Below are 139523 nucleotides of genomic sequence, written 5' to 3'. Positions count from 1 at the left end.
CTCTCCTGTGAAAAAATGCTTCCTGATGTCCAACCTAAACCCCCTCTGGAACAGCTTGAGGCTTTGTCCTCCTCTCCAGTCCCTGCTTGCCTGGGAGAAGAAACCAACCCCCATCTGGCTATAGCCTCCTGTCTGGGAGTTGTAGAGAGTGATAAGGTGCCCCCTGAGCCTCCATCTCTCCAAACAGCCCCAGCTCCCTCAGCCAGTTCTCACAGGACTTGTGTGTGCTCCAGACCCCTCACCTGCTCCACTGCCCCTCTCTGGACTCACTCCCGCACTGCAATGTCCTTTTTAAGCTCCTCAGGGACTTGCTGTCCCTCCTGCCCCACCAGTCCCACATGGAGCAGGGCACACCTTATGCAGGCAGCGCCCTTGAGATGCCTGCACTGCCCTGCATTCCCACAGCATGGTCCCGCTGCTCCAGCACCTTCCAGACACCTTCTCCTCACAATCCCCAGCCTGGATCCCGCCCTGCCTTGAACCTCCTTCAGGAGAGAAGGGCGATGGAGCTGGGGAAGGGAGTGGGGCACAAGTCTGATGAGGAGCAGCCGAGGGAGCTGGGGGTGTTTAGCCTGGAGGCTCACAGGGGAGCCTGGCCACTCTCTGTGGCAGGCGGGTGTAGCCAGCTGGGGGTCAGTTTCTCTTCCCTGGAAACAAGTGACAGGACAAGAGGACAAAGCCTCAACCTGTGCCAGGAGAGTTTTTCGATGGACATTAGGAAGAATTTCGTCACAGAAGGAGTGACTGGGCTTCGGGATGGGCTGCCCAGGGAGGCGGTGGAGTGACCATCCCTTCTAAGGCAGACAGGACCTGACACTCAGTGCCATGGTGGTTAATTGGGCGGTGTCCGGCCACAGGTTGGACTTGAGCTCAGGAATCTTTTCCAACATCATTCCCTCAGGGATCCTGCACCACCACAGCCCTGCTGCGCCGGGGTCCTGGGGCGCTGCCAGGCCATGGGGGAAGGGGCACGGTCCCTGCGCAGCCCCAGCCTCCGAGAGCGTGCTGGGTGCCCCGGCGCTGTCAGAACCACCCACGGCCGGCCCGGGCCGGGGTCACAGCCCCCGCTGCCGAGCCCCCGGGCCGCGGGCGGCGGGGGAAGGGGCGCGCACACGCACGGCTTCAGGCGCGGCTCCTCGGTGACGTAACGCCTTTCCAGAAGATTCCCCCCGGGGATCCCGCCGCCGAGAGCGAGAGCCCGGCCAATCAGAGAGCGCCGAGAGGGCGGTGCTGGCTTGAACTAGCCAATGGAAGGCGGCGACTGGGAGGCGAGGGGGGGAGAGGCGGGCCGGTAAGCGGCGGGGGCCCGCCTTATCCCCGCCTTCCTTTGAGAGACGACCAATCAGCGCGGCGCGGTGCGGCGATGGACAGCCCCCCGGGTCAACGGGGGCGTGGCGCGCGCGGGCGGGACTCCCCTGACGTGGCGACCGGGGGGCGGGGGCGGCCCAGCGAGCGCGCGGCGCCCCGGGACAGCGGGAGCGGTGAGTGCCGGGGGGGCCCCCCCCGACCGCCCCCGCGCCCCCACACGGACCCCGCAGCCGGCCCCGGCCGTGCCACCGCGGGGCGACACCGCGGCCGTGGGGGCCGCTCCCCCTGCCCTGTGCGGCGGCGGGGTGTCACGGTGGGACTGCCGTGGGGTGACAAGTTGTTGCCGTGGGGCTGGGAGGAGCTTGTCCCCGTGCCCCGTAGGGCGAAGCGGCTCGCTGTGGGGTGGGGGGGGGTCATGTCAGCCCGCCCTGGGTGTCACTGTGGGGTGGGGCGTCACCCTGCGCCGTGCGGTGACAAGGTGTTGCCGTGGGGCTGGGCGGGGGTCAGTCCCCCCCCCAGCCCGGGGGTGACAGGGGTGACAAAATGTCGCTCTGGGGTGGGGGGCAGTGCCCCTGTCTCGGGGTTGGCAGGGGGTCGCAGTGGGGTCAGTGCTCCTGCCCGAGGGGTGGCAGGGGGTCGCTGTGGGACTCAGTTCCCTGCGCCGTGCGTTGACAAGTTGTTGTCGTGAAATTGGGGGGGATCGTCAGTCCCCCTGCCCTGTGGGGTGGTAGGATGTCCCTGAGGGCCTGGGGCCAGTCCCCTGTCCTGTGGGGTGGTAGGATGTCCCTGAGGGGCTGGGGCCAGTCCCCCTGCCCTGTGGGGTGGTAGGATGTCCCTGTGGGGCCGGGGAGGGTCAGTCCCCACTCCTGTCCTGTGGGGTGGTAGGATGTCCCTGTGGGGCTGGGGCCACCCCCCCTGCCATGTGGGGTGGTAGGATGTCCCTGAGGGGCTGGGGAGGGTCAGTCCCCCCCCCTGCCCTGTGGGGTGGTAGGATATGCCTGTGGGGCTGGGGAGGGTCAGTCCCCTGCCCTGTGGGGGGGTAGGAGATGCCTGTGGGGCTGGGGAGGGTCAGTCCCCTGCCCTGTGGGGGGGTAGGAGATGCCTGTGGGGCTGGGGAGGGTCAGTCCCCTGCCCTGTGGGGGGGTAGGAGATGCCTGTGGGGCTGGGGAGGGTCAGTCCCCTGCCCTGTGGGGGGGTAGGAGATGCCTGTGGGGCTGGGGAGGGTCAGTCCCCTGCCCTGTGGGGGGGTAGGAGATGCCTGTGGGGCTGGGGAGGGTCAGTCCCCCTGCCCCGAGCAGTGACAGGGTGTCACTGCAGGCCTAAGGTGGACAGTCCCTCACACGAAGGGCTGACAGGGTGTCACAGTGGGGCTGAAGGTCATTGGCCCCTCTGCCCATGGGGTGACAGCATGTCCTTGTAGGGCTGGGGGACCCTAGGGAAGGGGTGCTTACCCAACTCCACCCATGGGGTGACAGTCTGTCCTGATCTGGGGGCTACACCTCTGCTTTATGAAGTGGCAGGGTGTCCCTGGGGGGTGGCAGGATCAGTGTCTCTGCCCCAAGGGGTGACAGGGTTTTGCAGTGGGTCTGGGATCTTAGCCCCTGTGCCCCTTCGTGGGTGGGGAGCAGAGCATAGCCACCCTGTTCTGTCACCATGGGGTGACATGGAGTGTCTGTGGGGCTGAAGGTGGGGGAGGAAGGAGTTGGCATCTCCTGTGGGATGTCAGGGTTTCTTGGTGGGGCTGTGCGTCAGGATTAATCGGGCTGCCCTACCTAGTGACCGCATGTCCCTGTGGGTCTGAAGAGGTTAATCAGACCCACAGGGTCAGTGTGTCAGGAAGGGGTTAATCCCCCTTGCCCCATAACAGAAATCATGCATCCAAGTGGGTCAGGGAGAGAGTAACACCCCCTGCCATGGGGTACAGCCCTGTGGAGCTGGAGAGGGTGGTGAGGTTAGGGTTAATCCCTCTCTCCTGTTTCACTGTGGAGGAGATAATGTGCTCAGTTTGAGCTGTGTGGTGTGGTCTGGAAGAGGTCAGCACCTCTGCACCACCGTCTTGGGGGTACCTGTGTATCCCAGTGGGGCTGAACTGGCTGGTGAGAAAGTTGGTAACCCCCCACCCAGTAACACAGTTAGAGGGACCAGCACGGAAGGGGTTAACCCCTGTCCCCAGACGAGGTGACTGTGTCTCCTGGGAGGGCTGACCAAGAGGAAAGGGTTAACCTGCTTTCCTCTTGAGGCAGACAGTGGGTCCCAGTGGGGCTTGATCATGGCAAGGGGTCACCCCTGGCCCCCTGTGGGTCTGTGCACTGGGGCACAAGGCATGAGGGAACCCCTGTGTGCATGACAGCCCCTAAAAAGGATCGTGCCTCTGGGCTTGGGAGGGGGATGAACCCCATCCCCATGAAGTTCTTAGCCCCACAGTGGGGCTGGAGAGGGGGCTTGGAGTGGTGATCTGTGCACTGGGGGGTTTCAACGCCATCCCCATGCCATTGTGAGCATCCTGGTGAGTCTGGAATTGGGGTACCCTACACGGGGAGGCAGCTTGGGGGGCTTGACCCTATCTCCACTCAACTGTGAGCAGCCAAGTGTGGCTGGAAAGAGGGGAACCTACCTGGGGAGACACTGTGAGGTGCTTGACCCCATCTCCACCCAAGGGCCAGCACCAGATAGGTCTGGAAAATGGGGGACCCTGTCGGGGTGATGCTAAGTGGTGCTTGACACCATCCCCACGCAGGAGACAGCACTTCGTGGCTGTGGAGGTATGGGACCCTCTCTGGGGAAATTGTGAGCGGGGGTCCTGATCCGTGCCCACGCAGGAGGCGGCCGCCGGCGGGGCTGGCAGCGGGGGCTGTGCTGGCAGAGGCAGCGAGGGGAGGGTTAACCCCGTCCCCACGCAGGTGCCGGCACCCCAGTGGGGCTGTCGGTGGGGAGGGGGAGGCGGGCGGTGCGTGTGGGGGCTCGGGGAGGGGATGATTCATTGCGGGTAGTCATGACATTGCTGCCTGGTTGCCTGCGACTGCCATCCAGCACGGGCACGGGTGGCTCTGCCTGCCCCGGCGCGACAAGATCCCCAGCAGCTCCCTGACTGAGCCCGGGATACGCTACCATGCCGGCAATCCTGCTCTTCTGGAGCCGCGCCGAGAGGTATGCGCTGCCTCGGCAGCCGCGCCTCGCCGGAGCCGCCCGGCTCGGAGCCCGGCGGGACTCCGGCCCCTGGGGACACAGCGGGATGGGGCTGTCGCCCGCCCGGCTGTTTCGCTTGCCGCGGGTGGGATGCAGGAGCTACCTGGTGATATCCCCAGTACGGCTGCCTAGTTTCGGTGTAGAGCTTCTGGAGAGGATGCTCTCCGTGGCCTGCGAGTGACGGTGACAGACGAGGGGGACGCGGTGGCATTAGCTTTCCTTGGCGTGCCTGAAGGTGACTTTTCAGAAGTAGGTTTTGCGCCGTGGGCTCGGGGGACGCACCGTCCCCGTCCCGCTGCCCTGCCGCCACGGGGAGCCCCGGACGCCGGGCGGGAATGCGGCACTCGGATCCCTTCTGCCGGGGGACCGGTGCCGGGGACCGGTGAGGGGGACACAGGGACCCCCATGCATCCGAACGGGAAAAGCTGGGGAGGTGCACATTGGTTAACGTGACTTTTTTCCATATCAACGCCGCCCTACTTTTCTCCCTACCCGATTCGCCCGGCGGGTGCTCAGCCCTGGGCGTCAGCAGAGTCGTTTCTGGGGACACCGGGGGGCTCCTGGCTGCGCTCCCTGCGCTCCTTGGAGGGGGCTGCGTGGGGGACGTGACGGTACCAGGCGGCTGGGTACCTTGTGGCAGCGGAGAAGAGGAATGCTGGAACTGACGGATTAAGCAGAAGTGTCTTAATCTGTCGGTTTAACGAGAAAGCGTCAAGAAACCAATTAAAAGGAAAATTACGGCACGGCGAGTGACTCCATTGAAGGGTCTCTCCGTGCGCGGCTGGCAAGCACACAAAGGACGGCAGCTCCCCGGCAGCACCCCGTCGACCGGAGGAGCCCTTTCGGAGCCATCCTGGGAGCGAGGTCAGAGCCAACCACGGCTGCCGGGCTGGCGAAGAGCTGCCCTTTGGGTGTGCCGGAGGAGGTGGAGGGGGGGACTCGCCAGCAGAGCATCCCTTGGCGGCGGCGGCATCCCCGGCACGAGCCAGCACCTTTTGCCCCGCCACCCTCCTCCCGCCCTCCGGTGCCTCCCGGCCGGGCACACAACACCTGCCGCCGCCTGCGGACAGCCGCGATGTTTAAAATAAAACTAGAGCCTTTAAAAATGACAGCTTGGACTATGAATGTGTTCGTAAAGTTTCGGTAAGTGGGTTTCCGCCTCTCGACCTTGTGTCCTCGTTAAACCATCAGTGCCTGTCCCTGGCATCCCGCGGTGACCTTGCACCCCGGGATGGAACAGAAAAAAATCTTGTGCCGTTGCCAGGGTGGGTTTGTTCCCTTAGATGACTGCTGAGCAGAGGGATTATGTCAAACGATCGCTATTCAGCTGGCGCGCTAGCCCAGCGGTTGCTCGGGCTGATGTCATGTGCGGGGCCGGAACAAAGATTTATTCTTTATTTAATTATTTTTTTTTCTCTTTTGGTGTGGTTGCAAGAGGAGGATGGAGGCTGGGCTGGCTCGGCAGGGCAGGGGAATGCCTGTGGTTTTCACCAAGGCCGGGTGGCCGTGGCTTATCTGGGGCCATCTGATTTGCAAGGGCGATACAGGGATGCCTTTGCCAGCCTGAAACCCCCCACCGCTCCCGAGGGGGTTAAATGGGAAGTCAGGAGAGGATGACTGAGCAGAAGGGGGAGAGGATCGGTGGCAAGGCGCAGCTGATCCCAGAGAGGTGGGAGGGAAGGAGGGAGGCTCTGCGGGGACAGAGTCGTGTTTTACCGCCATTGTGCATGTGAGCTGAGCCTCGGGAGCGTGCCTTAACCCACCGGGTCACCCACCGGCACCTGGTCCTCTGTGGCACGGTAAACCGCGGCACCGGGATGCATTTCGGATCAGAAATTCTCTTCCCCATGGCCAGCTAGACGAAGGGGTCCTTGGTCAGGTCAGAGATCCTCACCAGGCATCCCCACCCTGGCCAAAGACCTCTCGGTGGGCAAGACCAGAGATCTTGCACGTGGCGACAGCATTTCGCATTTTTGGGATGTGTTTTCATGGGAAGCACTGTGGGGTTTTGACCAGATGAGGGTGTCCCAGTGGTGCTGTCAGGTTGGGCTGCGTGGGGTCAGAGCCAGACACTGTGGTCCCTGGGCCGTGACAGTTGAAGGTTTGTCAGCTCTGTGTTGCTGGAGCTGGGGTGTGATGGAATTATCTTTAGCACTGCTTGGTTTGCTCTCACTGTGGGAGGGTTGGCAACATCCGGACAGGGCCGAATTGTCGTCCCAGTACTAGTCTCAGAGAGCCCCTGCCCTCCACTAGAGGTTGCTGTGGGGAAGTGGGGTGTTGAAGTGACCCTTGATGTGGAGGGTGGACAGGACAGCTCTTGGTTCTCCTGCTGGTTGCTCACCCCAGGGTCTCCTGCAGCTTCCCCGCCACTTAGGGAGGGTAAATGGGGAGGTGGTTGTGGGCTGGGGGCAGAGCATCCCCCAGCACCTGCGTGGGCTGGGTGCTGCTGGCATCTCTGCATGCAGGAGCTGGTGTAGAAATGTGCTGGCATCCGGGAGCTGCCACAGGAGACGCTGTCAGATGCTCTTTATGCCCCCAGGGACCTCCTCCCACCTCTTCTGTGTTGCCTGAGCTGTTGAACAGTGTTTGCAGATGCCCCCATCTCCCCTCACTGTGTCTTCAGGAGTGCCTTAGCCCCCCTCCCCATCTGCAGCAAAGCTTCTCCTACATGGCTGGAGCAAAAGAGAGCGGAAGTTGGTGGTTTGGATGGAGGTGGCCAAATGTAGGACCAATTTCCAAGCTCCTGTAGGTGGTCATTGCCCAAGGCATGGCCCAAGGCAAGTGTTGGATGCTTGGTGTGGCTGCCAGACTCTCAGAGTAGCATCCAAACATGGATCCTGGGGGAGCATAGCCACCCTTGACTGAGCTGTGTGACCTCCAGTGGGAGGTCATGGATAGAGTAAGGATGGAGAGAACATCTGGTAGCTTGGATGATGGTGAAGAAAAGGGCCAAGGCTCACACCCCATGCCAAAATCCATCTGCTGGAGGGGCATAGTGGGTTGAGGTGGCTTAGCTGTGTTTGGAGCAAGTACAGGGTGAAACCTGGACTGTAGCAGGGAGCAGGATGTGAGCAGTGGGAGTGCAGGTCTGCAAGGGCAGCACTGAGTGTGAGAGGTGCCCTGTGGTTCGACGTGTCAAGTGTTTGCTGTCAGATAACCAAAAGTCAAGGAGCAGTGGGAAAGATCTGTGGAGAGACATGAGACTTGTTAGCTTGTGCCTGGAGGAGCAGCCCTGCCATCTGCCCTGGCTGCTCCCTGGGTGGCTGTGACTCCAGCGGTGACTGGGGGATGAATTACGGCCACTGGGTTTTCCATGCCTTAGTATAGGCATGGGCACGGCCTCAGCCCCCGCGCGATGCAGCGAGTGAGCCCTGAGCTCCTGGCTTACTGCAAGATCCAGTTGGAGGCTCTCGGGGAGTGCAAGTCAGGCTAGAAAGTGTTGGGTTTTTTTTTTAAACAGAAAAAGAAAAAAGCCCTCCCACCATCACAAGATGTTTCTGTCTAACGGCTCCGTTCCCTCTCCGCTAAATACAAATTATGGCTCTGACAGCCGGAGGCGCTTATCTCCAGCTGAATGCCAATTGCTTTCAGGAACAAAATGTTTGAAGTTCCTTTAAGGTGAAGGCACAACGTGGTCCCTGCCACTGCTTTCAGCCTCCAAAACCTGCTGTCATCACCCTGGCTTGGGTCTCAGGTCCCCAGCTGGGAGAGAACCAGGCAAGGGGGTGGACACAGGCCGGCAGCTACATTTGGACATAGCTCAGCCCTCCTGACTCAGCCGGGGGGGGAAGGACAGGGACGTGGTCCTGGCCTGACGTTAGCAGTGGCGTGGCCCCTATAATAGCGCCGTGCCCCGACTTGAGCTCTCTCTCCCTGTCAGCCTCAGAGATGAGTCTGTCCATCCCAGCCGTGCGGCTCAGCGGGATAAAACCAGAGCTGGGATACATTCTGGCACCGGGGCTCTGACCTCTGTTGGGAAGCGTGGACTTGAGCCGGCTCTGGTGCTGCTGGCCCGTGGGACACAGGGAGCATCGCCTCCGCGATAAGTGTGTGCCAGTCCCGTCCCCAGCTGCCCCTGTGTGAAATTCACCTTACGAAGAGCTGTCTTTCTCCTTTCAGGAATAAGTACTCGGCTCCCGGCAGTGTCACCGTCATGGGGAAGGACTATTACAAGATTTTGGGCATCCAGAGCGGTGCCAACGAAGATGAAATCAAGAAAGCCTATCGGAAAATGGCCCTGAAATATCACCCCGATAAGAATAAAGACCCCAATGCTGAGGAGAAGTTCAAGGAGATTGCGGAGGCTTATGACGTCCTGAGTGACCCCAAGAAACGAGCTGTGTACGACCAGTATGGGGAGGAAGGTAAGGGGATAAGCACTGCCCCCTGGGAGGCAGGGATGTGGGGTCCAAATCAGTTTTAGAGGTGAGGGAGGGTTTTCACAGAGAGGTGTTTCAGTGTTTCATGCCTACTCCTGAAATGGGACTGGTTGCCAAAGAATCAGAGGGAGTGAAGGCTCCACAGGTGTCAGAAGTCACCTCTCATCCTACTCCTCCCCAGGCTGCTTCACTTTTCCAGCAATTTGTCACTTTGCTTCCTGGGGTGGCTGGGCTCCCCCTGCCCTCTGCCCCAGAACTGTGGGTGCCAGGTGAGAAATGGAAGGAGCTCACCTCCTCGGTCATATCTGGGGTAATTTGTTAGCAGCTCTTGAAATGACCTAAATAACAGAGCAGAGACGTACTGCTTCTGCCCACATTCCCCCTGCATTGGGCACTGGTCCCACTGTCCTCCCTGGTGCAGGCTGACCTACAGGATTCAAAGCTTTTCCCAATTTAAGTAATAGGCCCTTGTTTTGAAACCAAGTGGCTGCTGTTGTCTGGTGGTTGGCATGGAGGAGGAGGAGGAGGAGGAGAGCCGCTCCAACGCAGGCGGCCTTATTAGTCAATGATGGAAGAGTGCAACCCCATTCGAGGAGAGTGCCGAATAGCATCTGCATTAATCAGCCCAGGGCTTGGGTGCTTAAAAGAGCAGGAGGTCTGGCAGGAGCAGGCTGCTGGGTGGAAGGGGCAGCTCTTCTCTCAGGCAGGTGCATCCCCTCACAAGCCACCGGCAGGATTAAGCAGCAGTGGGTTAATTGTTGACCCGTTAGTTATGTCAGGGCTGTGATGGATGCACGGGCACAGTGATTTGCTGCCCTGTAAAATGAGAAGAGACTCTCCCAAGTGGGAAACCAGCTTTTCCCGGGAGGCCTCAATGAAATCAGACCCTGCTCAGGCTGGCGTCATGGGATTAAAGGTGAAACCTCCTGGCTGTACAATCTATTAGGAGTGGGGCTCACTGGGGATTTGGCAAAATCCCTGTCGCCTGCAGGCATCTAAAATAAGAGTGAATTAAGGAAGAGGGTAAGAGCTCCCTTACTGCCCCATCAAGTTAAAGACCATCTTCCCCCATGCCCCATCATTGTTGAACCTCTCATGTTCCATGACCTTCCCCACACATTTTGTTTCCCTTTTTTTTGGGGCACTGAAGATCAGCATTTTGAGGAGCTTCAGGGTCCCACATGCTGTGTAGGCAAGGTGAAGTGGGAAAGCCCCTCAACCCACCCAGAATACTGAGTTCAGCACTCAGAAGAGACTCCCGAACTTGCCCTGCTGTGGAAAGGGCGTGGGGGGTTGGGACAAAGGACAGCCTGTCAGAAATAGTCCTTCACTGTCACTGGTGTGCCCTGAAAATAGTCCCTGAGCTAGGCTTGGCTTAACCCTTCCCAACCCTGCTGATCAAAAATAGCCTTGCAGAGCATGTGTGACCTCTTTGGGGGGTATTTGTCATGTGCCTTGACTCCTTGGGCCTGGGATGAGTTGCAGTGACGTCAGGCTCAGCCTGGGACCTGGCAGGGGAGTTTCCCATGGGAAAGGTTGCCAAATGATTCAAACCTGGAGATTACCTGGCATTTTATACAGTCAGTGTGCAGGGAGCTGCATGCCAACCTGGAGGTCTGCTCACCTCCACCTGCCCATAGAATCACTGGGCGTGGGAGAAGATCTCTAAGATCATTTAATGAAGCATTGCCATGTTCATCACTAAGCCATGTCCCTAAAGTGGCACATCCACACACCTTTTGAACACTTCCAAGAATGGTGACTCTATCACTTCATTAGTCAGCCTGTTCCTGACCAACTTTTCTGTGAAGAAATTTTTCCTAATATCCTGTCTCAGAGATGAGGCTATTGGGGCAAGAAGGATCTGCTCATGGGGAAGAATGGAGATGGGCTGATCAGGGTATGTTTTAAATTAAAATTAGGTGAATAGGGTGGAACGAATCACAGAAGTCCTTCAGTGGGGATAGAGGGAATGAAACCTGAATGGATTCTGAGCCTGCAGGGTATAGGAGTAGGACTGTGTGTCATGGGTGGAGATGGTGCCTTCATGGTGGTTGGGCTGGAGGTGATGTGCACGCTCAGGAGAGGGTGGAAGGAGGTGGCAGAGGCCATTCTCCCACCTGGGCAGTGCAGTCCTTGCAGAGCATTTTTGCCACAGGGAGCATTCATGTCTTCTCTTCCCCCTTCTCTTCCAGGTCTCAAAACTGGAGGTGGCTCTTCAGGTGGCTCAGGGAACACCTTCCACTACACCTTCCATGGAGACCCCCATGCCACCTTCGCATCCTTCTTCGGAGGCTCCAACCCTTTTGACATCTTCTTCGCCAGCAGCCGCTCCCGGATGTTCAATGGCTTTGACCAGGAAGACATGGATATGGATGATGACGACGACCCTTTCAGTGCCTTTGGCCGGTTTGGCTTCAACGGCATTAATGGGGTTCACCGACGGCACCAGGAGTCCCTGCACACGCGGAGGAAGGTCCAAGACCCACCTGTCATCCACGAGCTCAAGGTGTCCCTGGAAGAGATCTACCACGGATCCACGAAGAGGATGAAGATCACTCGCAGAAGGCTCAACGCTGATGGCCGGACCATGCGGACTGAGGACAAGATCCTAAACATTGTCATCAAACGGGGCTGGAAGGAGGGAACCAAAATCACATTCCCCAAAGAAGGGGATGCCACTCCAGACAACATCCCTGCAGACATCGTCTTCATCCTCAAGGACAAGCCTCACTCGCACTTCAAGAGGGACGGGACAAACGTGATCTACACGGCAAACATCAGTCTTAAAGAGGTGGGTACGGGTGGTAAATCCCATGGGATGTGAGGTGGCAGTGGTTCATGGCCTTTGGGGCCAAGATGGGAGGCAGTCCTCCTGCTCTGGACGGAAAGACCAGGTAGGTCATAAGAAAGGAGCTACAGAGGCCAACTTGGTCTGGCTTTGGAGGTGCTTGACTTCCGTGCTGGGTGTGGGACACTGACGCTGCAGTTCCTGCTGAACACACCTCACTTCTTGAGCCAATTCAGGTGGCTCATTTTATCCATTTTTTCCCTTCTCCATGTGTCTTGTTTTTCTATTTTAGAAATAGGGTATATGTGGAACAAAGGGCACGTCCTCTGTAGGAACAAGGGAAACCCAGGTTGGGTGGCATCAGTCTGATTCCTGCTTTTCCTGCAGCTGAGCCTGCTGTGGCTTGGTTACTGCCTAGGGTTGTACCAGGTGCCTCTTCCCATGGGCAAAGAGCAGGATCATGTGGAGGACAGTGATCACCTACCCTCCCTGAGCAGTGCTTTAGCCGTTTCCCTTGATTCTGGCTTTCCTGGATAAGCAACCAAACAAATTAAATACCCAGGCAATGAGTAAAACTCAACACTTCCAGGCTGCCAGTCCTGGAGGTCATGGCAGGGCTGGTTGGATGCATCAGATCATCCAGCAATCTGCACGAAGGTGGGAGAGGAAAGGGAAGATTACCTCAGTACGAGATGTGCTGTTCGCCACTGCTGCTGTAAAACTACCTTTTAATAAATCCCAGCTAGCAGCTGCATTTAACGTTGACATTTTTGGCAGCTGCCATTTGCTGTTCCTTTCAGACGGTAGACGCTGTCTGTCTTCTTAATGAGCTGATTTTTTTTTTTCCTTCCTGAAGGCAGATTTATGTTCTCAAATGCATTGAATAGAAATAAGCTCAATGGGCCAGACCTGAGGCAGGAAAATGTGATCTTATGAAGTGTGCCAGGAAGTCAGGAGAGCTCTGTGATGGCTCTGCATCCCAGCTGAGGCTGTGACCGGGTGTACTGGGGGCAAAAAGCACGTGGGCCAGGCAGAGCTGGGCACTCCTGAAGCAAACTCAGCTCCACATAACTTGCAGACTCAGGAATTTCCCTCAGAGTGCAAAGTACAGAGGTTTATTCCTGCAGTAGCTGGTTCTCCTGGCCAATCCAGAAATACTCAGGAGAGACTGCCTTATTTATGGAGCAGTGCATGCCATATCTCAGATATTTCCTTCTGTTCATTCCTTTTATCTGTAAAGTTAACCCTGACCTGGCTGTGCTGATGCCCAGACCATGTTAGCCCAAGTTTGTGCACTAGTCAGGCTGGAGGGACTCCTGCCTGGTGGTGACTTTTAGCAGTAACTGGAGAAATGGGCTCGAGAAGTGCACCAGAAGTGCTGGACACCTTTGAGCTCCATGAGCAAGCCTGCATGCTGGCAGTGGGTTTGCACAATGCAGACACAAAGCAGAAAATTGATGGTCCAGGCAAATTCCTTATCTCTTTCAGCTGGAATTTCTGGTCTCTGACCTCCCCCAGCACAAACCCAACAGGCTGGGCATCCTCATGGAGCTGATGGTCTGGCTGTCATCCCCAGCCTGCTGCTTGCCAGGGCAGTGTGATATTCTGCTGCATTTGTCTTCCAGGAAAAGAAGTTTCTTAAATGCTCTGGAGCATGAGCAGATGCTGGGAGCTCTCCAATTCTGTATGCTACCACCTCAGTATGTGACAGAGCACAACTTCTCCATCTCCTCAGCCTTTGGCTGTAGCCTTAGGTCTCTCCTTGCACCTTCTGCCTTCCAAGGCTGCCTCTTCTAGCCTAAGTTTTGGTCTCTGCCACTGCCATGAGAGAACATGGTGCCATCAGGAAAGCTGGCAGGTGGTGGGTCCCGGAGGGCCCTCCTGAGTGCCTGGCCAGGGCAGTGCAGGCATTCTGCCACCTGTCTGCTGCGGAATCACAGATGTAGGAGTGCTTTTCCAGGGATTCATTGTCTTCCTTCCTAAAATCAGAGGCGCGTGCCACAGCAGGGAGCTGCGGGAGGGAGGAGACACAGCTCCACCAGCAGCTGCCTCTGCCGGGAGGCAGAGCCGCCGGCAGGGCGTCCTGCCCTCCTGGCTGCTGCCTAATGCCTGCCCTCGGCAGCATCCCGCTTTGCATCCTTTACCTGGCGTCACCTTCCTCGAAGCATCCGTGCCTCGGCTCATCCCGGCTGGGACGCGGCCGGTGGCAACGCCGTCCCCGGAGCGGAGGAGGACCCGTGGTGACCTAGATAAAGCTCTGCTCGCACAGAACAGTGCTCAAACCCAGGGTGATTTCATCCCCAGGGATAAACCAAGCCTCTTTCTAGGATGCGGGGTAGCTCCCGCGTTAGTGGTGTTACTTCAGCAACCGTTTTCCCAAATGCCAGCAAAGTTGAGCAAGAATGAAAAACAGGGACATACGGCGGAGGAGCGATCGCCTCGGATTCTTGCGTCTTGGCTCTGGGAAGGAAACATTAAGATCCTGTCTGCCTTCGCTGTTACCGCCCGCTCCTGCTCACATCTCTGCCTGCTTTCCCCATCCACGTGTTCCCGCAGGGACTTCTTGTTCTCCTTTCTGTTTTGTGGCTGGAGGTGTCCTGTCTTGGCACACATCTTGCAGCCATGGCACACTGCACTGGGCACCAGTGAGCAGGAGGGCTTTGGCATCCTTGCCTGAATGCACAGCACAAACTCCTTGATGTGAGGAGATTGTCCTTTGTCTTCCCCTCAACCTGCTGGAGATCAGCCAAGCACCTGCTGCTCACACAGAACTGGTGATGGCATCCTCCTGCAGGCTGAAGACTTCATCCCTAGAGGACACCCTCTCCAGGAGGAGGCCTCTGCACATGTGCCATGCAAAGGAGATAGGACCTTCTCCCCTGTTCTCTACTCAGCAGAGACCCTGAACCAGCTCTGGCACAGATCCCACTGCAAACCCTCTGGTTCAAAGCCTTGGTTCTGCTGCAGAAGCCCCATCCATCATCTCAGAGCCAGTGACCACCATGAGATTTTTCTCCTGGTGCCTGTTGCTGCTCTGCCTTTGGAGGCTTTTCCTGGGTGGGGGGAGAACACAGAACATTCCCCCACCTACCCCAGAAACAGCAATTGCATCTTTCTCTGCTCCCCTGGCAGGGTGTTTTGGGAGGGCTGGGACCCTCAGGACCCAGTTCAGAGGGACAAACCTGTGCCAGCCCCCACATGGAAGCTCGAGGCTGTAGCTCAGCAGCCCCCCAGCCCCCACCCCCTTCCAGAAGCATCGTTCTGCAGTCCTCTCGCTCAGCTCTTGCTGAAAGCCTGGAGACGATCCTGCCCACATGTACGACAGAGCTGTCTGAGTTATTTAAGGACACAAGGATTTTTTTGCTGCATTCCTCCATCACGTGGCTTGCCAATGCAGGCCGGTGTGCGGCTGCTGCTGGGGGCTGGGGTGCAGTGGGGTGGCACCCCCACACCAGCTCCTGGCTGTGCAGTGGGAAAGGAGATGGGAACCAGCACCCCAGCTGCCAGGGAAGCTCAGTGCCACAGCCACACCATTGTGCCGTGCTGGCGTAGCCTTGTGGGGACTGTTGGTGACAGGGATGGGACATGGGACATGGGACATGGGCTGTGCTATAGATAACCCCAAGCACCGGGCAAAGCTGCCGTGCTCTGGAGGGTGACAGCTGATGGGCTGTGGCAGCATCCCATGATCTCAGCTGGATTTTCGGCTGCCTGAGGCTGGGCAACAGGGCTGGAAAGGAGCTAAATTTAGCCTTAGTTGTTGCTGTGGGTGGCTGGGCACTTGCTGGTGGTGCCTTCTGGGCAGCCCAGCAGTTGGGGAGGGGAGTCCTTCCCCCCATGAGAGCTGGGGCACCCCTTTCCTGGGGCAGCCCTCTCCTACACAGCCCCTGCAGCCCAGTTCCTGGTGGTTGGACCAGCCTGGTGCCAGCAGAGAGCTGTGCTTGCACTGGTGAGCATCACCCAATGCTCTTGGGCAGCATCCAGAGGGAGCTGGGCAGTTCAGCTGGGAGAGCAGCCAGTGGGGGGGACAGGGTGTGGCTGTCAGGATGCTTTGGGGTATCAGCCCTGTCTGATGGCCTGTTCCTTCTTCCTCCCTCAGGCCTTGTGCGGCTGCACTGTGAACATTCCCACCATCGATGGACGGGTGATCCCGCTTCCCTGCAATGACATCATCAAGCCAGGGACAGTGAAGAGACTACGTGGGGAGGGGCTGCCCTTCCCCAAGGCCCCCAGCCAGCGAGGAGACTTGATCGTGGAGTTCAAAATCCGCTTCCCGGACAGAATAGCTCCCCAGACAAGACAGATCCTCAAGCAGCACCTCCCGTGCTCCTAGAGCCCAGGGACTCTCCTCCAAAGCAGCAATACTCCAAACGCATGTGCCACAGCACCTGGCCTGCCACAGAGCCAAGGTGTCACAGCACTTTTAAATGCAAAAAAAAAGAAAAAAACAACCCCTCACACTACTTTTCTCCCCCAAAAAACCCATCCGACCCACCCCCTATCCATCCTTCTTGGCCGGTTTTTTACTCCAACAATGGGGAGACTCCTGTCTGCCACAGCTCTCCCAACTGCCAAACCTTTTCTTTCTCCCCAGAGGTCCATTTTTTTTTTGCCTCGCAAGAGCGAGAGCCACGGGCCCTTTGCCCGGGGAGGTGCGTCGTGTTGTGGGTTTTTTATGTCACCTGCTTTTCAGGCCACTCTTCCCACAAGAAGCTGGACTTGTCGGGGTCCGGCGCTGTGTAAATAAGACTCCACAGGATCTGGCATCCCCGCTGCTGGTTTTTCTCTTCCCCTCTTTGATACTTGCTGCTGTTTGGGGTCCCGGCTGTACCGCGGTGCCGATCACTCCTGCCTGTGGTGGCCCCCCCAGTAGCTGGACAATTTCTCACCTTGAGGCCACGGTTCCGAGTCCAGCCGTGGTCCACTCTCCTGTGCCAAGCCTACACCGAGCCTCGGCCGTGCCAAACCACGGAGCACGTGGGGATGGTCCATCCAGCCTCCTGCCCCTGCCCGGGGATGTCCCCAGTGCCCGTGGGCAGCACTTGCCTGCCCCTGCTGCCCACAGGGCCCAGCCAGCAGGAGGAGGGGGGAAAGCCCAGGGTGGAGCTTTCTTTTTTCAGATGTGTTGAGTTTGCATTGCTGCTTTTATTTTTTAAATACATATATATAGAGCTCATTAGATAAACTTGGTAAGGGTTTTTCTCTGCCTGTATTGGGGATACTGGCCTGACGCACCCAGGCTTTTTTTGAAAGGGGGATGATTCAGCCACACGAACAGCAAACCCCCGGAGTGGGGTTGTGTGTGCGTGTAGCACTAATCTGGGTGCAAAAGCAGAGCCAAGCATGAGCAGAGCTGTGGGTTTCACTAGTGTTTCAGGTCAAATTAGGGATTCTAATAAGAAGAGAGAGGCGTGTGTATATATTTTTCTACAGGGACAATTCATTCAGGAGGTGTTTCTGGACATCAGGGCAGATCTGGGAGGTGCATGAGGCAGTCTGTTTAGTGGCTCCATTTTCAAATACTGTATTTTTTTAAAACCTTTGGATTTCCATCAGGAGAATTTTTATATTTCTAACCTTTCTCAGCCCACTCTGCCTCATGCCATTTTTTTTCCCAGGAAAGGGCTGGTGTGGAGCTGGAGGCGCATTCAACCTGGCTTTGTACAGCTCCTCTTTCACCACAGCACTGCCAAGAAAACCCCTGCCAAAGTATTCCCCACCCCCCACCCTGGGAATCCTTTTTTTTTTAATTCCTAAAAAAAAAAAAAATGTACTGACTTGAAGTGGGGGTCCCTTGGGGTGGGGGGCTGTGCATGGGGTGTCCGTGGGGCTGGGGCTGTACAGCGTTACCTGTGGGGCGAGGAGACCTGTGAGGCACTGCTGAATCAATCACCCGCTTTGGCCAGCGAGGGGCGGCCACTGGTTCCCTCCACTGGTCCCTGTGGAGTTCATTGTGGAGAAATGTGGTGGACAACGTGAGCGAGAAGACAGGCCAGCACGCAGACGCAAGCTGATTTGTTTTTCTCGGTTTCAACGAGACCTGAATGTTTTATAGTGGGGTTTTTTTTTTTTTTTTTTTTTGTAATGTCAGTATTGAGAGAAATAAAGAAGTATTTTGAAAAATACACTTTCTCAGTGTGTGTTGTGATGGGAGGTGCCAGGCTGGGCTCCAGCAGACAGCGGGGAAGAGGGCTCTGTGCCAGGGTCATTGCCACCACCACCCTGGCCAGCTGCCCTTCAGGCTGGCAGGGAGAGCAAGAAGAAATCTGTTTGGTTTTGGTGCTTGTTGCACAGGACCTTCAGGGCCTGCTAACGAGGGGAAGGGAATGAATGCATGACTTGGTGGGTCACAGAATGGCTGCTCCCCACCTGCACGGCCTTAGTTGTGCTGAGCACATTGCCAAGGATTGGGAGCAGTGCTGGTGAGGGGCTCTGTCCCCTCAGGGCTCTGGGATGTGGCTAACATGGGCAGGGGGATAGTCAGTGAAGGGCTGCAGCGGGAGGCTGGAGAGAGCAGTGCCATCTCTTCTCAGAAGGGCCTTGGGGCAGGGTGAGAGCCAGAGGCATTACTGGCACCCATGGAAAGTGCTGCTGCTGCCAGGGAATGTTTGCACATCGGGAGCTGTGCACAGGGACAGGAGAGGAGAGCAAAACCCATGGGCCTTGTGGCCACCTCTCAAGTCCAGTGTGTGGCTCAAGTGGGTTTGATTTTGGGTGAGAATTGTCAATAAATTAAACTGGATGTTAATTGCCACATAGCACTGCATACACTTTCCATGGCCACTAATATGCCCATCACCATCACTGGGCACCTTGCCTCTCTGAATTTGGGGATCTGGACCCAGCTCTCCTTTAATTGCCATGTTAATGAAGGATGAGCTTTGGTGAAACCAGCCAAGCCCAGCAGTGATAGAATCAGAACTGGTTTCTACATGTGACACTACCACACACCATCCTTCCTGTCCTGGAAGACTCTTAGGACAGGTGAAGCCCAAGGTCTTGAACTAAACAACTTGAACAACTTTCATAGGGCTGGTCCATAGACAGAGGGAATGATGTCATTGCAGAACAAAGGATGATTTGGGATGGAAGGGACCTTAAAGCTCACCTCATTCCGACCCCATGGCGTGGGCAGGGACACCTTCCCCTTGACCAGGTTCCTCAAAGCCCCATCAAACCTGGCCATGAACACTTCTGGTGACAGATTTTCTGCGCAACCTGTGCCAGTGCTTCACACCCTGTGACAATAAAGATTTTCTTCCTGATGTCCAATCTAAAACGCCCCTTTTTCACTTTGAAGGCATTATTCCTTGTGCTGTCACTACATGCTCTTGCCAAAAACCTCTCCCCATCCTTCCTACAGGCTCTCCTTGGGCAGTGGAAGGGTTCAAAAGACTGATATCAAAAGACAGGAGGGGTGATGGGGTATTGGGGAGCAGGGCATCTGGGATAGAGTTAATTTTCTCCCCAGTCGCTGGTTTGGTGCTGTGGTTTGGATTCAGTAGAGAATAATGCTGATAACACACTGATGTTCCAGATGTTGCTCAGCAGTGTTTACCCTAACTCAAGCCCTGCTCAGTTTCCCAGGCTCTGCCAGGGAGCAGGTGCACAAGAAAGCAGGAGGGGGCATGGCCAGGAGAGCTGACCCACACTGCCCAAAGGGATATTCCATGCCACAGAATACCATGGCCAGTGCATGAACTGCAGGGAGAAAGAGTGAGTGGCTGCATGGGGATGGCACTTAGTGAAACCTCAGCAGCCCTTTTCAGTGCCCAGCATGGGCCCAGAGGATGAAGTAACAATAGTGCTGAGCAGAGCTTGTTAGACCAGGTTTGTTATAAGCATTAGTTTAACAGTTTCTGGTCACAAAGTTGTTCTGCCTGCACTCAAGTTGCTGTGCATGTGCTTGAAGGAGCACCTTGCTTGGTGTGTGTCCTCTCTGGTGGCATTGATCCTCCGTGGGGCCTGGGTGAGCTGCTCTTTGCAGTAGTGGTTTATAGGTGTCTCCAAGTGCCACACCTACACCATTCCTGAAAGTTTCCAAGAAGATGTACAGATCTGGTGCTTAGGAATGTGGTTTAGTGGTGAACTTGGGAGTGCTGGTTAAATTGTTGGACTTAGACCTTAGAGGTCTTCTCCAAATGAAACATTCTGTGACATCTTTTAAACACCCCCAGAGCCATGGCAGCCTGCTTCAATGCTTGACATCACTTTCCATGAAGAAATTTATCCTAATATCCAACTTAAACCTCCACTGGCACAACTTGAGGCCATTTCTCTTGTCCTGTCACTTGCTATTTGGGAGAAGAGATTGACTACACCTTCCTTTCAGGTCACTGTGGAGAGTGATCAGGTCCCCTCTGAGCCTGTTTTTCTCCAGGATAAACACCCCCAGCTCCCTCAGCTGCTCCTGGCAGGACTTGTGCTCCAGACTTTCCCCAGCTCCTCGTCCTTCTCTGCACTCACTCCAGGACCTCACTCAGTGTCTTTCTTTTACTGAGGGCCCCAGAACTGGACACAGCCCTTGGAGTGTGTCCTCACCAGTGCCCAGCACAGGGGGGCAGTCCCTGCCCTGGTCCTGCTGGCCACACCACTGCTGATACACTCAGGATGTCCTTGGCCTTCTTGGCCACCTGGGCACACCCTGGCTCATGCTCAGCCACTGCTGAGCAGCACCTCCAGCTCCTTTCCCACTGGGCAGTTTTCCAGCCACGCTGTCCCAGCCTGGAGCTGCAGGGGCTGTTGTGACCCAAGGACCCAGCACTTGGCCTGGCTGAACCTCACACAGCTGGCCCATGGATCTATTGGTACAACAGAATCTCCGTTTGTGAGACCAATCTGATACAAGCACTCAGGACTGCCATTCCCACTGTATTTTGGGAGCCATCTGTCGGGAAGTGTTCATAACTGCACCTTTGGCCTCTTTCCTTGGAGAGTTAAACTATGGCAGAAACATTTTCCTACATCTGCCTTCTTTCACAGAATCAGTCATAGAAAGGTTTGGGTTGGAAGGGATCTTAAAGCTCATCTCATTCCAAGCCCCTTGCCATGGACTGGGACACTTTCCACTAGACCAGGCTGCTCAAAGTCCCATTCAGCCAGGCCTTGAACATTCCTAGGGATGAGGCATCCATACCTGCAATTCCTTCCTGCCTTCCCTCTTTGGAAGCCCTCCTTTCCCCTGGACTGGTGACAGTAGGCATCCTTTAGGGAAGAGGGAGGAGATAGGGGTGCCTGGTGGTTTTACCTGAGAGAATATGGAGAGGACAAGAACGTGGGAAGGAAAACCTACCTTGACTATAGAGAGACAGGTATGGGAACTGCAAAGGAAAACAATCACAAATGAGGGTTCTTCCAGAGTGTTTGCTGCCCAGTCTCCAGCAGGTAGCTTCCCAGGCAGAGTCAAAGGGTGGAGTGTTCCTGATCCCATGGCAAGCATGAAGCTGTGTCGGGAAATTTAGTTGAAAATGTTTTCACCCAGAGGGGTTGATGGGCTCTGGAACAGCTCCCCAGGGGAGTGGCTACAGCACTGAGCCTGACAGAATTCAAGAAGTGTTTGGACAATGCTCCCAGGCCCATGGTGTGTCCCTGGGGGTGTCCTGTGCAGGGCCAGGAGTTGGACTTGATGGTCGTGATGGGTCCATTCCAACTCAGGGAGTTGTGTGATTCCATTTCTACAAGAAGTGAGCAGCAAGTCCAATGGGCAGGACTAGAAGGGCCCTGCCTCTATCCTCCATCCCACACTGTGCACCCTAAAGTCATGGAGATGCACAGGGCAGAAAGCATCCATATTTCTGGAGGGACAAAGGAACTTTTTGGTGTCCTGTGCTCTGGTAGGGAGCCGGTGCACAAGAAGCTGGGTGGGAGCATGGCCATGAGAACTGACCCAAACTGGCCAAAGTGACATTCCATGCCCGGAACACCGTGGCCAGTGTGTCAGCCAGGGGGGCCGTGGCAGGTGGGGTGTGAAGGAGCAGCTGAGTGGGACGGATTCAGCAGCTGGGCTCAAACCTCCACAGGTGGGGAAGCCCTTGGAGTAGGAACATCCATAGGGAAGTGATACATGTGGGGCAGGAAATGTCAGTGGGGAGGGCACATCCATAGTGCAGGGGATGCCCTTGAAAGGAGGGATGCCCTCAGGACAAGGATAGCCATAGAGAGAGGGCCCACATGGCTTGAGGGGCTGAAGGGGAAGCCATGTCCTGGGGGTCAGTGCTGCCAATGGAGCAGGGATGCCCACAGCACATCCATGCCTGCCTGGAGCAGGATGGGGAGCTGCTGAGAGAAGTCGCTTGTGGCCCCCTGCTGACTGGAACATCTGCTGGGCCCAGAGGGTTTTTGGGTGCTGCAGGAGGGTCCCAGTCTCTTGGATCAGCGTCTAACCCCAACACCATGGCCTGAGAGAGGTCTCCCATCCTGCATCAAGTGTGGCTGGACTGTGGCTCCCATCAAGTCCAGTGGTCCTGATGGGGCCTGGCTGCAGGGGCTGCAGGGGCTCTGGGGCCACAGGTGGAACCCAGGGTGGCACAGGGAGGTGCTGATCATGTCAGCAAAGGAAGGGGATGTCCTCAGCTTCCCCCTCATTAATCCCACGCTGTGCAGGGCACACCTGAGCCAACACCATCTTCCCCTCTCCAGCACCTTTGGGAGCTGCTCAGTCCCCCCAGCAAGGATCTGGGCAGGGGAGGAGGGTGCTGCAGAAAGGCTCTTGCCCTGGCTGTGACCGACCTGCTGGAGGAGTCCTGAGAGGGGCAGGGCTGAGCCCAAACCCTTGGCACCAACTGCTCGCCTGGGGCTGCTGAGGTTCACAGCGAGGGGGCTGTGAGTGCTGATCTGGGGACACCCTCCTACCAGGTCCACACAGCCTCGGAGCAGGGAAATACGGTCTTGGAAATCCTGTGCGTGCTGTCCCCTCACCGGGAGCTATGTAGCTCAGACGGCAGGGAAGAAAGGAGGTTTTCCAGTCCCTCTGCTGGATTAAATTAGCATTGGCAAACTTGGAGAGGCAATGGGGAAGATTTGGGCTGCCAGGAGCTGGGGCACACACCCCACCATCCCATGCCCTCCTTGCCCCAGCCTCCATAGCAGACAAAGATTCCAGGATGGATCTGCCCTTCGACTTGTTGGGTGGCGTTGTCCCACTGGCAGAGAGGAAGAAGCTGTGGAAGGCTTTGGGGGGTCCTGGAGAGCTCCTTTCCCAGGTGGCAGAAAGCACCTGGGTCTGGTTCCCTGTGGCCAAAGCAAAGCTGGTATCTGCCCCTGCAGAGCTCAGGGAGGAGAATCAACCCTCGAGCAGAAAGGGGATGCTTAACCCAAAACCGGGATGGAGCGAGGCAGGGGAAGCACCAGTCCTCCCAGCTTCAACACTGCTGCCACAAGTGCCCCCCACCGGAGCCAGCAGGAGCGATTTCCCCGGCAGAGGTGGTGTGAGGACAGGGACAGTGGTGCCGGCAGACAGCTCCCAAACAGGAGAGCAGGAGAGCCGGCAGCCCGGCCCGGGGCTGCCCCGCCTCCTGCCCCATGGCGGGTTGTGCTGTTCAAACGCAGCGTTCCCGGTTTCATCACCGTGCCCCCCACGGCTCGCACAAGCCCCTTCTCACCACACCCAGTCCTGTCCCTCCGCCATTAAATCCTCTCCCCTTAAATGCAGATGGCTTGACGGATCCCTTCACGATGTGCCAGGCTTTGGGACAGAAACCCCACAGCCCAGCCCCTGCCCCTTCCCTCGTGGCTCAGCCCCAAAGGCCCAGGGAAACATTCTGCCACACAAACTGCATTTCACCCTCCTTGCAGAAACCCTCAGTTCTTGCATTCCCTAGGAGCAGCTCTGTGCATTCTACTGCCACTGCTCCCCTCAAACCGAGGGCTCAGCCATATCCTTGTCCTGCTCCTGCTTCCTGGGAGCCAGGGCTTCCCTGACATAAAACAACCAAGTATAGCAGTAGCACATTTTCAGTTCACAGAAGGGGAAAATAAAGGAAGCAGCAAGGCAGGAAGGCAGAACAGGTGAAAAGGAAGAAAAACCATGATCACCACCCAACTACTGAGTCTGAGTCACAACACAAGGCCAGCTTTCCAATAGAGATCCAAGACAAGCATAGAAACTGGGATACAAGGGAATGTGTTGAAGGTCCTCTCTCCCCAACCACACTGCTGTCACACTGTGCCACAACCCCAGAGACATCCCAAGTGCCCCTCTTGCCTGGATGAGATGGGAATTCTTGGAGAGATCCTTTACTGCAGAGCCACAGCAGCAAGAGACCTGACAGCTCATGGCCAGTCTTGGAAGACCAACAGCAGGTACCTGCTGCCAGGCTCTTCCTGCCAAGCCAGGGCCAGGGAGAGACACTGCCAAATCCATTTCTTCCATTAACAGAGCTAAGAGGTGTTAAGCATGAAGAGCAGCCCTGTCCACAGCAGGGGAACACACACACAGATGGGCTCCACTGGAGCACGGAGTACTCACACAGCACCAGACATGGATTTAGATAACGCCAGCACCACACAAAGGAACTGCCAGGACCCTGCTAGAGTTTTGTGGGATTTTTATTAATTTTTTTTTAATTATTTTTTGTGGGGTTTTATTTTTTTTTAATACAGGCTAGCGTTGTACCCTTGCTAAAAGCTGCTGATTCTGCCACATAAACTAGAACAGAAATTTCTCAGAAATTAAGTCAGTTCCCCTCCTTGTTAATTCACTGTCTGCCTCCCAACTGAACACCGCTCTGGATTTGTGTCTGCAGAAAACATTCCCTGTACAAAGTCTGACGTGCAGCTACACTGTTCTGACTGAGGAATGAAGAAGCCAAGAGTCCACTGAACATTGGATTTTTCCCTGTACAACGTGGCCTGATGTGGAGTTTGGTCCACTGGGGACAGCGAGTTAACCGTAGAGATCGTCGTCATTGTCTTCGCTGTACACGTTGCCCCCGCTGCCACCTCCTGTGCCTTGGCTCGGACCGGCGCCGCCCTGGTTGCCTGATGGGAACCTGCACGCAGCAGCGCAGGACAGGAGAGAAGAGAAGCTGTTCAAAAGCTAAGCACCATCCCCTCCCTCTGTGCCAACCCCCAGTGACAACTAAGATGGGCAAGAAGGAACGGGATGAAGCCTTAGGGAAGGTCAAAGGGCTCATGGCTGCTGGCTGTCATTTGAGGTAAAGGAAAAAAGGGACTTCAGGTGTACCAGCAGAGCAGCTACAACCAACCTGCAGCACAGTCTACACTCGCCATGCAGTGTCATGGAGTTCTGTGCTCAAGGTTGAATGGGAATGTGCAGTGCAAAAGAGGTTTGCTGCCCAGAACCCACCAGAAAGCTGCCCCAGTGCGGTGCTCGGGGGCTGGCTGAGCCACACTGCCCTGCCCTCAAACCCCAAAGGTACCTGAAGCTGCCAAAGCCACGGCTCTGCTGTAGGGTCTGTGCAAACATCTCATATTTCCTGATGTCGTTGTCACTGACAGAGCGGCGAGCAAAACGCATGGCCTCCTCAAAGTGATCCCTGCGGATCTCGGGAACCGGATCATCCTCCTCCACCTCCTGCAGCAGGACAGAAGGACCAGGTGAGCTGTGTGCTCAAGCTCCACGGGCCTAACAGCTGCTCACAGCTTCCCCCCAGGTTAGGAGGCTCCCAACACCCTCCAAAGTGGGGGCTGGAGAGGTGTGCGTGAGTCAGAGCTGCAGAAGGCACTTCCTGAGCAATGCTGACCATGAGGCATTCCAGGAGGGTCCTCAAACTCCCACAAGAAGAGAACAAAGTGCTCCAGCTCCACGCTCTGCACAAGAGCCCACTCAAGGATGACAGAGGAACACATCACACCTCGCGCATGTGGGTAGGGAGAGCTTGGTGTACCACTCACCATGGCAGAAGGGTTGGTTTGCCTCTCACGCTCTCGCCTGATCTCACTCTCGATGGATTCGCGGATGGCCAGTTTGCAGGCACGCTGGCAAATTTCTGTCAGGTCAGCCCCTGAGAAGCCGTTGGTCATCTTTGCCAGGAAATCCAGGTCAACATCCTACAGAAGAATAAAAAAGGAAGAGAGGCTGTTCCTTTACACCTTATATCCTCAAGTGACAGAGAGGTGTCTTTAGATCGCAGGGTATCAAGGTGCTGTCTTAACTATGGCCAATTTTGGAAAGATCAGCTGTTGAGATTCTTGTTTTCAGGAAAAGTTAACCACATATGAAAGCAGGCTACACTCCTCACACCCACCAAGAATCCACAAACTGGCTGTAAATGCCTCTGCACTTACAGATTTAGGGTATGACTTGCTCAGGTCTCAGCACGAGGAGTCAAGCAAAACACCATCAGACTGGAAATAGAGATGGGGCACAAGCAGACCAAGCCAGCCGACCTCCTCCTCTCCTCCCCCTCGGCTGAGAGGGCAGACGACTTACTGCTACCTCCTTTGAAACTAAGTAGGTAAGCTTGGCATAAAAAAGCTTGGGCTCCCACTTCATGTCTGTTTTTCTTTGATTAACTCTCAGCTGCACTATTGCCACTTCCCAGGCAAGGGACACAGCTCTTGCCTATGACAGGGCTCAGCAACAACTCACTGCAACTACTCCTCTTCAATTTGTATTTCACACCCGTGTGTTCTACACTTTTTTTTTCCCCCAGAGTGCAAGAATCTTTTCCACCTCACCAAAATAGACTTTTCTGATCCTGCACCACAAGCAGAACCCCATTATGTGACAAAGAGCTGCTGTGCCTGCAGACCAATTTCTGGCTTTGCTGATACCTAACCTCAGAGCTCCAGCTTCCTCTCCCATTCTACTACAGGGATAAGCCTCCAGACCTCTGTGCTGTCCACAGCTTGTGAGGAACATAAGCAGCACACAGGTAACCCAAGCCGCTAGTAGTCAGGGTGCAGATTCTACCTTTGCAACTGGTGATTTCCTCAGATTGGCTTTAAGGATTGCAACCCTGGACTTCTCGTCGGGCAGGGGGATGTAGATGAGCTGATCCAGGCGGCCGGGGCGCAGGATGGCTGGGTCAATGATGTCTGGCCTGTTGGTGGCACCGATGATGAAGACGTTTTTCTTGGTGGACATGCCGTCCATCTCGGTCAGGATCTGGTTGATGACACGATCTGCAGCACCGCCGCCATCACCGATATTCCCACCTCGCGCCTTGGCGATGGAGTCCAGCTCATCAAAGAAGAGCACACATGGGGCTGCTTGGCGAGCCTGCAAAAAGCAGTGAGCACCATTATTACCTGCTAATACTGCCCAACAAGGAGCATGCCGACTTCACACTAAGCCTTCCTCACCATTAACACAGCTCAGGAGTACCAGAAGCTCTTCACAAGGAGAACTTGGAAGAGCTACTTCAGAGCAGTCTCTTACCACACAAACCCTCCATTAAATTCTCCTGAACAACAAGTTTAATTTCTCTGAAGTGGGAACACTGTGAACCCGGCAGAAAAGCAGTAATTCCAATGCCTAGAGTGAAAAACTGAGCCATTTTGCTGGGTGAGAATCCTCCCTGCAACACCTGAAGATGTCAACTAGTTATTCAGGCACTGAAGCAGGTGAGATATATCCAATGGAAAGGAGAAATCCAATTGTTGTCTTCAGCTACCTAATGAATAGTTATAGGGAGGTGGATTTTTATTCACAGTGTGCAGTGGAAGGAGGAAAGACCCCAGGCACAAGGAGGTGCCTGCTGCAGCCCTCACTCATGCACACCTCTCCAGCCTCTAGCCTGGAGTGTTGGGAGCCTCCTGACCTGGAGACACAGCTGTGAGCAGCTGAGAAAATCCCAGTAAGAAATAAAGAAAAAAAATTGTTCACAATGAGAGCACTCCAACACCAGCACACAGGCCCAGAGAGGTCAGGGAGGTCCACCTTTCCACACATGCCCAGAACTCAATGCACTGAGCTGATGAAATTTCAAAGTTACCTCCCTGCTCTGGACAAACACCTAAACTGAACAGTCTCTGAGGTTCCCTCACACCTAAATTTTTCTCCACTCTCCTGCCAACTTTTTTCTAGTAGCACCATCCCTCACCCAAGAGAAGGATTCACAGGATAATCCATGTAGACACCTTCTGGGACAGGAGATGAGTGGGACACACTTATGGGACAACTGAGCAGGAGTGAGCTCCTTTCTGAACTGTGTATATTGCAGGACAAGAACCCATAGGATATTCTGAAAATCTGTAGATGATGACAGTTAATGAGGTGTTAATGGAAGTTTCCAGTGGTGAGGAGCATATATGTGCCCTCCTAACCATAGCCTCTGCCAAAGGCACTGGGGAATTTATCACCCTCTACTGACAAGATGCCAACTGCAGCCAGGGAAAAGAGTTTCAACAGCTATGTTGCTGAAGAGGATTAATTCCAACACCAGGAAAGAGCACCTTCTCCCAGTGCAAGTGGAGAAAACACAGAAGACACAAAGAAGAACCAGGAAGACAGATGCAGTGGAGACAAAGTTCTGGGGACACCTCAGCACGAAGACAGCACAGAGAGGAGGAGAAACACTTACCTTGTCAAAGATCTCGCGCACGTTGGCTTCAGACTCACCAAACCACATGGTGAGCAATTCCGGCCCCTTGATGGAAATGAAGTTTGCCTGGCATTCGTTGGCAATGGCTTTGGCCAGCAGTGTCTTACCACAGCCAGGTGGCCCATAGAACAGAACTCCTTTTGATGGGGTCATGCCAAATTTGAGGAACTTGTCCGGGTGCTCCACAGGATACTGAAAGAGAACAAAACAAAAACCTCCCATGATGAGTCACAACAGGCTGCCTTGAAGTACAGGATGCTTGTATGCATGTCAAGGGGCCTTTAAAAGATCATTCAATCCAAGTCCTCTGCCATGGCAAGGGACACATTTCTCTGAGTCAGCTTTGGTTCTACCAGAAGCATACCTGAGATTAAACACAACATCCTGCCAGGTGCCACTGCAGTTTTTAAGTGGACACTGGCTTGGAAAGGTGCCTATAACAACCTATTTATCTCTAGGAACTAAGTACAGTTCAGTACCTTCCCAAGCACCAGTTTAGTACTTTCCAGCACACTTAACCTCAGCTTCACTCTGCCCTGCAGAAGCAAAAGGGAACAGCTCATTACCTAACCTATTTGCTCTGCTCTCCAGAGACAGCAAGATGGGAGCCTTTATCCTCAGCAACGAGGTCATATACAAGACAGGTGATGATTTTAACATCAGAAAATTTAGATTCTTTAGACTGAAAATTTAGATTCTTTAATTCACAGTCAGGATGTTTCCACAGTGCCAGCTGAAAGCAGGAATCTATCCAGTCCAAACTATGACAGTGCAGACACCTGCACTTTCCACACATCATTTGCAACATTTTGGCCTGTTCTTTCCTTTTGTAGAGGGCTTCACAATTACTTCTCACCTGTCCCCATGCTAAGGCTGATGGGGAGCCCTTCAGAAGCTCTCTGTATGAGCACCTTCATCCACTGCCTGACAGATAAAGCTACCATGTAGGATGATTCTCAGCAGTGATCCCACTGCTGGTCTCCACTTAAGAGGCAGAACTGTGGCTGTTTCTGCATGTTGCACAACACCCACATAAAATGCCACTGCAGACTCAGCTCAGGAAAACATAATGCTGCTTCCCAGTGCCTTCCTCCCCAAGTTCATTAAGATGGAACAGCATGGTATTTACAGTCCATTACAAATAGATGCCATAAAGCCTCTACATTTATTCTGTTTGCAGCCCAAACAGAAAACTAAAGATACTCTAGATTTTATTATTATATTTTTAGGCTGGCTAAACAAAAAGTCTGTTGTAAAGCCTTACCTGTACAAGCTCCTGGAGTTCCCTCTTTACATCTTCTAGGCCACCAATATCTTCCCAGGTAACTTGTGGCACTTCCACCACAGTCTCCCGAAGAGCAGAAGGGTTGCTCTGGCTCAGAGCCCACTGTTGTTAGAAGAAATTGTATTAATTCTAACATGTTACATTCTTTTGCCTCAGAGAAGCAATTAATTACACACAGAAGAATATGGAGCACTGCTGCATTACCCTGAAGTCATCCATGGTCACTGCCAGAGAGTTCATCACTTCAGCATCAATGGTTTCATCTTCTAGGTCTATGAGATCCATCTTCTTTCTGATTGCCTGAAGAGCAGCTTCTGAGCAAAGAGCAGCCAAGTCAGCACCAACATGGCCATGGGTCTCGTTTGCCACCTGGAAGCAGAGCACTGACCATGACTCACAGGGATACAAGCAAGGGCAACATGTGCTCTGGTCCCTCACTGGGAAGGGAGGAGAGCAACACAAGGCCTTTGCTGCACGCTCAAGACAAGTGCTAACACTCAGGCAAAGACACTGTGCCTTCTACTGCCTAGCATAGACGCAATCTGCATCTGGAATTTAGAAAGGTAACCTTGAGGACTGCAGTTCTTCATTGAGGACAGAGATGACAGGACCATCCAGCTTACAGGTGGTACAGTGACACCACAATGCTCACAGCATCACTGCTGTGTGCGAGCTTTTTCAGGGCTGCTGTATTTTTAAAGGCAATGACACAGCAAACAAACCCAGGAGGACAGTGGCAAGGCACTTCCAGATTGCAATGATACATTTGTTTCACTTAGCCATGCCATTTGTAACTAGTGAGTGAGGACTTTTGGTCACTGCTGAGAAGGAATCCCAGGAATCACCCATTCATGCAGTTCCAGGCTGTCCTAATTGAGCCACTGCACTTATAAAATCAAGCCTTAACAATTCTTCCACTATGAAACAGAGCACTGGAAAGCTTTCCTAATGGCACACTACTCACCTGCTCCAGATCCACATCATCAGCCAGTTTCATGTTTTTTGTGTGGATCTGCAGGATCTCCAGGCGCCCCGTGGCATCGGGGATACCAATATCTACCTCTCTGTCAAAACGACCTGGGGAGTACAAGCACACATTGAGCTGCTGATTCTGCACACCACAGGAGCTGCAGCTGCTGCCTTCCTCTGACTGAACAAAGTGATGTATTCCACAAAATATCAGAAAATGACAGAGTTTTGGGTTTGCCTGCAACATCTATCAGCACAGTAGAAGAGACAGATCAGAGAAGGAGGAAAGGTATCAGGGATTTAGGGAAAGTGAGACTAACAGTAAGACCTTGGGATTATACAGCACAGAGGATTGAACATTTAGTTACTTTTTCTGAGCTGCATTTTTGGGAAGTAGGCTCCACTGAACCAACACACCATGAGACATTTTTGTTTATTTCTACCTTTGTGTCCTTCTTACAAGAGTCCAAAAATACTGAGAAATTTAATTTTTTAGAACTTTCACAGCATTACCCAAGTGGTGAAACATATGAGGAAAACAGGGCATCACTGCAATATTCATTAAGACATGTGCATCTCTATTTTTCCTCTAGCCACAACTGTGCTTTCAAATGGCTCACTACACATTTAAGAGGCCAGTTTCCCCAGCACAGTTGACAGGTTTGCTATTACAGACTCTACCAACTGGTCACACACCAGACATTCATGTTTTGGAGACCTGAGTCTCAGAAACTACTGCACTGTTCATTAATAAAAGAAACCCAAATCAGCTAATTCACAGGCTTCTGCAATCTAATGCATGAACATCCCCTTAGGCATTTCCTCCTTAAGTGTGTCCTGAAATAGCTTGACCTAATACAGGCTAGCACACTTTTCCCACTTTGAAGTATTATTTCTACACATTCTCACCTAACATGGCACAGAAAACTACATCAAAGGCTGCAAGCCTGGAAAATAATTTCCAGCAAGGAGCTGGAAACAACTCAATAGTTTATGTAACACATGTTCAGCACGACTTTCTGCTCAATCCTTATGGGGCCCCTGAAGCATGGCCTGTCACAAAGTGTGTGACACGCAGGCAAGAGAGGGCAGGGGCGGTTACCGAATCGCCGGAGCGCTGGGTCGATGCTGTTGGGTCTGTTGGTGGCTGCCATCACGATCACATGTGCCCTCTGCTTCAGCCCGTCCATGAGGGTCAGCAGCTGAGACACGATGCGACGTTCCACCTCCCCGTGTGTCTGTGGGGACAGAAACCAGCGCTGACACCAGCGGCTCTACAAGGAGCACAGCAGCCGGCACTGCCAGAAGATGGTAACAAATATCCTGACTCTATCTAACCCTCCTGGTGCCCAGCTGAATTCACAAGTGAATTGTTAAACAAATGCTGCTTTACTCTGCAGTGAAATGCAGAGACTCATGCCAGCTGCTACCAAAAAAAGGACATGCTAATTTACCTCCTACAGGTTCTCTTTACCTTCTCTCTCTTAGGAGCAATGGCATCCAACTCATCAATGAAGATGATGGCAGGAGCATTCTTCTCTGCTTCTTCAAAGGCTTTCCTCAGGTTGCTCTCAGACTCACCAGCCAGCTTGCTCATGATCTCAGGACCTAAAAAACAGCAATGCTTTGACACTCAGAAGAGAGGCAGCTAGCCCCAAAAACACACAGCTGAATATTTTTAGTACAACATCCACATGGGACAAGCTATATTTCAAGCCAAAGCAAATACTATCAATCAAATTCACTAAATCTGCAGCTGAAAGGCAAGACCAGCATGCAGAATTAGTTTCTATCATTATTTTGGTGTTTCCAGTTTACTCTAAGAGAATGCAGCACTAGACAATGAGCTACCTTTAGCTGCCTCTTTCCTTACCCTATTTCACACTTGGTGAGCTTCTCTGTAATGTGCCACCCCACACAGTTAATGCCAGTCCTAGCTTGCAAGAGAAGCAATCAAATTATAAGGTGATGAATTACCAGGACAGGGAAGGAAAAAGCTCTATGAAGCCATCTTTAGCTTACTTTACACACGTATACATTTACCTCTGTATGACCCTATAAACTAGTTTAAAAAAGTCAGAACAACCAACCCCCATCTCCTCTCAAAGGTTAAATATAAAACTGACGTGTGTAAGCACACTGATCCCAAATGGATGGACAGCATTCCCCTGACATCTACAGCTGCTGAACGCTAGGGTAGATTTAGAGATTTATTCTGTTTTTACAGATTTTGCTATCATGCTGATGGCAGTGGCAATGAAGAAAAAATATCCTTCTGAAGGATCCAGGAAAAATAAACCTGCCCCTCAGGCATAGACAGCTGCCAGCTGCAGAGACACAGGTGTGGGCAGGTGCTCTGAGTATTTCATTACAGGTAACTCACCAGTTCTTATCAGCTCTGTCTGCAGCACTGCCTGCAGCTCCAGATTGGGGCCAGCAGGCAGCGAATGCATGGCTAACTCTGACAGCGTTATTTTTATTATGCAATGGATGTACAAGCATCTAAAGAAACGGCTGGTGCATTAGCATTCAGTGACAGCTTCCACACACTTGAGGAAGTATATGACAGGGTGACATGTGGCTAAAATTAGCCCATTTACATCCACTCTCCTGAGATAAAATCAAGTCCCTAATCCTACTGCCGGTCACTGCTGTGTTGTGTTATACTGTCCTTTGCCTTCACTGTCACATGATTGAAACTGCAGAAGAAAAGCTGCATTCCTTCAGTAAAAATGTTCTCTTATTCCAGCACCAATTAAAATGGAACAGAAAAGCAGTGTGGAAAATTCAGAATCTAGTCCTTACTAGGTATCAACTAGTAGCCACCTCAACTGCTACAGGTGAGACTTAACAATAGGAGCTCTGTCACTCATAGCTAAGTCCAAAGGATCTCATTATAGTTTTCAGGGAAGTTCCTTCCAAATAATATACTGTGAAACAGAAGAGGTCTTTGTGCTTTACTTGAGGGGAAAGAAGAACCCACAGCAGCAGCTTCTTTTCTGAATGGAACATGGTGGGAGCAAAGCCAGAAGCCCTGCCAGCTCTGCCTTCACCAACAGAAATGGACAGACAGACACCAATCCCTGTGTCTCAGCACAGTCTTCCAAGCACTCTGCTACAACACAATTGAACTTCAGGGAAGTGCCACTACAGATACTTCCACACAAAGGGCTTCCAAGTGTCCCCAGAGGTATGCTTGAAAGAGGTAAGGAAGGATGTCAGGAAGACAATGTGGCTCTACAAGCCCTGTTAACACCATTCCTTACTATAAGATGGACAAGTGAGCACACAGCAGACCTGGGGCCAAAGCAGCCACAAAACTTACCATTGATCAGGAAGAAGAAAGCCCCCGTTTCATTGGCCACCGCTCGGGCAATCAGTGTTTTACCAGTGCCAGGAGGACCATACAGCAGGATCCCACGTGGAGGCTGAGGACAAAGGCAAGGGACTCAGGTTGGGAGTATCTGACTGCTTTAGCAGATTCACAGTGAATTTGTAAGCATTTGATAATGCCAGTCTGAAATTGTGATGCAAACTCATGCGACAGCTGCCATGTCAGCACTGCTATCAACACCCTTTACTACTTCACACAACACACAACAAAAACCTTGCCAGTAACTGGCAGCGCTGATTCAAAGCATCACTCTGCTTTACAAGCTGCCAGTGTTTCACTCTGTCTCCAGAACACGTAAGCCAATACCTTCCAAAAACTAGCATTAACAAAAACCCAAAAACCCACATCACAAATTATTTATTCCCCTCTCCAATACCTCCTAAATCTCTGTTGTGGACAGACATCTCCCACGGCAAGCCCACTTATCCACCTGCATGTGGGGACATTACCTTCACCCCTATGGCCTTGAAGAGAGCAGGGTGTCGGAGGGGAAGCTCCACCATCTCCTTGATTTGAGCCAGCTGCTTCCGGCAGCCACCAATGTCATCATAGCCCACCTCATTCAGAGACTCCTCTTCATCCTACCCGGGAGGAAATACACCAAACATCTGAGTGAAAACAATAGCTCAACAACCCCTCCCAGTCTACAGAAGCCAGGAATATGGCTTTTTAGACATTTCTTGCCTGTCTTGAGATTCTCCCTTTCAAGTCTTCCTGATGTCTTCTATAATTGTTTCTTAGCTCTGTCTTCCCAGACATATAAAGAGAATTGCCTGCACGTACTCAGACTTCACTGAAGCCCACCCTTTGGAATGACAGCCTCTGCTGCCAGGTTCCCTACAGACTCTAACACAAAACAAGCTCTGTGACTCTTTGATGGGGCTAATGGAAGTAACAAGAGAAAATGTCAGTATAAAATATACTTACTCCTCAGAGTAAATGCTATCTAACTATTTGGTATATTCTAACGGCCAGTTAGTTACTCAGATGCAGTGTTACCTTTTGAGAATGACTTCAATTAGCAGAGAATGTTAAGGTCCAGACATATGGATAAGATCAGTTGCAACCAACTCTTCCCTTAAGAGTATCCATCCATTCACCTGTCCAAACTTCAACTGGCCTAAGTTATTTAGGCCACATTAAAATAACATAGCCTAGAATCTCGGAGAGGCTCAGTTCAAGTCCCACCTGCTTCAAGCAGGTCACTCAGGGGCTGGACTTAACAAGCACTGAAGGTCTCAATTTTGGAGATTTCTGCCTTCTCTGGGCTCTGCTCCAGGATCGGGGGAAACATTTTTCCAAGTATCTACTGGGAATTTCCCTTGATCCAGCTTATATTAGTGCAGCCAATCATGTTCCTGGGCACAGCTCTCAGAAGAAGCCTGGTCATCTATCCCTTCCCATCAGGCAGTTGCCAGTAGGCCTCTGCCTTCCCTTCTCTAGGCTGTGTTATCCTGTGATCCCAGTCCTTCCTCTTTCATTCTTGACCACCAGCTCCTCATAATTTTTGTGGCCTAGGCTGAACTTACTCCTGTCTATCTCTGCTGTAGCCTGAAGAGGCCAAGTGGGATGCACAGAGTGCCCAGGTGCAGTCTCGCAAGGGTCACAGAGGTGCTTTTTAGAAGGCAGCTTACAACAAACCAGCACTCACACTATTTGCAGGCAGAAAAAGATACTTATTCTATGAAGTATGCACCCACCTCAGCTCATCTCCCTCATATTTCCTACTCTGTACAGTAAGGTCACCAAAATCTGTCAGACAAGCCCCTCAGGCAGCCATAAGGTTGCAACACTCAAGGCTAGACACCTTGATGAACTGGGGAATTTTTATTTTTTTCAATGTAAACCATTTGAGGATTTCAAATTTCTCTCGGGAAAAGTGCCCATTACTTTCTTTTCACATGGCATGAAGTTTAGCACCATTGTAAGCTCTCTCTGCTATGGATCAAGGGAACACTGGAATCAAAGGATGCATCCAAGCACAGTGTGAAATATCTGGAAGCAGATGCAGAACAGCTGCTGCCAAAGCACAACATCTCATCAGCAAACCTACCCCCTGGTGCTTTCAGCATATGAGGAAGACACTGGAAGTACCTTTCTCTGACTACCTTCAGCAGCAGCACATCTCCTGAAACCAGAGTTTCTGACCATTACATTCAGTAGATAAAATGTCAAAACAGGAACTGCAAACACTGCTGCCCTCAAGCACTGTCCCAGAAACAGGCTTTGGACAGAGGAGATCCAGCAGGAGAACCACATGGCAGGGCTCTGCTCACCTCCCGTTTGATGGGCTCTCCCTCACAATGGATCACTGTGTCCGGAGCCACTATGCAGTACGGGCTTGGATCTGTCTCCACCACTTTGAACTCCACCGCGCGCATCCCTCCACGCACCAAGAAGATGTCACCTGAAAAACCCCACACGTCAGTGGCCTGTTGCAACCCACGTCTGCAAAATGTCAACCCCTGTACAACCAGCAGCCCCAGTAAGGAAGTTGGTCACACAAGCAGACACCGTGGCAGTTATAACACTGCTGTGCATATTAAACTCAAGAGCTGCATATACTGCAACAGCCTGAGCATTGTTTCAGCTCTCAAATTTAATCCAGTAAAAACCAGCAAACAATAGAAAAGAATACCCTGCCCAAATACAAAACTCAAAGGCAAGACATCACTTTTTTTTTTTCCATTCAGTTTCAATTTAACATTTTTAGTACAGGCAAAAAGCCCTAACTCAATAAAAATTCATTCTGAATTTATTGTAACTAGTTGATACTAGTTATAACTGTTTGTCTCCAGAAGCAGAATAATACATAACACTGCACTGGGACTCCTGGCTACACTGGGCTACAGACCCTGGATAACTTCAACTTGTGTCTATAGCATACTTTCATCTATGGTACATCAGAAGTGTTATGAACACAACCCCAAAAGTGTGCTTCGTTTCCTACTCACCCTCCCAATTATTCCTTAAATTACTCCAAATAAGTGAATTTAGTCAGTGTGCCAACCAGTATACATGTCTGGGCTTCATCTGGGATAGAGTTAATTTTCTCCCCAGTCGCTGGTTTGGTGCTGTGGTTTGGATTCAGTAGAGAATAATGCTGATAACACACTGATGTTCCAGATGTTGCTCAGCAGTGTTTACCCTAACTCAAGCCCTGCTCAGTTTCCCAGGCTCTGGCAGGCAGCAGGTGCACAAGAAAGCAGGAGGGGGCATGGCCAGGAGAGCTGACCCACACTGCCCAAAGGGATATTCCATGCCACAGAATACCATGGCCGGTGCATGAACTATGGGGATTTCACTGGGAGACATCACACACTGATGAGGGACAGGCTGGGCATCATTTACCAGGTGGTGAACAACTGTCTCAAGTGTTGTGCAACACCTGGGGTTTGTTTTGGGTTTCATCCCGTCTTCTCCATTACTATTACTACTATTATATTTTACTTTGTTTCAATCACAAAAATGTTCTTAACTCACAAGTTTCTCCTTTTTCCTGATCTGCTCCCCATCCAATGGCCAGGTGGGGAATGAGTAGCTGTCTGATATTTAGTCACATGCTGGGATCAAAGGACAACAGTCCTTGGCAGCCAACACAGGGAAAAAGGGTTGGCGTAACAGCAGATCTGAGCAGAACATGTTAAGCCAAATTTGTTATAAGCATTCAGTATATAACAGCAGCTGGTGACAGTGTTTATTTGTGCTTGTTCTCAGGGTGTGTTTTTAACACCTCGCTCGGTGTAGGTGTCCCCTGTGGTGAGGTTTATTGTCCTTGCTGCCTGGGCTAACGTGATCTTTGTGCTGTTCTTTGCAGTAGTGGCTCATGACGAGATGGAACCGCTGGTCCTGAGACGAATCTGAGGAGTGAACTGAGCACTGCCATCGGCGGTGCTTCGGGAGCCATCCACTGGGAACCACAGGTAACTGCACCTCTCCTACATCTCCCTCCCGATGTCTTCCTTCCCGATGTCCTTCCCGATGCCAGGCTCATCACAGTAGCATTTGAGCATTTTAAAGATTTTTAATATACTCTCAATACACCTGAAGCCAGGCTGGTTCTTTTCACAGAATTTCCCGAGTTGGAAGGGACCCATAGGGATCACTGAATCCAGATCCTGGTCCTGCACAGGACAGGCCCAAGGATCACACCATGTGCCTGAGGGTATTGTCCAAATGCTTCTGGAATTCTGCCAAGCTTGGTGCTGTGAAACAGCACATCGCTGAATGTGATTCAGGTCATTTACAGTTAATGTATTTAAGAACATGAGCCACAGGGGAAAGTGTTCAGGCCAGTGATTACCTAAAACATTTTGGCATTTCACTCCTCAACAAGTGTGGAATCCTGAAAAACTAGTAAATATGTGGAAAAAGGTGTGCTGTCATGCTGGCAGTTCCAGAGAGACACAAATCACTGCAATGTGCTGGGATCTGGCCCAGTACACTGGAAGCCTGTTTCATATTATTCCATACTCTAAGAGGAAAAAAGGTATTTGGACCTGATAACAAAACATCGGGCACTGAGGCTACTCCATTCCCAGAGACAGTCAAAGCATGGTTTTCAGAACGTGTATTGCATCCCCTATCATGCAACATGGAAAACCAAATGATGCAACGGACTGCTCATGACTACATGGACAGCAAAGGCTGGTGGAACCAGCAAACTTTGGGACACACATTTAGCAAAAGCCATGTGGTGACTGCCCCTCCCCAACCAACACTTCTACATGCTGCAGAAGGAGACAAAGCTCCTGTAGTGCACATAAAAATATGCTGGGATAAACAGTCTGGGTCACTGCTGACTTAGGCAAAGGCAAACCCACACATGGTTCTGCTTTTCCACACATTGTTCTGCTTTTCCTCAAGGACCCATGTGCACTTTGTGGATGATGTGGGAGGATAGAAAAGCCCAGTGTATGGGCCAAGGTGATTTGATTTTAGGTGAGAGTAGGAAATTAACGATGCTAATTGCTCCATAACGCTCTCTACAGCAGTTATATGCACATCACCACATTCAGCACCTCACACCACTCCAGATGTGGTGATCTGAACCTGAGTCCCTTTCAATTACCACATTAATGAAGGATGAACTATGATGAAACTGGATAAGCACAATAATTGATTAATATGCAGGCAAGTCACCAATTACATCACCTAGTAGCAACTTAATGAGATTTTCTCCCAAGTTCCACCTGAGCCTCTCTGGTGTTCTCCCATCTCATACAGCTAAAAAAATGCAGGAGAACTACCAAATTACTCTGCCACCCAGCAGCAGCAATCACTCCTTCTGAAGATTATGGCAAATTTAAATCACCACTAGCAAAATCCCTCTCTACTGATGCTGGTCTAATGCCTCATGGAGATCTGTGCAAGCTTCTAGAAATTCTCTGTATTTAGTCTCAAGAGCAGCTCACACTTGCAGCCATGAGGACTTCAATGACAGGCATTATTACCTTTCCTGATAGGTCTGTAAGCTTCCAAGAAGTAGGGCTTGAGATAGACCTCAAACAGATTCCCCGTGATCCCTTCTACCGTGTCATCAATTGGCAGCACGTGGATACGTTTGCCGTATTTCACATCTGGGCAAGGCTGGATGCTGCAGAAGAAAACTCCAGTTAGTGCTGGACTTACATCCCAGTGTTACACCTGGACAAGCAAAGACATGCCCCTTGCCAGGAAAGAACATCCAAACACCATCAAAAGCCTTGGTGAGACTTCCTACCCACACAGAAATATTTCAGTGCTGACAAGACGAAATCATACCCACCAAGAGCTAGTCTTCACAGCACACACTTACCTTCGCTCCTTTCACCCCTGTCCAAGACAACTGGAGAGTTTAATAGCTTCCTCCTACCCTTCTGCTCTTCTGCACACCCCTTCACCACACTCACACATCTCTAATATAGCCTAAAGACCTGTGAGAGTCATGAGGTAACTTTTATTTACTGCTTTTATTATTACAAGCTACTGGAGAAGCAGCTGCAAGAAAAAGTGAGTTGGGGAAAACACTTTCTTCCCTCATCTCTCTCACTACAGTGCCCTAAGTCCCTGTTGCTGACAAAACTAATTCCAATCAAAGGCTCTCACAGTACCAACCAGGGGGAAACACCTTTGCAGCCATGTGTAGGTCAGTCCCAGTTTGTGAGGGCTGATGAGTAGGTTATAGGCTGAAAGCCCTTTCCCCTTTTAAATATGTGCTACAGTTATTATTTTGCAATGTAGCACAACAGCCTACTGTAGCAACAGCTCAAAGTATCCAGCTGTGGCAGAAACTGCCTTCACCAGCTAAGAAACGCCAAGGAACTGCAGCTGAGCACACAGCTTTTCATATGTGATATGCGACTTTTATTAGAGACTCCTAATGAATGATTTTACTACATGCATTACAGAGAGGACATAGCAAAAGGGTAAAAGACAAGAGAGACTGTCCCAGAAGGAAAATATTTGACACACCACAACAGGAAGTGTTTGCATATTAATCTGGATTTTGGCAGAAACCTGGACACAGTAACACTATAAGCAGTTAAAGACTGGCAAGAAAAGCTCTGAGGGCAAGTGAGTGAAAATTCCCTGACCTCACAATGAATCAAGACAATTGCTAACACATTTGGGAAGCTGAGAATCACTACAGACACAGAGCTAACAGAGGAGAGCATGGGCTGGCTGTCACACTATAAGAGACTCCAACAGGAATCTCACATCAGGTTAAAGTAAGAATTCATCTCTACTTTAAATCCAAAGACACAAAGCACCATTCTGAACCAAGTACAGTGGTGTTTAAAACTTGCATTTTTAGAGGTGGATGGATGGGTGGAACAGCCTCATTTCTCTCATCTACTAAGTTTGTATGAAACACATTTTGCATTTAAAAATTAATACAGGTATCACTTCAGAAAGTCTAGTGTCAGAACCAGGCTCTAATTTTCTAGAGACAATGCTCAGGAGGAGGAGAAGCTGTTAGCCCTCCCTAATTTAAACCTGCAAACTACCATTTTTATGTTCAGAAATGCTCATGTGCTACCATTCTACCCACTCCCACTGCAGAATGGAACCTGTCTTCTCTAAGATACATATTACCAAGATACATATTACAGAGATACATATTACCAAGTTTTACTACTACTTTTAAGGTTCTTCCAATTAAAATAATTTTATGATTCTACTTCCCACAAGTGCTGCACAACAAAATCCCTGTAACATTTTTAAGCATTCCTACTTTAATAATGATTTTTACAACAAAAATTTGGAGTATAAACATCCTTGGGGCATTTTTAATCTTGTTACTTGTCTGTTCCTCTTTTCTCTGGCATTCATTTCTAACAGGTTTTAACTTGTTTTTGCAATAAGGCAGCTCAGATACTATGAGATAATATGTGACGCTGCTAATGTCTTCCACAGGTAACACTGTGTCCTGACCTGATCACGTCACCCAGGCGCACTCTCAGGTTGTTGCGAACAACTCTATTCATGCGAATCTTCTCATCTGAGCAGGTGTCATCTGACAGAACAATGCAGACTGCTTCTCTCCTCTTCTTTCCTTTGAGCAGGACAGTGTCTCCTCTGAACAGCTGCAGTTCATCCATCTTTGCCTGTAAACAGCAAAGTGTTAGAACTAGCTTTTGAAAAAACAGGAATTCAAGTATTTGAAGGAGAGTTATTTGACCTTGGAAATTACATCTCAGAAGTGATATACTAAATCCACAGGACAGAGACTCTTACTACAGTAGTATAGAGCTAATCCTGAAACCAGAGGAAGGGCACAAGCTCAACTGAATCCAACAAAATGACACTCAAAAAGCATTTTATCAAGGAGAAGTGTCAGGAAGCAAGACAACCCTCCCTCAGCGGTAACAGCTGTAGCTTCTGACGCAAACACTTGTACTCATGTTGCAAAGTTACATTTCAAGTTAATAGACAGCAACAGCTTGCAAATTACCAGACTAAATGCTCTGCCTCTACAGATGACGCACCTGGGACAGTGACACAACACTGTTGTCTTCATTGATGGCTTCGTCAACAATTAACCGATTGGGCCTGTTCTTCTGCTTCAGAATAGCAGTCGACAAGTCATCGGCTTTAGAGCTGGGAGAGAAAACACATCTCATGAGCCTGAATGATACTCGCCCTGCCCAGCCACCCCTGGTTTTCATCACCATTTCCTAAAAGTTTTTTGTTGTCTTGTCTTTAATAAACTCTACTTGTTGGTAGCACAAAGGAGAACCTTACTTCCCAGGGACCAGTTGCAGGAGTTCAAGGGAAGACGCTTCCCGTCAGTAAATGTAACTACGACCTTCCAGTGAATACAGCTATGAAGCTATCTATGAAAAGAAGTGGTCAGTGAGATCTTGCTGACTGTAAGATGTTTTGCCTCAATGAATTAGTCAGACTCATCTGAAATCACATGTAACTGCTGCCAACAAAACAAAAGTTCAAGTCTATTTGGTGTCAAATCCCAGACAAATAGCGGCATTAAAGGACAATGCTGTGGCAACTGTGACAGGAAGAGTTGTAAGAGTTTAGCCTGTCGATGGCTGTTTGTTAAACCTAGCAAGCTGTAGAAATATTCAAGTGTTCATAGAAAATTATTTTGTGCTGGGGGTTTTTAGCTGTTTTCTGTAACTTCACAAAAGTCACTGCAGCTCTGGCCTATAATGCCACAAGAAATGGAAGAGATAATTTGCTTCCCTTGACAAACTGGAGCAAGTAAAAGACCAAGGAAATGGAGGAAGGGCAGATTAACTGTTCTCCTTCAGGACCTAATAGAGCAAGTAAGTCACTCTATGACAGAATATGAATTGGGACCAACTTATTCTGGAGGAGCTCTTGGAAGCTCCTGTACATTAGCCCCAGACTACAGGGGTAGAGTGCTGTAGCCTCCCCCAGTGGGCTGACTACTTTCTCCAAGTGTGTGGCTCTGCCCATGTCCAAGGTCAGAAGAGAAAACACAGAAGAGACGAGAAAACACGCATAGTCTGACATGATTGTGAAAGGAAATAAAGCAAAACAAAGTCTTCCTCTGACCTAAGCAAGCAGCAGGCACTGTCAAAACGTAGGGAGCTTTGTGGACAATGGCAGTAGCCGCAACTTTGGCTCTATCTCACCCTTTTACAGACAGAACGATGAGAAGAAACCAATCCTTGAGTGGAAATGGCAGCACTTGGCATGTTCACTGCATTTTTAAGAGTCCATCAGAGAGGGGTGACATACCTATGGTGTGATGTTACCCAGGTCCCTCTCCACCTCAAGACAGAGGCTCTTCCAAGACAGGCTATGCAGTGTTGGCTCCCTTCTCTGCCACGTAAAAGGGGAAACAATACCAAGCAAGCCCATGAGAGCAGCCGGCTTGCTTTCAAAAGGTTTTCAAGCTTCCTTTTAAACACTGGTATCACAGGAAACATGTTGCAAACCACAGGCAATACTATTTTAAGTGAACAAAAGTTGTAAAAGATTTTCTTTCCTGGACTGCCAGCACTATTGAAAGTTACCATTTTCCTCTCTTTATTAATGAGTGCAAGAGGTAAGACAATGCAGATCTACTCTATGAGCAAAATAGGACACAATAAAAGCTGCTGGATAAATCCTGGAAAGGGCTCATGAATTCCACAATCAATGTAAAAATGTGGTCTTGTTGTGAGTCCTAAAAAGCCTGCAATTTCCAGGAAAACGGAGAGAGCAATAAGTAAACTGAACAAATACATTATCAGGGCAGCTTATGGTTAAACAGTGCATAAAAACCAACAGCCTACTTGTAAGGACTTTGCCTCCTCTTTAGCTCCTGGCCACTGGAAACTAACCCAGCAAACAGATTTCAGCTAAGGGACACTAGGAGACACAATACTCATTATTTGGGTTATCCAGAGTGTAACTCCTCCCTCTGCACACAAGATGCAGATCCCAAGACCTTTTGATAAGAAACCACTGCCAGACTTTGGCTATGTGAAATGTTGCTGAAACTACGTGTCTGTCCCTTAGGATGCAGGGACTGCTATCACAGCCAAAAAACCAGCCTGGGACACCAGATCAAAAACAAATGGTAGAGGAACTGGGTAACAACTGGAAGCTTTTCCAGCAACACTCTACACAAAACAAAAGCTGCAAAAAACTGGAGAGAAAGTTTGGATAGCACCTGACACACACTAGTGCAGAAAAACACAGTAAGAATCCACTTGGTTCTAATAAAAACAGAAAAAAGTTTTAGTATGGAAGAACTGAACTTACAGTTCCCTAAGAACTGTAAGCTGGATCAATATCAGATGCATTTAAGAGTGATCCAAAAGGACTGGAGCCATTAAAAATGGAATAAAAGTGTCCAAGAAAGAGCATCCAGGGAGTTAAATGTGCAGGGCTCTGACCCCAAGGATCTGCAGAGGGAAAATCAAAGGTGCTACAAAATTACACGTCACCTAGGCACGGAAATGATGTTATTTCTCCTGCAGACAAGGGTAAGGTTTAGACAGACAAACTACCCATCTTTCAGCAGCAATTTACAATATTGCTATTATCCCTATCTGCCCTCATTGCTTCTCTCCAGGGGTTCCTCAGCTGAAATAACAGGGCAAAAGAGACCTGTGCACCTCAATCACGCTCAGACAAACCTCACGATTTGTGGGGAGGAGAGCACAAACAGAAAATACCAAGCAGGAAAGCCTAAGGCATGGGTTGGGACTCTCTCTTGCCAGGAAACTTTGGGAAAGGCCAGGGACAGAAAGCTAACCCAGGTAATTTTTAAAGCTCCTTGATGAGGTCCTGATCAGAGGAGCCTGGTGGAAACCCTCCAAATCACCTCCCTGACCTCCCCAGTTTGTCAGCTCTGTCACACACTTTCCCTCTCACTCCTTTCTTTCCCTGACTTAACAAAGAGACAAACTGAACACAAAACGTAGCTTTAGAGAGGTTTTGGAATTAAAAGGTAATTCAAGATCTGTATTAAGCTACCTCTAGACAGAAGCCAGAAGTGAGGACACAATCACCAGCACAGCAAATGGCCAAGCTTGCACATAAAGTGCAAGACATCTATAAAACTGAAGCAAATATGTATTAGCCCTAAAGGCCAACCATTTACAGGTTCCCTCAGTCTCCTTTTCTCTCTCAGTAATGCAGTTCAACAGCCTCATTTCACACATGGGACGACCAGGGGAACTCTCTACAGCTCACAGAATAACCTGAGCTGGAAGGAACCCATCAGGATTACCAACTCAACTCCCGGCCCTGCACAAGACAGCCCCGACAATCACACCAAGCACCCAAGATGATTGTCCAAATGATTCCTGAACTCTGCCAGGCTTGGTGCTGTGCCCACTTCCCTGGGGAGCCTGTTCCAGTCACTGACCACCTCCAGGATAAACCTTTTCCTGATATCCAACCTCAGCCTCCTCTGACACAGCTTCACGGACTTAAATTACACCAGTCGTGGCTTCCCTCTGTGTCAGAGCTTCCCTGGTTCAACAACTGATAATGCCCAGAGGCACCACAGGGCAGGGTATGAAGAACAAGAGCAGAAAGTTGTTATCAACTAGTGATCCTTCTGAAAACGATAACCAACCTCCAAAGCCCCCCTTAAAGTAAGGAAACAAGCTTTTCCTTTGAGTCCGTGCCAAAAATAAGGAAAAAGCCACTTCCCAGAATGATTCCAGCTGCAGTACCTTAAGTGAAATCAGCCATCTCTTCTGCACACTGCCGTGACTTTTTACCACCATGCTTGTGAAATCACTTCCCAGATAAAACCCATGAGCAATTTCCTACCAATGTGAACATCTGATTTACAGACTCAACTGCTTTTCTTAGGTAGGTATTAAAGAAAAAAAAATCATAAAGCATTTTTATCCCCAAGTGAAGTATCTGAGGTATGTGGTGACTACAGACACTGAAGCAAGATAACCAAGGGGTGAGTTCAGACACATTGTGGAGTAGCCAAGATTTCAACACTGTTTCAGACAGGCTGGGAGAGGAAAACAGGGATCCCTTCAGAAATCACACTCCCTTAGCTTTTGGAATGCTACTTGCCATGCTGAGGCTCGGTTCAGCAAGATGGCTGCCAGCAGCTGTGACAAAAAATGGCATCTAAAAAGTAACAGTGTTCCAGCTGCAAACTAACTTTTCCTGGTTCCTGCGTGGGTGAGAAAAACTTTGCTGAAGTAGAAATCCCTGTTTAAAAACACTGTGAACCTCGCCCAGCTGCACAGCCGGGGTCTGGGAATGTCCCTTCCACTGCAGGCACGGAATGCCAGGCACACTTCGCTGGAACTGACCCCGCAGGGCCAACCAGGTTTGGATTCCAGGAGTTGTTTAAAAAAAAAAAAAAAAGAAAAAAAAACCTACTCAAAGAACACCAAAATACACTAAACTGGACCAAAAGTGCCTCTAGAGAAGTCAAAAAGTCACTTTGAGTATTTCTGGATTGGGAAAATTTATTTTTGGATTCTATTTTACTCCGCTCAAAATGCACGTGGGCTGCGTGCGGAGACTGTTACTCACTCCTGAGGAGCTCGGAAGACGATCCTCAGCCTGTAACTGAGCAGAGCCAACAAGAGTGAGGCAAGACACCCGAGACGGAAACACCGCCGATCGCCTCGGCCATGCCCGGCACAACATGTCTGCCTCGGCTAGCGCCGAGTCACCCGCCAGCCGCGGCTCCAGGGCCGCTGCGAGCAGAAGGAGCCCGGGATGGGTGTAGGAAACAAAGCCCTCCGCAGCTGAGGGCCCGGCGGGCGGGCGGCCCTAGGCCCGGCCGTGGCACGGCGAGAGGCCCGGCCCGGCCTCGCCCCCCCGCCATGACTCGACACTTCCCGGCCAGGCCCGGCCGTGGAGGGGCGGACGGCGGGAAGCGGTTCATCCCCGCTCCGGCGCCGCCTTCGCCCGCCTGGGGCCCGCGGGCCGCCCCGGGTGAGGCGGGCAGGCCGGACCGGGCCCAGGCCGCGGCGGGGCCTAGGCCGCGGGGAGGCGGCGGGGCCCGCACTTACTCGGATCCCGAGGCCATGGCGCTGCGGGGAGGGGGAGAGGGGCGGCGGACGGCGGCTCCTCGGGGCGGGCGGGGAGTCCGGAGGGTCGCGGGGGTCGCGGGCGGCGGGCGGAGGGCTCGGGGCGTCCGCGCTGCTAGAGCCTCAGCGCCGACTCATCGGCGAGGGGAGCCCCGCCCACGCCGCCTCGCCTGCCTAGCAACAGCGTGCGCCGGCCAATCGGAAATTCCGGCCGGCCGCCGTCTCGGCCAATGGGAGAGAGCGAAAAAAAAAGACCGAGGGCTCCGCCTGAGCCACGCCCCTCTGTGTGCCCTGACCAATCGTCATCAGCCAGGCGCCACTTCCCGCAGCCAATCGCAGGGCGGCGCTCCCTTCGAGCGACAGCTGCCGCCCGGCCAATGGCGAAGAGCCACCGACGGGAACATGCGGGAGGGAAGTCCCGCCTCCACAGCCGCCACTGATTGGGCAGCTCAGGAGAGCAGGGCCAATCGGACGGGGTGTGGCGCGCACGCGCGCCTCTTCCCGCCACTCACGGCAGCCTCGTTCCCGCTCGTGGTGAGGGAATGGCCGCGGCCTCACGGAGGGGCCGGGCCTGCCCCGCCCGGCCCGATCCGGCCCTGCCCTGCCCTGCCCGGGGCACCGGCACCGGCAGCGCCCGCCCGCCCGGCCACGCTGCTCACAGCCCCAGCCAGCCCGGCCTCGAACGCTCCCAGTGAGCCAGGGGCAGCCACACCTTCTCTGGGCAACCTGTGCGGGGCTCCGCACCCTCACACGGAAAAATTGCTTCCTGATACCGCGTCTCACCGTGTCTTCTGCTGGTGTGAAGCAGTTATCCCTCATCCAGTCGCTTTATGTCATTGTCAAAAGTCCTCCAGCGCTGCCGGGGCCCCTTGAAGGATGGAAATTCTGAGGGCTTTTCCAGGCTGAACAATTCCAGCTTTCTCAGCGTTTCATCACTCCAGCTCTCTGATCATCCTGGTGCCCTCCTCTGGGCTGGCTCCAGCAGGTCCCTGTCCCTCCTGTGCTGGGAGCCCAGCTCTGGATGCAGTGCTCCAGGTGGGTCTCAGCAGAGCAGAGCAGAGGGGCAGAATCCCCTCCCTGCCCTGCTGCCCACGGGGCTCTGGATGCAGCCCAGGATATGCCAAGGTGTTTTCCTGTAGGAATTGCAGGTCGGAGCCCACCCAAAGCCCCTGTCTGTCCCTCCAGCGTTCACAGGAGGCTGCAGCAGCTCCTACCTCACAGAGTTCTGTCATGCCCTCTTTCCTCCCCCTCACTCCTTCGCCTCGCAGCTCCCAAGCACCCCTTCCTTCTTGTGGGAGGCAAGGCTTGCCAAAGGCTTGGGTAGTGGGGTCAGGGGACCTTCCTCATCCAAAAAAAGCTCCACCAGACACGGGGCAGGGACGTGTGCTCCTTCACCCCTGAGGGTGGGGGGCCTGGAGCTATGGCATTGGCACCGACCCTCAGGGCCACAGGTGTGGGTCTGGACCCTGCTGCTAGTGGAGCATTGTGAAATTCGGACCCCAGAGCCGTGTACCTCAGACAAAACCACTTCTCTGGGCTCCAAAGCACAGCAACCGGGCAAAGAGCTGGTACACAAAGCACAGGTAGGGCAGTCTGAGTGCAGAACCAGCCCTGCCATGCACAGGGCACAGAGGATGAAGGCACCTCTGCCCTTGATCTCTCACACATCCAGGGCACACAGCCCATGGGCTCTCAGTAGCTGGGGGCAGTGTCAAAGCCATGACTGCAACATTTCGCTCTGGAAAAAGAGCATGGAAAATCCCAAAGCTAAACTGAGTTGAGGTTTTTATTAGAAAAGGAGATCTATTCTGTTTCAGTCCTTTGGGAATCTAGCTTCATCACAGAGTAATCCTGAGTCTTGAAGGAGTTCTTAAAGGCCTGTGCCAGCCAAGTGCAGGGAGACCTCAGCAGATGGATATGGGGGGCATGACCAGGTCAGCTTGAGGAGTCCTGGGCTGCTGCCCTGAGGTAATCCTGTATGCTTCTGGCAAGAGGCTCACTGTCAGGGAACACTGCCTGCTCCAGACATGAAGCCAGGTACAAAGGGAGTGGCCTGAAAGGGAAGGGAGCATGGCAGCAGTGAGGAAGGACCACAGCATTGCTTTGCCATGCCCTAACACATTTGTTCTGCAGGTCCCCCCGCTCTGCCTGCAGCTCTGCCCTGCCCATCTGGCTCCTTGTCACCTCTTCTGTGCCCCAGGGAGTCCCAGCAGAGCCACAGCCTGCGGGCCCTTGGAGCAGTCATCAGGGGAAGCTCCTCAGACACCTCAGCTGCCCTCACAGCCTGACAGACTGCACTGCCGAGATCTCACCCCCCACACACACCTTCCCTGCCCTTGCTGCTGCCCATCCTCTCCAGGGCAGCTCTGCGAGAACTTCTGCCACTGAGCAGCCGCCTCCTGCTTCCGGTTCAGCTTCCACAAGGCCTGCACCAGGTAGGAGGCAGCAGCTGGGTCACCTGCAAGACAGGAAGAGGGATCAGCCCTTAGCAGAGGAGGAGCGGGTCCTCAGCACTGCTGTGGGTTGCAGGATATTACAAAAGAAGCTGAGAAGCCAGACGAGGTCAATGAGTGTAAGGAGAGGTGGTGTAATGGGGAGGAGGCTGTCCTGGCTGTGTCACAGGCTCTAATTAACCCCAGGGCTGGCAGCCAAGGCAGATGGCATCAGCCCTGGAGCACAGCCTGCCACACCTCTCTCTGGACACAGACTCGGGTTCTCCTTGCAGGCATGTCCACACCCCCAGAGGGAGCAGCCAGGGGCACGACTGGGACCAGCAGGTCTGACAGATCCTGGTGAAGCTCACACCTCTTCAGCATGTCAGAGCACTCAACAGGAGAAAGCAGCCCTGTCAGCAGCACTCGCCATGGCTGAGCTCAAGACATGAATGCTCCCTTTGCAGGCCTCTGTACTGCCAGGCATGCACATGCTGCTTCCTCAGGTAAGGAACAGCTCCTACACCTGCTGCTGCCAAACTGGGGTTGAGGCGGGAAGTTTCCAAGCTCTCTGAGAGCACAGATTGTTGTCACGGTTCTGATACACTCCTCTGACAATAATTTTGGTTTGTTTCTCCAAGCAGTGAGCTGACCAGGCCCCACAGAAGGATCTCTTGTATGTAACATTGCTAGTGGCCCTACTGTTGTTCTTGACACCTGAATAAATGTGGTATAAAGCATAAGAACTTCCTGCTGAATACAGCAAAGCAGCCCAGGACAAATTTGTGGAAATCCCTTGTGTTCCTCACCAAAATGAGCCTGTTACCTGGTGAGATCTGCAAACTGTGCTGGAAATCCAGCAGGGCTTCTTTGTTCCTCCCCAGCTCCAGGAACTGCGTACCTCGCCCAATGAGAGAGAGCAACCTGATCTTCTGGAGCACCTCCACTTCTGGCTGGAGATTCTCTGCCACAGGAAGACACACACACCTGAAGATAGCATCCTCCAGACATTCTCTTCCCTGTTCCCAGCAGGCTGAGCCAGGTTAGCAGTCAGGACAGGCCAAGCATTTACTTTGGGCTGCTCATCCTCCAGCTCTGGAGACAGATGGCAAAGCTCAGCCTCTCTGCCAGGCCGGAAGAGGTCAGGAAGCAGCAGAGGGGGAGAGTGAAGAGTGTCAAGAGCCCAGAATGTTACATGGCTGTGGTGAACAGTAGCCTCAGCAGCAGCCTGGCCTTTGGCTGTCACTTTGCACCACTGGCATGTATCTTTTCCCCAAAAACTGAATTGGAGAAGATTTCCAGTTCACAGCCCCTTTAACTGCTACCTAGGCAGTGAAGGAGGCAGAGCCAAGGCCAAACTCTGCTCCAAAAAACAACAGCCAGTCTCTTCAGAGGCTTCAGCATGGCCCAGAGCTTTGCACCCTGGGACAACTGCCTCTTGCCAGAGCGATGCCGTGCCCACCACCTTGGCCCTGTACCTGCTGCTGCCAAGCACACAGATCCTGACCCAGTCAAGGCCCCACACACGTCCCGCTTGTGTGGTGTCCTACCTGTCCGTTTGATGCCAGACCCATGAAGCTGGACACGCAGGAGATCACTGAGGCACCTGTGGGTGGGAGGCCAGAGGAGCTTTGGAGCCATTCCTGGGCTCTCAGGAGTGCCAAGTTATCGGGGCAGCTCCAGTGCCTGCCCTTGCCCCACCATCCACTGCTGCCTGCTGGGAGGTCCCTTCTCCCGGCAAGGCTTTATCACCTGCTGAACTGTGTTACAGCTTCCTTGCTCTCTCCCAGCTTGGCCCATGCCCAGCCCTGGTGCAGGTATCCAGCTGCTCTCCAGGCAAGGCAGCACAGGCTCTCCTTCTTCTGGGACAGGAGTGCACCCGCCAGTTCTGCCCCTGGCAACGAGGATTCCGGCTGCTCCAGCCTCTCCTCCACCCGTAACACCCGTGGAATGTGGTCAGTTGTCTGGCTGATGACCTCCTCACACACAGTTATGGCATCCTGGTGCCTCCCAGCTTGCTCCAAGGCAGATGCTGCTTCCAGAAACACCACTGGGATCCTGGGCAGAGCTGAGCTACTATCCAGGGGCACCTGGGGAGCAAAAGTGACATCAGTGCAGAAGTGCAGAGTTGTCTGCCAAGCAGCATGACTCTGTGCGTACTGGAATATGGAACTGCTGCCCAGCAAAGCTCAAGGCCTCTCCCACAGTCATTGGAGCCTGGTGGAGCAGGCAGAAGATGGGAAGCACTCACAGCTCAGCAGAGTCAAAGCACCAAGTCCCTCCTCTGGAAGTGGAGGACATCCAAAATCAGGCTGACAGCTGCTCCCCAGAGGGAAGGGGAAACTGTCTCTCCAAACAGCAGAGGTGAGTGCTCTCTGGTGTGAATCCAAAGGCAGACATGCCACAGGTCGGGGATGCCAGCCCCCACTTCATTTCCTTTACATCAGCCCCTATCTCATTTCCTTCACATCTCAAAACTAGACACTGAAGCCTGGAGTCCAGGGCTGATGCCTGGGCCCAGCCCTTGGGACTGGGTTTGGATTCCTCCAACCTTCATCCTCCAAGTCACCAAGGGAGCTCTTTACCAGGACACCTACCTGCTGTTGCAGCCCCTCCTGAAGGAGAGACAGAAAATCCAGGTAATGTTCCACTGCATCAGCCACCCTGCAACAGGAACAGGACATGTGGTGGAAGGAGAAGTGCCATCAGCCAGGTGAAACCTGGATTGCCAGCCCGCAGTCTCTCCCCCTGCACCACACTCGCCCTGTTCACAATCTCCATGCTTTGAGCAGGCCTACAACAGCAGCACTGAACTGGATCATTTCCAGGAGCACAGGGAAAACTGCAGAGCCCAAACCAGCAGGGTGGTGCAAGCAGACCAGAGGCACTGTTACCTCCCATCCTGGAGACACCGCTGTGCCAGGAGGTACTTCACTTCAGAGGGGTGGCGATGGCGAAGGAGGGAAGTGAGCACTGGTGTGTGGACAAGCAGCTCTGTTCGCATTAGGAAATGGGGACTAGAGGAAGCAGCTGCTGGAAGGTTTTTTCCCAGAGCCTGTGAAACAGGAGCAGAAAAGATGATCAACACCACACTGGTCAAGTCTCAGGCAGCTGCAATCTTTTGTCACTTCTGACATATGGAGATGCACACAGGCGAGCAGAAATGCTGCACTTCACCAGCACAACTACACTGTTCTCACAGTGGCTTCCAGCAAGAGCCATGAGAATCACACAGGGGCAGGCAGACTTCTGTTCTCCACATGGCACCAGGAGATATCCAAGATCACCCAGATCACCTCAGGTTTTTAGCTGAGCTGCCTGGAACACCATCTCCCATTGCAGCCTCAGACCTAGTTAGACCATTTGTAAGGAAAGAGTTCTCTCTCCTCTCTGTATGTATCTGAGTTTTCAAACAGCTGAAGAGATAATTCAGGGTCTACTGCTCTGTGTGACCTCTCCCAGGCAGGTTCACACAGCTAATGCACTTTGCCTCACTGCAGCCAAAATCTGCCCTTAAAAGTCTCTGTACTATTACATACTTTACTAAGAGATTGATACTTTCTGACCTGAGAGTATAACCTCCCAAGCCACCACGAACATGAACTAGGACCCAAGGTCTTGCCACATCCAAACGTGGCGCTGAGCAGGAATTTCAGATCTCACTGGACTCCTTCCTGCTCACTTGCTGAAGGCAGAACCATGCTATTTTGGGGACTCCTTCCAGGGTCAAACAGCCCCCAAAAAGGAAGAAGCCTGCTTTTGAAGCTCTGTGCAGACTCTGCTGGGCAAAACTCATCCCAGAACTACAGGAACCAGACAAACCTCGTAGAGTATGGTCAGGGCCTGCAGCTCGGCATCGGTCTCTCCCAGTTCATGGTACACTGCTGCCACGTGGGACAGGGCAGGAAGGCACTGGAAATCTACCTGGAGGGCCCGTTTCAGGTGCTGAAGGGCTGTCTGAGGCTTGCCCTAGGTGGATGGGAAGACATGCATGTTGAAAGCACATCCCGCTGAAGTCGTTACTGTTTGGTAGGACCCAGATTCTCGCTCTGCTTCCCCAAGAGATCCCCACTAAGATCCCCAGCAATTTAGCCAAAGGCAGCCCTCCTCAGGTTGGTTTTTGAGCTTCTTTCTCTGCAGCAACACTTTGCAATCAGCCAAAATCTTGTCATGGATTTTGCAGCCTGTCCAAGGAGGCTGGGGCCACAAGGGCAACTTCTGCTCAAGGTCTTCCCTCCCTGAGAGGCCTTGGATCACACAGGCATTGTGAGCCTGAGCCTCCCCACCCCACAGCTGCCTTTCCCCTCTCTGCTGTCATTACCATTTGCTGAGCGCAGCAGCCAAGGCAGGTGTAGATCTGGGCCAGGATATTCTTGGAGCAGAATCCTCCTGCAGCTTCCTGAAGGAGGGAGAGGGCAGTGGGGAAATTCCCAGCCTCCAGCTCCTGCAGCCCTAGGACAGACCCAGCATATTGGCTCTGTGGCTCACGTTTGTGTCCCACCTGGCCCCAAACAAGTGTGGTACCCTTTTCTTCCCAGAGCCATAGGGATTTGCCTGATCCGCTCCAAACCCAGTGATGCACAGCCTGACAATGCCAAGCTGCCATCTTTGCTTTAGTGGTTTTGCAAGAGAACATGCCACTCAGTGGAAATGTCCAGCAGAAATAACAGCAGCTTCCAAGCCCAAGATGCTTCCTTTGGCCCAGAACTAGGACAGGGGCATGTGCTGGACAGGTTCACCTCTACATTCATCCACAATGACAGCAGTGTAGATAGGGAAGCACACACAGGACTTCAGAATTTTTTCAGCACATCTGGGTCATTTCCCAGCAGGATGCTTTGGGATATACCAGAACTAGGACAGGGGCATGTGCTGGACAGGTTCACCTCTACATTCATCCACAGTGAAGCACACACAGAACTTCAGAATTTTTTCAGCACAGCTGGGTCATTTCCCAGCAGAATGCTTTAGGATATCAATTAATTAATATTTATTACAACTTGTTATTTGCCTTTTCTTCAGTCTTCTTTCAGGCTTCCCTCTGAGGCTGCTCTCACATAGCAGCACCACACTCACATCTGCCACCTCCCTGCTGGAAGTGCTGGTACCACCCTTGACTAGTTGGCTCCAGCTCTGTGGGCCAGAGCTCCTGCCCTGCCTCCTGGCAGGAAGGCCCTGTAGGAGCCCAAGCACAGCAAGGCAGGGCTGGCTGTCCCTGGAGCTGCTATGGGGTTGTCAAAACAGTAAAGGAGAGAAAACATCCAGGATGGAACAGAGCAGCCAGAGGAGATCCACTGCTTGCTGTGACACCGGGCTAGAAAGTCTCACAACAGCTTTGTGTGGCTCTTGCAGCACACAGTCTGACAGGAACAACATGCTTGCAACAAGACAAATTCCAGAAGAAAAGAAAATCTTCATAAATTCCCTGCCAGCCTTCTGCTTTAAGGTCACTGCAGCGCTCAGACACCTCCCCTACAGTCCCAGACAGGCAGAGGAACCCTGTGATAGTGCAGAGAAAGGATGAGCTGGGGAAAAGAAAAGCAGGGAAGCTTTTTGAATATGGAATGTAAAGGATGAGACTCAGAGGCTCAGCCCAGACCCTCTCCCAAAGGAACAGCCCAAAAAACCCCAAGGGCTAGTTTGCTTGGGAAGAGAAACCAGGATAAGGGCAGAGAAAGTGGTCCTGGGACAGAGCAGCAGGAGACTATGCTGGCCTGAGTTCCTGTCCCCCACAAACCTTGCAGGAAGGCTGCTGCCGTGCAGAGGATTTCTTTCAGGTCCTTGGCGCTTTGTACAAGGGGCAGGGAGGCCCCCTCAGGAGGGACCTGCCATGCCTTGATCATGGAGAGGAGTTTGTTCTGCCCCTCACTGCAGTGAGCTCTTCCTGGGTGCTGTGAAGGCACAGAGGAGAGAGAGCAGGGAATGCTGAAGGGAAGCAGGAAACACTGGTCGAAGTGCACAGAGAAACAGGTCCCACCAAACCACTCCACACTGCTCCCTGCAGTGGGAGCAGACTGGGGAGCAATGTCCTACCATCTGTTCCTTTCAGCAACAACCCCCTACTGCAGTGATTCCTGCCTGTCCTGGGGCAGCACCTCCCCACCTCAGAGTGGGGTGCACCTCCAGGGCCGCCTGGCATGCAACAGAGAGCTGTTGGAGTGTATTCAGAAAAACAGGACCCATCAGCAGCCTTTTGATCAGCAGGGAAGGTTCTGCATCCCACTGCTGTTCCCTACAGAGTCTGCAAGTCCATCTGCAGCCCTCTTCCAGTGTGCCCAAGTCTCCTGTCTGACACACAGGCAGAATATTCTGGGATCCATTAACACTCTCAGGGCCATCAGGCTATGCTGGGATGCCACGGGGCAGATTAGTCATGCTGACTGGGCAGCACTGATGGGTTCAGCTGTCCAAGTGCCACAACAGCATTTTGCAGAGTGAGTTTTATGACAAACATGGTATTTATGCCAGATCTGCTGGCATCTGCCTGTGCCCAGTTACCTCAGCAGTGCTCAGGAGCTGGAAGAGGCCAGCAACACTTCCCAGCTGGCTGGCTGCCAGCCACCAGGCTGCTTGCAGGGCCCCGAGGTGGTGCAGAGGTGCCTGCAGCTCCTCCACTGTTACCTCCTGCAGCACCTTCTCCCACAGCTCCTCCGTGCCAAGATCCTGTCCGCAGGCCCCACAAACCTCCAGAACTGAAAAAAAAAAACCAAGCAAAATGACCTAGAGCTGTGAGACAACGCGTTGGTGCCCTGTAACAGACACTCTGGATGCAAGAGGGAGAGAAAGCCTCAAGCAAGCACAGGCTCCTCATAGTGATGGAAAGAATGGGATTGCAGGGCTGGCCTGGCCTCAGCACAATGGAAAACAAGCTCTAAGAGAGTGGAGCTGACAGCAGCACACTCAGGAGACAACACACAGCACAACTCAGAGCTAGACTCCAGCTCTGCCGAGCCCTCTTGAAGTCATTTGCCCTCAGGTAAGCATGTGCCAACACTGCAGATCCACCTCTGAACTGCAGCCTGTTTCAGTGAGCTTTCTTTGAAGCTAGCACACCATAATTACAGAAAACATTAATTTTCTACTGTCACTAAAACTTTGCTAGAGACTGGGCACCTTATACAGTAAAAACTCTTGTTTCCCTTGAAACCTCCAGCCCATCCCTGCAGGCAGCAGCAGGCAGGCAGCTGCACATTGTCCCTGGCCACATGCCACTCTACCTCCAGCTCTTACAGGCGGAGCCTGGATGTCTGCTCACAGTTCCCCCCATCTCCAGCCTTTCCAAGTGCAGCCAGGCGTACCTGCCCACAGTTTCCAGGTGGAGCCAGGCATGTCTCCTCTCAGTTTCCCCCATCTCTGGACTTCCCTAGCAGAACCAGGAGTGTCTGCTCACAGTTCCCACACCTTCAGCCAGTCACCAAGTATCTCCAGAGCACAGAGAGTGCTCTCCGGACCCTGGGAACTCCCCAAACAAACCTCCACATCCTTACCCCTGAGGAGCCCCTGGCGTATTCCTTCTGCTTCTTCTTTGATGGCAGAGTCAGATGCTCCCACAGTGAAAAGCAGGGAGTTGTAGAGGACAGTGAGTTCCAGAGGCAGGGCAGGGAGGGCAGCCGGCAGCCCTGTGGGCACAGCCAACCCAACAAGAAATTCAGCTGGCTAAGAATAAGACAGCTGTCCATGCTCAGGTGGCAACACCTGGCTTGGCAACAAGAGAAGTGGCTTGGCAAGAAGGTTTTAGTGACTGTGGTGCGATTTAGCCACCTGGGAACTGCAGCACCAGACAGGCAGCATGTGTCAGCACTCCAGGTGCCAACACTGCTTTAGACATCCATTCCCCAGCTACCAAAATGCTGCAGTCCTCCAGGAGTTAGGCCTTTCAGCTCTCCCAGAAGAGCATCAACAGCCTGCTGTTCCAGTACACAGCCACCCTTTCACACACTGTGTCTCTCTCCTTATCACAGAATCTCAGAATGGGTAGGGCTGGAAGTGACCAGAGTGGCTCATCTGGTCCAATCTCCCTGCTCAAGCAGGGCCATCTTAGAGCACGTGGCAGAGGATGCACCATGGTTTCTGAGTATCTCCAGTGAGGGAGACTCCACAACCTCTCGGGGAAATTTGTTCCTACGTGCAGTCACCAGGGTAAAGTTATTCTTCATGTCCAGGTGGAACTTCCTGTGCATCAGTTTCTGCCCATTCCTTGTGTCTACTGCTCAGCACCACCGAGCAGAGCCTGGTCCATCCTCTGACCCCTCCCTGCAGACACTCACAGGTATTAATGAGGTCCTCCCTCAATCACCTTTGCTCCAGACTGAACAGGCCCAGATTGCTCAGGCTTTCCTTGTAGGAAAGATGTTCCACTCCCCTAGTTATCCTCATTTCCCTCTGCTGAACCCTCTCCAGGAGTTCTGTGTCTCTCTTGCATTGAGGAGCTGAGAAAACTGAAAGTAAAGCTGCCTCACATTGGGCTTTCTCTGCACCACACCTGTGTCAGAGAGCCTCTTCCCTGGCTTCCCACAGAAACAGCTGTCTGACTTTTGCTACAGAAACTCCAAAGCTCTGCCCAGCAAGTCACGGTGGAGTCTGAGGCTGGACAGTAACCCTTTTGCTGGCCCAGGTCAGCACGGGGCAACAGAGATCTTTTCACCTTGGCTTGTGTCCAGCACTGGGATACTGGAGCTGAAACCAGAGGAGCAATATCCATAAACTAAACCATAAGAAGCTCCACCTCAGCTTGAGGAAGAACTACTTTATGCTGAGGGTGGCAGAGCACTGAACAGCTGCCCAGGGAGGTTGCAGAGTTTCCCCCTCTGGAGACACCCAAACCCCAGCTGGATGTGCTCCCGTGTCACCTGCTCCAGGTGGCCCTGCCTTGGCAGGGGTGGCACTGGGTGATCAGAGATCCCTTCCAACCCTGATGATTCTGTGATTAACTCCTTTGCAGGCCCCGTTCAGCACTGGGCAGGGGAACCGTTTCACCCCGCCGCTTTCACGCGTGTTTCCAGCCCCGGGACACCGGAGCTGCATCCCGGTAAACAGAGCCGTCGGGGAGCCGGTGCTTCCCCGCCCCCACGCTTCCGGCCCGGACAGCAGCGGGAGGGGCACGGCGGCCGCCACTCACCGCGGATGCTCAGGAGCAGCTCCCGGAACTCGTCTCGCAGCTGCCGGCGCGCCTGCCGCGCCTCTCCGCCGCACCGCGCCGTCTGCAAGGGACGCACTCACCGCCGGCCCGGCTGCGAGCGGCTCCGGCCGCAGCGCCGCGGCTCGGGGAGGGGGGGCGGGGGAAGGAAGAGGACGTGCCGCACCGTCCATCGCCCGACCAGCGCCCGGCTGTGGGCGGCCCAGGCCCGCAGACAGCCCGGCTCCGGCTCCTGCTCCGGCTCCGGCTCCGGCTCCGGCTCCGGCTCCGGCTCCGGCTCCGGCCGGCGCCGCCGCTTCATGGCCGCCGCCATCTCCCACTGCCGCCTTTCCCGCCCTCGCCGCTGATTGGCGGGAAAAGCCGTCACCAAGGCAACAGGGAAGGGCGCGCGCCAGGAAGGGGGAGGCCGCGGAGGGACAAAGCTCGGCGCAAGGCGAAGGCGGCAGTCCGAGCCAGCTGGGGCAGCCCGAGCTGGCAGGGAGCGCCAGGTCAGCGAGTGCCAGCCCTGCCTCCGTGCGGGAACCCAGAGGAACCCAAGCGTTTACTGAACTCCGTCAGGCTTGTAGCTGAGACCCCTGCCCTGGGGAGCCTGTTCCAGTGCCCGACCAGTCTCCTGGAGAAGTCTTTTCCTGAACCCCGGGAGTCTTGGACCCCAGTTCAACCTAAACCTCCCCTGACGCAGGTTCAGGCCGTTCCTTCGGCTCCTGTTGCTGGTTTCTGCAGAGATCAGAGCCTAACCCCCCATTTCCCCTCAGGAGGAAATTGTAGATGAGGGTTCCCATGAAGGAGAGCCCAGACGGGTCGGGGAGTGGTTTGGAAGAATGAGACGACACAGCTGCCCTTGGCTCTCACCGTTTTATTTGCACACATCATTCACAGCTGCCCAAGCCCCGTGCCACCCTTGGACAGCAAATCACGCCTCCCCGCTACTCCCGATTAATTAATTTTGCAATTTAACACCAGAGCAACCCCTTCCTGGCTGCCTTACCAGGGCACCAGGTGAACAAGCACAGCCAACTTGCCTGTTCTGGAGGGATTTTTGGAAAGAAGAAGGCTCTGCTTCCCTCAAGCAGAGACTGGAGCATGGCTTCCACCTTCCAGGTGTCGCTGCTGGATGTGAATGAAAGCATCGACAGCCAGATTTGCAGATACCCAGGAAAGTGTAGCACCATGCTGCATGCAGAGCTCCCAGGTTGCTTTCCACAACTGGGTTAATCCCCTTTTTTCTTTTTTTTTTCCCCAAATGAGGGACTGAGGTACAAAGAGGTTAATAAAAAATTAAACAACAATCTTGCTCCACGCCACATGGTGCACTGAGTCAGGGTTCAGAGGAGAGAGCAGGGCTCCCCAGCCCTGCTCCTCACACTGGCACTGCTGCTTCCTGAGGGGAAGGGGGGACATGCACACCGAGACTGGGACTGTGCCTTGGCATAAAAAAGCAGCCTGAAGAGTTGAGGGAAAAACAGGGAGAGATGGGACAGAGGAATGGCTGTGGGAACACAGCTGGAAAGAGCCCTGGGCTCCCCAAACAGTGCCATCCCTTGGGATCCGTGTTAGCCCCACGGACCAGAGCTGCAGGTGCTCCCAACACTCACAACTCTTCACAGTGGCCACAGCTTTTGGTCACTATTTTCTAGGCAGCAAAAAAGAGACACAAGTAAATTTTTTTTTCTGTGCCAGGACCATGGGACACACCATGGGCCTGGGCCAGAGAAGTTTCCCAATGACTCTCCCCTGCCAAGAAACACATGCACAACACTTGCAAAGCCCAAAGTGCAGAAAGATTGTGGAGTGCAGGATGAAAACTGCTCAGCTGAGCACCCTGTCCCCTGTCACACTCAGCCCAGGGACACAGGGACCAGAAATAAACTGCCTGGAGTAACTCATCTAGGAGAGCCAAGTGGGACCCCTACAACAACCTCTTTGGAGGGATGTGGGGCAAAACCTACTCCCAGCACTCCAGATTTCCCACAGAGCCTTGGTTTGGACTACGAAGCAACCCCCTCCTGGGGTTCTAAATCAGCAAACACAGCCCTGTCTGCTCCAGCATCAGCAGCATGATCTGCTTCCAAGGTTGCCAGGCCCTAAACTGGCATTAACTCTGTGATCCCCAGCAAGCTCAGAAGAATGGCAGCCAAATAATCAGCTTGAGGGCAGCTGAGGAAGGCTGACAAAGACTGAAACAGTCAATGAAACGAAGCAAGAGCATATCCAGCCCTTGGAAAACTCATCTCCGTGAATGTGAAATCTTTGGTGTAGCAGCCAGTCTGCTGTATCCGAGCAGCCAGCACTCCATGGCATCTCTGCAGTGACAAGGATGCACTTGCAGCTCTTCTACTGCAAGTTTTGTTTAGTCTCTGGTGAGATAAGTGTGTCCTTTGATGACACAACAGCTCTGCTGTTCCTTCTGCTCTCCCTGGCCTCCTGGGACCACGAGCCCGCATGTGGCAGAGGGGTGGCATGGAGGGGTGAGGAGAGAAATCCCAAGCCCCGTGTGAGTGCTCCAACCATGAACAGTGGGCATGGGAAGGCTCAGCTGCACTGGAGTGACCAGTGAAAAGAGAAACAAGTCCCAGAGATGGAAGCCAAGGGGCCTGGGTGGCAGCTGTGGGGACATCAGGGCCCAGTCCTACACTACCAGTGGCCACAGGGACTTCTGCCAGCACAAATACAGGCAGGCAGAAAGCTCCTGACCAGGTTATGAGGTTACAAGTCCAATTTGAGCTCCAGCCTTGAGGTTTAGCAACATGTGTTATCCAGGTTAACCTCACACTAAATGAAAATTTACTGGGTAACTCTACCTCCACCCCCTTCCTCCTCCCCCCAGTGATGCACCCCTTGTTCCTTCAGAAGCACATGGCCACCAGGGAGTCAGCTTTCAGCAAATAACCTATTTTTAAGGGTGTGACTGCCTAAGCCCATTTTAATTGTGGGCTGATGCATTCCTGTAGCTTTCAGCTTCCCTCACTGTTTGCCACTACCCCTTCCTTGTGCTAGCACTGGTGGTGTACATCCAGGCAGGCTAGGGTGTGATGCCAGCTACAAACCAGTCCCTGCTTGTGACAGGTGAGATTGAGCAGGACCACAGAGCAGAGGACATGAGAGGCTGAGGTAGCAGAGCACAGCCAGCAGATCAGGAGCAGGCCAGGCAATGGAAACCTAATATAAGAACAGTTTAAGCCTTCCTGGAATTGCATCTGAACAACTGAGCAGGCATTTTGCAGGGGCAAATTACAAAATTCCACCTGCCCTCAAGAACCACAGCAACTGGGCACTTGGGAAAAATGGCAAGAAATGAAATAATGAGAGAGATTTTCCCTGGGACTCTGCAGGGCAGAGGAGAAGAGCCTGGAGTTATGCTAACAGTCTGCAGTAATGAACTCAAATAGAGGCAGTCATGGTGCATGAGTTAAAAATTAATGGGATCAGGCAAATATCATTGCAGAACTCCCAGGCAAGCAGTCCTTGTCTCTTTCCAGAGAGGAAAGAGTCAAAAGTTTCATAGCACCAAGTAATGCCACACAGTGGTTCAGGGCAGTAAGGAACCCCAGCTCCAATGGAAACTGCAGGAGGAATTGAGCTGGGATGTGGCCAGGCACCATGGTCACCACCCTTTACCTATGCCCATAAAGAAAGAAACACCATGCCTCCTGACTGTGAGCAGTCAAGAGCATGTTTGGCATAGCTTACTTGTGACATGAAGTCTCACAGAGAATGCCAAGGCCAAGAGGGAGACAAGCCCCAAACATGGGATCATGGATGTGATTGACTGCATCTAGTCCACAGCACCCAGCACACACACACAGACACCAGTTAAGTTAAACCACTTCCCAAAAGAATTGGTGCCAGCTCCAGACTTTCAAGTAGCTCTTCTCAGGCTCTGGAGCTCACACCAAGGCTACTCCTGCAGCTGGGACACCTACTCCAGGTTCCCCTTTCTGCTGGCCAGGCCCAGCATGGGTGTGAGCCCACATTCTGTCACTACATCCTCCTGCATCTTAACTGCTCACAGCCAACAGCCAGCATCCAGCAGCACACAGCCAGGAAGAGATCAAGAGCCTTGGCTGCTACCACCCAGCCCACAGGGACCCTGACAGGTTGAGAAGAGAAGTGGAGAATTTCTTGGTCGTGCACACAGCTGTCCCTGCTACCACTGGCCCAAGCCTGATGTACAAGGCAGCCCAGAGTGCTCCCCACTGCACTTCACAGGGCTGAGGAGAACCAGGAAAGTGGGACTGAGTGTAGGGCAAGAGAGGCCTCACTACAGAGCAACTGACTGACTTTACAGAGGAGTAGCTGCCACCGAGGCTCCAGGAACCATCTGCATGGAACCATGTGCGGTGTGATTCCAGCGTGAAAACCGAGCATGTGAAAACAAGTGGAGGCTGTGGGACATTCCCTCCCCTTCCAACCTCCTCTCTCCTCCTCAGCTGGCTCCATCCTGTGAGTCTTTGCACAGTCAAGGTGACACCTTGCTGGCCACTGAAGCCTACCAGCTGCACATTGTGGCAGGTGTCAGGAAAGTACCAGCAAGATGCCCCTTGGTGTTTCTCCAGAGGAGCACTTCAGGACTCTTGCTTCTTGGGCTCCTGCAGCAGAGTCCTCCTGCTGCCAGCAAAGGCCCAGCAAGAGCTCTGACCTCCTCTGCTGAGAAACACCATCCCCATGAACCAGGAACAATTGGCTCCAGTCCTTTTGTTCAGCACAGCAGCAGGGAGCTGGGCATAATCCCTGACTGCTGTCGGCAGGCACTCGTTTGCTGGCGGCTCGTGTGTCCCTCCCAGCCCGAGGGAGGCAAGGAGACAAGCACAGCCTGGGCCGACGAGCAGATCAGGCTCCCCACGTCTCCAAGGCTACCTCAGCCGGAGCTGGCTGAACCAGGTGCTGACGGCACAGTCCACACGCATCACCAGGGAGATCCCCAGCAAGAGGCAGATGCTGCTCACCACAAAGCCCAGCGACTCAAAGAGGAACCTGCAGGCACAACACATGCAGTTAAGGACACAACAGCCAGCATGACTGCAGAGACAGGCTGCTACCCTCCAGCTGACTGATTTTCCTGGCAATGAGAGGCTGGTAGCATCCTGCATCCTAAAACCTGAATTACATTCACTCCCCAGCAGTTGCTGCCTGTAACCTGTAAGCCAAGCACTCCTCTGATTTAGAGGCCACTCAGGACACATTGAGCCAGGATCGTGAATCCCTCAGAGGCTGAGGCCACCCTTCACACTGACTAGTTCAAAGCTTTGCTGGTTCAGCATTTCTGGGTTTATCACTTCTGGTCTGGCATCCTTACCTTTGACTCTCTGGCTACAACATTCTCAGCTTCCAGGAGGGCTCTGTGTGTCCTTGGAAATTTAGATGAAGAGAAACTTCTAGGCTCTAGCTCAAGTCTAGCTTGTGAATTTCAAGAAGGAGTTAGTTAGGGATATTCCTACAACCAGTACTAGGCAACGAGTCAGAAGATCAATCACAGAGTCTCTTCCAAAATTACTGTCTGTGAACTCTAGTCAAGGTGTCAGGGATATGAGTCTTAATCCAGCATCAGAGCAATTTCTGGGACTTACTTTGGGGCAAAGACCTTCCAAACCATGAGGTGTCTCCTGAGGATCATGGCTGCACAAACACAGGCCAGAAGCTGTGGGGAAGATCATGAAAAACAAGTTACAGGTGACTCTGGAGAGACCTCCTGGGCACTAGGTTCACATCTGAAGGTGGTACTAAACTGCACCTGAGAGGCTGGCACAGCACACATCAGGAATGAGCATCCTAAAGAGGACTCCCTTCCATGATGTCCTCAAGTCAGGAAACACAAGCAGCTTGGGTACATGAAGGCCTTGTGGGGCCAGGCTGGGGCAGCACAGGGGAGGGTTCACACCATAGCTAACCTGACCTGTTTCACTGAGAGGGGTGCTGCTGCTTTCTGCTGCAGGGCTTGCCCCTTCCCTTGCACTGTCTCTGGTCTGACAACATAGGAGAATGATTTGAACAGATAAATCTCGGAAAACTATTCACTTCTTTCACAGGATTAAAATTTCTGGTGTTTAGCTTCCTATATAATCACAGTACATATGAAAACCAGAGCTGCTGTGAGATAGGAAGACAGGGAGTAGGATTACAACCCTGCAGCTCCTGTGTAGACATTCCCACTCTGGGCATATGGGTATGAAAAGCATCCTAATCCATATGGCAGCTTCCAGGCTGGAGCCCTTCCCAAAGCTCAGAGCAAATGGCATGGCTGAGAAGGGACTGCTCTTCCACCTGCAACCAGACACTCCACCCCAGGGCCTGTCTGTGTCCTGACTGACCCCTTTCTCTCATCAGAACGCCCCACAGTTGTCACAGCACAGCAGTTTCCTCCTAGACCTTTCCCACAGCCACCCTGCCTCTGCCCGTACCTGTGCCCCAAGGACAAAGAGATACTTCAATCCCAGCCTCAGCAGAGCAGTGGAGAACTCCTCTGGAGACTCCCGCAGCCTCATTTCCATCATGCGCTCCTCCACCTCCTGCAGCGCCTCCCGGGACTCCTTCTTGGGCTTCTTCCTCTGTGAGTTGGACATCTCACACACAAAGGGCCACAGCAGGAGCAGCGGGCAGCCAACTGCCTCAAGGACAAAGGCACATGAAGTTATCAGAGCCCAGGAGGAGAGGAGCAGTCTAGGCTCTGCCATCCTGCCCTGGATGTGCAGGAAGCACATACCCCAGCTCCAGGCCAGGCTGCTGTGGCCCCACAAGGGGAACAGCAAGGATGCTGTTGCTCAGCTGGTGTGGAGCCTTTACCACCCCGTGCTCAACCTGCAGAGCCCCAAGCAAGGCACTGCACTGATCTGTGTCTGCTCAGGCTCCACAGCCCAGGAAGAAATTGATTTACCTGCAAAGAGGATATGGGAGGCAAAGGTGTTGGCTCCCACCAGGACAGCAGGCAGGACATTCATGCTGTGGTCGAGGTGGAAGCCAACAAAGGCTGCATTCCAGTGGATGGCTGGGAAGATAGGCTGGTGGCCTGTGGAATAGAAGAACTGTGAAGCAGCAAGGAGCCAGGAGATCACTGCATACCACGGCACTGAAAACAGCTCTGAGAGAACAAAAGACAAAAACAGAGGCAGGGGATGGGGATATCAGCATCAAGGAACAAGACAGACCCATGGTGAAAAAAAGTCTAGTGACTTTTTTTCCAGGTTCCCTTTTCATGTTGGCTCTTTTAAGAGACAAGAAACAGTCAGCTCCCCCCACAGATACAGCAAGGGGCCAGCATTCCCTCTGCTGGTGCCAGTAGCCTTGCTACTGCACTCTGTCAGAACCAGTGGAGTTAGGTGACTCTTCACACCCTGTGAAGAAGAGAGCTCCTTTCCCTGACCCAAGACACTCCTCCCCCTCCCATGTTCACATCCCTGCTACACACATCTTTCTTCTACCACAGGATTTAAGCAGCTCTAAAAAAGCTAAGAGTATCCTGAGGATCAGTGCATCACTATTTCCCAAGACCAGAAACTAGATCCTGTTTCTCCCACTGGAATTAAGGCAAGGTCACTGCAGGTTACCCCACGTAACACATCCAGTGGTTGCTCTACTGAGCCCAGACTCACCAGCATCTCCAGCAAGGCCTCTGGCACACGTGTGGATGTGCAGCAGCACAAAGGCCTCCACGAAGAGGAGCAGGAAGGCAAAGCTCAGCCGCTCGCTGTGCAGGAGCATCAAGAGGAAGCCCAGCAGGGTGAGGGCTATGACCAGGGCTGCTGAGTACACGCTGCCCAGCCCGTATGCTGCAACAGTGGCCCTGCAGCTGCCCCGCTCCAGCCGGCTCTTCTGAGACTCCTGCATCCGCTTGTAGATCTGAGGGATGACGTGGAGGAAGTCGACTTCAGAGCCAGGGACCCCCAGGTAGGGAGTGACAATGGATCCTGCCGACTCCCGTGTGTCCTTTGCAAACACCGTCATGGGATTGCACAGCAGGAGCAGCAGTCCCACGGATGCTAGTCCATAGACAGCCCTGGGAAAGACAACAACTGCAACCTGCACCAGCTCCTGCAGCTTGCCAAGAGAGTCATCAGCACTGGAGGCAACGGCCCAGTAGCAGGCAATGCAAAGGACCACCAGTGGGAAACCCCAGCGCACGAAGAGCACGAGGGGGTCCGAGCTGTTCAGGTTGCCATAGTGCCTTAGCCAGCTCTGCACTGCATACACCAGCCCAGCCAGCAAGGCCACGCACAGGAGGTAGAAGAGGTTCTTGGCCCGTGTGTTTCTCAGGCTGGCAAGCGGGGAGAGGAAAACAGAGGGCCGGCACTGAGGGATTTCTTCGCGGCACTGGTGGAAGAAACTGGAGAGGCGCACGCAGACCAGGAGCATGGCCACGAGGCACAGCAGGTACCAGATCTCTCTCCGGTAAGAAGAAACACCAAGGAGCTGCTGCTTGGGACCTTCTGGCACAGTCAGGTGGCCATCCCAGTGGAGCTTCCCTACTAGCAACATCACCAGGGAGGCCAGCAGGAATGGAGCCACCCGTGCCTCGGCCACAACAAAGCTGTCAGAGAACATAGCTCCACAGCGGAAGAACAGAATGCCCATGGGGAAGGCCAGCCCCAGCCATGCTCGCAGCCTCTGCCTGAGGCCACCACTGGCCAAGGGTGGCTGACTGCCTGTCAAACAGGCTCTCTTGAGATGCTGGCCCCACCAGTGCCAGAAAAAACCCAGCTGAGAAGCAGCGGCTGCCCATGACGACACCAGGAGCAGATCCAGCTCCTCCTGGGTGAAAACGTGGACCAGCCATAGCAGAGCAGCCCCCACAGGGCCCCAGAAGAGCGGGTACAGGAGGCAGCTGCGACAGAGAGATTGTGAGGACACGGCCAGCTCTGAGGCCACGTAGCAGAGCAAGCAAGAGGAAGCAATAAGGACGCAGCCCCCCACCATACGCAGGGGGTGGAAGCGGGCCCAGGACTGGGTGCACACAGCCCGTGCCTCCCGCAAGTAGCGCTGGAAGCGACCGATGAGGCTTCCCAGCCTCGCCTTGAGCTCCGGAGGCACTGTCGTCCCCTGCACCTGGGTCAGGAGCTGCGTGTGCTCCTCCACAGCACTGGAGAAGAGCTCCTGCAGGTGCTGGAGCTGCTCTGCTGGCAGGTCCTGAGCCACCAGAGAGTAGGACTGCAGGAAGCGATCCACCTACAGGACAGAAGACACAGGATCAGACAGCATCACTGGAAAACTGGGAATGGGATTCAGTGCTTCACACTGCCCTTTCATAATGGAAACAACTACAAACCCTGACAGGGCAGGCTTGTCCCCAGCCATATCACCCAAGGATGTCACCATCAGGAAATTCTGCCAAATCTCTCTGCCAATCTCTCTGCCAAACTGACATCCCTCTCAATAGATGCATCCTTAGTGACAGCCATAATGACTCCTGCAGCTACACCTCTGCTAATGCTGTGCATCACTAAGGGCTTTCATAGAGTCTTTGGCAGCAATAAGGCAAATGTCCTCCAGAAGGCCAAGTCATTACTATTAAAGACGTGTTAATCTGCACCCCATGTTGAGTTTTACGGTTTTGTGTGAGGAAAAACATCACATTAATAAAACTTATAGTGGATGAAACCAAACTGCTTCCCTTTGTTCAATAATAGCACATTATCACACTGCACCATAGTGTAAGAAAAAAAAACTCATTCTTTTTGCTTTCTACTTCAAGATGACATGAAGAGAGGCAGCTATGATCCCAAAGTCATGAAAGAAGTGCTACAGGGGCATTAGCAGGGCAGAGAACCTGCACACACATCCATCTGCTTAGATCTCTCCAGTCCTGAATTGCACCCATAACTTCACACACCTTCCATTTGCCTCAGAGCACAGTCAGAATCAGTCTGCCCCTGCCCATGGATGGCACACACCTGCACTGGCTCACTCACAGGCTTCCCTGGAATGTCACGGATTCTTCAACACCACCGTTATCGAGCCAGAAACCTCCTCAAACAATAAGTGCAAATATTTAAACAGGCACAGCTTGATAATGCTAATTCCTAACAAATGACAATTGATATCCTCAGTGATTAATGGACACTAACACACAGTATGATCTTTAAATGTCAGAGCACTCTGCTGCTCTATAATTACAGAGCTGACTATTTCTGTCTTCCCATCAGCAATCATTCTCTCCAGCTCCTCACCGGCTTGCACCAGTGATGTCCAACTGGCACTCCAAGGAGCTGGTTGAGCACTGGAGGAGTTATTCCTGTACTCCCTGCAATCCAGAGTTCCTCAAAGGCAGACTGGCCCTTAGCTGAGATGCATGCCTTGCAATGCCTGTAGCAAATCTGGCTCTGTGGCATGACCCTCACAGATGGCCCTCACATCATCCATAGAGGCTCTCACTTAGCCTGCTCCACTGCCTAGGCTTCTTTCATGCCTGATGTAGAGACTCACATTCAAATTTTGTCAATTTGCTCCTGGGGTTCTGTATTTTGTTGCACTTTGTTCCTTCAGTATCCTACTTTAGTATTACCTGTTACATGGTTATTTTTCTTATTTATTTGGTCTTTCATTACTGTTTTCCTTCTTCCACTAATCTAGAATAGTTTTGTTTTTTTTTTGTTAACACTGTTTTCTCTTCAAAACTGAAGCAGCATCAAAATCTCCACTTTTACTTTCAAATCTCCAATCACAAGACTTGCCTCTAGTCATTTTCAGACTTGAGGAACCAGCATCCCCTATTACTTAATCCACTTCTGACCATCTGGGTCCAGCCACCCTCCACCTTCCCAGGCAGTATTTTCCATACCACAGCACTAAACAGGTGGCTCTCGTTTCTCTTTAGTGAAAATGGGACTGCCTTTTACTGGTGCAAACACTGCAAGGATGTAATGCTTCAAAACACCCCATGAAGACAACAGCATATCACCACCTCACCTCCACCAAGGAGAAGAGGTTTCTGCTTAAAAACCCATTCCTTTTCCCCTCTAGGTCAATGGGAGGCTTACCACAGGCCATACCTGCTTGGCATTGATGTGATAGACTGAGAGCTGCTGTAAGGCTGCAGACACAGCGTCACCGTCCCCAGCAAACAGCTCGGCCATCACCTCCCCAATATTACTGTAGGGGATGGGCACCCCCAGCAGCAGGGCCACAGTGGGCACCAGGTTCACTTGGGGAATGGTTTCAGGCTCCTGGAGAGACAGGGAAGGAAATCAGAAATTCAGAGAGAACACAGCAATGGAGTTTTTCACTCATTTGAGAGGACAGTGGGGAAGACGTCCCTGTTCAAAGGTGAATCCAGGCAGAGGCACAGCTCTACTCTCCCCAAGGGTCCTCTGGTAAGAAGCATGCCTGCTGGGAGCTGCAGGTTGAGGGGGAAGGCACTGGCTGTCCAACAGCTCACCTAGCCCCACACAAGCACCCCTCACAGCTGTAGTGCATGATCTGAACATGCATTCCAAACGCTTCAGTCCTCTGTACGCTCTGTCAGTCCTTCCACTGCTCTACAGACAAGGTGACAGGCCTCCCACTCCTCTCAATCAAGGTGAAAAGGCTGCAAAGCAGCAGCATGGAAAGAGACCAGGAGGTCCTGGCTGATGGAAAGTTGAATGTGACTCAGCAATGCCCTGGCAGCCAGGAGGGCCAACTCTGTCCTGTGGGGCATAAGGCACATCATCGCTAGCCAGGCAAGGGTGGGGATTGTCCTGCTCTGCTCTGCACTGGCTTGGCCTCAAGTGCTGGGGCCAGTTTTAGACACCAGAATATAAGAAACAAGTTAAGCTATTAGGAAGCATCCAAATGACAGCCAGGAGGCTGACGAACAGTCTGGAGTGGAAGCCGTGTGAGGAGTGGCTGAAGTAATTTGGTCTGTTCAGCCGGGAGGAGACTGAGGGGACACCTCCTGGTGATCTTCAACATCCTGACAAGGGGAAGAAGAGGTCAGGCACTGACCTCTTCTCTGTGGTAACCAGTGACAGGACCTGAGGGAATGGTCTGAAGTTGTGTCAGGATAGATCTAGGTGGCATAGTAGGAAAAGGTTCTTCACCCAGGGGATGGCCAAGCACTGCAACAGGCTCCCCAGAGAAGTGTTCACAGCACCAAGCCAAACAGAGTTCAGGATGTTTGGACAATGTTCTTAGGAACATGGCACGACCCTTGGGGGCGTCCTGTGCATGGCCAGGAGTTAGACTTGATGATCCTGATGTATCCCTTCCAATTCAGCTTATTCCATGATTCTATGACAGACTCCCCATCCCTCTCAGTCTAAAAAAACCCAGTTAACTGTTACTCTCTGTAATCCAGGATGCAGTTTTCAGGCACCAACTCAGGCAGGGATAGCTAAGAGTCAGCTCCTCACCTCTGGAGGGCCACTGCCAAACAGGGGTGTCCTGCTGTACACAAACAGTGCTGCGTTGACTTCCTTCTCGCTGTCACCACCATGGTCTCCAGTTTCTGTCATTCCATGGTCCCCAGCCACCAGAAGAAGAGTGTCATTCCCCAGATGATCCACCAAGGACCTGCCATCAAGATAAGCAAGGTCAAACTCTCTCTGGGCAAGGGCCCCACTAGCCTAGGTGGAAGAGGATATCTCTCCAGCAAGCCTGCCTGCACCACAGAGGTGAAGCTCACAAAAGGATATGAGCAAAACTGAATGCTGGTGCAGAACTGTAACAAGCCAGGGTCCAGGGTGTTTTAAATTGTTGCTTTAAAACCGAACTACAAATTCAGAGCCCTAAGACAGAGTGGACCAATCTTGCTTGGATCCCCAGCAAGCAATGCCTTCAGGGATCGCGAAAAAATGCAATTCAGAAGAAAGGCTCCTGATAAAAACAAAATTCTAGGCTGCTTCTATCTGGGTCATGTATCATGTTATGTGAGCCATCTTCCACTTCAAAGGAAAAAAGCAGGGATTAGTCCCCGAAGGATGCAGAAGGTATGACACAGTATATGCTGCACTCTCAGATACAGCAAGTTCCCAATTCCTTCTAGCAGCAAAACTTAGAAGCAGCCCTAAGAATCAAAAGCTGCAGCATTTTGGGCTGAGAAACATCTGCATGACTGAAATTCCTGTATCCCATCCTGTCCTCTGTCTCAAAGGTACAGCTTATGGTTCTGTGTGATAAATGCAGCAGCACTCATTTCCTAGCCAGGGTCCTCCACCTGCTTCTCAAACATTAGCCAGACCTCAGTGGGACAATGTCCATGTTAAAGATGGAAAGAGAGAGGGTCAGTTACACTCCAGCTGCACTATCATCTCATGGCTTGGTAGAGAAGCAAGACCTGAGTGCAGCCTTACTATGAAACCAAACCTCTCAATATTCTATGCAAGCAATACTGCTCATAGCTGGGGTTCCAGCTGCTGCTGGCCAAAGCTGTTTTCCATGTTAACAGCTCAGTAAGTATTCCCTGTTGCCCTCTGCATCTGTCAATTCCCTGGGAAGGTGCCACCAGCCTGGATGAAGGAAGAGGCCAGCTAGCAACCCCTCAGTGCCACACTGATCACCTGAGCATCTCGTTCATCTGGGTGAGCTTTTTTGCCATCTCGGGGTGGTCGGGTCCGTGTTTGTGCCCGCAGTGGTCCACACCAAGGAAGTGAGCAATCAGCACATCCCATTCACCGCTGTCCACTGCAGAACAAAAGCAAACTTATCAAGCACCAGCCTCGAATTCTAAGCCTGGATCCTCCAGACAAAATTTCCTGGTTGCCTCTGGATATTGCTATTTCTTCCCCTCCTGCCACTGCCAGCTCTCAGGGACATGAAATGTAGGCTTTAAGTCAGGCATACTCTTGGCCAGAGGTTCATGGGTGCAATGGCACAGGGACCTCAAAGCCTTGCAAACATCCCAGGATCCCTGTTTTTTCTCCCCATCCCTTAGGAGTGGAACAGTAAAATGTCACCCAAGTCATCCTGAACTTACCTCAAACTGCCACAGACTGAGCCAAAACAAAGATATGTTCAGAAAAAGGAGAACCCAGAACTCCCACCCTTCCCTAAAATATCTCCATATTTTAGGTTGGACCCATCAATATGCCCCTCTGCATCCCAGTACATGGGCATGACACACCAACATAATCCCTAGTTAGAAAGTTACCCTGGCCTCTCCCCTCTGCTTTAGGGCCTTGATACATGAAAACCAACATATTTGAAGTTAAATGATGACTTTTAGCTCTTATACAAGGCACACAGACTTGCCTGTGAAAGGCCACCGCACCCATGATTTGCATGCATAGAAGTCTAACCTCATCCCAAAAAGCTGAATTTTGTCCCAGACAGAGGAAAGGTACCACAGAAATGGTCTGTGGGCTCCAAGAACTGGCTTATCTGTGGAAATACAGCTAGAGCATTGTAATCCTAGGGCAGCAGTGTGTAACTGCCCAGTGCTCCTTTGTAAAAGAAAAAAATTCTCCAGTCCTACTTCAAATTTGCAGTAGGTCTACCATATTAGGCCAAGGTTTATCCATGCCCTGGTGAAAGAGCTACTTACCAGTTGGATAGAGATGCTGCAGGATCCCATCATCCACAGTGTGAAGATCCTTTACATTAAAAGAAGGGAAGAAATAGGAACGGAAGAACTTCTTTGGGAAGAGTCCTTCCCACGTGTCATCACCCATGAAGACTACTCTCCTTCCTGAGCCAGAAGAAAGGAAGCAATGAGATGGAGCCCTCCTGGGTCATGCTGTTACCACAACAATACAAACAGCCTGAGAAGATCCAGGTCAAGATCTGGAGCAATGGCTCCTGTCCAACCCACACTCAAAACTAAAGTTTTTACTAAAAAAAATACCATCTGTCTGTAAATGACATTGAATACAGGGAGGAACCAGCCAATGAATATCTGTAAGCCCATGAGTGCCCCCCACACCAAAGTCACTGCATAACCTCAGGACTTATTGCTGATCTGACACGTCACCCCTGCAGGAAGACTCCTGGGCCACCACAACACAGGGCGTGCACAGGGTGCACATGAAGCAGACAAAGCCTCACCCGAGGCCTGTGACACCACTGCAAAATGCAAGGCAGCAGCTGATGGAGAGAAGATGTGAGTCCTGAGCTCTGGCTTTTAAACACAATGGTGATGGTGTTCTAGACATGGAAAAGAGAAGGCAAAAGCACTGATGCTTCCCTCTGCCCTTGCTCTGCTTGCCCTGCCTGCCATCAGCTGCTGTGTTTCCACAGCACCTCTTCAGCCTGGGAGCAAGGAACCTTTTTCTCTGAGACTGCTGTTCTGCCACAGGATATACTGTGATCATCACTTTGCCTCAGATGACTCACTGCATTTGCCCACCTTGCTCACACAAAGTCATGTAGCTGTAGCCCACTCTGAGCCTTGGAAGGAAGTTTCTCTGGGTAACAAACCACTGTGGCCTGTCCTCTTCCCTCTACTCCATTATCCCACCATAACAAGCCCTTTACAGCTGCACTAAGCACCCCCCAGCAGCACCAAACCGCAGTGAAAATGGGGTGAGGTTGCTGCCTCACGGCTGCAGGCAGCTGTCCAGGCAGGCTGGCTGCCTGAGGGACACCCCCACAGCACACCTGGCACCACCTGGCACACCTGGCTCCTCCCCTGTCACGTGCCTCACACAACACAACCTTGGCAATCCTACAGGCATTCCTGGGGGTGACCTTGGGACAGACACCACCAGTGCAGCCACTTTCACCTGCTTTCTTGTCATCTTTGAAGATGAAGTCATGGTCACAGCTACTTCTCACTCAAGTTGGCGATGCCCTGCCTGCATGACAGCCCTGCCTTGGGTAACTGTCATTAAGCAGGGAGAAAGAATCAGCTCACAGGGGGGATCTGTTGCAAGGAATACCCTTCCCAGGGAGAAAATAATCAAGGTTTGGAATACAGGTTTAACTGAGCAGAGGCTTGCACGTGCCCTGTCCCAGTGGGCTGCTGCCCTGCCCACACAGAGTCATAGAACCATAGAATGTTAAGAGGTTGGAAAAGACCTCAAAGATCATCCAGTTCCAAGCCCCTTCCCATTGGCAGGGACACTTCCCACTAGGTCAGGTTGTTCAAGGCTTTACTCAGCATGGCCTTGAACGCTGCCAGGGATGGGCCATCCACAACCTTCCTGGGGATCCTGTTCCAGTGTCTCACCACCCTCATAGTAAATACTTACTTCTTAATATCTAACTTAAACTTCTCTGTCAATTTGTACCCATTGTTCTTCATTCTATCACTACAGTTCCTGACAAAGAATTCATTTCCAACTTCCCTGTAGGCCTCCTTCAGGTACTGGAAGGCTGCTATGAGGCTGCAATACAACCTTCTCTTCTCCAGGCTGAACAGCCACAGTTACAGAATCATGAAAGTTGAAAGAGACCTTCAAAACCACCCAATCCAATCACCCACCCACCACTATAAACCCTAAACCACACCACCCAGCACAAGATATGAAAGCCTCTTAAGCAATTCCAGGGACAGTGACTCCACCATCTCCCTGGGCAACCTATTCCTATGAAAAAAAAGTTTTTTTACATCCAGCCTGAAACTCCCCTGCCTGAGCTAAAGGCCAGGAACTCACCGTTCTGCACCAGCTGTGCCAGCAGGTTGTCCTCCTGGATGGCGTAGGAGGCAAAGTTGTTGCCCACGTCGATGAAGGTGGGCAGCGAGCCGGTGGTGAGGCCCTTGATGCGCTGCATGGTGGCCGTGGGGGGGTCGGCTCGGAAGCGGTAGAGCCGGGCATGGCGGGGCTGCGAGGTGGCCAGCTGGTGCAGGACACCCAGCTTGTTCTCGTAGGGCAGCGGGCTGGCCTTGGCGGGGTCAAAGCGGGCGAACTCAAAATGGAGGGCGTCGATGATGACGAGCACAGCCTTGGAAAAGCGTTGGGGAGCCCAGCAGGAGCCTGGCGGGAGGCTCTGCCTCTCCCAAAGCGGAGGCACGAGTGGGTCTGAGCAGGAACTGCTGCTGGCAAGCTCGATCCGGGTGAGCAAGAAGCCGCTCATGAAGAGCCCGATACCAGCAAAAAAGAGAAAGCAAACCCAGGCCAGGAAAAGCACCACTGGCCACCGCTGCATCCTAGAGGGAAGGACAGGCAGGCTCAGCCCCAGCGGCCCTACCTGGGCAGGCACCACTCCCGCCCCTGGCCCAACAGCTCCCACACCCACCCGTCCCGCAGTCCCCCAGCAGCCTCCTGGCTTTACTTGCTCCCACTCCGAGTCCGGCAACTGCCCCACGCTTGTATCCCCTCCTGAACGGGAGCCGAGTCCTGCTCCCTCCCGACTGCCCAGCGCTGTCTCGGCACCCCCAGCCCTTCCCCGGTATCCCCATCCCCTTCCCGACACCCGCATTCCCCTTCACACACCCCCAGCCCCTCCCCTGCACTCCCGACTCCCGGTCCGCCACCTCACACCCGAGCCACCCTTGTGTCGCCCGTGCCTCAGACTCCCCTCCCGGTCCCCCAGCCCCTCACAGCCCCTCTTTAAGCTCCCGGACCCCGCTCCCGTCCCGTCCCACCTGCGGCTCCCGGCGCCCGTCGCTCCCGGAAGCGCCGCGTGTGGCGCCGACCGCGCTAGAGCGGCACAGCGGGGAGCGCCGTGGGGCGGCAGCGCCTCCTGGCGGCCAGGAGGTCCCAGCGCGCTCCCGGCAGCCGCGGCACATTCATAATGACAAAGTGTTGTTTTAATTAATCAAGTAATTAATTAATCGACAGAAGCGCTCCCCGCCCTGTGCTGGGCGCTGTGAGGAGCTCACTGTAGAGAACGCGCAGTCACGCACTGTAGGGCAGCTTCTGGGAGCTGACAGAGGAGGGGATGATGAGAGCAGCTCACATTCCCAGAGAGGTGACGCTCTGGGAGGGGTATCCTTCGTAAGAGTGGGGTCTCCAAATTCACAGAATCATAAAATGGTTTGGGTTGGAAAGGCACCTTGAAGATCATCTAGCTCCAACCCCCCTTCTGGTGAGCAGGGACACCTTCAACATGACCAGGTTGCCCAGAGCCTCATCCACAACTTCCCAGAACAGCCCGTGCCAGTGTCTCACCACCCTCAAAGGAAGAATTTTTTTGTAGTATCTAATTTTTCACTCTCGTATGTCACTGCATGTCCGTGGCAGATCCTCAGCAGGAGCCTGCTGAGGAGGGATGATCCCCCTTTGGCATTGAATGCTGGGGTCAGGCACCCAAGCACGAGGGAACGTGCTGCAGCAGCACTGTTACCATTTATTACATGATTTAAATCCAATACAAAATAGGGACTAAGGGAACAAGAGCGACTGCCTGCAGCAGAACAGGACTGCTGGCAGGCCTCGGGAGAGGGCATGAGATCCTTCTAGCCCTGTTAGCTGGAGCTGCCCTGTTCTGCCTTCAGCACCTCCGTGGCAGGAGAGTGGGATTCCTCGTGGGCTGGGGGCATCTCATCTTGGGTCTTCACAGCTTGTGGCTTGGTCAGTGTGGTGTAGATCCCCAGGGCCTGCAGGGAATAATACAGTCACAGGGAGGGAAGGAGAGGAGAGGGCCAGGCCCCAGCATGGTGCCCTCTTCACCCCCCTGGAACAAGACTTGGGTGAGAGCCAGAACAGCTTGGGTTGGAAGGGATCTTAAAGATCCTTTGTCACACCCCTCCACACCCTGCACTTGGAGCAGGTTATTCCCACCTGACCTTGAACACTTCCCAGGATGGGGCATCCACAGCTTCTCTGCACAACTTGTGCCAGGTCCTCACCACCCTCACAGGGAAAAATTCCTTTCTAAAATCTAATCTCAGCCTATTCATTCAGTTTAAAGCCATTCCTCCTCATTCTATCATTACATGCCCCTGTTAAGCATCTCTCCCTCTTCCTTGTAAACCCCTTTTAGCTATTGGAAAGTGCTACAATGTCTCTCTGGAGCCTTCTCTTCCCCAGGCTGAACAATCCAAATTCCCTCAGCCTTTTCTCATAGCAGAGGTGCTCCAGCCCTCTGATCATCTTGGTGCCCTCCTCTGAGCTGACTCCAGCAGGTCCCTGTCCCTCCTGTGCTGGGAGCCCAGCTCTGGATGCAGTGCTCCAGGTGGGTCTCAGCAGAGCAGAGCAGAGGGGCAGAATCCCCTCCCTGCCCTGCTGCCCACGGGGCTCTGGATGCAGCCCAGGACACACAGGCTACACTGACCTGTGCGACCATGTTGGTGACATCGCCGGTGTTGGCGGGCAGCAGAACGGTGTTGGAGTCTTTGGCAATCTTGGAGAAAGCGTTCACGTACTGCTCTGCCACAGACAGGGAGGCAGCAGCATTGCCGTGCTGGGGACAGAGGGACAAGTCACGTGCCACCAACAGCTCATCCCTGCCTGTATCCCCAGCCCACCCTCACTCCCTGCTGCTGCCGAAGGTGTCAGGGAGTGTCCAGGAGAAAGCCACGTGCCACCCTGCCTGCAGTTTCACCTCCCCCAGAGCCAGCACCAAAACAGAGGCTGCTCCAGGCAGCCACCACTCACCTGCTGTGAAAGAGCAGCTGCTAGGAGCTGAATTGCCTCTGCCTTGGCTCTGGCCTTGACCAGCATGGCGTTGGCTTCTCCTGCAACGAACCACAGCAGGGTGCACATCAGAGTCACGACTGAGCACTTGCAAGGATTGAATCCCGACCATTTCAGGGAGTGAATCAAGACAATTTCAATGCATGTGTGGTTGTCTCTTCCCGAACAGCAACACTATCACTCCTGCTGCCAGAGGCTGGGGCAGGGCAGCAACATCAACTGGAGCTCAGCCTGAGGCCCCAGCAGGGAAGGATCAGAGTGGCTCACAGTGATGCAGCCTCTCCCCTGTAGCACCACCCTCAGTCTAGAGGGCTACAGAACCCCATGTTTTAGCCCCAGGTAGTACCAGCAGCTTTGTTGATTTGTTCGGCCTTCTGAGCTTCTGATGCCAAGATCTGGGCCTGCTTCTGGCCTTCAGCCACATTGATTGCTGACTCCCTTGTCCCCTCTGACTCCAGGACTGTTGCTCGCTTCCGTCGTTCTGCCTCCACCTGCAAACACAGGTCAGACATCAGCCTGCCAGGCTGTGCTGGGGAAATCCCATCTGTGGGGCAAGGACACGCTCCTCTGTTCTGCTGGGGGGAGCACAGCTTAGCAAAGAATGAAAACACAGCTACAGAACACTGTGTGGTCTTGGTGAGGGCTGGCTCTGTTCCTCATGCCACACAGCCCTTCCCAGCCCCATTCCCACCTAAGTGGACAGTTGCTTCCCCCTCCTCCTCTCCCAGCCCAAATATTTGGTGTCCAGCTTTTCTCAAGGGGACACCTTCAGCTCTGAGATTTGCTTCTCCAGAGCCCAGAAGGGATTTTCAAGGGACCTGGCAGGGCTTGTACATTGCAGGCAAGGGCCACCACCACAAAAACTATGACAGGAGTTACTTATTCAGTAGCTGTATGTCTGCAGCCAAAGTGTCCTCCTGATGTAAGGGCCACGTGCTGCCGGCTCTGGACAGGTAACAATAATGAACCATAGACTGTATCAGCAATAGTCTAGCAGGACCAGGGAGGTGATTATCCCCTTCTGCTCAGCACTGGTGATGCCATGCTTCAGTCCTGCATCCAGTTCTGGGCACCTCAGCCCAGGAGGGACATTGAGGTGCTGAGTGTCCAGAGAAGACCAATGGAGCTGGGGAAGATTTGGAGCACAAATCTGATGAGGAGCCCTTGAGAGAGCTGGGGCTGTTTAATCTGGACAAGAGGAGACAAGGTCTTGAGAGACCTTATCACTCTCTACAGCTACCTGGAAGGAGGTTGCAGTCACACAGGGGTTGGACTCTTCTCCCAGGTAGTCAGCAACAGAATGAGACAACACAGTCTCACGCAACACGAGGGGAGATTTAGGTTGGACATTAGGAAGAATTTCTTCACAGAAAGGGTGATTAGACATTGGAATGGGCTACCAGAGAAGTGGTAGTGACACTGTGAAGATCTTTAAGCAAAGACTGGACATGGCACTTGGTGCCATGGTCTGGTTGACAAATAAGCGTTTGGTCATAGATTGGACTTGATGATGTGAAGTCTTTTCCAACATTACTGATTCTGTGATTCTGTAATGCAATATGGAAAGGATGCTTCCCTCTTATTGCAGACCTCCCTCCCAGAGAGCCTCACCTGCATCTGCATGGATTCCTTCACACGTGGGGGCACGTGGATGTCCTTGATCTCGTAGCGCAGACACCGGATGCCCCAGCAGTCTGAAGCCTGGTTGATGGCATCCACAATGCTGGCATTGAGGGACTCCCGCTCCTGGATGGCACAAAAGAAATGGCAGAGCAGAGAAGAGGGGCTTAGCATGAGAGACGTGTCAGGAGGGAAACACACACCTCCCTCGGAGGCCAAGGTCTGCCAGAAAAAAACATCTCCACAGGTTTCGGGAAGGGTTAGGTGCTTCCTGCAGCTGTTGAAGGGTCACCATCTCCTAGGGAGAGCAGTGACCCACACTGAAGCTGCTGGGATACAACATTTGGCATACATCTGGATACAAGAGAATGCCAGCATCTCCAGTTTCTTGCCAGCAAATGAAGTACAAGGATTACAGTACCCTATGACACAGGTGAGGGATATTCACCACTGGGGCTGAGTAAAGAGTGACTGACTCAAGAAAGGCAGCTGGACCAGCTGGGTCTGGGCACATACCACCCATCATCCCCTCCAAATAACCCAGGGCAGGGCAAAAAATAGCTCCTGTTAAAAACACAACTGAAAGAAGACCCATCTCCAAGGATTCACCAATAGGTCAACTGAAACAGAAGCCATAAGCCCTGTAAGCAAAGGGCATTTTGCTGTTAAGCACATCAGTCTGGCCATGCAGGCTGTCCTGGGATTTTGGGAGACACTGTCAGCTCTGTGATCCACCTCCCCAGCTCACCCGGAAGACTCTGTCGAGGGAAAGTTTGCCAAGTTCAGATCTCATGGTAGTCTGGGCCAGCTGGGTCACTGCATACTCAGGATCTTCCACCCCATAGCTGGCCTGAAGAGCAGAAGCACAAAACAGAGTGGATAGGAATGCCAAGAGGGACCCTGAACAAGACAGGAGAGACAGAGAGTGCTAAAGAGAGAAATCTGCCAGACACCCCTGCTGAAAACATGGGAGTCTGGAGCCTTGGGAGTGCCCAGCCCACGTGCCAGGCAGGACACAGAGGATGGAACAAACATTTTGGGGAGCAGAGAGTGGGCAGAGCTAGGAGAAAGGTGTCGAAGGGGCAGGGATGTACCTTGTAGGGGTCCATAACCCGCAAGTAGAGCACACCATCGATCTGCAGGGTGACATTATCTGTCAGGAGAGAACAGAACCTGTTCACTGAAGCAGCACAAACAAAACACAGAAACCCCCTCTTCCACAGCACAGCTGGGCAGGCTCATCCTTTTTCACCCTGACACAGCTGTATGGCACAGAAGAGGATTGGCTGAAATAGATCTTCTTATCTAAAGGCTTTGTAAAAAGTACCTTACATTCCCTGGACAACACTGTAATGTTTTAACACACAACAGGTCTTGACTTTCCCAATAGAAGCAATTTCACACTGTAGCTCTTGTAAATAAAGATTTAAGCGGGGAAAAAACAGAACAAACCACTTAAAACTAGAAATATAACAGAGCCGTCCATTAACATCACATCCACTAACATGTTCTAAAATGTTTTTAACAGAAACAGAATTTTCTTTTGTGCTTCAATACAGGAAAACACCTGAAAAATGTATTTCTGGCCAGGTACATTCAAGTCAGCAAGAAGGGGCAGCTGCAGCCCAGAGAGAGCAGACACACAGGAATGGGACAAGGAGGAATGGCCTTAAGCTGATGGAGGACAGGCTTAGATTAGATGTTAGGAAGAAGTTCTTTACTGTGAGGGTGGTGATGCATTGAAGTAAGTTGCCCAGAGAAGCTGTGGATGCCCCATCCCTGGAAGTGTTCAAGGCCAGGCTGGACAGGGCTTTGAGCAGCCCAGCCGAGTGGAACATTTCCCCTGTCCATGGCACAGGGGCTGGAACAAGACAAACTTTGAGGTCCTTTCTAACCCAAATAATTCAGTGATCTTGTGATTTTAAAGCCAAGCCTGGGTACCAAGAGACAGGGCTGAGTGCAGAAGCTTGGGACAATTCCACTCATCCTCACATTGTCCCTTGCTCACCCCAGATGCAGCAGAAGGAAAGGGGCAGGACACAGAAGCTGTTCCTCACCCAGTGTGACAGCTGACTGCTCTGGGACATTAATGACGATTTCTTTGAGACTCTGGACATAACGAATCCGATCCAGGAGAGGGATGAGGAAGTTCAAACCCTGGGAAAAGGGTGGGATTAGATGGCTGATACACTAGAGAGAGTCATGCAAACAAAGCCCATGCCACACACTACAAACACATTTCACACACAAGGAACTTCAGCTACTCAGTGCTTTTAACACCCCACCAAGCAAAATTAGTCCACAGGCAGCCAAAAGGATTTCAGCCTGGGAAACTGAGCCCACCACCCCTCTTGGATCCTCGTGCAAAGGACGCGCCTCGCTACAGCTTTAGGAACCTGCTGAATCCAGAAGGGGAGAAAAGCTGCTCCTTACAGGCTCGAGGATTCGGTGGAACTTGCCCATCCTCTCCACCACCCAGGCCTCCTGCTGCGGCACAAAGAGCACCCCGATGTTCATGGGCAGCCCGGAGTTCCAGCGGCACGGAGCCGGGGCCAGCCGTGCCGCACGCTTCAGCTGCTGGGAGTGCTGGGGGAAGGAGAGGGAGCAGGGCTGAGACAGCTGCTGGCATCTCAGAGCCCAGCTCCACACCTGCTACCCCATCTGGGCTCATGACCAGGAGACCAGGGCAGGAAACAATGCCCCTAACAAGCCCATGCTGAAAGGCTTTTCCCACAGGAATGAGGCCTAGGCACCAGGGACAGTCTTCTCCACTGGTGCAGGGGGGATCACTCCCATGCCAGAGCTTTCTGCATGTCTCCACTCCTCTCACATCCACCCTGGAGTGGGGAATGAAGCCTCCCTGCCACCATAAGGGCAACAAAGGTGTGTGCATGTGGGTCTCTTCTGCTCCACTCACCCCCTATAACCCATTCAGGCCCACTCCCCCACCTCAGTCCCAGGCCACCCCTTTCCAACAACCTGTCCCTCCCCAGTTCTGGCTGCCTCCAGGGCTTCCCACAAAGAGCTGTTTTGTCCAGGCATTCCCCCACCCTCCTCCCCATGGACCCTCACTCACACAGCTTCCCTCAATCTCCCCCCATCCCAACCCAGCTCACACCTCCACAGCCCCACACATCCATTTCTCCTACAAGAACCCAGACCCACCTCACCACTGCCCATGTTCAGCCAGCCCCCACTGGCCCTCCCCATTCCCATTTATCCACAGCCTCCTTTGAATGCCCCCCCTGTACCCCAATCCCTGCCCAGTTCACCACCACCATCCCAGCATCCACAGACCCCCAACACCCCTCCAAAGACCCCTCTCTCTCAGCCCCCCTTGTACTTCCACTTGTCCTCTGCATCCCTCCTCCTCACACCTCCTCACACCATGCATGGTGTCCCCCAAAACCTCAACAGCACCCCTCCACTGAACCCCCACCTCCTGAGATACCTCCTCATTCATTTGTCTTCTGCACCACACCCCTCTCTCTCCTTACTCTCTATCCCTGTGCATCCCGCTGCCCACATCGCAGCTCTTCCCAGCCCCAAACACTCCCCTACTGACCACCGTCTTCAGCTCCTCTATACCTGTCTGCTCTCTACATCACCTCCCTGCCCCTCACCTCTCTCCCTGCCCGGCTCCCCGCACTCTGCCCCTGCTCAATCCCGTGCCCGTCTGCCCACTGCACACCCCCCGCACCTTCCGCCGTCCCTGCCCAGCTCTCCCGCACCGAGCCCCCACACCGCCAGCCCTTCTCCGGGCCGCAAACACCGACACCGTGCTCCCACCGACTCTCTCTCAGCCCCCCCGTACCCGTTTATCTTTTTCACCCCGCCGTGCCCACACAGCCCTGCTCCTGCCCAGCTCCTCGCCACCACGCCAGCACTCTGCCGGAGCCCCAACACCACAGACCGGGGTATCTCCTCAATCCCCCACACCCATTTGTCCACAGCCCCCTGTAACCCCAATCCCTGCACAACTCCCCCTCGCCTCTTTCTCGGACCCGCGAAACCACCGTCCCACCAACCCCCACCTCCGACCCTCCGTGCCCGTCCGCCCTCTGTCCCCCCACACCGCTTTACCCCATCCCTGCCCAGTTCCCCCAGCACTTCCCAGACCGCCAGCACCATCCCTCTCATCCTGGCGCCCCCAATCCAGATCCCTTCTCCGAGCCCCTCCAGCATCCGCTACCCGGACCTTCCCCACGTGGGCACCCCCCGAACGGGGAGTTCTCCGCGTTCCCTCCCCACCCGCCCTCACTGCCCGCACCTGCAGCAGCCCGAGGCCGGGCCGGGCCCGGATCCCCGCCCGCGACAGCATCGCCCCCTCCGCCCGCCCCGCTCGGCGCCGCCGCTCCCGCACTCCCGGAAGGCCCCTGCGCCGCGCCGCTTCCGGGTGCGCCGCCCGGATCGGTCCCTCTGACTCCTCCGGCCGCGGCCCCCGGTTCCGCCCGCCCGGCTGCCCGCGATTCTGTACCGCCCCCCTCGGGGCGCGGCAGCCCCGCTCTCGTTCTGGAGCTCCAAATGGACGTTTATTAAATTAGAAACGAACACGAAAAGTACCGGCACGGCCTTCGCGAGCACGCAGGGCCACGGCGAGAGGGGCAGCCCCGGTGACCTGGGGCGAGGGGGACTCCGGTGTCATGGCGGCCCCCGAGAGCCGCTGGCCAGGGCAGTGGGGAGCGGCGCCCGGTGTTTTTGGGGTTCAGATCCACGGTTTGGGGGATCCAGGGCCCCGTTTGGGGGGAGCAACCCCCGGTGTGAGGGGGGTTCAAAGGCTCCCTGTGGGGGTTCAGGCCCCACTGTGGGTATATGGGCAGGCTCAGGCTTCCTGACCCCAGAGCAGCAGGGCCGGAGCCCCTCGGCCGCCCCCGGGCAGGACCTCGCCGCCACAGCCCCCTGTCCTGGCCCATCCCCACACTGAGCCTCAGCCCCAGGGGTAGGAGTTGATGGGGTCGGGCCTGCCCCCCTTTTGTTCTCTCTGACGAAGGGGCTGAGGATCTCCACAGCCTGGGCTGGCAGGGGAGCCTTGCTGAGACCCTCAGAGGGCAGGCAGGTGATACAGACAGGAAATGTGCAAGCTTGTTTTACCCTTGGCCCTGTCCCTCTGACTGCCCCAGTCTGGATTCTCTCAGTCCTGTTCCTGAGCAACCAACCCAACTCCCAGAGTTTGATTTCCTCTGTTGCTTCCCCATTTCCCTATTTTTCTAAGCTGGGGTTCCTGACCATCCTCCAGCCCCCAATCACCCTGCCGGCAGACCCTGCCCAAAGCTGCCTCCTGCATGGGATTCACCCCCAGCCACAGACAGTGCAAAGTTCCTTTTTTTTTTTTGGCAATCTTCTCAGATTCACAGCTCACGTGCTCTGGAGGCTCTTGCCCAAAGGGCTATCCCCATATTCCTGCAAAGAGCTCCAGGTCCCCATCCACGTGGCAGCTGTGTCTCTTACCTTCAGGAACCTGGCAGTGGCCACTTCCTTGACAGCCTTAGGTCTCTTGGGGTCTGGCTTACCCTAAAAGACTGAGAAGATAAGCACAAGCCTCTCCAAGCTGCTTGGAGTTGGGCTGGCCCTGCAAAGCTGGTGCCAGCGAGGCTCAGCCTGTCACTGGGCTTTTAATACACCCCTGATCTGGGCGCTGCACCCTGTGTGAGCACTGGGTCACTCTCTTCCATGGGCTGAGGCCTCACAGTCCCCACAGCCCTGCCTGAACATCCCCTGGTGCAGGCAGGGCTGAGGGGAAGAACAAGCACAGCACCTCTGATGCTCTGCACGAGCCTCCTCTGCGCTCCCAGCAACAATAAATACTAATAAATACAAACTTTTCCACGCTTTCTGCTCCCAGACCCGAGACCAGTGTGGGTGGTCTCGCTCACAACTCCAGTCCAACTCTTCACTCCACACCCACCCACCTCAGCCACAGCCAAGTCTCCAAGCTGGGAGCAGTGCCAGCAGAAGGCTTGGACATGTCCCTGGGGTGCCAGGGCTGCTCCTCAGCCCCTGCCCCTCTTGGTGAAGGCCCTTGGGTGATCCCAGCCCTGCTGCAGAGCGTGGTGTCCGTGCTGGTCAGGAGGGGTGGGTGATATCTCAAAGCAGTGCTTGCTGGCCCTTTACTCATCTCTCCCCAGCCTGCTGGGCTGGAGGCTCCCCAGTGGCCCTGGGGGGCAGGGAGTGAAGAAGGTCAGGCCCGGGGTGAGTAGCAGGGGTTCCGCGGCATCTCTGTGAAGGATTTCAGTTCGTAGGGGATCCCCGAATCCACCTCGATCGACTTGCGCGAGAAAAGCAGCCGAATGTCATCATGAAGGTAGATCTTCCCTGACTTGGAGCTGTGAAACCTGCATGGAGACGAGCAGGGCAGAGGGACCTCAGGCTCCCCAGGCAAGGGCAGGGCATCCTCAGTGAGGGCACAACCCCCTTGACTACTTTGGCCCCTGGTCAATGGGGCCACCCTCTGGTTGCCTTCAGAGGGACACGGACAGCTGCCCTTGGGCAGGGTGGCAGCTCCAACCTCTCCAAAGGAGCAGCTGGTCCCTGCTCCTCCCCAGTCCCTCCTCCTGTCTTGGCTTGGGACAAGACAAGAGAGGAGCCGAGGGATGACCTTGGGGCAGATGCCCATCCCCCTGGCATGCTTTACCTTAGATGCATCAGGTAGCAGAGGACCCTGCGGGGTGGGCTGGTGCCCAGTGGGTCACTGGGGGCCACTGTGCACCCCTCTTCCTCCCCCACGGGCACCAGGAAGATGCGATGGCGTAGGAAGGTCATGTGGTTGGCCGGCATGTCCTGGAAGTCGTATGTCACCAAGAACATCTTCACCACAGTCTTGTTGGGGTTAAATAAGGTCTGGGGGCAGAGGGGTAGGGGGTGAGACTGGGAAGGATGCAGGGCAGAGTTGGGAGCAGAAGCTGCTGGACCAAGGATCCAGAAAGCCCCACACAAGTCCTAGAGGGCTTAGCCTGAGTGCCATAGGTCAGTTCCTCCCACCCACCTTCACACCTGTGCTCCTTTTCCCCACATCCCATTCCCACTGCACATAAGCGCTTTCTTGCCAAAACCCTCACCAACCTCTTCCTTCCCTGATTCACCCATCACCTTGTCTCCCTGACAGCACCCTAGGTACCCTGTAATCCCCTCTGCTATGCTGTCTTGGTGGCCATGTAACCTCTCTGCTGGAGACACCCTTTCCAGCTGCTGCCCTGCCTAACAACATTATGGAACATATCCTCCCGCAAGCAGGGCAACCAGAGCCCAACCAGCCCCATCCCCACAGTGCTACTGCAGGCCAGGGAATGACTCACCACTTGGATGGTTCCAGCTTTGGGGACACTGTAACCCTTCTTTCCCAAGGCCTCCAAGTCAATCACTCCCTGGGGCAAAATAAACAGCATGTGAGAGAGGGAGAAAGCCAAGGGAAAGCCCAGCTGGGAACCAGCACGGACCTGAGACTCCCTCACTGGGAAAACTTGGCACAAATCAACAAGAAAACCCCCAGCTCAGCCCCTCTCCAAACCAGGAGAAGAAACAGGGAGGTGGTGACAAGAGAGGTGATGACAATGACAACCATGAAGCAGCAGGGCCTGGGTATGTTCCCTCTTCTTTCCCTTTTTGCTTTTTGGGTTAAAGACCACTCCTGGCACAGGCAGCCATCTCCACAAGCAGGTGGTTGCTTGAGCCACCCTGTAGAGTGAGGGGCTGCCCCAGCGTGTCAGGGCACAGCCCCCCCAGCTCCCCCACATCCATGTACCAGGAAAGGCGAGGGCACGCTGTGTTCAGAGATGTCGAAGTAGGTGACGTCGACAGGCAGGGTGACATGCTGGGGACAGTAGGAGCCACTGGCACCGATCTCTGCTGTGAAACCCTCGATCCTCCCCGATGGTGCAAAGCGCCCCTTCAGGATGGACTCCTGAGAGGGAGGGAAGAGTTAGGGAATCTCAAACACCAGCCCTACCCCCTGCCTCAATGCTCCAGGTGAAGTCATCCCCATCCTCACTGCACCCAGCTGACTGCTTGCTGTGTGTGCCCAGAGACCTCCCTCTGAGACAGACCCACCCTGAACTGCTGGGATAACACCAGCCATCTAACAAGAAGCAGTGAGAGTGCCTCGGCTCAGCCTCACAGCACCCATCTCAGCAGGTTCCACCCAAGGATCTGTTGGCTGAGCCATGCTGCTGGTGGGGCTGTGTGGCGGCGACTGCACACCAAGCCTTTTGGGGACATTCAGCCCAGCCCCACAGCAGGGCTCCCATCAGGTTCAGCCTCTCACACTCATCGCTAGCCCTGCATGGAGCCCCTGGGACCCACCTCTCCCCAGCAGATAGGCACCATTACCTCAAAGTTGCCCAGCAGAGCATGGCTGACAGTGGTGGTGGCCCAGGGCACTGTGGGGGACCTAGTGCTCCTCCGGAGGTTGGTCCGGAAATGTCGCCTTGCAGTGAAGAGAGAAGACTGGTGTTGGACTGAAGAGCACACAGCCCTGGATTGTCCCTGTCCCTGGGAATGTGGAACCCTCTCCAGGTACTTTTGCTAGAAGTTGAACCAACTTTCCTACTTCCCAGGGGAAGAAGAAACCCCACCCTCCACTCCCCATCTGTGGCCTTATGGAGGGGAGATACATGGGCCAGGGCAGGGCAGGGACTCAACCCAAGGTGAACCTCCCACGGGGCTGCAGTGCACTGAGGTGGGCAGGCACCCTGAGCCCCCACGTCCATCCCACAGGGCTGCCAGGACACTCACGATTTGAGACGCAGCCCACTCTTCAGCCTCCTCCCAACCGCAGTGCAATCTGAAGAGCTCTGCAGAGTACACGAAATGGAGAACTGTGTTAGGGCAGCAACCAGGGCCCACGCCCCCCTGGGAGGTGCCATCATCCCTTGCCTTGCCCCATATTCCCATGAGGGTCCCAGCAGATGGAACAGGCTCCTGTCCTTGGGCAGCCATCAGCAGCCTCTGGAGGAGTGGCCAGCAGAGCAGCACAAGGACTGGGGTGTCTGGTGGGGAAACGGGGATGCCCAAAACCTGAAGTGGCTCAGCTGGGAATGAGGGTGTTGGTACCCAAGGGTACAACACACTGTTCCTCCTTTACAAAGCAGGTCTCAGGAGCAGCTCCAGTGACAAGACACCTGTAGACAGAGCCATGCAATGACACCTTCTTGCATCTCCCAGGGACTGGTGACACGTACAAGGACACTCCCTGACCAGCCTCTGAAAAGTTCTGTCCCCTGGTGATTCATGCAAAGTCCTCAGCAGTGCCACCAGGCAGAGAGGTGTGTTGCCAACCCCTAGCCACAGCTAGGATCCTCAGCTGTGAGGTGGGGGGGGTTAAAGCCACAGTCACACTGCAGCCTCCTTTTAAAGATGTCCCCTTTTCAGGGGCTTTCCCTTCTGGAAGCCACACAAAGGGTAGCACAACACAAAGGGATGATGGAGCTGGCTGGCATGACCGGGCGGGAAAACCCAGGGAAGCTGCTGGAGGGCTTCACTCTGCAAGGACAGTGCTGGGGGCAGCTGGGCTGGGGGACAGTCATGAAAAAGGCAGGCAGCAATGGAGCTGTGTGCCATGGATGGTGTGTCCCATCTCCAACTGCAGGAAGCCAGGGTAGCTCTGACATCAGTTCCTGTGGGTCCCCACACCATGGGATGCCCCAGAGGAAAAAAAGAAGGTGCCAGGTCTGGCCTGAGCCTGCTGCAGCCTCAGCTGGCAGGACAGAGTGAGGGCAGGGGGCTGATAAGAAGGGCAGGGTAAAAGGGGGAATCGGAGGCAGTTCCTGCGCTGCTAGGGAGGGTTGCAAACCTCATATGTCTGCCCCATTGCTGACAGCTCGTGGCAGCTTGAGAACATGCCACAAGCACCTCAAAATGACAGAAAAGCCAGTGGCATCTCTGTACACAGCATTGGGCTCCTTGGTCAAAGCATGTCCAGTCCCACTGCCTGCCACCTGTCACTTGCTCTAATGGGCACCATGGCCAGGAGTTCAAGCCATCCCACACATCTGCCTTCCTCCTCATCAGGCAGGCAGAGGCCAGCCCTCCTCCCAAGCTTGCTTAACATGAAGCCATCAGGCACCAAAAGTGGCTTCATGACATGTCCAGCTCTCACTGCCATGGAGTGGTTGTCTCCTGTCCAATCAAGGCTCTCCAGGAGAAAAAGCCAGTTGTATACAGAGGATCCAGTGACTACAAGATGTCAAGAGCTGGTTTAAACAGACCATGTGTGTCAGGGCTGACTGTCAGCTGCTGCCTTGCTCACACCAGTATCGCAACTCAGGGACAGGACAGGGTGTGTGCCACAGTGGACCACACTGCCCACAAGCACAGTCCTGAGCTCTGGGCACCCCCAGACCATTCCCTGCTTTCTCCCACGAGCAATGCTCACCTTGGCTGCAGGAAGCAGGTGATTCCAGAATGGAGCTCCCTTGGCATCAGTGCTGCGGCAGGCTGTGGGCACAGGATGGCATGGCAGGACCCTCTTCTTCCTTGCTGGTGGGGACAGGCTCTCATCCTCAGAGCAGGAGTCGGCCATAACCTCACCAGCAGGCAGCAACTTCCTTTTGGCTGGGCAGGTGCTGCTGAGCTGGCTGCTCCCACAGGGTGTCATCTCCTGGGAGCTCAGGCTGCTGGGCTCAGGGCTGAGCGCTGTCTGCGGAACTGGGGACTCCCTGCACCCATTGGCCACTGCTGGCCCTTCCGCTTCACCAGCCCTGCTGCTGTGAGCTGGGCTGCTCCCTGGCTTGTCTCTCTTCCCACCAGGGTCCAACTGGGTTGTTTGTGCAATACTGTGCAAGTCAAGGTGAAGTACATTGTGGCCACTTGCCGGCTCCCCATTCTCTCCATAGTCTATGGGCTGATCCCCTGATGAGACAGGGCAACTGTCTCTCATGTGCAAAGTACTGCAAGCAATGTGCTGGGGTCAGGAGGAGGAGGAGGAAGAGGAGGAGGAGGAGGAGAAAGAGGAGAAGGAGACATCCTGCGACTTGTCCTCTCTGCTGGCCTTGGGGCTGTGGCTAGGGCTGCCCTCACAGCGGTGCTCCACCACCCGCAGCCCACTGTGGGAGAAGTGCTGGGCAGAGCCACAAAGGGAGAGCTCCTCCACCAGCAGACCATCCTCAAAGGTATCGTCATCATCCAGGGAAGGCTGCCCAGGGCCCCCATCCACCCCCCTGTCACCCCAGTGAGTTCGTTTGGGATCTCGCCCCCCCTCCAGAGTTCTCTGCTCAGGGTATCCCCTCTTGACAGCTGGCCGGGTGCCTGCCCGCTGCTCCGTGCTCTCAGAGGAGCTGGAGAGATGGGAGAAGATGGACACCTGGTAAACCTTCTGGCGCTTGATCTCTGTCTCATTGTAGCCCATGAGGATGCTGCGGTGGGTGCAGCACTGCGAGGAAGGCTCCAAGGGTGTCTCCCCCCTGGGCCGGGACAGGCTGGGCTCTGTGCTGCGCTCCGGGGGCAGAGACGTCTCTGTGTGGATGTGCCGCATGGAGCCTCACTTGCTGGGACTCCGAGCAGAGCCCATGCAGCAGCAGGAGGGGGGCTGTAAAGTGCCACAGGTTAGGGTGCAAGGGCAGGGGGTGGAAGCTGGACCCCCTCTCACTCAGGATCTCTGTGTGAGCCCTCTACTATGAGGCGCTCTGCAGCATGGCATCTGGAAAAAAAGAGAGCAGAAGGATGAGCATCAGCCATGGAACTCCATCCTCATCCGGGCTTCTGGATGCAAGGGACCCACTGGGACATGGTTCCTTACACAGTCCACTTGAATCTCCCTCTCCAGGGACAGAAGAGGAACGAGGCTGATGTGCCTCTCTGGGAAACCCTGAGGTATCACCCAACTGCAGGTTCAGCATGCACTTCCTGGCTCAGGCAAGGAGAGAAGTCTCCAGGCAGGCAGGATACACCTGTGGACAAGTCTGGACAGGTGGGGAGGAAGAGGCCTGCCCTCTGCCAGGGACACGCTTGTGCTGTTGTGCAGCACAGGAGTCAGGCAGGTCAGACCAGTCCCAGGGGCTCAGGCCTGTAATCACCCCTTTGGGCAAGAGCAGCAGCATCTCCCAGTGCTGGCCAAGACATCCTGCCCTAGCCATGTGCACTGAATGAGGCAGGGCTGGTGCCAGCCCCACGACAGGGGGGACAGGAACCTGGCCTAACATCCCTGTTACCTCTCCCAGCTTGGACCAGGCATCTCCAGCACCTCAATCAGCAGCTGGGAGGTACCAGGGTCACCATCCACCCACTCCTGCCAGCTCCAAGGGCCTGCCCTTCTCTGTGCAGCATGGTGCCTCACTTTTGATTTTCAGTCCAGTTTGAGAGCTGTGAGAATCCTGTCCACATGTTGGTTTGTTTCAGGCATGAAAAATACTGAAATAGCTGCAGAGCTGAGGAGATGCAGGAAAAGTCACCAGCAGACTGAGGACAAACTGCCCATGCCTGGCAGCTCTGCCATTTGCCTATATTTGCAGCTGTCCTGATCTTGTGGAGCAAGGGCTTAAGGGCAAGTGAGCAATAGAGAATTTTGTTCTCCACGTGGAGAATGTGGAGGCTATGTGGAGAATGAGCCTGCATATGGTATTTTGACCCTGCTGGGATGTGGATGTGAAAATGGCAGGCCAAGGTGCTTGAGACCAGGGAGTCTGTTTAAAAGGAGTGATAAAAGGTATAACCATGCACCAGGATACGTTGGGGACTGACTGGCTGGAAAGCAGCATAACAGAAAAGGCTTTGGGGGTCCTGGTAGGTGCCACGTTGACCATGAGCCAGCAATATGCCCTTGCAGCAAAGAAAAATAGTGCACAAGGCATAGGAATAACAGCAGGTTGAGCAAACTGATCCTCCCTCTCTGCTTTGTGCTGGTGAGGCCACATCTGACAGAGTGAAAAATAGGGACACCAAAAAAATTAAGGGAATGGAGCATGTGTCCTATGAGAGCTGGTCCATGTATAAAAGCACACTGCAACAGCTGGGACTGCTCAGCCTGGAGAACAGAAGGCTCAGTGAGATCTAATCTAGATATCTAGATAAGAAGTTCCCTCTGGATATCAGAAAACACCATTTTGTTTAACTGTGACCAAGAACTACAACCAGTTATCTAGAGATACTGCAGAATCTTCATCCTTGGAGATATCCAGAAGTCATCAGGACAAAGTCCTGAGCAACGGCTCTAGGTGGGGCTGCTCTAGATAACCTACAGATGTCCCTGCTGACCTCAACCCCTCTGTGTAGCCCCCACCACTGCAGCCCTCCCTGGCTGCCCCCCACACTGACTTACCCCTGCTTGTGTCCGGATTAGCCCACGTGCCCCGCAGCAGGCGGACGTTGGCACAGCTCGCTGAAGACGCCTGCCACTCAGGCACCCCCCAGAAGCGGCGTGGCTGCCGTGGAATGGCTCCCACCATCACGGTGTGCCTCCGAACCTCTGCAACGTCCTCTCCAGCTCTTCAGTGTCCACAGTGGCTCTGAGGGCAAGGAGAGGGGCAGATGCAGGGCTGGGGTGATTCAGATGCTTCCTGGGAGAAGGGCAGGAGGATGCTTCCTGTCTGCAGGGTCACGCAGGTAGGGAAAGCAGCATTTAGGCTCAGCCTTTCCCAGCCTCCCAAATCAAAGGCCACATACATTTCAGCCACCTCAGGCAGTGCTAACACCTTGATTTCCATTTAAACCACAAATATTTTAAGCTAAGCTGTGAACTCTCATACCTGGCTTGATTTTACATCCCTTTTGCATGCCTTCCTGTATGAAACCCTGTGCAAAGGAACAGATTCCTCTTTCTTTCTGGCGACCATTTCATGCCTTGCTTTCCAAGACACTGCAGCAACCTCTGGGCCTCCAGCTAGCTCCTGGTCTCATGTTCACCTCCTCCCCCTTCCACCCACAGCACAGGACACTTTCTGGCCCTACAGATAAGGAGAAGAGCTTGGAATTGTTTTCTTTCAGTATGAGATGCCTGTCAGGGAAGGCAGAAATGAGGAGCCTGACAGCCCTGAGCCATAATGGCCCCCCACCAGTTTTCCCCAGCACAAAGACAGCAATCCTTTCATGTGCACAGCACTCACCTGTTCAGATGTGCCCTTGATGCACAACAGAGATTTGCAGATGCAACACAGCTCCCCTGTGGTCATAATCCACGGGCACTGCAGCTTTGATGCCTGGAAGAGGGTGTGGAGAAGAGTCAACTGAAGCAGCAGCTCATGGTGCAACACCTTCAGAGTGTGCAGGAGCCCTTGGGCACCTCCACCCTCAGCACCTCTGTGGCAGAGACAGCTCGTGGGCTTTATCAGCCCAGGCGCTTCCAGCTAAAGGAGGAAATCGTGCCTATCCCTAGGGATCATACCCTCCCCACCTCCCTCCTCATGCATCCCTCAAATGGGGACTCACTGCAGCACCCATCCAACAGGATGTCACTGTCTGGGCACCCCAAGCCAGCAGTGAGTACTGCTCTGAAGGCTGGAAACAGCAGGGCCAGGCAGGTGAACAAAAACCCCAAATGGATGCTCAGAGGCAGCAACACTCAAGTGCAATCCCCTTCTGGCATCCTAGTCTGGTCTGGCAAATTCTGCATCCCTGCAACTTGCACGTGGGAAGCCAGCATCAGCTGTGCTTGCTGTCTGATCTCACCTGCCCCAGAAAACAGGCTGTGCTTTCACTACATTTCCAATAAGATTTGTAACTACAGGCTGTCATGACCAGTCTCTGAGAGCTGGACAGCTCAAAAGCCACCACCACTGCTGGAGAAGGGCACTGCCAGCAACCAGCCAGAACAGGACTTGTTGAGATACAATACAACTGCACCCAAGGAGCACTTGCAGCAGGGTAAATCGGTGCTGCAGCATGACAAACCATAGGTCTAAAACCTCAACAAAAGCTTTTTGTAAAGAACAGCTCCTTCTGGCACCCCATGAGGTCTGCACCAAAGCAGATAGGAAAGCAAGTGAATGCCCTCAGTTGTGGGTATATGCTGAAGTGGTAACATGCTGTGCTCTGCCTGCCTGGAAGGTTGCTGTGTCCCTCCTCCATCTCTGAGGGACACTTGTACCATGACTTGTGTGGCACTGTCAACCAATGGGAAGCAAAATCAGCAACCAACAGCAAGAATCAGTCTGGTGCAGTGGAAGAAAGAGTGTGTCCATGCCAGAACAAACACACAATTTTCACCTGCGTCCTTTCATTCTCTTCCCCGTGTCCCACTGAATTCACAGCCATTTTCTCCCTGGCAACAGCTGCCTTTCAGGAGAATGGATGTATAAGGACAGGCTGACCTGCTAGCACCACAAACCCCTCCCAGCTGAGCTCTCAACGCCAGTCATCAGGTGCTGCCAGCACCAGTCGCTAGAACAAGGGGCTGCACCACCTTTTGCCAAGCCCAGATACTGTTGTTTGAAGCATCGTGCTGGAAAATGCCAGCCCCATGCCAGGGACAGGAAAGTATCACCCAAAGTGTCTTCAAGCACACCCTAAGATCTCCTTGAATATCCTCTGGGAGGAATGCCCAACAGCCTGGGATGGGCAGCAGCTGGGGCATAGCTCTGCTTCTCACCCTCCTGGAGATGCAAGGGGCTGTATCCCAGGGAGGCTCTCTTGGCAGTGTCAAGTGCCTCCCAGGGCAGTTCCTTCCTGCTGAGAGCCCATCCAGCTCACAGTAGAGCTCAGCCTCTGACAGCACCAAGGGAGCCCACCACCTCCCAACAGAACAGCAACCCTGGGACCATAGTGTCCTCCACCCCAAGCAGGCACAGGCAGAAAGCACCTGGGCACCTCTGCCTTCTCCTGCCCTTGAGCCAGGCATTCTCCAGGCCAGAGCCCTAACTCTGGCCACATGGATGGGACAGAGCCAGGCCCAGGGCTTCACCAGCTCAGCTGAGCAGCACAGGTACCATCCCTGTGGACACAGCACATGCGGCTCCATGTGCCCATACCAAGGGTTTGGCCCCTCCTAAGACCACATGATGCTGATTTTTTTTTTTTTTTGGACAGTGTTTCAGACTGTGCTGGTGCCCTAAGATAAGACTCAAAGAGCTCTGCCTCTTAAGTGAAGCCTACTCAGAGCTCTTCCACTCTCTGCCCTGCTCCTGCCAAGGCCCCCTCACTGCTCAGAAAACAGGCAGGACCCTGTGCTTTTGCCAAGATCTCCCAGCACCTGGATCTGGAGCTATGCCAGGCACAGCTTTCCTCTATTTCTTTGCCTGGGGAAGGGCACCATGCTTCAACACCCAAGAAATACCCAGTGCCAAATGACCTGCAGAGAAGGAGTATGTCCCAGGCACTGGGGCAGAAACCCTGTGTTCCTTGGGGACACCGAGCCACCAGAGCCTGACATGGAATAACACAGCCAGGCCTGGTGGGGCTGGGTCAGGGACTTGGCTTACCTGCTGGTTCCATTCCCATTAGCACATCCAGGGGGAAACCAAGATTAACAGACCATGGTCTCAGTCTGGAGGCACCAGAGCAGGATGGCGAGTGAGGATGGGTTCCTGGCTGGGCAATGCAGCAGCAGTAGCACATGCCAGGCTGCAGCCTGCAAAAGGATCTGATGCTGTTCAAGCTGTACTGTGCCAGCCACAGAGAAAGCTGGATGAGTGTGGGGCAGGGAGGTTATCTGTCATGAGGCAGAGCCCTTGGGAGCCTGGCAGGGCTGGTAGCACAGCACCAGTGCAAGGAAGATATCAAGAGCTGTGCCCAAAGTTGCCACCCTTGTCCAGGGGAAATCCAGTGGCTTCCCAGAGCAGCACTGCCTGCCAGTCAAAAGGGACACATGGCCATTGGACCCTAAGAAGCTTTGACCTGGGCACTACTGCCTGGGACAGAGCACCAGCCTGGTGGCTGGCAGGGCCAAGAGGGGTCTGCAGAATTTAGACCACAAAAAACCCCAAATCAATGCCTAAGTGGCTTTTGCTGCCTTCTCTCTTGCTTCCTCTCATGGGAAGTGCTATGGAGAGATTCTGGTGGCCTCACTGGGTGTGAAGCAGGAACCACACAGCCAGGAAGGAGAAGGGCCGTCATTAGAAGAGGCCAAATGATCATCCTCAGAACAAGCAGAGTACAAGGCAAGAGAAGAGGCAACAGAAACTGCTGGAAACAGACTGTCTGGAGAATAAATCATAACTCTATTGGTCCTATCTGAACCCAAGGAGAAGAAAGGAAATCTAAGCAGTGTGAGCACAAACCCAGGAGCTCCCTGGCACAGGCTAAGAGCAGAGCTTGTGAAGTGCCAGCAGGCAGAAAGTTTCTGTCACAACCCTGAAGGATGGCAGCACTAACAGCAATGCTGCCACCAGAGAAGGGCTCCTGCACAGTCTGACAGATCAGGCATCTCACCATCAGGAGAGAGACAGACACGTGAGGCTGGGGACTACCTCCAGCACTGTAGCAGAGGTGGCAATCCCAGGGAGAAGCTGACTAATGAGATGCTAGAGGAGCAAACTGTGCCTGAAGGGAAAAATGACCACTGGCCATGGCTCTGGCACTATCCTGGAATTCAGGCTGGGGAGGAAGGAGCTGACACTTGGGAAACAAGAGTGACGAAGAAGGAGAGGTGGGGGGAGTGGATACAGAGGGAGGGAGCTTCCTTGCCCCACTGCAAGGGCAAATGCTGCTCTCAAGGGTTCTCAGGAGGCCTCCTGCCATGCCAGATTTATGCAGCTGCAGAGCTTCATTGATTGCTAGCCCCTGCTAGGAATGGAAAGGAAGCCCGAGCCCAGAGAGGAAGGATGGGGCAAGAGGTATTGCCCATGTCACAAGTGCAAGCTCCTAGAAACCACCAGACACAGCTTTTACAGAGACAGAGACTCGACACCTCCCTGTGCCCACAGCACCGTGTCCCTGAGGTGCTGCTGCTCCCTCCCATCCCTCGGGAGGCAGCACTGATGGGGTGCAGAAGCCCCCAGGGACAGAGCAGCCCCCTCTGCGGGGGCTCCAAGCTGCAGCAGCCTCCTCAAGGGCTGAGCTCTCCCAGCCACATGCAGTGTCTCCCCAGCCCTAGCACCACATGCAGGTGCCGCAGGGACTGAGGCTTTCCGCTCGGCCAAGTCAGGATAACACAATGAAACCTCTCCTGGGAGCTGGGGGAGCCGGAGCAGAGCTCCCACCCCAGGCACTTACCTCTTCCCTCTGACGCCCCTCGTCCTGGCACGGATCACCTCTGCACACCTTTCCCAGGTGCCTGGCTTGCACACAGCGATGCTGACAATAGCCTGCGGCCGGGAAGGGGGGTTTACAGGGTCTGCAGGCAGATCCCACTATGCGACAGACACCTGTGTAAAGCTTTTCCCCATGTCCAACCCCCTCCCCGCCAACCTCCCCTCCACGCACGGCTGCCCCTCTTCCCAGGAAAGCGCAGTCAAAGAATGAAAAGCAGCTTAAAATCCGGCAGGACAATCGGGCAGCTCTCCAAGGCCGGCAGCACCCCCTGCCCACCCAAGCCCAGCAGGTTCAAACCTCTGCGATACAGCCCACGGCCGCCCAGCTCCAGTGTTCGACCGGGAGCCCAGGAAACCTGCAGCAGGCAGGGCAGGGAAATCCCATGCAGCAGCCGCTTACGGGGAGGACAGCCCAGGTTGAGGACAGACCTTTGTCTCTGCCTGCCTGTCTCGCTCGCTCGCTGCCGGAGGAGGAAGAGGGGGGCGGTGGGGGACAGCGAGCAAAGATAACACCCCTAGGAGGGATGTCACAGCCACGTTAATCACTTGGAATTCCAGCCAGCCCGCCGCAAATATGGGCAGCAAATGGAGATGCTCAAAGCTCTAAAATAATTGGATCCTTTCACAAGAGCCGAGCCCAGAATCCAGCACAGGAATTCAGTCCCCGCTGGAAGTCGAGAGATCAAATACATGGAGAGGCAGGCGCAGCACAAACAATCCTCAGCCACCTCTGTATCCAGCTCCATAGCCTTTGGCGCTGCTTTAATCTCAGGTGCCTTCCCAGCGGGAGCGAGGGAGGACCACAGCGGAGAGCCCGGTGCCCAGCTGAGGACCGGCCCCTTCCCAACCAACTTACTCGACTTGTGGCAAGGTGCAGAAGCGCTGTCAATGCAAAAGAGGGTTTTGGGAGGGAGAGCAGCTGCCTCGAAGCCTTGCTCGACCGGAGGGACGGTCCATGGGATGGAGACCCCTGGAGCTGCTGTTTGGCCTCCGCTGCCCTGCAGGGGATTTGCCTGGCCCGGCAGGATTCCCAGCCCGCATCACATTCCCGGCGAGACGCACACGCGGCACATGTAGGCTCCTGCTCGGCGCCTCAACGGCAATGAAAAGGCACAGAGGCTTCTGCCAGAAAACAAAGAGGCAGCGGCAGAGCTGGGGGTGGGGAAAACTCTCCGCTGCCCAAGAGGATCCCTGCAGAGGCAGCAGGATGCTGCTAGGCTCCACCGCAGCTATTCACCCCCGTTAGCCCGAGGTGGCACCCACTTGCCTGGCACAGAGTCGAGGGTGGACAAGCCCCTATTTCCCTTCCCAAGGCAGCACCGGGTGAGAAGTGCTGGAGGACACAAGCCAGGCCCAGGACAACAGCTGTCCACAAGCAGCAAATTTCTCTGTGCTGGCTCACATCATAAAAAGCCATGTCTTTTCACCTCGGGGAAGCTGCTGCACAGGGGAGGGTGCAGCCAGCACCGCACCTGCAAGCCCTGGGGAGCCCCATGGCATCGGACTTGGGGCAGCACAGTGGCCTCAGCGGTCACCTTGTGGCAAGAAAGAATGTGAACGCAATCCTCTGGCCACCCAGGCACTGGGACATGTCAGCCAGCTCCCTTCCAGCCCTCCTGTCCCTCTTCACAGGTGGTGGCCCGAGGAACAGGCCCAGGGGACCTCAGCCACTGATGACCCTGCAGACTGGATGTTCCAGTCCAGAGCTTGGTGCCAACTGAAACCAATGGAAAATTTTCCACCGTGTGATTACCAAATCACATGCCTGTGCAGCCGGTCATAGAATGGCTTTGAGAAGGCAAGTGGATCTGGCCAAGGGCAGGGACCAGTTCTGGTCTGCACTTGCTTGAGACCCGAGGTCTCTGGCCATGACCAAGGCACCAATGCACTGCCACAGTTCAACTTCAATAAGGATGTTTGTCCAAAGGACGCATTCCCCAGACTCAATCTGGATGAGGCCCTCACCATTCTGAGTGATAGCTACAAATTTTAGCACCAAGAGTCCCTTTTATCTGATTTCCCAAGAGGAAGAATAATACCCTGCAGCTGATGTCTGCATCAGAAGCCCTGCAAACCGTATACTAACCTGTTTAACTCACCTCCAGTGGTAAGGCAATCACTTGCAGTAACTCCCATCCTGCCAGCTCCCTGTCCTGGGCTGGGCACCATGGGCCTGATTAGGTGTGCAGCCTGAAGAGCCCAGCCCCTTTACCAGCACTATTAGCTGGGTACAGAAACAGGAGCCTCTGACAGAGAGCTCCAGTGGTGAAGTCATGTTTTGCAAGCTGGGAGAAGACAGCACAGATATCAGCAGGTGATGGCAGCCCTGTTGCTCCCAGTTCTGCCATCTCCTCTTCTCCCTCTGTTACCACTGCATACAGCCACAGGCATCCAAGGCCTCCTTACCAAGCCACCTCCTTCTGTATCCTGATGCCCTGTAGCCATTCACAATGCCTAAACCCAGATGCACAACACTGCCCCTTCCCCACATCCTTCATCCTTCCTTCCCCATGGCAGCTGGGCTCTGTATCCCCACAAGTATGCTCCTGCTCATTCCCACCTCACCCTCAACCACCATCAGACCCTGTCCTGTTTCCACAAACACCCAAGGCAAGCCCCCAGCTCTCACCTGTGCTGTGCTGCCTCCAGATTGCTGCAGTTCATACCTTAACTTACCCCAGGCTCCTCCCATCCCCGACAGTCACACACACAGCCCCACAGCCCAAGACTCCTTGCACACACTCCCCTGATGAGTCCCTGACACCCGGCAGACCCACAGCACCATCACGTTTCTGTACCTCCCCAAACAGTCCCCAGGCACCTCAGGGCAGTGGAGATAGTCCCAGGGATGCTGAATTGCTCTGATCAGCTCCAGGTGTCAAAGCCACACGTTTGAAGAGGGAGTAAGCAAATGGCTTGCAGTGGGGAGGGCAGCATTTGCCCCGTGGGAACTGCCCCTCCCCAGTGCAAGCCCTCTTGCAATACACTTCCCTTTACTGTAAGAGCCCTCCAAGGGAGGTGCTTGAGCACAGGCACTCGGGTCTCCTGCTTGGTTACCAAGCTGCAGCCTGCAGATAAGGCTGCAGCAGCTGTGGGGACATCCAGCATCTTTTCCTCTCCCTGTACTAGACATGTACGTGGCACAGGGGGAGGAGATACCACACACACACACGGCTGTGCACACCCACCCAAATCACCCATTTCCAGCTGCGATTTAGAAAGGCTCAAGTCTAGCACAGGCCAGAGTGATGACACGTGCTGGGCAGGTATTTGGGCCATAAGGGTGAGGCTTTGTCCATCTTGGATTTTAAGCAGATTGACACAATCACGGGTACTGCAGGGAAGGAGTATTTTCACATGAATTGAATGTCCTGCACCTTGTCATAGGAAAGGAAAACCTCTGTTTCCTGTAGGACTGAAGGTGAAACACCCTGCTGGACTTAGGAAAAGGGGGCCACAACCATCATCTAAACATTCACAGTGTTGCCCATAATGAAGCAAGCAGTGTGAGCAGAAGGGAAACTGTGAGCAGAAGGGAAACACAGAGGTTAAGAGGGAGTGTAGCCATATCCATATGAAAGGCAGCAGGAGACATGGTCCAGCTCCTATTACACCCCATGAAACTGCAAACCTCCTGGTCCACACAGAGTGAACCAACCCTGGGGCCCCACACACAGCAGAGGCAACTAAGTCAAAAACATCTTCAACCTGGTGGTTGATCCATGCCCTGAGGACACAGATGTCCCTCTAGACCTGACCCTCCTAGGGAGACAAAGCCTGTGAGAGACCTAAGAGCTCTCCATGGCCTACCAGAAACCAGCTCATCCCCTGCCACACAGCACTTGCTCCTGCAGCTGGGAACAGACCTCAGGGACCTCTTGGCCCAAACCACCAGATCCTACTGCTCCTGATGTGCAGGAGAGTACTGTAAAAGGGATATCCAAGTAAAGCCAGCATGCTCAGAGCAGTATTGAGTTACGTGTGGGCTGCCAAGGAAGAAGGGAGAGCAGAGCGCACAGGGTGATGGCAGCAAAGTGTCACCAAGCCCAAAGGAAAGGCTGAAAGGAGCAACTTCAGAAAGGATCTAGGAACTAACACGGTTTTTGAGAATGCTCTAGACCTTGAAAACTCACATAAAGGGATCCAAACATCCACCCAGCCACTGCCAGATGAGAAAGCAGATGTAGGTATGGCTGCAGGTCAGCTTAACCCAGGCACCAAGGCTATGGCAGACCCCTTTGCTCTGGTTCATTACTCTTGCAGACAGGATGGGCCAAATACTGTAAACACCCTCTGAACACCTACACACCAGACATGGGCTTCTGCAGCATCAGACACCAGGTCAAAGCTCAGAGACACAATAAATCACAGAGCAAAGTTGTTCCTGAAGACAAGGCTCATAAGACTGCCAGCAGCCAGCCTTGCAAAAGGACAGGATCAGGAAAAGAGCAGCCATGAGAATAAAAGGCTGGCAAAGAAACAGAAAACACTGGGAGCAAATAATTCTTTCCAGACAGTCCTTTGGGCTCATCTCAGCGTCCATCTGCTGAGGATGGTCAAGCAGCTGGAACCTTTAAAAAAGCTACCAGTGATTTCCTTTCCAATCACCACTATCTCTGGGACAGGCACCATGGGGAAGATAAACTTTCCATCTGGAGGGCTGGAGGCCAGAATCCTCATGAGCCTTCCAAAAACATCAGCACCCCCCTACACATCACAGCTCTGTGCTTCCAGCAGAGCAAAGAGGATGCTTTACATCCTGTGCTTCACATCCCACTGGTTTCTTGTGCTCATGTGGGAAGGAAATAATGCAGACTTACAGAGAGATGGGTGCTCCAGCTAAGAGAAGCTGAGACAAGTGAATGAGCTGAGGAATGCTCCTAAGGCAGTGCCTCCATCTCCCACCACTGCTAATACCATACAGATGAGTCCCAGTGAGAAGAGGACAGACAGAACAAGACCCTGAGCCCTTCATGTACTTCCAAGCTGGCCAATAGTCCATGAGATATGACATTGCCAAGCAACCTGAGAACTGCAGATCTGAGAAACAACAGTGGGAAGGGACCTCAGAGAGTTTGGGTCCAATTGTGCTAACAGCAGGGCCAAGTTCAAGCAAACTGCTTGGGGTTTGCACATGCCAGGGGCTGAAAGTCACCAAGTGTGGAAATTGCCTTCCTTCTCTGGGCCCTACTCCTGAGTCAAACTGCCTTGCAGGGAAATATTTTTTCTAATATCTAATTGGAATTTCCCTTGTGTGCTATTGCTTTTCATCCTGCCCCTGGGCACTTCCCAAGAGAACCAAGCTGCAGCTTCACTGCAAACCCACAGCTTGCAGCAGCAGTGAGAGCCCCCTTCACTGCCTTCCCTCCCCCAGGCTGCACAAGCCCACCCCTCTCAGCCTCTGCCCACTGCAGCACATAAGAAGCCAGAGCTCCATCTCATCTCTGGAGACTGTTGGAGCCTGCTGGGCTCCATGCTGCCCAGCCAAGGGTGCCACCAGGGAGGATGGGAGGTACCTGCACTTGCCTGCCTTGGGGATGTTGAAAAAAGAGACTCAACCTGAGATCAGCAGAAGCTGCTTGTGTTCAAGTACTCATCTTTGCTCTGGTTGGTAGCAACACCACTGCCTGCTGCAACACACCTACGTTATTCCAAGGCAGAATTCCCAAGCACCTGCTCCAAGAATTTTGGCCCTAGACACAGAGAGCTTTGGTTGTGCTGCTGTAGCTCTGACCCCAAGGCTGCCTCCACCATACCCATGAGGGACCTGTCTGCAGGAGTGATGAGCAGGACAATTAGGAGTCCAACTCAGCAGGGACCAGCTGTGCTAGATGGAAACCCAGCAGTCCAGAGCAGATGAGAGAAGCAGCCATCTGCAACTCTGGCAATACCCTCAAGGGTCTGCAGCAGAGCTCAGGTCACACAATGCGTTTTGGAGCCAACAACCACCCATGTCCACAAATCTCCACTGTATTATCTGAATCCCAGCTCTTCATCCATGCAGTCTTCACTCAATCCAGCTATTTGTTTATCATTCTCTGCCCCAACAAGTATCATTCATTTTCCCATACTGCATGTGCTCTCTCAGACAGCTGGGCAGGATCTGACCAGCACACAGACTTGTTCAGCTTGCCTAGGGTTGGCTGGACACCACACTGCCTGTGTGGGGATGAAGAGCCACCTGATTCACTGGAGGAAGGCATACCTGATCCCTGCACTCCCTTGCAGTGCTCCTCTTTGGGAAAGCCTCAGCACCGAAGATGTCCCAAGACTTTCCAGGACAGCAACATACCCACAGCTGGAGTTCAGCATGTAGCTAAGATCCTGGCCTGTTCCCAAGGCACAGGCATTGCCCTTGCCTGCTAAGCCCTGTGTCTTTCCCAGCTCTCCTCTGGCAAGCTCATCCCATCTCCCAGGCACTCAGCATGAGCTGCCAGACCCTTGGGCTCCCTTGAAGTCCTGTCCTGCACAAGCACCTGCCTTCTGCTTTGCACTGATTCATTCCCCTGTGATTCACCCCCTCCTGACTAACTCATTTCTGCCACAGCCCCATCCACAAAGGGAGTGAGAGTGTGTGTGTGTGTGTGTGTGTGTGTGTGTGTGTGTGTGTATGTGTATGCAAAATGGGCAATTTTGCACACAGACACAAACACAGACTCTGCAAGCCAGCAAACTGGTCAGGGAGCCTGGCCTGGCCATGCCAGAACCCTCGACCCCACAGCACCCAGGAGGGGCAGAGGTGACACCACTGGCTCAAGTCCATTTTGGGGAGAAGGGGCAGAAGCAGGCTGGGAGTGCTGCCAAGATAAGGAGCAATGCTAGGGGAGGGCTTCCTCCATTCTCCAAGGCTGCCTTCCAGGCAAACCCATTCCCTTTATCAGCCCAACCCTGCTGGCTGTGGGAGGCTTACCCAGCACTGCCACAGCTCAGATCCACAGGCAAGATGTCTGCCAGCTAAGCTGCCTTTGGGTACAGCCAAACATGCTCCTCCAGGCTGTGCCTCTTCCTGGTTTCACTCTCCAAGGTGGAGATTGGTGGATTCCTGGGAGACATAAATTATTTCTTCTAAGTATGGCTACAGTCAGCTGGCATCAGTTAATGCTGCTGTGCATGCAGGGCCCACAGGCTGGGCCAGTTCCTGAGTGTGGACAGTGCAAGTCACGCACATGGTCTGCGTACGCACAGATCCTCTGCAGGCTGCTCCTCTGACCAGCAATTCCCTAATGCTTGGGGCTGAGGCTCAAACAGGCTTTGCCCCATATCCTTTCCCTCCCCTCTTTTCCACATCCTGGCCTGTTCCCAAGGCACACACACTGCCTCCACCTGCTAAGGGCTTCCAAGGGCTGTCCAGGTAACCTCAGTCTCCTCAGAGGGACCAGAGCAGAGGTGACAAGAGGAAGATGGCACTGTGCAGCTGTGCCAAGCCCAGCTAGAGCTGCAGCACACACAGGGGCTCTGCACACCCCTCTGTGTGTGAGCACAGGAGAGCTGTGGTGGGAGCACGAGATGCTGCTCCATGCAGCACACCCGGTCACAGCCCTGCGCCTCTGCCTGCCAGAGCTAGAGGATCCATTTCCTATTGACTACAACAGAAAATTACAGCATCACACAGGCTCTTCTCTCACTCTTTCCTCTCCACATCACATGGGTCACAGTCATGCTGACAAGGGACTCTGGTCCCTTCCACCCAGGAGCCCTTGGCCATCTGCAGCATTTTGCCTGCAGCCACACACAGGGTACTCGCGGCAAGGACACTGCAAGAGAACAAGCCAATCAAGCATTATGTCTTGAACAGGGTCACGCAGCCCCGTCTTAGACAGAAAGCCCTGACAACCAGGAGTTAAGGCCAATGTAAACCATATTTTGGCCAGAGAGCAAGGGACAACACTTTGGGCTGGAATGTCACATATTAATAGGCACAAAGAATGATTTTGTGCCAAAGCTTAGGATTGTATGCCAGAACTGCTGCTTCTCCCTGGACTTCTAAAGTTTTGATCCTCACTATGTATACACAGAACCTCTTTTCTCTTCTCAGGACAACATAATACAAGTTTTTGTCTCATGGCATCCTTATCCTCCTGCAGCTTCCCCTGCACAGCACCTCTCCTCTCATCAGGATCCTCTGGTACTTCAGGTCCCTTCTAGGGAAGCAGGGGGGAGATCCATAGTGCTCAGCATGTGTCAGCAGAGCCAACACCATGGTCACAGTGTCACTAAGGTCACAGCAACTGGGCAAGCTCCTGAATGAAACTCAGGAGCCACCAGCAGGATGGATCCAGCAATTTAAATGCACATGCTTAAATCAGCCCACCACCACTGAAAAGATGGGCTTGTCTACAAACTCTGGGAGCCCCTGAGAGAGCAGCAACAAACCAAAGCTCTTGGACATGGTCAGCTCCCTGACATAGCCCCGAAGCACAGGGGAAGCAGGACTGTCCTACATCCAGTTAAGCAGCTGGGGACTGATCCAGTTTAAGCCAGACTGACTGACTTTTGAGCCAGACTTTCCTGCCACACTCTTCTTTGTGACTAACAGAGGGGCAACATCCCATCTGCAACACCCCTCTGCAGCTGGGATGGGAGAAGGAGCAGAGCCGAGACAGCCAAGCTGTTCTTGATTCTGACATCCTTCCCACACCAAGGGGAACTCTTGCAAGTGCCTCGTGTTCCCCTTCTGCAGTCCAGGTGGCTGAAAAGAGTGGAAGAGTGTTGACCCAAATACAGTGAGTAGACTCTGCTGTCTTCAAACAGCACATTCCAGGTCAGCAGCCTGGAACTACCAGCAGAGAGGAGCTCAGTCATCCACCTTATGTTTGTTAGTGGCAAGCTTCTGCAGCACAGGTGATGCCAAAGGACAGGGTGAGAAGAGAGGATTTGGAGCAACAACAGGTGAAGGAATTCAGGCCTTCTCAAAACGAATGCTAAACAGCAACTAATCCATGAAACTGATGCTTCTGCTGAAACGGTTCCTGGTTACTGGGACAGATACACAGAGAATGACCCCCAATAATAGGCTGGCTACCAAGGTGAATGGATGTTTGGGTTTCTGAGAGCTCCAAACTAAGTCTCCCTTCTCATGCAGCTCTGTGCTGTCACAGTCCTGCCCTTCTAGTGCTTCAAATGCAGAGAAGCCTCTAGGCTGCTAACTTAAATGGTGGCTGCAGAGACCCTCATGGGATATTAACTGGAATCAGCTTTCATCTCCCAGGCAGAGCCCAAACGGTCCTTTGCTCCAAAAATCACACCTGAGGTCACCTGATCCAACAAAAAGATCCGAAGTGGAATTACTTTAAATAAAATATCAGATGCAGGAGCACACCTCTGTCAGCGGATGGAGCTGAGTGGCCAAATGCCTGATAAGCTGGTACTTAAAACCTGAAAGTTTTAAGGATTAAACCACTAAACCACGTTTTTCCATATGTCTTGGGTGTGTTGGATGGATGGTTTATCCTATCCAGAGCTCAAGATGGAAACTACCTGTATCCACTCTTCCTCTTGCTGCAGGAAGGGAAACAGAGGTTTCTACCATCCATCTTTTCCCTAGCTCCTTTTGCTGGACCCTCTGCTGCTGTGCTCCATGGGACATCCTGAGCAGACAACATTAAGAAGAGGGGCCTGGAAACCAGCTAGAACTGGGCTTTTCTGCTTAACTACACACAAAAAATCCAGGTCTATCTCAGATGGGTATGACGCTTCCTCTTCTGTCAAGGCAAAATGTCCCTGTAGGCACCAGAGACTCTCCTCTCCTTCATTTTGGAAAGATCCTCCCTTACAGGCACTGCCTTTTACCCTCTGCTGCCTTCACCAGCCCTGACCAGGCTGGAGAGGCCCACCCAAGTTCTGGGTACACGAAAGGTGCTGCTTATTCAGGTGCCACATGTGGGGCACCTGTAAATGCAATAGGGGAAAGGGGGTGGAGCAAAACCAAACTACCCAAAAATCCCAGGAAGAAGGTACCCAGCCTTGTGTTCAGTCATTTTTTACCCCAGGATACAGTTCCAGTTTTCACCTGGTCGTAAGGCTCTCCACTAAGTTGCTCTCACTAACTTTCACAATTTCTTTTCTCTCTGCCCCACTTCCAGCAGGGACCTCAAAGGCTGCTGCCTCCCAGCAAAAGGGTCTCCATGACCTTTGTAATTCAACACACTGGGAAAGGCTCAATCAACTCCCTCTATTCCTAGGCCAGCACAGACCTTAAAAGCCCCTTTGTTCCTGTTACAAACCCTATCCCACAACCATGGCTTAACCCTTAGGGCACTGCCTCAAATGAAGAGATTCACAGAAGCAGAGCGGTTTGCAGCATCCAGGGGAAGCTGGACCTACCCTCCACTTACAAAAGAGCTGTACTAAAAATCTGCTGGTGGCTCGAAGGAAGCATCAGACACACACAGCAGGGTGGGAGGGATGTCTCTGGTCATGCTCATCATCATTACAAACTACTGTGTCTCACACTGCTACAGCAACACAGGCAGGTTTTGGGCTTAAACCTCTTCACAAGTCACCTGGTTTTGCTCTGCCTGCCCTCAGTTCAGCAGATTTATTACAAAACATGCTCCATGCATGCAGATTTGGGGTTACACAGAGGAATAGGGAAGAGGAAGGAAACAGCTGGGACTGGGCACCTCCATTGTCAGTCTTACAAGGACTCCTCTGCTCCTGTCCCCAGGCAGAGCCATTGCTCCATGACCAGGAGCAAATCAGAGCCAGCAAGGGATGCCAGGCTGTCACTACACAGCCTGCACACTGATTCTTGCCTTGTATCAGATAAGCTCAGACCCACATCCAGAACAGCAGCCCAAAGTCACAAGCTGGGGAAGCAGTGCTATGGGATGTGCATAATTATACACCCTGGACATGGGAATGCAGAGGACATGGAAGGTACAGCCAGGTCTCACTTCCTAGCATGATCCCCGGCACAGGAAAAGGCAGTATGGAGCAAGGGCTGCCAAAATCGCCAGCTCTGCAGCTGGAACAGAGCTGCACAAGCACATCCTGAAACACCAGTTCCATGGCAGACAGAACCAGCTTGTACCACTGCACCCCAAAATACCACCCTGGCAGACAGGATGGGGTAGGGCCACCTTGCAGCACCCTAAAATGCCATTTCCTATCAGCTGCTGTAACTTCCCCTCTGCCCCTTCCTGGTCCTGCTCCACCCCCTTCCTTCTCCTCAGGCTTCAGGGAAACTGAGTCACAGCATGTTGACCCTGCCCTGAGGAAGGAGATGGGTGGGCAGCCCCAAGCCCATGGCACAGCATGGGGAGTGGAGCAAGAGTGGTACTGAGACCTCTGAGAACCCCAGCAATGGGGAGGGATAAAAAGGTACCCACATATTCTACATTAAGCGGTTTTCCTAATTGTGAATCTCCTCTATTCCCACCTCTCTTAAAGCAGGAGTTGGCCCCAATCTGCTGCTGGCCACATGGATTGCACTCAGCTCTGTGGGCTACACAAACTGACCCACAGGCTCTCTGCCACCAGAAGGGATCAAGACATGCAGTAACTTAGCATAGCCCAGGAAAAAAAAATAAAGACCTGGATAGAGTGTTATAAATCAGGAGAGTGCTGTAGGTCTCAAAAAGCTGGTAGGGGACTGGATGCTTCATTAAGAACAAGTCATAGCATTCTCTACCTTAAAAGATTCATGTGTTTGAGTAAAGACTTGATACTCTGGTCCAGCTCTAGGAGCTGGTCGGCTTCCAGGTACTGACCTCAGGCTCTCTGTTTTTATCACACACCTACAGAAACCCTTTTGAGGACCTGCTAACCAGTAAAGCTTCCCAAGACCAGGTCTACAGCAGTGTACACCCACAGCAGAACCCTTTAAAATCCCTGACTGGTGCAGTAACAAACCACCACTCATCTGTCTGCCTAGAAGACAGGTAAGTTAAAAATTTGTTAGTTCAGGCTCTGGGACAAATGTATCACGAATGTTATTAAAGTTATGGTTTCTTGAGTATGTTTCTCAAGATTGCAGTGAGGTCAAGAGCCCAGCATTGCTCAGTTCAGTGGGGACGAAGAATGGGAAAACTGAACTCAAGCTGCAAAAAATGCACAGCTATTACACACTGCTCATCTGTAAGTCTCCTGGCATCTTTTCTCAGGCTTCTGTCTTCTTGATTGCCTCGCTCCACCTTCCTGGGGACTCTCTGAAAACTGACCCTTTCACCCTTCCCCGGGGAAGTGTGTTAAGGTGGTATTTGCTGTTATTGTCATGCAAAGTATAACATTATTGCAATACCCTTGCCCCAGCTCTATCTCCCAGGACAACATAATACTAGATGAAATTCATTATCCCCTATCACTTTATGGTACTATCTTTTAATTTCTCTGTTAACACACATTAGAGACGTATCAAGTTTCAGGCCAGCTCACTCCAAAGGAAATTCTCTCTTGCCTGACAGGGATTTGCAAAAACGATTCCTCTTCAGTACCAAAAAAAGCCCAAACCACCATCAAAAAGTAATTAAAAAACCCCAACCCACAAACCAAAAAAAAAAAACCCCCCCCCCAAAAAAAAAAAAAAAAAAAAAAAAAAAAAAAAGAAAACCTACACTCCGAAAATAGCACTTGAAGGTTCACTTAAGGACAGAATTTGCCTTTTCTCTCCAGACCACCACTTTGGTCAGACCTTTCCCAGGCTCTGGAGGGCAGCATTCTCACTGCTGCTCAAACAGCTTTATCTCAGCAATGTTCTGAGTCCTGTAGCAAGGAAGATTTAAGGGTGAGGTGCCCGTTTCTTCCCAAAAGTGCCCAGTACATGAACACAGGCATTTCCTGGTAAACTGTTCCTCCTTGCTTCCAGCCTCTGCTACAGGGGTGGCCTCTGATAGCAGCCTTCCTGCGGAAACATCACTGCCTTTTGCTCAGCTACTCCAACACTGTCATATTGTAGGGAAACAGAATTAAACAGCTCAAATCTGTAATAAATCATTCCTACTGAGTTGCCAGGAAAATTGCTGCCCAGAAGAAAGAGAAGAGCTCTAAGTCTGTTTCCTCAACAAATCCAAGCCACAGAACAGCCTTTGGTTACAGGGAACAGGCACAGCAGCAAGAGGAGCACTTTCAGAGTGGCAGATTGATGCCACCAATTTTTCTGTTCTCTCTCTCCATATTTATTACATGGCCAGAACAGATCATTGCAAACACCTTAAGATCCCAGACTGTCAGCCTAGGAAAGAGGCTGGCAGACCAGATCTAGATGAAAAGCCTGAGAATATTCTAGTTCCTCAAAAACAGCTTATATTTTTAGCTTTTGCTGCTGTTAAAAGATGAATTGAAAGCAAAGCTCAGACTCCCTACTTGATGCCATAACTGCTTTATTTTGCTGGCAGCCACAGCAGAGAGGATCTTGAGAATTACGCCCTTTGTCCACTGCTGGCCCAGCTATGCTAATCTCATCAGCAATGCAAACGCTGGTATAGAAAGGGCTGAGTGGCAGTGCTGGCCTGACAGCTCCAGTGGCGCTGACTGGCAATAAGCGAACCCTGGTACATGGCATCCAGGCATTTTCTCCCAGTCAGAGTGGAGCTAAGGGTTGGCTCTTGCAAGCTATTCTTCATGCATCTTCTGGACAATTTGTACAGCACAGCTGGGCTCAGCTACCTTCTCACAATTTAGGGAATGCAGGTGGAAACACCCACAGAGTCGAAGTTTCCACTTGGTCTCACTGATCTATCAGCTCTCTGCTGAAATCCCCACCACTCTTCCCACAGCAGCAGCATGCAGGTTGGTCCTGATGTCCCACAGGGCACTGTCCAATTTTCCAGAGTGACACTGCTCAGGATGGTGTCCCACCTGATTACAAGTAGGCATGCAAGTCCTGGACTTGCCTCAGGTAATGGCAGAGGCAAAGCAAAACAGCATGAAACCCACACATGGAGTACTCTCCCAGCTTCAACACCACGGCTCAGCCAGGGGGAAGTCTCTCTTGGCTGCCTCTCCCTAAATGTTTATTCCAGCACTGCCTATCTTAACTCCTCTCCAAATTGGCAGCAGAGTATATGACCCACTACCTTTGGGCTTTTTTGGTACTTTGTGCTTAAAACTGTGTAGTGTGAACAGGTAAGACAGAAAAAAGGGGAGCAGCACTCCAATGAGGACATGGTTCTAACTCATGGGGTCATAGCACCCAAGAGACTGAGCCTTGGGCAGCAATTTTGACAGGCAAGGTGTTTACAAATGATAAAAGAGGAAACATCCTCTGGCCTAGAAAATGGCAATTCCCACCCCAAAACACACATATGACCCAGAGCCTCATCTACTGGGCTCTGCATCACTCCATGATATTCCACAGCACATCTTAGGGCCTTGGTCGAGAGGAAGGATGAGAAACCACAGTCTGTGAAAGTGGGGTCAGAGGGAAGTACAGTGTGGCTCAATGGACTTTTACCATGCTCTGCCACCACCTGCACCCATAATATAATGTAACACCAACTCTCACACAAGTGCTGAAGGTCGCATATATGGGAAGCAGCGCTCAGGCTGTACCAGTGTCCCAGATTCCTTCATGGGAAGGAAGCTCCAGCCCCCAGTGCAGAGGAAGCTACTCCCCTCTGAAAGCAGAAGGAACCTGTTGGAAGCGAGAGGGAGGAAGCACACTGCTGTCCACCATGGGCAGCTTTCCTAGAGCCTCCGTGTTCCAGGTTCCACCTCCTTGTTTGCTCCCCCTTGGGAACACCAGGGTCTGGAGTCCAGGGAACATTGTGCAAACAAGTCTAGACTATTTGGGTGTTTTAAGATGACTGAAACTGCAGAACTGGAGAGAAGTGGGCAGTCCATACAGATCTTACAGTAACCCTACATCACAGAGGGACACCAGGGCATACTGGAAAGGATGAAATGGTTTTCAGGGCAATACATGAGGTCTTGTACCCTGGAAAGGAGGGATCACAGCTCAGGTAAGGATTATGACATTTGTGAGTACAGAGCTACTTGGGTAGCTCACAGGCATCCTTTCCCATCCATTTTTGACTGAACAGCCTAGTCCCAGACAGACTCTGGCCACAGGCACCAGAGCAGCGTGTGCCACCCCATGGCAAGCTCACGCAACCAGCCTCCATACATCTCCAAGAGCATTGCTCTCCTCTCACTCTGGGCTGGGCACGGAGCTGTGGGCAGGGTGTTGTAGCTCGCTGCCAGCAGTGACCTTTGAGAGGTGTAATGAGAGAGGTTTACAGCTCACACAGCCATCCATGTTGACACGAGCAAGCTGTGCTTGCCGCCAGCAGGTCCTTTTCCCTGGCTTACATCCAGGCCTTTAGGCATATCATGGATGACAGGTCAGGTCTCAGTCACACTCACATTATGGCCGGGCTGGAAATGGCTTCCTGACCCATTCCCTCTGCTAGTGAGTGCATGATTGCCCCTTCACCAACAGGAGCCAGCTCTCTTACCAAGGGGTCTACCCAAAGGCAGCTTCAAAAATGTTTAACTTCTCCTCTGCCTGCCCCAGAGGTCGGTCTCAGACCATATCAGAGGGGTCACAACAGTGTCTGCTCTCCCTGAGTACAGATACCCTGCAGCAAGGCAAACTGGCTGTGCAAGGTGGACAGAACAGCACAGCACAGGGCCAGGCTTCCTGGGAAGCTGCAGTCCTGGCTGGAGCCACTGATGTTGATTAACTGGGGATAAGCAAGGGCAGCAGAGTGACTCGCTTTCTTCCATGGTACAGTGAGAGGGATCAAGAGACTGGTTTGTTCCTGGCTGGGCCTGCTCTGCAGCTCAGGGCTTTAAAACAAACAGGTCTGTAAATGGGAGCTGCCTGCCCACAGCCCAGGAAAGGGCAAAAGAGGGGAGAATATGGACAAAACAAAACACCCCTGACCACTCACCCTGAGGCTGCTGCCAGAGGAGAACAGCTCCAGATGCCCGACTGTCAGGCAGGAGCCCAGGGGTGCCAGTCCCATGGCACAGCTGGGATTGGGCTGCACTGAGGGCTGTGGCACCTCCCACATGTGCCCGACTGCCTTTCTGCCTTGTCAGTGACACTGCCTGTGGCAAGCTGCCATAGCAACACCCTCCAGCATGCTCCCCTTTCTCCCCATCTCTGTTCCCCTTTGCATGTCCTCTCCCCACTGCCCCACACATGAAACACCCAAAAGCCTCAACATACCCCTAAAAGGCAGCACCTTGACCAAGGAAGGAAAGGGGGTACTTGTGGAAGCCCACTCTCACAAGCCCTCATCCCTGTCCGCCTCAGGGGCAAGGACCCCACTCGGGACCCAGGTGCATTGCACCCCACCTTGTCTGTTCTCAAGGCAAGGCACAGGAGAGCCATGCTGACAGATTTGGGGAACAGAGGCCTTTTTAAATGCATCTCCTTCATGCTGTGGCAGGCAGGGATGCTTCAACATCCTCACCTGTCCCACAGGGCCTGCTCCATGGGGGTGACATGCAGCCCCTCTCCAGTCCAGCCCAACACAGCTGCCGGCTGGTCAGAAAGCCCCAGGAGCTCTTTCTATATTACAGTAGCGCCAGATCTAATGGGAATGGAGGTCTCAGACTTTTTTTGCTGCATCCTGGCAGGCATCTCCTAAGCCTCTGCTCTCCAGTTCCAGACAGTTTCCACTTCAGGCAGGTCAGTACTGCTGCACCAAATCTCACTGTGGCTTGAATTGGAGACAGGACCCTGCTTTTGTTTCTTGCATTAAGAACTCTCCCCTACCATTGCTATCTGCCACTAAACAGTTAGCCAGCCTGGGTGGTAAGCAGAGCTCTTCTCCCTTTCACCTCTCTCACACAGGCACAAGACAAAGGACCCTCTTGAACCACACTCAGAAGTGCTACCTGTCAATATCTTTCACCAGTAAATTCAACAACTTTGCAGACAAGCAAATAAAACCCCAAAAAACTTCTAAAAGCTCTGCTTCTCTCTCTGTTCTGCCCTTTCCCACAACCAGTTACATCACTTGAGGGTTATAGCAGAAGCTAGCAAAGCCTCGGTCCTGATCCAGGATGAGTCATGGAGCTCCGGAGGCCGTGCAACTTCCTTCTGATACCATCAGCCATGCCTTACACAGCTAAAAATAAAGATGGGCCAAAACTGCAGAGCCACATCTTGCCTCAACATGAAACTCAGCAATGCTCAGCACTGCTGAAAAATTACCTGAGCAGGTGGAAACCAAAAAGTGCAGGGAAGCCAAAAGTCTTGGGTGTACCGAGAAGAGAGAGGGCAGGAGGCCCCACCCTGTGCCACGCTGGAGCATGGTGGTGGCAGATGGCAAGTAGCCATCCAACCATACAGAGATGGCCAGAACCAGGATCTCATCACACTCAGCTGTGGGCTTTGGAGTATTTCCACACCTAGAGGTTTTGTGAAAGACTGTTTTCAGCAATACATGCTCCCATCTGAGCCAACAGGAATCAACTGCTGCAAACAAGAAGGATGCACATTTCTGGCAGGAAAAAAATTAGGAAGCTGCAGCCTGCTTCCCACCAGGCAACACGTGGGCATCTGCAAAGCAAGGTCCAAGGGATGTTTGGAGCTAAAGGTTAGAAAAAGGAGTCACAGATACAGTTGATATGGGTTAGATGTTGAGGTAAGTGAGGAATTCAAAGTTCTTCCTAATCCCTGGGACACTGTGGCCAAGCAAAACCTTCACACATGAGGATACAGGATTCTCACACAGATCTTAGCAGGAAGCTGTAGGATTGCACACAAATAGGAGCTCAGAGGGACACCGGCAGCGTTCAGAAACCTAAAATAGCCTCAGCAGATGATCCTCTGCTCCATTCTGGGGAGCAGCAAGAACTGAACAAGGATCCAGCTGTCCCAACACTCCCATGAACAGGATCTTTGAATGCCCGACCTATTTGCAACAGAGATGGTAGGGCAAATAGGGGATTCCTTGCATAACTCCAGTGCTAATATCCACAAGGAGCCCAGAGCTCCAGTTCTGAATGAGGAAGCAGCATTTTCTTGTGGTTTTCAGTGGAAAGACGATCTAGTGCTACATCAGCTGGTCAGACTCTGGGGCAAGGGCAGCCTACACACACCAAGAGATGGCTGGAGGACGTTAGGCTGACTGCTTTCTGTTGAAGATATAAATAACTCCACTTTGCCCAGTAGTTAGGTTTCCCAGCACAGGGTTCCATCCCATTCCCAAGAGAGGCACTGCAATTCTGTCCAAGGGTCTGCAAGTTGTACCCGTTTCCAGACTACCGCCAGCTGCACTAAACTGAACCAAAATTGCTAATTCAGCTTAAATATAAACTCACTGATATCACATGGGTAAGGTGATATATGAACCAGAGAACAACTTCATGCTGTGGCCAAGAAACAGGAAAAGCTGCTGCTTTACACAAAAATGGGAGATTTGCTGTCCATGAAGATATTAAGCTAATTGGTTAGCAAGGAGGGGTGGGAGAAAAGTGGATCCAATACCATGCCAGAGGGGTGTGAGGCACTGGCAGAGGTGGCTCAGAGAAGCTGTGGCTGTCCCATTCTTGGCAGTGTTCAAGGACAGGTTGGATGGAGCCCTGAGCAACCTGGTCTAGTGTGTGACTCCCCTGGCCCATGGCAGGAGGGCTGGAATGGGATCTTTACAGTCCCTTCCAAACCAAGCCTTGCTATGATTCTGTGGTGTGCCCTGTGTTGAAATGGCCCTTGTTAACAAGGCAGGGGAGCCCTGAGAGGATGCTGTGAACTGGGATCTACAAGCAGCTCCAGCAGAACTGAGAGCAAACCTTTTCTCTGGTCTTTGCTGTGTCTCTCATCACTAATAGAGATATAAAATCCCACCATGGAACAGGTACTAGTGACTGCCACATCCCTGCTGGATAAAGGGGCTGCTCTGCTCTCACTGCATTGTGTGATTGCTAATCTGCAGCACAGGGCACTGGCATGAGCAGAGGACTTCTTTCCTTACTTTCACCTTCACAGGTAAATCTATCTCTGCCTCACTCACTGTGGGTACCACTTCAGGATCAGGCTGAAGGATGAGATGGCCTGAAGCCCAGTTTCCAGCTGCCTCTGGATTGGTCCCAGCTTCCCTGGCAGACACTTCAGAGGAAGAGCTGCAGAGCCTGAGCAGCTATGCATCCTAAACTATGTCTTCCCCCATATAATCTCTCCTGGCCAAATCACACCTGAGCTCTGGGGTGAGAGAAGGGTTCATCTTGCCCTGCCATAGGCACAGTCCTGGTGAGGGCTCCCTTTCAGGTGAGAGCACACCTGCAGGTGGGGCAAGCACTGCTGAATTCTAGGCAGGCACACAAGCATCCATGGACAGGGCAGGAAGTCCACAGCCATCTCAGGCTGCTCCAGGCTGGTTGCCTCGGAGCAGGTAATATTTCTTGCCAATGGCAATACAAAAACTGCTGATCCTCCTGAAATACTTCCTCTGAGTCTCACACATCAACCAAGCTACAAAATACTGGGAAAATGCAGGAAAAACCCAAATGCTGCTAATAGAAAACACGATTACATCTGCCACAAGCTCTGGGTAAAGTCTCAGCTGGGTTCAGGTGAAGGACAGCACGGGCCTGCAGCTGGGAATGCTCCCAATTCAATCCTGCTGGCATGCAGAAGAATGAGTGTGGCAAACACCACAGACCTCAAGTCCCCAAGAACACATCACCCTTGAGCTCCTGACAACTGTGTGCAGGGTTCAACACTCTTAGCAGCACTGGTTCCACACATCCAGGTTCCCTGTGCCATGATGACAGCCAGGTGGGATGCAGGAGTCACCCAAAAAACCTTGGCTGTGGGAGAACCCCTCCTGGGTGACATCTACTTACAGAGTTATCCCTGTGAGCCAAGGGAAGAAGGGCACAGAGTTCCCTGTTTCTTCACACAGCCCTGATGAGGCAAGGGAAATCAGTGATGTTTGAATCTTGGTAACCTCAGTGTAGGGCTGAAGCAGACAGAGAAGGCAGCTGTCAGCTGTCAGCCCTCACAGTGTGGCCTTGAGGTTGCTTGTTCTGGCTGTCTTGGGTCACCTGGAAAGACAAGTGCACATGCACAGGTTCAGCTGGAACACTGGGTGGGCAGTAACTGCTCATCCAAGCCAGGTGAGTTAGTGGCCTGTGCACAGAAGTTGAGAGACCTCAAGCACCCCACCAGCTCAAAGATCCCACCACATCTTTTACCAGTGCTGAGGCTTCCCCTCCAGCTGCAGCGACACCCTCCTGGCTTCCAGCTACCCCCAGTTCCTTGCACAACTCCAGGTGGGTGCACAGTTCGCTCTCCAGAGAGAGCCGCTAAGGTCACATCCACAATATCCCTGCCCAGATTTCAGTGGAAAATAAAGGCCTTTCTGTGCCTTTGGCTTTGTTCTTGTCCACCCACACAGCTGTAGGTCTCTCCACCACACAGGCTCTGCTGTACTCGAGTGGGTGCGCTGGCATATGGTTTATCTGCAAAAACAGGCGCTGGCTGTGGTCCCCACAGGCCACCTGCTAAGCCACCCCATGGAGACAGAGAGCCAGGGCAGGGAGGGACAAACTCCATTGCTGGAGAGACACCCCTCCCAACAACCCAAACAGACCAAGACAAATCCAACACCACAGCGTTTCCCAGGCTACAGGGAAGGGAGAAAACGACAATTGCTTAATAGAAATCTACGAGAAGCCTGCCAACACCATCACAAAGATGTTGTTTAAGTCTCCTCCCCAGGATCCCAGTGCTTTAACTGTAGACCACTGGAGATCACATTTTGTGGGGGCTAGGTCCTCGTGCAGAGCAGGTCCTGAAAACCAGGATGGTATCAGGCTCCCCAGGATTAGGTCTGACCTTCCCCTGGCCACAGGCAGGATGGGCAAAAGCTGCTGTGAGGCAGTCCCTGCTCCCCAGCTTGACCATTCACATAGGCAACCACCCTGCAGCACCACCAGATCACAGCCCAGCTGTGACCAGAGCTGCAGTGCTGGGGAGCAGAGCACTGCAGGCAGACAGGCTGCCAGGGCCCCAGAAGCACAGCCTTCACACCGGGGTGTAGGGAAGCATGGCCAATTTTCCCCCTTGGGCTTCAGCCCTTAAAACTGTCCTGAGGGCAGCCAGAAAGCTTGTGCTTAATGACACCTGCACTGGCATCCCAGGAGAAGTTCCACCCAGGAGCAGTACCAGCTAGGCACCAGGGCTATTAGTTTGGAGAGCTTATAAGCAGAACAAGCCCCAGTAAAAGCAGCATGTGTAGATGTAAATATACAGATATAGAAAGCCCTCGACCAAGTCCCTCCTCTTGCACACTGTCTTTCAGAGAAGGCTCAAAAGGCGCTAAGCCTGAGCAGTGACAAGAATTGCTTTGGACATGGCTGAAGTACTGCCACCCACATACTGCAGCAGCACAGGAAGCAATGGCAATGTATCTGACAGGGATGGGTTGAAAACACTACCCAGGAAGAATGCAATTACCCCAAATGGACTGAGGCCAGGAGATCTGGATTACCACCTCAGCTCTTGCATAAAGGGCTTTGCATCTTTGTTCACATCTAACAAGAACCTCAGCGTTGACATCACCCCTGGCCCAGGACATGGATTTGTTACTAAAAAGCACTTCCAGTTGAATCACTAACTTCCCATTTTGCAGCACACAGGACTCCTTTGAAGATTTCCTATCCAAGTATTGTTCTACCATCATGCTGCTTAGCTGGGGGGTTGTTCAGGCCACAGGCAAGTATGACTGCAACTGCAGTGGCCAGTCCTGAAAAGGCTCTCTGAAATGCAGAGCATGTGAGCCCAGCTGCTCTTCATTCAGGATTCACAACCAGCTGAAGATGCAGACGGAAACAGGGGGAAAACATGTTAATTGGCAGCTGGGTGTCCACAGGCCAAGCAAGGGAGACTGTGAAAGACAGGGTCAAAGCCAAAAGGAGGATGAACAGAGATACTTCCCTGTCAAAGAAAATATTTTTAAAGCAGGCCTCAAACTTTGTGAAACCAAGTTCTCTGGAGGTTATGTTCACCTGGCTCACGTGATCATGACCAAAAGCAACATGAAATAACAAAGGAACTGAGCTGGTCAGAAAAGAGGCTCCAGGGAGCAGAGGTGCCAAGTGCTGCAGACAGAAGGAAGGATGGCAACATGGCATTACCAGGACACAGAGACCCACACAGCTCCCTGGAAGAAGATGGTGCCTGGGAATTATGCAACGTGGAGAGACATCAGGCAAAAGCCTCTCAGGGAAGACTCTCACAAAGTAACCTGCAACAAACCATCTGCCACCATACAAATATCTTCTTTCAGGATTTCTCCCGTGCTGCCCTTCACATCTGTCCTGTTTCAAACCCAACTCATTAATTCCTCCAGCTACCAAAGCCTCTGATAATTTGATTACAGCTCCATTGACAACATGCTGAGGACACCACTTTTCTAACCATATGGCTTCACTTTCTCCTTTCTTGTCTGTGGTCACATACCTACCAACAACAGGTTTTCTTATTCTGCATCAGGAAGTGTCCTGGCCCCCAGGCATGGCGCATTTCCACACAGCACACGATGGTGCCAACCAGATCTAGAAGAGGACAAACATGGGCAGGCCCAGAGCAGTAAGAACATGTAAAGGACTTGGGAAGAGCCAAGAGTCTTTGCCTTTGAAGACTCAGATCAATAACCATCCCCTTCAATCACCCTCAGACTCAAAGACCAAAGTTTGGGTATCTCTGGCCTCTGGCACTCAGCACAGTCATGCAGAAATGTGCCAGGGCAAGCAGCCTGTAGCAGGCAGCAAGGAGGAAGACCAGGGGCAAAGATGTGCTTCTCTGCTCTTGCAGGTCCCTTGAACATAGGGAGGGAACTTCCTCCTCCTGCTCTGCATGCTGAGAGAGAAGAGAGCTGAGGGCAGAGAGGTTGAGAAAGCTCAGCACCAGCCAGGGGAGGGGTGTAGGGGCCACAGCCTTCACCTGATTTGGAGTGAAAGAGCAGTCCTACCAGTAAAATTTAAATTATCTGTAATTCACTAAAGGCCACTTCTGGAGAGGGCAGACATGAAAAACAGCATGGAGAGCTGCTCTGCACAACTTGCTGCAAAAGCAGGGAAGCAAGAGAGCTCCTCAGCAAGCTGTGCCTCTGAACAGCAGAGTTCCCACAGTTCAGAGTGACCCCACCAGCTTTCCCTCTTTCAGTGGGTAAGAAACCTCTCACATGGGGAACAGAAACAAGGCGGGTGAGTGGCACAGCTGAAACAGCTCCAGCACTGCTCCAACTGTGGCTGGACCTTGGTCCACAAGTCCAGCTCACCAAGGGCCACAGCTGATCAGCTGTGGTGACAGCAGGGCTCTGCTGTCCTGACCACCCATGGCTCCGTGGGAAGGGACATGTCCAGGCCTCACTGGAGTCAGCAGCAATCCAGTGTTATGGTTAAATGTTATGGGAGCAGGGGCTGGAGGTCAGGCGAGGGCAAGCATTGACTCCCTGGCAACAAACACTGTGGCAGCAGTGTTCCTCGGAACCAACCCCATCCGAACCCCTCAGCCCTGCCAACTCCCACCAGTGCCCTGCCCTAGTGCAGGGACTGCACGCTGGGACACGCAGAGTCCCCATCAGCGCCCCGCCACTCGCTCACGCTGAGACCCGAACCATGGGAATTGCTGCTGTGAAACAAGGCGGTGACCAGGCTTTACAGGATGACTTCATTCTCCCCGTTCTCAACCTAAAGCCCAGCCCTGCCAGAAGTAACTCTAGCACTATCACATTGGGAGTTTTCTTCTGTGTCACCTGCCGGACCTTGTTCACCTCCTCGTGCTACCAAGCTTGCCAAGACACTGCTTTGTGTCAGGGTTCAAGCCTGCTACACTCTCCAGAATTTCCCAACCTCCCCTCTTTGCTGATGCCAACAGACACGATTCAGGGAGAAGGCAGGTCTGTAAGCAGATCTCTGCTTGTCTGATGTTTTTAAAAATGCAATTAGTGGAAATTACTTTTAAAATTTAAATTTAGAGCACAACATTCCTCTACCATACATTTTCCACAGCAGCTGCAAATTCCACACTCCTTCTTTCAAAGACAAATAATAAAAGGAGTGAGGAAACCCTGGAGGTGTGTGACCATCGTACTGACGGATTATGTTCACGGGTGGGTTGTGAGCAAGCTCACCTCCCTAGCACCCATCACGCAGCCATTCCCTCTGACTTCCCTAACAGGCCACCTTTCCAAACACGACACCCGGGCTGCCGAGCGCACGCCGCCTGCGCGATTTCTGTATAAAACCCGCAAAACGCCTGAAAACCTCGCTAGGTCGGCAGCTGCTGATTTCGGGTGGGTGACTGCCCCCGACGGGCCCTTCCGCCCGCGGCTGGCTGTCACCAGAGGGCGGCGGATGCCGGGGTTCACATCCGCCCCGGCGCCCACCCCGCAGCCCCGCGCCGGGCCCGGGAAGGGACCCCCGGGGCAGGTGCTGCCCCAGGCGCGCCTCCCGCGCCCCCGGGAACCCGGCCCCACCGCCGCGGGCCCTTCCGAGGGCAACCCACCGCGTCCCAGCTGGGCTGGAGCTGATGCCCGCGGGAGGAAGAAGAGGAGGAGGAGAAGGAGGAGGCCCCACCGTGCGAGCAGGGCTGCAGACAGGCTGTCCCTGCCCATGTCACAGCGCAGAGGACGTGGCCCTGGTGGGCGAGACCAGGGGCAGCGCAGCCTCCCTAAGCTGCCGGGGAACTGGGAGCCAGGATCGGGGACACCCCGCAGCAAAGCCTGCGCCCTGTTTCGGTCCCTCCCACGTCCCCCCACACCTGCCTCCGCCAGACACAGCCCTGCCGAAGCTCCAGTCCCCCCGGGCACCACCACCCCACCCCCCGCCCCAAAGTCGCTCTACGGTGACACCGCTGCCTGCCCGCCCCGGCACCTCCTGCCACAGCTTCCGCCGGTGCCAGGCCCCTTGCCGGCCCAAGTGTCCCGGCTACAGCTCCCCACCTCGGTCACAGTCCCCCAGACTCACAGACCCCCATCGCGGTCATGATGTCCCCAGCTCAGAGACCCCCATCTCGGTCATGGTCCCCCCGTGCTCATAGTCCCCCATTCCGTTTACGGCCTCCCCCACACTACCCGATCACGGCCCCTCCTGGTTGCGCCTCCCCCAGCTCCCGCTCGCCCCTGCGGTCTGGGCCCCCGGTCCCAACGGCCCTCCCGAACCTTCTGGAACGGGGGGATGGCGGCGGAGATGGGGCGCACGAACCCCCTCGCACGCCGCACAGGCGGTCCGTCCCCGCCGGAGCCCAGGAGTGCCCCGCGCCCCCCGGCCCTGCCCGTCGCGGCCCCGCCGGACCCACCAGCGCCCCCTCCGCCGCTGCCGCCGCGGCCCCGACTGTGCGCGGCTCCTCCGCTCCTTCCGGGTGTCGCTGGGAACACGCCCCCCGCGCCCGCCTCCCGCGCGCTGATTGGTGTTCTGGGCGGGGCAGGGCGCGGGGCGGGGCGAGCCGCTGAGCCGCGCGACCAATGGGCGGTGAAGCACCGCGCCGAGACCCCGCCTATGGCCCGCCCCCTCCACGTGCGGGTGTGTGATGACAGCGGGGAAGGGGCGGGCCCAGGCGGGGTGGCGTCTCATTGGCAGGAAGCGGCGGCATGGGCGGGGCCTGTCTCGGCGCGGGGCGGGACTGCTGCCCCTGACCCTGTGGGCTGAGGGGGGACGCACGGCCCGCGGCGGGGCTGGGACACGGCCCCACGGCCACGGCATGGCACGGCCACGGCCACGGAATGTCCCACCCCAAGGCCACGGCCCCACAGGCATATCCCACCGACGGCTACGGCTCCACAGTGGTGGCATGGCCCACCCACGGGCACGGCCCGGCCCACCCACGGCCCCACGGGCACGGCATGTCCCACCCAGAGACACGGCGTGTCTCACCCACGGGCACAACCCCACGGGCACGGCATGTCCCACCCAGAGACACGGCGTGTCTCACCCACGGGCACAACCCCACGGGCACGACATGTCCCACCCACGGACACAGCCCCACGGGAACAGTGGGTCCCACCCCACGGGCAGCCGCCGTCCCACCCACAGGCAGCCACAGTCTCATCCCTAACACGTCCCGTGCTCCACGGTGTGTCCCACCCGCGCACACACTCACGGGCACAGCGTGTCCCAACCCCACAGTCACCCTTTGCCAAGCCCCACGTGTGCGACATGTGCCAGCCCCAGAGACAGCCCTCCCTGGCCCCATGGCTATGGCCTCCCCAAGGTGAGACCCCCACAGTGTCCCTTGCCTCACGTCCCGAGTGGGGTGACCCCGGTGTTCCCTGCTCCCCAGGTGGTGCCGGTGCCCCGCAGGCTGGGTCTGCCATCCATCCATACTGCTGGGCTGTGCCAGCCTGTGTCAGAGCCCACCGTGGGTGCCAGAGCCGAGGGGGCAGCTGCCCCCCGGGATATGGATGCTCAGAGATACTGAAACACCCAGCAGCCGTGGGGCACCTGGGCACTGCCACCCGCCTCTGGGGATGCCGGCAGGATGCACTGCCCCGAGGGGAAGCAGCCCACGGCTCACCAGCCTGACCATGGGCCATTCAGGTCAGGGAAGAGATGCCTTGACTTCATAAATTTTGGGTGAGGTTCAGTAAAGATCAGTCCCCCCACTGACTCACCTCACTCCTCAGAGAGCTGCAGCTGCAACACCACTCTAAAGATAGTGGTGACCAGTACCATCAAATGATAAATATAACCAAGATCTTGTCTTCTGACAGTGTTAGCATGCTGTGAGCTGGATGTGAACCTGCAGTGCACTGGCTGCCGAGTCCCAACACACCCCTTGCCTTGCTGCTGATCCTGAGGCATTATTTTCGGAGGTGCTGTCATGGATAAAGCTGTTCTGGTGCTGTCTGGGAATAGCTGTGAGCAGGACAGACGGTCCTCTGACAGCCGTGCCCTGCACGTGCCTCTCCGCAGGGAGAAATGGCAGCTCAGTGTCCTTTGGACAGCTATGTGGCCGTGGAGCAGCTGCCAGCACAGGACCTCATCTCCTCCTGGGGCCTCAGATTGCTGCTCTAAGAGATTTCTTGCTAAATAACCCCTGGCTGTCCCCAGACTCAGCTTGTAAAGGGTATTTAATGTACGGAACATTCTAATTTCTGAGTGTAATGATAGGAGCATGCCATTCCCCAGTGTTCCTGGTAACTTAGGAGCTGCTGCCTCAAACTTCACGTGTGCAGGTGCTGGTGTCAGGAAGAGCCCAGGAAGCTCAGTTTCCCCATATGCCTACTTGTCCTTGACAGTGCAGGTTTCCTACAGACTTCCAGGGCAAAACTTAGCTTTTCTGCCTTTTGACCTGCATGTCATCTCTGCTGAGCTTGCAAGAAGCTCTGGAGTCCAACCAGGAAGGTGGCAGAGGCCATGGCAACCAGGGATGGGCTGAAAAAGGTTCAGTCCCCATCACACAGCTGCTTCCACAGCCTGTGGTTTCCAGTGTGAACTGGCTGAAATGAGTTCACAGTTAAAAAATGGTTAATGAACCTTTATTGGCCTGAACAGGAATTCAACTGGAACAACATCAGTCAAAGCTGAACCCACTGTGGAGCTCAATCAAAAAAATTTGCTGGTTCAGCTCCTTGGCTGGGGGGAAATATGGGCTCCTTTGTCCTTGACAAGAATAATACTTTTCTGTTTATTGTGTGGGCAGTGAAGGATTAATAATATCCCAAGTTATTTACCTCCTGCTTTTGAGTGCTGAGGGTTTGTGAGTGATGTCCCTGCTGAGCACACTGTCCCTTAGCAACCTCCCCTGATTTTTGAAACATGTTCTCACTCCAGAAGCAGGATTAAGGAGCAGGACATAAAAGCCCCTTTTAGCAGTCTGACGGGGTGAGGCTGCTCCCATTGCTCTTCCCATGGGGCAGAACCTCAACCATGGCCATTTGCTGGGCACAGTAACACAAGCTGTGGTGGTTTGGAGAGCATCTGGAAAAACTTCCAGAGGCTTGGGAGGGTTGGGGATGGGGCAGACTTACTGCACAAGCTATACTACTTCTTTGCAAAGGGGCCCACCCTAGGCCTTGCCAGGAGTAGGCTTCATCTATTCCTTACACCCTGGGGGCTTGGAAAGGGCTTTACAAGGGTTGGTGAAGGCAAACGAGGGGTTTAAGCACATTAGGCATGGCTCTGCACCACAGCTGGCCACTTTCCAGAGACTCGCCTGCCAGGAGGGCTGGGAGAAGGGTGTTTTCCCAGGAAGATGAGGTGTCCCAAGCAGCACATGTTGGAATGACGTCCTTCCGTCTTGAGCCTTTCTGCCTGCAGGGCTTCCCTTTGAAGGGTGCCCTGGTGAGGTGACTGAGTGGTGGTGAGTTCATCCCTGGGTTACCTCCTTCCTGGAGCTGCCAGCGCTGCCCCAACCTGCCGGCAGCGGGCTGGGGCTGTTCAGCCTGTTTGCCAGGCTGGCTGCTCCCACCGGAAAGGCCGTCATGTGCCAAGCTCCAGGATGCCGAGGAGCTGACACAAGCAAGGCTCCTGCCCCACTTTTAATTTAATTTAATGGTTTTCATCATGGAAGAGTGACAGCCCCATGCACACACTCGTTTTGTTGGTGTGGGCAGGTTTCACAATGGCAAAAGCACCTTTGAGAAGTACATGGATCATCTCCCAGTGCTGATGGGGCAGGATGTGCCTCTATAAAGGTGATGCTATCCCTGCATCACCTGTATGCTCCCCGTGCCAGCAGGTTGTGCCATACCATGCACGTCTGATCCAAGTCCATAGGTAGGTAAAGCAATAAAGGACCCATCTGCAGAAGCGAGCCTGGAAAGACCTGGAGTTCTGCCAGGGAGAGATAGTAGAGAATTTTAAAAGGACCTTGGAGGAAGCTGGTGGAAATCAGCTGTCACGTTGCTTTGGGCCTTGGCAAGTGGTGCCAGGTTGGGTGGGGTGTGGAGGAGGGGCAGGGCTGGACCAGGCACTGTGTGGTGACTCATGGCCTCATCCCAGCTGGCAGAGGAGCTGGAGAAAGCCGAAAGGACAGGTGTATTAGAGGAGCATTGGGTGTCACTTCCATTCTTAATGGTGTGTTGCCACAAAAAAGCTTGGTTTTTTGTATCTCTCACACACCCAATACTAGGCGTGCAGCACAGACTGTATCTCCTGCAGCGCCTGCCTCCGGGGGCGTTTCATGCTTCTTGTCCTCCCTGTGTTTTGCAGCTAGAGGAGACAAAGGCCAAAGCCTGTCCCTCTTTCCCTGAGACTGTCACAAGGAAAGGATGACCTGTAGTGCCTCATGGTCCTGTGTTGGAGCCAGGGAGTGTTCCCGGGGGAGTGTGAACCAGTGCTGCAGGACCTTTCCCCTGCCAGAAGCTGTTTCCATGACGTGCTTGGTTTACCTGTTTGACTGAAACGGCTGTAAAACTGAAGATAAAAATCAAACTTGGAGAGTTTCCTGCTGGAGGAGCCCTACTGCTCTAATGGGTAGAGATGGCATTCCCTTTTGGCGCTGTGGGAATCCCTTCTGGTACAGCTCCAAGCAGAGCTTGGGATCACAACAGAGATGAAGTCACTGTGGTACGCTGAATGAGTCCCAGTGTCCACCAAAGCCTCATCCCAAACTGTGTGTGTCTGATGGAATTCAGAGTCCTGATGGGAAAGGGAGAAGCGAGAATGATGGATCTGAGATGACTTTAACAAGCACTGGGTGGTAGGGCCAGGAAAGGCTGCTCTTTTCCTTCCATACCCACACTACACTCACAGTTCCAGTGTTGCCTCTCCCATCAGCTGTCTCCCAGCAGCATTGTAGAGGAGGGCAGCATTGTGACCCCCAAGGGACCATGGTGGGCCTTAGAGACCAAGGAACAAAGGATGGATGATCTGGAGCCTCATGCAGGTCATTAACCTGGTGCTACAGCCAACAGACTTTGTGTCTGAGACACACATGGGACTTCCCAGAATTAAACAGGGGTCTTGGCTGTGTGCAAAACTCAAGAGATCCGTCCTGGAGCTGCTGGCAGACTGTGTTCTGAGGGATGAGGGCTGTTTGCTACAGCTTGGCAGGCTGAAGATGCTCAGCAAGAAGAATTTCTGTGCAGCTCAGGGCAGGGATCTCCAGACCTGGGGATCTGAAGTACAAAGCCATAGCAAATATGATGTTGTATTTGTTACTCCCTGCTCTGAGCAGGAGGTCAGATTGGGGATGTCCCTGCCTGTCCCTGCCACCCTATATCCAGGGCTGGAACAACACCTAGGGACTGTATGTGCCTGTTCAGCACCAGGGAAATAATCCCTGCTCTCTTTTCACTGTTGGAAATGTAGAGCTCCAACTGCTGCCACTTCACCCCTTGAGGTCACCCATGGCCCCGGACAGTTCGACTTCACTTAATGGCCCTCTGCCCTAACCAACAGCTGGGGAGTTGTGGGAGGGGCTGTGGATTTAGGGTGGCATAAGGGATGTGCTCTGAAGAGGATGCCAGTGGTCTAGGCAGGCTCTGGGAAGAGAAGTGCCTGGCCCCACCACGGGATGTGTGAATGGTCCGTTCCCTCGTTCCCTTTTCTTGCCTAAGCCTCTTCCCCTACAGCTTCCCTGCAGAAAAGTTTCTTTTCTTTCACACCTGCCTTGAAAATAAAATAATAAAAAAAGAAAGCCTGAAGGAACTGATAAACTCCGTTTACCTACCCAGATAACATGGGCTCCAAAGAGCCGGCTGGTGTGGGCTGTGCCAGGTCTGGTGCATGCCAGGGCTGCCCGAGCTGGGCAGTGACGTCTCAGCCTTTCTGTTGCCCCCCGACTGTCCCGTCAGCCTTTGCCGCAGACAAGTGTGCAAACCACGGCTGATAGCAGAAGGCAAAGGTCTCCTTGGCGTCACCTTGGTGAAGTGGCAAAGCCTGGGGCCACCCAGCAATGCCACTCAGCACTGCAGACTGCACCAGCAGCCGAGGCTGCTTGTTCCTTGCCTGCACCTTCTTTTAGGAATTTTGGCATTTCTCCCTGGCCATGCTCGGCATTTGGGGCAGAGCCTTTCTGCTGCATTTTGTGACTCTGAGCACTCGCAGGAATTCTGTGCCCCACACAGTGCCAGCACCCTGGGGTGCTGCACCCTCTCTTCCAGCTCCCAGGTGTTTCCCTGAGGACTCGGCTGCTGGCTGATGGGACCATGATCTGCACAGATATGGGAATTTTGAACCCCAGGGTGTGGGTGAAGATGACTTCATGGAGGGACAACAAAGTCCCTTGCCTGGTCAGCAGAGAGCTGCTGAGCTCTGTGGGCTTCATCTGGAAACTGGGATATACACTGAGGGTATATCCCCATTTAGGTCACTGAAAATGTGGGGTGATGGAAAATCTTTGGATATTTATAAGGAAAGGTCCCATTGCCAGGCTTGGTCAGTGGATGCTGCCTGTTGGCACAAGGTGGCAGCCCAGCCCAGCTTATTTTCAGAAGCACCTTTGCAGGGGAACCTGGGCCCTGGCATGACCAGCCCCTGTCCCCCAAATCTGGGGCACGTGTCCCCTGCGGGGTGCTGCCCCTCATCCTGCCAGGGGTCAGAATTGCAGGAGGGACAAGTCCTGCTGCATGGGGCAGCCCTGCCCATGCACACACAGAGGTTGCATTTTGGCTGTCCTGGTTCTGCTGTACCTTCTCTCTATGAGGGGATGTGGGGACATGGGACATGCTGGTGGGCAACAGTCCTTCAGGTCCGGGACTAGAGAGGGCTTGGGGTGAGGCCACACCAGGTACACAGTTGCTGCCAGAATCTTCCTTCAGGGGTTTTCTAAGCAAGAAGGAGCAATAAACATAGGGGAAACATAGGGGAAATTAGCCAGCACAGAAAAAGGGAATGATGGGTTCTTCTCCGCCCCCGTGGGAGAGTGGGGACACCCTGGAGTTTGTGATAACCAGTCCAAGGTGAAGGTGTTACAATGCATTTAGAGTGCTCATGGACTTCTCACCGTGATGTCCCCATGCACGTCCAGTAAAGGGATGGAGAGACTCCTTACAAAGTCTGAATGCTGTGGGGACTCCATTGTTTTGCCACCAGTTCTTACCTATTGGTGTCCACTATATTTCCATATCCTATTGCTTCCCCTGACTATGGCAGGTTGGAAGCTGGTTTGTGCCTGAAATTCCCTGTGAATATGTTCAGTGATACAGCTATGAGGAGGCATGGCACATTCCCATTTCTTCCCTCCATCCATGCTTGCCCTGCAGGTGCATGGTCTATTTTTTCAAGAACAAGAAGAGCTGTGAAGTTCCTGACAAGAGATCATCCAGGGGGTCTCCCTGGCTCAGTTTTGGGGTTTAGCCAAAGCTGTTGTTTGTGCATGCATTGCTGGACCGACTCTGTTTTGATGTGCATCCTTTCACATTTTGTTTGCTCGTCTGGGGACACATGAGAATGCCATTGATGTGATAGATCTTCTTAGAGACCCATTTACACTTCCTTTGGGTTTACAGTCAAATCTCATGCCAGACTTGTTTATGCCTTGTTTTCATCATCATCTGAGCCTTGACTTCCTTAGTCCAAGAGCTGAGCACCCCCAACCCTTCCTGTCTTTGGAGGGCCCCACTTACTAGGCGCTGCACCTTTATCTTATCTTTTTCTGTGGTAGGAGCTGCCCCTAGCTTCTGTAGAAAACTATGGCAGAAATATATGCCTCTCTGAGCAGTTGATCTTCCCTTCTGTGCATCTTAAGCTCATCTGCATCTACATTTATAGAGGAAAACAGGTGAGAAGGAGCCCACAGAGCCACACGTCAGATCTGAGTAACCTGGTCTAGTGGAAGGTGTTCCTGACCATGGTAGGGGGATTGGAATGAGATGATCTTTCAGGTCCCTTCTGACCCGATCCCTTCTGTGATTTTATGGTCTAATGGAGGGCCTGCCAGCATTATCAGGGTGGGCTAGGCAGCACCAGCAAGCTGCTGGACTTCAGAGTGCCTGTGAGCATCCAGAAAAATCCTGTCTGAGCACCCATGTGCAGACAACTGCTCAGTGTGCTCAGATATGCAAACACACCCAGCACCACAGCGTGGGCATCGTTGCACTCGGGGGGCAGCACACAGCAGACAGGGCAAACATCCCTGCCCCAAATCACAGCTACTCATGGTCGCCTGTCACCTCTGCTGCACCGGGCTGGGACCCTTCCCAAGGTTTCAGCATGCTGCATGTAGGCACAATGGGAGCTGCTCGCTCCAGCTGGTTTGCTGGACAGAGAAATGCCCACACTGACTGTGACTTCTGCCTTAGCTTTTCTCACCCAAAAGGACATTTGGGAACAAACTGCCCTCAAACTGGGTCTTTTCAGCTCCCAGTGCCTGTCTCTGCCTCTCATGCCTGTCCTTCATTTCAGTGAACACACTCAATCCCTCACCAGGCTCTTGGGAGGATTGAGAATTAAATGATGCAAAAATCCCTGCCAGCTGCCCGCATGCGGCTCTCGGATGAGTCTCACTGGCTCAGCGCGGGCGGGTGCACAAAAAACGAGGTCACAGCCACGGGGGAGGCAGGAGCCATGGCCCCCAGCTCCAAGAACCACGGCTACCCCTTGTCCCAAGAGCACCTGCCAGTGTGCAGATCCCTGGCACTGTGCTGGAGAGGCACAAGGAGGCCCAGAGGCTGACTAAAGCCCTCACACCCATGGGCTTTTCATTGCACTGCTGGAGGATGCTGCAGCCATACTGGCAGTGACAGCAATGTTTGGGAAGTGTTTTTGGGCTCTCTGAAGAAATTTCCAGCCTGGATGACGTACCTCCATATCTTTCACACTTAGATCTGGGAAAGTAAAAAAGCCCAAGGAAAAAGCTCCTCCTAGCAGAACTGTTTTGATTTTAGTTCAGAGAAAAAAAAAAAAAAATCATTACACCCCATATGTGACATAGCACTGATAAAACACAGATTCACAGAATAAGCTGATTTGGGACCCACAAGGACCCACAAGGATCATCATGACCAGCTCTTATTCCTGCACAGGACATCCCTAAGAGTCACACCAGATGCCTGGGAGCATTGTCCAAATGCCTCTTGAACTCAGATGGGCTTGGTAATGTGGCCACATCCCTAGGGAGCCTGTTCCAGTGCCGAACCACCCTGTGTATGAAGAACCTTTTCCTAATATCCAACCTAAACCTCTCTTAACACAACTTAAGGCCATTCCTCTGGGTCCTGGAGTCCTGTCACTGGTCACCACAGGAGGATGATCACTCATGTGGCAGGTCAGGTCACCTTACGCCACTAATCGAGTCCTTTGTGCATCACCTTCAGGCTGTGGAGGCCTAAAGGCACACACAAAGCATAGTTCTCATCAGCAAAGTTTTCCAGTGTGAATGCCCAAGGGCCAGGGGAGAAAGAGATCACAGCTCTCTTGTTCCAGGTGCAGGTGGCTGCACTGCAGTGGGAGGCACTTGGCTACTTTTGGGGTAGTCATCCCCAGGCTGTGCTCTCTAAAAATGCTCCACATGGACAACTATTTCCAGGAGCTGGCTTCTTGCCCCAACAGGGCTGGCCCTTTTTCCTCTCTGCTCGCTGCAGCTGGAAAAAAAACACAGGGAAGCAGAGGGGTGCATGTAGTTCTCATAAAAATGTTGCTCAGTGGCCTTGCATCCACTTTAATGCTGAATGGGTGAGGAAAGAAAAGAGGATAATGTTCATGAATTAAAGTTACAGCCCTTTCCTCCTCTGCTACTAATCCCCATTCAGATTTAATCAGACAAAGAGTCCTCTGGTCTGAGCCATTGCAGCAACAGCCTGCTCCAGAGCGGCTGTGCCTCAGCAGCTGTTGTGCCAGCTCACAATGAAAGGACAAACGTGGCTTTGAGAGGTTGGGATCTGAAACACAGCAGCAGGTAGAGACAACGCCAACGGGCATTGAGAAAAATGTCAGCCAATGCCACATGGATCTGTGCCTGATAGCTGAGCTAACCAGTCAGGTTACATTTTGGGAGTGTTGCAAGAGGAGTGTGGAGGGATGCTGGAAACCTCAAAGATGACAGGCAGATAGTGGAGAACTGGGAGAGCTGGATGAAAAATACAGGAGGTTCATGTGGTTTCTCTTTAGGACTGCATCAGCCAGATGGGTCCAACATTTGGCAGGGAAAAGATCCTTTGCCACAGAGTTCAGAACAGCTCAGATGGGAGTTTTGAACAGACTCATTCATGTGAGGGAAGGGGGAAAGAGTAGTGGTGTTCTGCAGGAAGGCTCTGCAAGACCTTGGTCAGGAGGACTTGGCTTGAAGTTGACATGTTGGTTATGGCCTGAAAAACTAGCAGGATAGTAATTCTGTACTTCACCATGGAAGGACTTTGTGAATATGAAGAGCTCTGCTCTAGCTGGGTTGAACTTGAGGCCACAGGATGTATCTATGAGGAGAAAATTGTAGGACATCAAGGTTTGTTTTGGACAAAGAAATCTTGGTCTGGGACAAAAAGAAATCTGAGCCTGATGCTTTATGAGGTGGTGCCAGAGGTAAAACATTAGATTCATTGCATGTGACATTTGCCTTCCCCTGAGCTAACATTCCCTAATGGTCAATAAAAGGAGATATTTTCAGGGCATTTAACCTAGTTTGAATATTCACTTCAGGGTGAAGAGGACTATTATCAAAAATATATGCATGGATTATAAAGAGGGACACAACGGAGGAGCTCAGAGACACCCAGACTGCAGACACCTGCATTTGCTAAATCCTGACCGAGAGAGAATCTCACAGAAGCCTGGGGGCATTCCTGCTCCAAAGGACAATGAGGGAATGAGCAATAACGACACAAAACACTGAATCAGATGGAAAACAGGGTCTCCAGGAGAAAAGTGTGGTCAATGACCCAGAGGTGACAAATGAGAGAGGACAAATCATCTGCTCACCCTGTGACACTGCAGCAGGACTGCAGCAGGACAAAGATAGGGCTAGAAAATGTTCTCAGGACCTTTGCCAAGGAACAGAGCAGTTCACAAAATCACTGAATCAGAGAATATGCTGAGTTAGAAGGGATGACAAACATCATTGTGTCCAATGCTTGGCCCCGCACAGGACACCCCAAGAGTCATACCATATGCCTGAGAGCATCATCCAAAATTGTACATGTTTGCACAAACTCAGTGTCAGGATAAAGCCAGAACTCCTGCTTCTGCTCCATGGCCAAGGCACTGGCATACCCCACTGCCGTGGCAGTGTCGATGGCAGGAGTGCCATGACCTTCCTGAAGAAGCACCTTTGTAAAGACGTCTCAGGGCACAGGCACAGTCCCGGCAGCAGAGTGATTCTCAGCTCTCAGCTCGGCAGCAGTGCCAGCAGCACAGAGAAAAGAGACTCGAGCGCTGTGTGGCAGGCTCCACAGAGTGAAGGCTTTTATTAGAGCAGGGCCCTTGGCGAAGGCAGCCAGGGTCACCAACGGAACTGGGAGGGTGGGGAGAAGCAAGTAAGGAATGGAATACATGTAACTTGGGAGAGTGACAGGGGAGAAACCAATGGGATACAACATATTAACATAGAAGAACAAAGGATCATGGGTGGGCGGTTTCCTCACTCAAGGGTTGGCTCTCCAGGGGCCAGCATCCACTCCTTCACTGGCTGATTCCTTGGCCCCACACCCCACACCTGCCAAACAGCAAAAGCTGCCTGAGCTGTAAAAGCACTCAAAGATGTAGAAGTTATGAGGCTGAGAGTATCCAAAGCTGATGGTTTACGAATAAGGTGCAAGGATGAGTTTTGAGAAACCCCTGTGTGCAGAGGGGAGAGAGGAAGTCCTTTGTCTTCCTTTGATTCTGTGAGAGAGCTGCCATCTCCCAGCTGTGCTGCTTGCTTGGCTTTTGGCCAAGACTCTGGAGTGTATCACAGTCCCCCTTTCCTTGCTGTTGGGAGGGGCTCCTGGTTTGGCTGATGGCCCAACACACACCTAAAGCACTAGAAAAGCTCTGCCCTTCCTTACAGAAAGATAAGATATGGTACAGTTGCCAGCTCCCCCATCCCCACATTCAGATGCAATTAGAACTAAAACTTAGCATCTATAGGGTTGGCTTCAGAGCATGCTGCACTTACATGTTTTGGTGTGTGAAAACTCACTCTGCCAGCATGGAATTGGTGAGGCCACAGGGCAAAACTTCCACTAGATGACACCAGAACTGGGCAGTTTTCTGGTAAATCCTCTAATTACAAGCAATCCCCAAGAAACAAATTACGTTCAACCTATGAGGCTCCTGGATACCTCCAGCCACTCAAAACTCCAGATCCTGCAGGGAATACCCTTTATTGCTGCTTGGTGTTGTCTTGGCAAATCTTTGCACAAAAAAGCAGAACTTGGGCTGCTCAGTAGGGAGACCTCTAGAGAAACTTGTCTAACTTATGGGAAGGTGTATTTACATAGGGATGCTTTTCTTCTACATCTGTGCTGTCTCTGTAGGGCACCCCAGTGCCAGAATATCAGTGGCTTTTTTGCAGTCAGGCCTGTGATGGATGCTGCCTGCTGCCATCAGCCTGAGGAACTGAGTTTTCCTCTGTGAATGTGTCAGCCAAGACTTGGCTTTAAGGAGCTTCTGGATGCAGAATACAGCACCAGTATCACCATATGGGAGCAGGAGGTGATAGCTGGCTGGATGAGAGCTGCAGACTAGAGGGGAAGTGCTGGGTATGGGAAGAGGCAGACAAAGAATAAAAGTCCTGTGACAGAAGCAAAAATTGCTTTATCCGGCATCTATGTGAGACATCAGCATTTTTGTATGACACAATATTCCACGGTAGATAATGGCGGGCAATTAAGAGTAAAAAGGCAGGGGAAAATTATTGTATGTGACTAAGATTTCCTGTATTTTGGATGCTGACTTTTCTTAGATTTGTGTAGTTGCAAGTGACCATTTTTCCAAGCAGAATTTTCTGTGTTAATGCATGTAGCTCTGAACATGAAAGCAAACAACATCTGGAAGCAAACTACTTATGACGAGTGCCATTAAGAATTTCAATCTGGGAACAACAAAATGATCCCTAGCACATGTAAATGACTCCACCAATCTGTTTCTTTCCTACCCACTAAGCATGACAATGACACTATGTTTCTTTTCCTGGTTGGGGGTCTTGCTGCTTACCTCGGCTTTATGAGCAGGCTTGAATCAGCATCTCCCCAATGGAGAGATGGCAGGAGGACTGACTCCCACTACCACAGGCAGTACCCCAGCCACACAGGCAATACCATCCTAAAGGAAAGCTGTGTAAAGTGAAGCCATCCACGGAACCACAGAATTCAGACAACCCCACTGCTATGGGCAGGAACATCTTCCATCAGACAAGGTTGGTCAGAGCTCTATCCAACCCAGCCTTAAAGACTTCCAGGGACAGGACATTCATAATTTCTCTGGGCAACCTGTGCCAGTGTCTCACCACCCACACAGTAAAGAATTTATTTTTAATATCTAAACAAAACCCACCCTCTTTCAGTTTGAAGCCATTCCCCTTTGTCCTGTCACTGCATGCCCTTGTGAAAAATACCTCTCCATTGTTCTTGTTGGCTCCCTTCAGGTACTTGAAGGCCTCAATAAGGTCACTCCTAAGGCTTTTCTTTTCCAGGCTGAACAATTCCAGCTTTCTCAGCCTTTCCTTACAGTAGACACACTCCAGCCCTCTGATCATCCTGGTGGCCTCCTCTGGGCTCACTGCAGCAGGTCTCTGTCCCTCCCGTGCTGGAGCCCAGCTCTGGATGCAGTGCTCCAGGTGGGTCTCAGCAGAGCAGAGCAGAGGGGCAGAATCCCCTCCCTGCCCTGCTGCCCACGGGGCTCTGGATGCAGCCCAGGACATGTTTGGCTCTCTGGGCTGGCAGTGCCATGGCCGGGGCATGTGCAGCCTCTCACCCACAGCACCCCCAAGCCCTTCTGGGCAGGGCTGCTCTCTGTTCATTCCACAGCCTGTGCTGATTCCCCAAGCTCTGGCAGCATTTAGTCTCCCACTGGCAATGGAAACAGCCTTGATAATGACTAGAAATCCTAAAACCATCAAATAATTTAGAGTCAGGCTCCCTAGGGAAGTGTAACGGCATATGCAAATGGTTACCTAATCACAGTCTAATTTCCCAACTGGAATTTGGCCAGGATGCTGAGACTAAGAGTAGTACCCCAAGGAAAGGGTTTTAGGGTCTCTGATGAGTGTACACACTTGGGATCCTGGCTCTGTACACTTAGCAGGAATTGTAGAGGGGCAGAAAGCATGACTGGTACTGCCAAAAAACCACTATGGGCTAAGAAAATGATATTACAGGTAGGTTACTTCTTCACAGCCTCATACTTCTAGAAATTAGACAGCCACCTCTGCCTTCCAGCAGCTCTTAGACTCCCCAAAGATTAACTAGCAGGGGCAGCTTTTTGTTCAGATGGTGGACCAAGGCTTACCCTTCTGCTGGGTATCCCTGTCATGATCCTATCAAATTATATTGATGGATGTCACTACAGACTGTGTGGCTTCAGTGCCCAGATTTGAGAAACTTCACAGATGAGGAAAGGGAATGGCATCTCAGCAGACTGGGAGAGTTTGTTTCCCATAGGTGATGGGAGGCTAGACCTGAGCAGCTCTCCATTCCCTCCTACACCACTCTGCTTTCCACTGTGGCATCTGACCTTATCTCAATTGCATTACTGTGTTGCTGCCTTTTCCTCCAGGATTGTTTTCCTTTTGTGTTTTCCTCAGTGAGAATCCCTAAGTTCTTGCACAAAGCAAGACCTGGCAAACTGAAGTCAGTTAAAGACATTTCTTGCTCTTACTGTAGACTCTGAGAGAAGCTTCAGCTGAGCCCTTCTTAGACAGATGGGAAGAGATGAGGAAGAAGAGAAGCAGGGAGGGAAATGACAGCCCTGGAATCAAGGAGGGGCTTTTCAGAGTGGAGATGGGGGTTGAGGGTGTTGGTGGCCTCTGCTGCTTCCCTTTGAGTGGGTTCAGACAAGTCTCCCATGTTTGCCAAGGGATGGCTGTGGAGTCATGGTGTACTGCAGGGGCACTGCAGTGAGGCTCAGGACTGCCCCATCACCCCACAGTTATAATCCAGTGACCAGGACTGCTTACCCTTCAGCTTTCACAGCTTCCTGCCAAGGCAAACCATGGCCGTGGCAGGATCCTTGCAGACCCCTTATCACAGTGCCAATGTTTAAACACCCTGTCTATCCCAGGCTGTTTCCCTCCAACCTTTGCTGATTTTCCTAAGCAACTTTATGTAACCAGCTCGGCTAGTTTTCCATGAGTGTAGAGCAAAGGCTTATTGACCTTTTTTGTTGTTTTATGATAGAAAAGAAAGTTGGAAGAGCAGTATTTCCTTTTTTCTATTTTTTTTTTAATTACATTTTATTTCTTTTTATCCTTGGCTCTCAGAAGAGGGTCAAAGAATTCATGGATGATATACACTCTTATTGCAACATAAAATGGTAATATCCAGCCCAATAAACACAAGAAATTTGGGATTGTTAACTACAGTTTTGAATTTTGCTTTTGTATTTGCATTTATCAACTTATTTCATACAAAGATGTGAAATAGTCCTCAAATGACACCCATCCTATTCATGGTGCTTCTGAAGGTAAGATTTCAAGAGGATCTTCTATTTCAGTTATTCTTTCAAGATTCACCCTCTCAGACTTGCCATTAGAGATTGAAGGTGAAGTTCAGATACAGGGTGATAAAGAGTTATGGTCCATAAAACAACTTTCAGGCTGTAATGCTGCATGTTTTGTGACTTATCTTCACAGGCAGTTCACTCTGTTATTAAGGGAACCGTGCCCCACAGCTGCCAGGCACACTGTATTGTGGACACAGGTATGTAAAATCTGAAGAGTCCTTAATTTTTATTTTTTGTTGTTTAAAAAAAAAGTTTTGAGGGAGTAATGGGGAAAAAAATTACAATATGGACAGGGAGATATTTCTTAATTACTTGTTACTGCTTGTCATTACAAGCAGCAATCACCAGCACAGTGCAGACATTGCATGGGCATTTAATGAAATGGATAACTTCTCTTATCTTTGCATTTAAAACTCTTTTCAAAAGGATTTTTCTAAATCCTTTGGAAAGAGGGGTAAAGGGGAGTGAAAATGTGAACTAGAGAGACTCCTGGTGAACTGGGGACAACAGAACTGCAAAATGCTTGGCTTTCTGCACACCCCTTTGAGGAGGCGAAAAGCATCACAACAGGGATTTTACTCCATTATTGCAGCTCCAGAAGCTTGGAGGAGGGGGGGCCACCTTCCCTGCCTGCCTGCTTTCCCCTTTTTCTTCAGGTAGCAGGAAGGCATGGTACACATGCACACTGCTTGAACTCCAGCACTATGGAAAAATTTAGCTGGAAGGTTAAACAGCCTGTTTGCATAGGAAGTGTCGGTCATTTGGCCTCATCTGGAGGGCTGGTGGCTCTCCTGAACTGTGTGAGGTTGACCTTTCCCTGCTACGTACTTTATTACTCCACAAAGTAATTTTACAAGAGCACTATAAAAATTCTCTGACAAAAACCGTGTTATACATAAGTACAGTTAAATATCCTCCTGTATTTTTCATGGGTCTTACCGAAGCATTTTTTTGTTTTAATATAGAAACCCCTCTTCTGTCCCTACTGCTCTCAGGTAGCAGGTGTGATAAATAGGTGTGATTCGTGCTGATAAAATTGAAACAGTAATCAATATAGATACAGTAATCAATATTTGGAGATAACAAAATGGTTAAAAAGGTAAAAAGCTAGGAAAGCGGAGGGGAAGGGTCCGCCCTCCCCTTTATCTTCTGCAGATGTTTGAGGCAGGAAAAGGAGTCAGATAAAGCTTGCTAAAATTAACTGAAAGAGGGAAAACTTGGGTGGAAATCAGAAATATGTTAATTTATGAGATTTATTATATTGGCTTATATAATTTTAGTTTTGGCATATATGATATTAGCTTGGTGCGCATGTGTAACCCAAAGGTGAAATAAAGGACACCTGAGGAAGAGGAGCGGCCTTCATCTGGACGACCCCCAAAGAGTAGTGCGACCCCCTAAAAGATGGTGGCGCATGCGCAGTGAAGATGAAGATGAGGGTGGAGACACCGGAGTGATGAATTGAAAATAGGAGGGGATGCTGATAATAGACAGTATAAAGGGGGGAAGTTTGGGCTTGGCAAGCTTGTACGTGAGGTGGCAGGGGTCCCAAGGCCCTCCGTACCCTGCGGAGGTAATTCTGCTT

The 139523-nt window shown here is 53.0% G+C and overlaps 6 protein-coding genes across 12 annotated transcripts; 1 reads left to right on the top strand and 5 right to left on the bottom strand.

The window, feature by feature from the left end:
• Positions 1-1451: 1451 nt before the first annotated feature.
• On the top strand, positions 1452-17739 carry DNAJB5 (DnaJ heat shock protein family (Hsp40) member B5). 3 transcript variants are annotated; one of them, XM_041422043.1, is made up of 4 exons: positions 1452-1481; positions 8614-8858; positions 11069-11667; positions 15764-17739. In XM_041422043.1, the coding sequence occupies exons 2-4, from the start codon at positions 8648-8650 to the stop codon at positions 15995-15997; spliced, it is 1044 nt and encodes a 347-aa protein (XP_041277977.1). In that variant the 5' UTR covers positions 1452-1481; positions 8614-8647; the 3' UTR covers positions 15998-17739. The 3 variants fall into 3 exon arrangements, with proteins under 3 accessions (XP_041277977.1, XP_041277978.1, XP_041277976.1); XM_041422044.1 differs by lacking the exon at positions 1452-1481 and adding an exon at positions 4293-5637; XM_041422042.1 differs by lacking the exon at positions 1452-1481 and adding an exon at positions 8232-8540.
• A 6453-nt stretch (positions 17740-24192) lies between these two features.
• Positions 24193-46946, bottom strand: LOC121345270 (valosin containing protein). Its single transcript, XM_041421974.1, has 17 exons — positions 46780-46946; positions 41791-41902; positions 41237-41409; positions 39274-39416; positions 36097-36227; positions 34270-34401; positions 33752-33854; positions 31901-32034; positions 31529-31664; positions 30422-30534; positions 29662-29826; positions 29437-29559; positions 28152-28364; positions 26540-26848; positions 25519-25674; positions 25044-25198; positions 24193-24653 (listed from the first exon to the last, which is right to left on the bottom strand). The coding sequence occupies exons 1-17, from the start codon at positions 46794-46796 to the stop codon at positions 24548-24550; spliced, it is 2421 nt and encodes an 806-aa protein (XP_041277908.1). The 5' UTR covers positions 46797-46946; the 3' UTR covers positions 24193-24547.
• A 1643-nt stretch (positions 46947-48589) lies between these two features.
• FANCG (FA complementation group G) lies at positions 48590-58678 on the bottom strand. The gene is made up of 14 exons (XM_041422056.1): positions 58532-58678; positions 58348-58429; positions 56717-56848; positions 55728-55921; positions 54967-55120; positions 53551-53681; positions 53052-53198; positions 52124-52284; positions 51827-51893; positions 50982-51319; positions 50780-50835; positions 50056-50193; positions 49123-49255; positions 48590-48850 (listed from the first exon to the last, which is right to left on the bottom strand). The coding sequence occupies exons 1-14, from the start codon at positions 58676-58678 to the stop codon at positions 48733-48735; spliced, it is 1998 nt and encodes a 665-aa protein (XP_041277990.1). The 3' UTR covers positions 48590-48732.
• Positions 58679-59204: 526 nt separating this feature from the next.
• Positions 59205-76338, bottom strand: PIGO (phosphatidylinositol glycan anchor biosynthesis class O). Of its 5 annotated transcripts, none has more exons than XM_041421954.1 (11): positions 75797-76338; positions 74865-75358; positions 72815-72958; positions 71832-71955; positions 70686-70845; positions 69345-69518; positions 65952-67521; positions 65237-65440; positions 64764-64966; positions 63933-64003; positions 59205-63339 (listed from the first exon to the last, which is right to left on the bottom strand). In XM_041421954.1, the coding sequence occupies exons 2-11, from the start codon at positions 75355-75357 to the stop codon at positions 63219-63221; spliced, it is 3264 nt and encodes a 1087-aa protein (XP_041277888.1). In that variant the 5' UTR covers position 75358; positions 75797-76338; the 3' UTR covers positions 59205-63218. The 5 variants fall into 5 exon arrangements, with proteins under 5 accessions (XP_041277888.1, XP_041277890.1, XP_041277891.1 ...); XM_041421956.1 differs by having other exon boundaries at positions 65237-65368; XM_041421955.1 differs by lacking the exon at positions 59205-63339 and adding an exon at positions 63410-63758.
• A 142-nt stretch (positions 76339-76480) lies between these two features.
• On the bottom strand, positions 76481-83811 carry STOML2 (stomatin like 2). Its single transcript, XM_041421960.1, has 10 exons — positions 83680-83811; positions 81843-81995; positions 81467-81566; positions 80504-80562; positions 80158-80259; positions 79401-79535; positions 78136-78280; positions 77751-77830; positions 77428-77556; positions 76481-76750 (listed from the first exon to the last, which is right to left on the bottom strand). Exons 1-10 carry the CDS (start codon positions 83728-83730, stop codon positions 76619-76621), a joined length of 1086 nt encoding a protein of 361 aa, XP_041277894.1. The 5' UTR covers positions 83731-83811; the 3' UTR covers positions 76481-76618.
• A 115-nt stretch (positions 83812-83926) lies between these two features.
• Positions 83927-122797, bottom strand: FAM214B (family with sequence similarity 214 member B). Its single transcript, XM_041421959.1, is given in 12 exon segments — positions 83927-85741; positions 86041-86246; positions 86702-86770; positions 87148-87306; positions 87732-87828; positions 88137-88195; positions 89776-91038; positions 92656-92842; positions 93440-93532; positions 117260-117460; positions 119880-119974; positions 122721-122797. Coding segments are annotated over 7 exon segments (1842 nt in total). The 5' UTR covers positions 90874-91038; positions 92656-92842; positions 93440-93532; positions 117260-117460; positions 119880-119974; positions 122721-122797; the 3' UTR covers positions 83927-85587.
• Positions 122798-139523: the final 16726 nt, after the last annotated feature.

Source organism: Onychostruthus taczanowskii, unplaced genomic scaffold (assembly GCF_017590055.1).
Source record: "Onychostruthus taczanowskii isolate IOZ18803 unplaced genomic scaffold, ASM1759005v1 scaffold70, whole genome shotgun sequence".
Taxonomy (NCBI): domain Eukaryota; kingdom Metazoa; phylum Chordata; class Aves; order Passeriformes; family Passeridae; genus Onychostruthus; species Onychostruthus taczanowskii.
This window is presented reverse-complemented; position numbering and strand designations above follow the sequence as displayed.

What these genes read in the sequence shown, in the direction of transcription:
- PIGO (XM_041421954.1), bottom strand. Translation starts at nt 75,357, where the DNA reads ATGCAGCGGTGGCCAGTGGTGCTTTTCCTGGCCTGGGTTTGCTTTCTC. An exon ending in CTCCCATATCCTCTTTGCAG is followed by an intron (nt 64,967 to 65,236) that starts GTAAATCAATTT and finishes TCCTTGAGGCAG; the next exon opens with TTGGCTGCCCGCTGCTCCTG. An exon ending in TCTTTGTCCTTGGGGCACAG is followed by an intron (nt 64,004 to 64,763) that starts GTACGGGCAGAG and finishes TCTTCCCCACAG; the next exon opens with CTTCTGGCCTGTGTTTGTGC.
- LOC121345270 (XM_041421974.1), bottom strand. An exon ending in GAGAGCCCATCAAACGGGAG is followed by an intron (nt 34,402 to 36,096) that starts GTGAGCAGAGCC and finishes CCTCCCGGGTAG; the next exon opens with GATGAAGAGGAGTCTCTGAA. An exon ending in TGCGCGAGATCTTTGACAAG is followed by an intron (nt 26,849 to 28,151) that starts GTAAGTGTTTCT and finishes TGCTTTTTGCAG; the next exon opens with GCTCGCCAAGCAGCCCCATG.
- DNAJB5 (XM_041422044.1), top strand. Translation starts at nt 5,570, where the DNA reads ATGTTTAAAATAAAACTAGAGCCTTTAAAAATGACAGCTTGGACTATG. An exon ending in AATGTGTTCGTAAAGTTTCG is followed by an intron (nt 5,638 to 8,613) that starts GTAAGTGGGTTT and finishes TTCTCCTTTCAG; the next exon opens with GAATAAGTACTCGGCTCCCG. An exon ending in CGACCAGTATGGGGAGGAAG is followed by an intron (nt 8,859 to 11,068) that starts GTAAGGGGATAA and finishes CTTCTCTTCCAG; the next exon opens with GTCTCAAAACTGGAGGTGGC.
- STOML2 (XM_041421960.1), bottom strand. Translation starts at nt 83,730, where the DNA reads ATGCTGTCGCGGGCGGGGATCCGGGCCCGGCCCGGCCTCGGGCTGCTG. An exon ending in AGGAATCCATGCAGATGCAG is followed by an intron (nt 78,281 to 79,400) that starts GTGAGGCTCTCT and finishes CTGTGTTTGCAG; the next exon opens with GTGGAGGCAGAACGACGGAA. An exon ending in CAGCTGCTCTTTCACAGCAG is followed by an intron (nt 77,557 to 77,750) that starts GTGAGTGGTGGC and finishes CTCTGTCCCCAG; the next exon opens with CACGGCAATGCTGCTGCCTC.
- FANCG (XM_041422056.1), bottom strand. Translation starts at nt 58,678, where the DNA reads ATGGCGGCGGCCATGAAGCGGCGGCGCCGGCCGGAGCCGGAGCCGGAG. An exon ending in GGCAGCAGCCTTCCTGCAAG is followed by an intron (nt 53,682 to 54,966) that starts GTTTGTGGGGGA and finishes GGTCTGTCCTAG; the next exon opens with GGCTGCAGGAGCTGGAGGCT. An exon ending in GTCTGGCATCAAACGGACAG is followed by an intron (nt 50,194 to 50,779) that starts GTAGGACACCAC and finishes TTCCTGTGGCAG; the next exon opens with AGAATCTCCAGCCAGAAGTG.